The sequence below is a fragment of the Culex quinquefasciatus genome, chromosome 3 (genome assembly GCF_015732765.1).
Source record: "Culex quinquefasciatus strain JHB chromosome 3, VPISU_Cqui_1.0_pri_paternal, whole genome shotgun sequence".
NCBI classification, from domain to species: Eukaryota; Metazoa; Arthropoda; class Insecta; order Diptera; family Culicidae; genus Culex; species Culex quinquefasciatus.
The window spans coordinates 133,164,637-133,285,105 of NC_051863.1; the positions used below are offsets into that span (position 1 = coordinate 133,164,637).

General features: G+C 36.4%; 3 protein-coding genes across 6 annotated transcripts in view; 1 reads left to right on the plus strand and 2 right to left on the minus strand.

Annotated features, from left to right (window-relative positions):
- Window positions 1–903: 903 nt before the first annotated feature.
- On the minus strand, window positions 904–82,590 carry LOC6035467 (titin). 4 transcript variants are annotated; one of them, XM_038262404.1, is made up of 13 exons: window positions 82,427–82,590; window positions 61,105–61,682; window positions 54,431–54,544; window positions 49,443–49,582; window positions 26,056–26,193; window positions 25,803–25,929; window positions 15,488–20,662; window positions 11,904–11,998; window positions 10,564–11,028; window positions 6,692–6,850; window positions 6,434–6,610; window positions 1,932–2,001; window positions 904–1,869 (listed from the first exon to the last, which is right to left on the minus strand). In XM_038262404.1, the coding sequence occupies exons 2-13, from the start codon at window positions 61,331–61,333 to the stop codon at window positions 1,796–1,798; spliced, it is 6,963 nt and encodes a 2,320-aa protein (XP_038118332.1). In that variant the 5' UTR covers window positions 61,334–61,682; window positions 82,427–82,590; the 3' UTR covers window positions 904–1,795. The 4 variants fall into 4 exon arrangements, with proteins under 4 accessions (XP_038118332.1, XP_038118333.1, XP_038118334.1 ...); XM_038262405.1 differs by lacking the exon at window positions 82,427–82,590 and adding an exon at window positions 62,231–62,309; XM_038262406.1 differs by lacking the exon at window positions 54,431–54,544.
- A 5,547-nt stretch (window positions 82,591–88,137) lies between these two features.
- LOC6035468 (cyclin-Q) lies at window positions 88,138–94,576 on the plus strand. Its single transcript, XM_001845601.2, has 4 exons — window positions 88,138–88,301; window positions 88,686–88,753; window positions 88,817–88,961; window positions 93,769–94,576. The coding sequence occupies exons 2-4, from the start codon at window positions 88,692–88,694 to the stop codon at window positions 94,321–94,323; spliced, it is 762 nt and encodes a 253-aa protein (XP_001845653.2). The 5' UTR covers window positions 88,138–88,301; window positions 88,686–88,691; the 3' UTR covers window positions 94,324–94,576.
- An 11,705-nt stretch (window positions 94,577–106,281) lies between these two features.
- LOC6035469 (ion transport peptide) overlaps window positions 106,282–120,469 on the minus strand; it is a 67,203-nt gene continuing 53,015 nt past the window's right edge. The window contains exon 3 of the mRNA XM_038262408.1: window positions 106,282–108,374. Coding sequence (XP_038118336.1) covers window positions 108,269–108,374 — 106 coding nt within the window. The 3' untranslated portion in view covers window positions 106,282–108,268. The remainder of the gene's footprint in view (window positions 108,375–120,469) is intronic.

Consider the following 120,469-nt stretch of genomic DNA (forward strand, 5'->3'; position numbering starts at 1 on the left):
TTTTGTATTTTTGTATTTTTGTATTTTGTATTTTTGTATTTTTGTATTTTGTATTTTTGTATTTTTGTATTTTTGTATTTTTGTATTTTTGTATTTTTGTATTTTTGTATTTTTGTATTTTTGTATTTTTGTATTTTTGTATTTTTGTATTTGTATTTTTATTCGTTTTTTGTTGATTTTCAAAGTTTTACTACAGTCGATAAATTTCAAGAAGTTCGATCCAGGAATGGGACCATCCATAAACCACGTGGAAACTTTAGGGGGTTGGTATGGCGATTGTTCACGCTCCATACAAAAAGTTTTTGTATGTACAATTGTCAACGAGAGGGGGTCGAGATTTCCAAAAAAGTGTCCACGTGGTTTGTGGATGGTCCCAATTGAACACTGGACCTTCCACTTCTGAGGCGGGACCGTAGTCATTAACCACTGGTCTCTATTTTGTTGCATGGTAGAACTCATTATTGTTTAAAGACTTTTATTTTTTTTTTGTTTACATATATTTTCATTCTGTATCATATTTTAAAAAGATAAAAACTAAATGTTATGAACATCCGTTTAAAAAAATCGCGACTGATTCATAAAACAAACATCACTGTACAGCAGTTGCAGAACATGTTCTAATGTATGCTATATTTCATAGACCTGAAATTTTTCAACTAACCCATATTGGTGTTTTATGCAACATTGTGTTCAATGTTGCATCCAAAATTGCATTTCTTGTTAACGAGTGCCAGCATGCTGACGAAAGGCGCTTTTTCAAAGATTCTTGGGCACGTGCTGGACATGGTGAACTCTTTTTGGAAGCTGTAATCGAACGTCAAAGTGATGATGAGCCATAATAAGATGTACGATGGAAATACATGCTGATTGGACTTTCGGAATAGCAGAAAAAAACAACCTCAGTTATAACATGTTCATTTTATTACGTCAATTTCGCTGTTACAATAGGTTTGCTTGCATAATTTAACTATTTTTAATTTTTTTATTTGCTTTTTATTTATTTTCTAGAATTTCATCCATTTTTATAAGTTTGACAAACTACTATTTATTTGAGCAGAATATCTGCCACATAGTGGTAACAATGTATAATGGGACTATCTGAGCGAAGCTCGGGGCTATAAAATTGTCTAAACAATAAAAAAAAAGATAAACGGTTTCGGAAACAAATTCTAAAACAATGCCGTTTGCTTCCTATTTTGCCTGATATAAAAATACTATTTCTTTGTGGTTACACAAGTAAATATAAATGGATCAAACTAAGAAATACCGATCAACTTAAGCAAGATAACAGACAAGAAGGTGGTGACAAGTATAGTGTGTGTGTTGTGTGTAGATAGTAAATTAAACCGAAATAGTAAGCAAGTAACAAAACAGTAGAAATTGATTGTATAAATTGTTCTATTTGTTTGTTGCTTTTCGACACAATTAACGCGCATGCAGTTTTCCTACACATCGAATGTAATTGCGATTAAGTAGAATTTAGAATTTACTGACGAATATGTGAGCCATGGTTTTTTCGTTGGACTGAAGTTAATCCCTCTTAAAATTGAGCCGTTTTAGTTTCAACTTTAGTGTATAGAAAATAGCAGTGTGTGTAACTTATTCACCACGAAAGCAATTTCGCTCTAATTTGGCCACGCGCGCTTGTCCTTAGTTTTTGCTGCATTTGCTTGCCTCAGTCACGTAGAAACGGGAAGTGCTTCCCCCCTTTTCTCCAGCTCTGTAGCTGACTGGTTGATTTGAGTTCAGTTCTTTAAAAAATATGTACTTCTGGCTGGCTGCTTCCACGCGCAGCTTACTCCTCATTGGGACCGAAGCGAGAGGGTTTCTTGTCCTGGCTGCTGCCATCCTTGGCTCTTACCACGACGTCTGTAAAAGTGGAAAGAATTGATGAGCTTTTAACAAAATTATGCACGTGTTGTGAAGCTTACCGTCCGTAGATTTTTTCTCGATGTCGTCCAACTTGACTAATGAAAGTTTCATCTTGCCGCTGAGCACCACCTAAAATTATTGGAATGTTTAGAAGATTGAAATGACTGATAGTTACACTGAACAATGAAAAAAATTATTAATGGAACAAGTCATACATAACTTGTCATTAAAAAAGGAATAAATAAGTAATGAAAAATAACTGCAGAATGAAGATGTGATCATATTTTGTCGTTTCCCGATATTGCTGTACATTTCTTAGTTATTTTGCTCAATTAAATAGATTCAAACTTTGAACCAACTGCTCGAGCGGTTTTCTACAAAGCGTTTTAAAATTTTGCAGGAATCAATTGGCGCTAAAATATTCATGAGAAATGTTTTTTCCAAACTGGTCAAAATAAATGTTTATGCACCGAGTTGCAAATAGAAGACTTTTCAGCACGATTAATATTTTGGCGTTCGATAAATACGACGAGTGCAATAAGTTTTGCAACGAGTTGAATAATTACTTTTTTTTGCAGTACCAGAAACACTCTATGGACTTGGATTTTCCCAGTGAAACATTTGCTTCCCCGCTTGAATTTAATTTTCCGTCAAAATAAGAGTCAAAACAATTGTTATTGAATAATATTACCTTTCGAAACAAGGGCTGAAAATTTGAACATTCCAGCACTCAAATGAATGCTGAAATAGTAGTTTATGCAACAAGTTGCAAAAAGAAGATTTTTTCAGCACGAGTCGTACATTTATCCAACGAGGTTTACCGAGTTGGATAAAAACGGCGAGTACTCAAAAAATCAAGTTTTGCAACGAGTTCCACACAACATTTTTTTGCAATTCCGAAAAACACCCATTGAGTGAAATGTTAAGTCAAACATTCATGTGTTTAGTAAATTCACCGTTCAAAACAAAAACATATTGAAAATAGTGTTGAAAAGTTCAACTCTTCAGCACCCCTTTCAGTGCTGGTATTGCACTGGTATTGAAAGGTATTAATTTTCCTTTCTGTTATTTTTGGTAGGGAAAAGCAGGCCGTTTCGTTTCTCCAGAAGGACAGGAAAAGTTGACAGTTTTACAGCGGAATTGCAAAAAGTATTTTTTAGTACTACTATTTTTGGCGATATAAAAAGAGCAGGATTTTAATTACTTTCATTAGACATGATTTTGCTGACACTTCTATTATTTTAATGAAATGGTGACAATTTCTTGCTTACTTCCTTTTTTGCGTTGAAAAATTACAATTGCAAGATATCCCAATAAAATTGTTTTGGAAATCTTTTTTATTTTTGCTAAGCCGATGCAAATACATATTTTTCAAGGTAATGATTTTCTATGCAAATATTGACACATTGATTAATCGGGTTCTAGAAGCGTTTTTTCTGATCCATATTGAGTCTATAACAAATTTGTAGGTTTTAATGAAACAAATTTTCCTCATTTTAAATGTAACTCAAAAAGTGCTTTAAAATGTTTTTTTTAAGTGCACGTTTTTTTTTATGTAAAATCCACCAAAACGTGATTGTTCGTGTGCAAAAACATTTTCAGCTGGAGATTCAAAAAAATCCTATAAATTTGTTTCAGAGACCACAAAAAACAACTACAACCTCTAGAGTCCATTTTTCAGTTGATAATATCTCAGCAACTGTTGGACCTAGTTATAATTTAATTAAAAAAATTCACATTTGACAAATAACGAGTACGAATATTTTCAAAACTATTAATCAATACACTTTTTACAAATGTATTGTAAATTTTCTTATTTTGACAAAATAAATATTTCAGGGTGGAATTCTGAAAAAAAATTATATTTAAAATTAAAGGCCAGTTTGAAAAAAATATCGATTTTTGGATCAATATGACCCAAATTTAGTTTAGAAGTATATAAAAAAAAATGCAAACATCCTTACATGAAAAAAAAACATCTTTAAAACATTTGCCGAATAAATTTTTTTTATCTCAGATAAATTGCATTACTGCCAAATATTTTTTTCATTTTTGAAGTTGAAGGTTAACATAAAAAACAGAATTAAAAAAAAATCTAAAAATAAAAAAAAATGTATTGAAAAAAGTTCTCTTTGTTGAAAGCTGAAAAGTACGAAAATTTTAAGAATTTTTTATTTTGAAAATGAGGTATTCCATATTGATTGTCTTAAAATTGAATTTTCATTTATTTTTCTTCCAATGGCAATAATAAGAATCCACGCCGCATATTTTTTAAATCTGAAACTAGTATCGGTTTTTGTGTTTTAAATGCTATTCATATTAGATATCGTTAAATTGAAGGTATTTCGCAATAAAAAAAAAATCATCCTTTCAAGCTCTATCATATTTTCTTATTATTTGTCAAGATGTCTTGTGTTCTTGTTGGGATAGTTTCATCGAATTTCATTCAACTCGGCTGCAAGTATAAAATGTTCTTAAAAAGTGTTAACTTCTATTTTTTCCATCATTTTAAATAAACCATGAAAAAATTAAAACTGTCTAAATTGCCGCCAAAGAAACAAACATCAAACAAAGGAGACCGCGCGAACTTTTCCACAAATCGTCAGCTGTGTGCTATCTTGTGACATAGACCATTTTGGTCGAAAATGAGTTAATGATGACGTTTTGCTAGACTTAACAAACACTACAAGATGCTTTAACTCGATTTTGGAAACTCGCTTCCGTTTCATGGATATCGCAATACACACTTGTGACATAGACCAATTTATCATCAAAATGATCGTGCAAATGTGCAAAATTTGTCTTGTTTTTCACAAATTTATGTTGATACACACTTTCTAAAAGCAATGCAATCTTTTGTTTTTGAAAATATACTGATTAAGTCGGTTAAACTATTGATTTTAGTCTATTTTAGTTTGTATGGAAATTCTGTGCACACTTGTGACACATAGTACAATTTTACTTTCGAAACACACTTGTGACACGTGCTTTTCAGATTTTTGTTTACATTATTTACTGTATCTTTTAACTGGTGTAACCAAATTAGTTGAAACTTGGAGCGTTTGTTAAGCGATAGTATACGAACCGATTGCTTCAATAAGTTTGGCTCTACCATTTATAGTTTCAAAAATATTTATCATCAAACTTTAAAAATCGATTTTCTCGAAAAGTACTAAATGGTCGTTGTCACAAGATAGCACACAGCTGACGAAATGTTATTCATGGAAGGTCGACAGGCGTCTCTGGATCGTTTTGAAAGTATTTTAGAACGAAAACCGCACATTTTTTCATAAATCTAAAAAAAAACTCGATTTTTTAAATGCAATCCATCATTGAATTATATTTCAAATAATTTAATAAAACAAAAATACATTGAGCGACACCAAGTCCAGATTCCAAAAAACTTTTTTATTTAATTTATTTTTCTGGCAATATTGAAAAATTGGCAAAAATCATCCCTGAAAGTATGGTACAAATTGCACACCATAAGTTTCAAAGACGATATTTTGGTCGATTATTTGAACAGAATTAAAAACTTCGTTAATATTTTATAACAAGAAATCTCATCATCTAGAAAATAAACATTAGTTTTACGATTAACATAAAACTTGTTGTAAAAATTGTATCTCTATAAATCTTAAAAACAAGTGTTTTAAAGGTTATCTACGCTGTCTACCGCAATGCCCATTACTGTTAATTGCTGATTTTAATGACGCTGATAGAACTACCAACCAAAATGCTAGCTATCATAAGAATACAGTGTTACGTTATCATTCCAGCATTTCAAAAATGTACATTTGCTAGTGTCACTTACGCCACTTAGTATACTTATCGATATTTGGGAATTAAGGTGAAGCTAAGGCAGCATTTGTTATTGGCAAGGCATGTCATCTTCAGGGAGGGTGTTTCAGTAGACGTTCGTTGAAGAAGTTACTTTTCTAGACCAACCAAGTGTTCGGTTTGTGTGCGGTGTTGTTGTTTAATTGTGTTTTGTGAAATTTTGAAAATTATTGACAAATGAGTCTGATTTTGCTGATTTCTTTTTTCACTATACTTACGTCCGGATTAGGTACAACACGCTGTTTTCGGGCCCAATACTTCCCATTGGGACGGTATGTATAATCGTTCAAAAACTAAAACCAAGTTTGCTTTAGAAAAGTATCTTGACATCGTTGTTGATCTTGTTTGGGGTTTAATTAAGCATGAAGTATTTTACAATGAATTATGATGGTTTAAAAAATTCTTTTCGTGATACGACGGTTGACAATATTCTTTCAATTTTCAAAAATCAAAATACAACCCGTGAAATTTATTAATAAAAAAATAAAAAAAAAATAATTTAAAGGCAAATAAAAAGCTGAGCATTTCCCCAAAAATAAGTTGCTCAATTTCATGCGATTAGTTATGGCAAACACAATGCCCACAACATGTATCAAAGTTAGTCTTTTTTCTCATGAAACATTAATTTTCATTCAGAGTGTGTTACTTTCATCAAACGGGGACGAACAAAATGGGGTTTAGCTGCACGATCTTCTAACTCTAACTTCACATCTTTCATTACCTCCCTCGTTGGGGATGCTATGCGGGTCGTTGTGGAGGAGGCACCGGAGCCCGAGGAATTGACCACCGTGGTTTGGGTGGTGGTCGGTTCCGAGCCCAGCAAAACGTTGAGCTCCAGGCTTCGGCCCTGGTTCAGGTTCGAGACCGACTCAAACACCACGATCAGATTTAAATCGAACTAACGCGGTTTTGAAAATTAAGGATAAAATAATGTTTAACTCAAGTTTAAAGTGTGACTCTAGGTAAATTATATACTAACCGGCGTATCCTCCTGGGTTCGTGCGCTAGTGGCAGTGGCGGTTGCGTCCAGCTTTGCCACGGAATGGTCCGAATCGGCCAACATAACCTTGGACGATTGTGGCACTTTCGTTTCGAGCAGCACGCACTTGGATTCCGCTGCATCGCACTCGACGATTGACTGTTTTTTGGGGAGATGACAATTTCATTAGAAATTTCATGCTAATAAAAATCGACTTGTTTTATATAAATACAACAAAAAAATCGAGACAAATTCTACTCATTGTGAGTTTGAGTTCTACAAGAGTATACAAAGCACTTCATAAGTTTCTTTTTTAAGTAATTTAATATTAGATCCCTTAAAAAATGTATCAAAATAAACTCCGTCAGTTTGGTAATAAAACTTTTTAAAATTTTAATTGAAATTTGATGCTTAATTTTTTTAATATTTAGTTTGTGCTTATTACCAAAGTAGTAATTCTCTAGAATTTAGCCGTTTTTTTATTTTGCTTGAATAAATAATTGTTCATGCATTAACCTTGTTAAACAAAGCAATATTGCCTGATTAGTTTTGCCATACAAATTTGCAGGCTTGTGATACAAATAAGGCATGTATTTTGTTAGAATTAGAATTTGTAGAATTTGTTTTTTAAGACGGGATTTTCTGATCGATTTTACGTTTTTAACAAAATTGTAGGTTATGATAAGAACATTAAAAAATTGGTACGCGGAAAATATCTATATTTTCTTAATTTTACTCGTTACCACTGTATATCATACAACATTTCCCCTATATTACTACAAATGTAAAAAAAAACAGATTTTTGAAATTTTCGAATTTTTTTCGGGGACTTATTAATGGCATCTTTTGCACTCGAGTTTTTGAACATATGGCCATACAAATTGTTCATATTTTCATAAGCAAAATCAAAATAGCAAAATAACATTACAAAATTTTCATGGTAAAGTGTTCCTTTTAAAGTTAGAGGCCCTCTTGATTCAATTTGATGTTATATTGAAAAAGAAACGGTTTTAAAATTGTCTGTTCTTTTTTTAAAAGTAGTTTATGCAACAAGTTGCAAAAAGAGGAATTTTTCAGCACGGATCGTACATTTATCCAATTTTAAGTAAAATTTTCATGTATTTTGTCAATAGATCGTTTAAATCTAAAAAAAATAATGATAAGTGTTACACAGAAAAAAAAAGTTGAATTTTGGAATGTTGAAAATTTGGTAGGTTGAATATTACCTCTTTATTTGTGTTATATTACATAAAAAATGTGTAAAAATGTGAACCTGATGAATATTTATCAAAAACTGATGAAAATTCATCATTTTCTGGGGTAAAATTTATCATTTATTTTGCCACAAAATCTGTCACCATTTCCTGATGAATATTACCATCATTTTTTTTCTGTGTACTTTTCGAAACAAGTGCCATTTCAGTGCTGAAAAGTAGAACTTTTCAGCATTTATTTTGTTGCTATGTGTTGCTATTCGATTCTGTTATTTTTGGTACAGAAAAGTAGGCTATTTCGTCGTTCAAGAATGACAGGAAAAGTAAGTAATTTCACGAAGGAATTGCAAAAAAAATAATTTAAAAGTTTTAAATCAGCCAAACATTTTAAAATGTCCAAAACAAGTTATTCTAAGCACTTGAACAATTTTCTATATTTCTTCAAAAAGACTTTCAAATGTATTTTTTGATTTGGAATAAACTTTGTCCATCGATTCTTTACCGAAAATTTACAACTCAATTCAACAATAGTAGTTTATGCAACAAGTTGCAAAAAGAGGATTTTTTCAGCACGAGTCGTACATTTATCCAACGAGGTTCACCGAGTTGGATAAATACGAAGAGTGCTGAAAAAATCAAGTTTTGCAACGAGTTCCATACAACATTTTTTGCTATTCCGATTTCCCATTTCAGTGCTGAAAAGTAGAACTTTTCAGCATTTATTTTGAAAAGTGTTGCTATTCGATTCTTTTATTTTTGGTACAGAAAAGTAGGCTATTTCGTCGTTCAAGAATGACAAGAAAAGTAAGTAGTTTCACGACGGAATTGCAAAAAAAAAGATTTTTGGAAGCTTTTTGTGGAAATTTTCAGTTCTTTTTGATAAGAAAATCCCTTCTCAACAAACTTAGATTATTTTTTTACCGAATTTGGTAGTTGAAAAATCGGTAAAGTTTAGATAAATAAACCATTCGTCAAAATGAACGAAATTCTACCGGATTTCGGTTGTGCGATGAACAAAAATGAACTTCGTTACCAAATTTCGGTAAGTTTTTACCGAATTCGGAAATTTTCAGTTTACCGAACTATTCAACATTTGAAAATTCGGTAAAATTCATCGAATTCGGTAAAAAATCTAAGTATGAAGATACAGCTTTTTGATTTTTGCATAGCACTCTTCTATGGACAGCCCCCAAATATGTATGGCTCATTTAGACCTAAGGAAACGATGGACAAAGTTTTATCCAAATAAAAAATACACAAATTCAAAACTGTTTTTTTGCGAAATTCCAGAAAACTGCTTCTTTTAAAAAACTAAGTTTTCTCAAATTTAATTCTTTACAGATTAAGATTTTTCCCTTCCCTTTACTAAGCAATCGAATCCAGAAGGGAAAAGATCACCAGTTGTGTTGGTCCGAGCCGGGATTTAAACCCCGATCTACCGCTTACGAGGCGGAAGCGTTACCACTAGGTTACGTGGCTCGGTCTAAAATCGTTTAGTATTTAATATTTGTACATGCCACAAATTTCACTTGATAAACTCTTCAAATATTACAAGATAAAAAGAAATGTGTTTTAAACAAACGGAAACTTACTAAACATGTCTGAACTTAACAATTTTTCATTATACTGTTCTTGAAATTTCTTATGATTTGAAGTTTGGCTAAATACAAAAAAATGAGTAATATTTAACATTTCTTCAAAGAATTTTATTTCAATTCAAATATGTCTTTTGACTGTCTTTTTACAAAAAATATTACAGAAACAAATATATATGTTCACCTAAAAAAAAAACCAAAAAGTTCTGACTTTTTTTCATAACATTATTTTCAAACTATTCCTGTTTGAGAGATTGAACTCATCAAACATTTTGAAAAATGAATATATTTTTTTCAAAGAACATTAAGTTCAGTTCAATATATTTGATTGAATTAAGATTTTTCTCATTTCAATATTTAAAGAACTTCTAAATAATGGATAAACTCTTCAAAAATTGTACAGAAAATAATATTTTTTTGGAAAGATCACAAAATTCATTAGCATATGTTTGAATTGTAACTTTTTCAAGTAAAACTATTCAAAGAATTGCTTTGAGTGGAAAAAATTCCAAAATAAGTTAAAAAAGTAAAGATTTGTATGGGAGAGCATTCATGATAATAAATCTCTTGAAATTGTTTGACGAAATTCATTAAAATATGTCTGAATCAGACTTTTCTTTAAAAAAAACTATTTAAGGAACTGTTGATTGAAAGAATGGAAAAACTAATATAAATGTTTAATTAACAAGAATAAGACAATTAAATTCATAAAAATATGTTTGATTTCATACTTTTAATCTAAACATAATTTAAGTTCTGGTTAGAATTGAAATTATTAACATTTGTCGTACAACCATAGGAAAGACCTCTTACCCCCCAAAACGGATTACGCTTGGCAACCATGTGGTCTAATCTGGCAACGAAATTATGGGAAAGTATAATTTGTAATACACTTGGATCATGACGAAGTCCCGGGTATAAGGTGCTTACTACCGGATTGTGGATAGCCAAATTTGGATTTATAACTTTCAGAACGTTATCCCAATTCATTTATATTTATGTAAATCAAATATCATTTGAAAATACCTCAATTCTTAAAGTACCAGCACATAAATCAACTCACCGAATCCAGCGTGACCGACTGCACCGGGCTCGTGGGCCGGCTGATGGACGCGTGATGTCCCGGCTCGTACGAAACCTTCTTCTCCATCGGTATCACTTTGACGGTGCTTCCGCTCTTGCTCAGGCCACGTCCTTCCTCTTCCTGGCTAGCCGTTGTTGCTGTTGTTGTTGTTGTTGTGCTACCGATGCCACCGTTGCTCGTTTGACGCTTCTTCTTCGGCACCGCTCCGGCTTCACGCTTCTTCACGACCTTCGGGGCTACTTCCGGCTCGTCTACAGCTACTTCTTGTCGTTCCACTTCTTCTTCTTTTTGGGTGACTTCCGGTTCCGGATTGCACCTGCTGCTTGCGGTGGTGACGCTGCTGTCGTCGTCCACGTGTTTGACCACGTGTCCGCTGGTGGCATCAGCCGCAGCCGCCGGGGATTCCTTCTCAGCCGGTTCGGTATTGTCGGTTTCTTCTGTTTCCTGTTTGTTTCGTTCCGTCGCGCCGCAGTTTGGGGGAAAAATCTCAGTTAGAATTACGTGGCAGGAGCTTCTTCACTCAGGAGGGAAAAAGGAAAGAAGCGAACCAAAAAAGTGTTTGCCAAACAAATGAAAAAAAGAAAACTAATTGCTAATTTTGAATTTCTTGTTTATTCGTAGTAAGAGTTAGGGTTTCAACATAAAAACAAATAACAATGAGAGAGAGAGAAAGGTTATTAATAACTTAGGATAAACCAATATATATGTCGTGGTGAGCATGTTTAATATACAAGATATACAGGACTTTCGTGTATCAGTAGTGGTAACAAAAGGACAATTCACTCATTGGTAAGTAAGATAGGACAACTCGAACAAAACACAAACTAACAAAGAGAAGTAAAGGATTAACTGAAGGGGAGAGCCTTCAGTTGTTATTGCTGATAATATCAGCTTTTTGGCTTGACTTGTTGGCGCTGTTCTACTACGGTGGTGTAACATTCTCGAATTAGTAACTCGATCGCATTTATAGTACACGCTGGAGACTCTTTCAGGGATTAAGGAAAAAAAAACCAGACGAAATTTATAACAAACGGGACGGGCTGTTAAAAACAACTTCAAGGGGAAGAAACGGAAGAGAAATTACTCAAAAAGGCATGATCCAGGAAGAATTGGGTCTCTCGAGCGCTTGCAGCGCTCTTAGCGGCCAGAATTTGAACTAAATGACAGCTAGTCATACCAAATTATAACAAAAAATTACAAATCATCCTGGATCACGCAGTCAAAAAAGGGGGTAAAAAAATCTTTCTATTGAGGCATCAGCAGTGAAAAAGAGAAGAAAAAAAAATCGCTAGTAAAAAGTGTAGGTAGAGTGTTCTAACCTTGCTTAAGTTGTTTGCTGCCGATTGCTTAATTCTATCTATCTTTAGTAACTGCTCGTCCGCTGCGCTAATCAGACCTTGAATTGCCGTGACGACTGTGTTAGTCAATGATTCGTGTTTTTTTGGTTTGGTTTGGGGGAAAATATTGGTTTTCAAATATTTGTTTGATTTTTGGTTTTTCGTAGTTGGTGGTGATGTGTTCATGTCGGGTGTATGTGCGTGGGGCATTTCGTATTCGTTCGATTCGCGTTTAATTGTGGTGGAAAAGAAATGAAACAAGAGATAATTTATTTCGATTAATTAAAGTTCGTTTGCGATTGTTCGATAGTTTTATTTATAGTGCTAGATCAAAAATGTGCATTTTGAAGATTGAAAACAAACTCAAATCGCTATGGTTAGAATCATCGCTATGAGTGTTGTAGTGTGGAAAGTTCGAAATAAATTAAATCTATGCAGCAAAATTAAATATAACGTAAAATAAATAATCATGTTGAGAACAGTTAAATATCCAGAAACATACTTTTCTTTGTGGATTTTTGGAAGGGGAATTTTTAGGAAAAAAAAACAATTCAATTTTTAAACGAATTTTCGAACTTTTTGCAAGGACTAGATTTGAACTGAATGCAAAATATTTTAAATGTTTTGACATTCAGATCATTGTGATTTTTTATTGCAAATATAATAAAATAACTCAAAGCTCGAGATTAAGTAACTAAATAATATATAAATGTCACATTCTTTCCCTTATAAAGTGTTTCTGGAAAACAATTCGAATTGCAGCTAAGAAATAACACAATTGAGTCAAAATTTGGAGGAAGCATCGTTGCTACGATTACATTTGCTCACATTGGTCATGTACAAACAATGGCCAATATATTTTTGACACAGTTTTTGTTCTTCTTCCCGTTCAACTTAGCAATAACAATAATAATATTGTTTTGATTTTTTACGCAAAATTTGGCTGCATTGAACACTTATTTTGCAAAATATGAAAATTACCTTTAAAAAATGTAATTTTGAAGATAATTGAACAAAAACTGAATTTGCTCAAATTTGCTCTTCTTCCGTTCAACTTAGCAATAACAAGAGAGGGAATAGATAGTCAAATTTTATAAAATAAACTTCTACAATTGATTTCAAACTAGGATATAGTAAAACAAGCAACCTTTATTTTTTGGTCAAATTTAAACAATTTCGGTAATTCAGAAAATAAATCAAATTTGAAAAAATATTGATTTAAAATTCTGATTTACATGAAAAATCTTATTGTTTTGAAATTTTACGCAAAATTTGGCTGTATTGGACACTTTTGTTGCAAAATATGAAAATTACATTTAAAAAAAATATTAAAATCTTGAAAATAATTGAAAAAAACTGAATGCAGAATTAAAATTGTATAAAAATTGAACCGTTTAATACTAATCAAAAAAGTAAAGAAAAAGTTGTCAAATTACTCTTTTTTCGTGTGTGTTTTTTTTTTTGCGAAATGCCTAACTTTGCTTGGTTAACAGTTATATTGCATATTTTTCAAAACTATTTTCAAAAGGATTTCACACATCAAACATTCATAATTAAAAACCATAATAACTGATAACCCAGCAAATGATTTGCCAAACTGTCAGAAAAATGTTAGGTATCAGATTTTCAGCACGCACGTTCAAAATCACTCAGTGTTCGTCAAAACCGAACCTACTCAAGAAATGAGTAAAGGGGGCAACTGTCAAATTTGAGTGAATTTCACTCAGATCTTAATGAGTATCGCTCAGTTTTCGTGAAATTCAATCAAATCTGACAAATAGGTTCGGTTTTGACGAAAACTGAGTTATTTTGAACGTGCGTGAGCAAAACAAACTGACATTTCAGTTGATTTGACATCCGCTTAAATAGAATTTAGTGGTCTGTGATCTGTCAAAAGGACAAATATCAACAAACTAAGAATTCAGTCAAATCAAAATTGCTGAATCGTTTACTGAAATTTGGTTGATGATAGTGGAATATTCTGATTTATTAAAATTAAAGTTTTGTTTGCCTTTGCAAGCTTTTTTATACAATTGCATTCAGATTTATTCGCACCAATGTAACACATATTCAAAGAAGTTAATTTTAAATTAGCCTTTTTGTTTTCCATACAAAAATAAATAGTTTAGACCTTTATATCAGCGCAAATTTTGACTCAATTGTGTTATGTCTTTGAATTCGTACGGATTTATGAAAAAAACTGTTTTGACATATTTTTCTTTAAATTTGTATGTTTTGTCAAATTTATAAATAGATTGTCGTTCAACATTTTCGATATCAATTGACTGTTTACAAAAAAAAAAAAATGTCAGTTGAATAACTTTTACCAAGAATAAGAATAATTAAATGCAACTTCTCTTGGACAAAAAAAAAAACATTTCGTCCACATCTCTTACAATCAACAACCGGGGGAGACACAGAGTAAGTCACTAACGTGATCGTTCTCGGACAGGAAACGGAAACGCCTAAATATTTCGAGGGGAGAGGATCAACAAAAAACAAAAGGTGAAACAAAAAACAACGAAAAAATCAGCTAACCTGACCCTTCGGGATGCAACCCATTTTGGCGATGATCTTCGTCATGGCCTGTTCCGTTTCGTCCAACTTTCTACGCAACAGATCGAGTTCCATCAGCTGACCGCTCGTTTCGGCGGTTTCGACGACGGCCGAAACGTCAGCAGTGCCCGCCACCGGCGCCGCAGCAGCAGCAACTTCTAGAGTCTTGAAAGCGGATGCGGAGGCTGATGAGCTATCGCTATTGTTACCACTACTCTCACTTAGACTATAGTTAACTAGATTCAGAGTAAGAAATTTAGGATTAGTAACGTTGCTTGCGCTGGTCGGTACTTGGTCTAGGATGGTAGTCTGGACGGCGACGGCTCCTTCCGTTGAAGACGACTGCTCCAGGGTTGAGATGACCGTTGCGGTGCTGCTTCTGGAGCTGCTGCTTCCGCTGGATGAGGTAGTGCTGGGTTCGGACTGCTGGGTTGTCGTTTGTGCAAGCGCGGGTTCAGCGATCTTGGCGTCTAGGATAGAAGTTACACTGGTTTTTGTGTCGTCCAGCAATTGCTCCTGCTGGCTGCTCTGGGATGAGTTTAGTTCAATGGCAGGGGATGGAGATGACGATGGTTCTAGGGGTTGTGCAGGTTGTGAGCGTTCTGTGAGGGCCTCGGGTTGTTCGTTAGTATCGGAACTCGTGCCCAATTGGTTAATGCTGCTGTTAGCTTCGTCTTCACTGGCAGGGACCGTTGACGTGACGGCGCTGCTCGTCGTAACCTTCTCTTCGATCGCGATACTCTCGACTACCTTGGCCGCGGAAGTTGCCAAGCTTTGCGGTTCACTTACGGTTTCCTGAGCGGACACATCCGACGCTTGGCTACCACCATCGACTTCAACCGGCAGAGTGGTTTGCATGATCTTTTCCGTAATGATATGGTCAACAATCGATTCAATTTCACTCGCCACGACGGTAGCCTCGGTCAGTGTGCGTTCTACTAAAGCTTCCTGCCGTGCGTGCTCGAGCTTCTCGGCCGTGTAATGGTCTTGCTTGTTCCCTACCTGCTCACCGTGGTTCACATCAGCCGCCTCAACCTCTTCCTGGTGTTCGGAAATGACGTCCAGCGCAGGTTCGATAGTCACCGGCGAAGCCGGCACCTCTTGCTTGCCGCTTCCCTCCTCTGGCTCATCCACCACTTCCGAAATCATTCCCGTCGTTTCACGCTTCTCAATCTCAATCTTGATGACGTGCTCCTCACTCGCGGTACCCTCCGAAGTTCCCCGAACTCCATCGTCCGTCACCTCCTCGATGGTCGGACCACGTGGAAACACCTCCCACTTATCCTTCCCGACCGACTCCTGCACCTTGCTTTCCGCACTAGCATCGCTGCTTTCCACCACTCCGGCAGCGGTTTCGTCTCCGCTGTAGATCACCGGCTCGGTAGATCTGGCGTCGTTCACCACTTCCGTGGTGATGATCGTCTCCGAAACGAGCTCCGGCTGCTCTACTTGTACAGATGCAGCAAATTCCACAGGTTCCTCTTTCGAGGGTTCGCAGGGTGCAGCGTTGCTCGATTCAGTTGCTGGTTGCTCGACTGGTACTTCCTCAACGGCTTCAGCTTGCTGGACTAGTTCTTCAGATTTAATTGATTCTTCAACAGCGACTGATGCAACTTCCTCGACAACTGGTACAGCTTCCGTTTCAACAGCTTGTTCAGACTCTGTCACTGCTTCAACTTTCTGGACTAGTTCCATCGGTTCTTCGACAGCAACTGATGTGACTTCCTCGACTACTGGTACTGCTTCCACGATAGTCTCTTTAGTTTCAGTGGATTCAATTTCGGTTACTACTTCAGCTTCCTGAACGACTTCTTGTTCTGGTGCTGCTTCTGCTTCCTCAGCTTTCGCTTCGTCAGACTGCACCGCTTCCTCAACCGATGTGACTTCCTCGATTGCTGGTACTGCTTCCACGATTGTCTCTTTAGTTTCAGTGGATTCGATTTCGGAGATAACTTCAGCTTGCTGAACAAGTTCCTGATCTGAAGCTTGAGCTACGGCTTCCTCAACTTTCGCTTCGTCAGATTTCACCGCTTCTTCAACCGATGCGACTTCCTCGATGACTGGTTCTGCTTCCACGATAGTCTCTTTAGTTTCAGTAGATTCAGTTTCGATGACTACTTCTGCTTCCTGGACCAGTTCAGGTTCTGGAACTGTTTCAGCTACAATTTCCTCAGCTTTCGCTTCGTCAGACTTCACCGCTTCCTCAACCGATGCAACTTCCTCGACTACTGGTACTGCATCAACAGTAATTTCCTTAGCTTCAACTGTTTCAGGCTCAGCTTCCTTAACAGGTTCCTGTTCCGATACTTGCGCAGCTTCAGTAACCTCAGCTTTCTGTTCATCTAACTTCACCGGTTCTTCAATCGATGCTTCCGTTGTCGTCTCAACGCTCAACTGCTCCACAACAGCCTCAAGCTTCTGTTCGACAACCACCTCTTGAACTTCTTCTGGCTGAACCTTCTGTTCAACCGGCTCAATAACTGTATCAAAAGCTTGTGGTTCCTCAACTTCCACCTGCTTCGGGACTTCTTCAGTGCGAGTCACACTCGATTCCTGAGCTTCCGCCACCATCTTGCACACGTCATCAAGGTTCGCAGTCAGGGACAGCTCCTGCTCCACAACCTGAGCCGTCTCAACGGGTTGCTGTACCTCCAGGGTCACCTGCTCGCTCTTTGCTTCAACTTCAACCGGATGGATCTCCTCACTCTTGATGACCTGTTCCGCGGAGACTTCAGTCGCAGTTTCTGCAACGGATTCCTTCGGCTCTTGAACCTCTACCTGCTTTTCAGCAGTTTCAGCTTGTACCGCAACTTCGAGAGCAACTTCAGCGGGAATCTCAACGTTCTTGTTGTCTTCACGCGGTTCCGCTTCCGTTTGCTCCTGCACAGTGACTTCTTGCGATTCAGAGACAACAACTTCTTCGGCGGTAACCGTTTCAGCAGTAAGCTCAGCTTCAACCAGAACGGCAGGTTCAGCTTCGGCCACAGCCATTTCAGTAGCTTCAGATGATGGCACAGCAGCGGGAGTTTCAACCTTCTCGAAGCGGTCAATCACGATTCCGTCAACCAGCTTTTGAGTTTCCGGGTCGTATTCCGGCAAGCTTGGTTCATCAACCGTTGCTTCAACTTCGGTCGAGCTTCCAGCTGCTTGCTCGATGACAGCTTCAACAACGGGTTCCGAAACTGGAGCTGATTCTTGGATGACCTCAACGCTTTGCGTGACAGGCGACTCCAGCACAGCATCGCTCGATTCCTGTACCGCGACATGCTCTGGGACAGCATTCGATTCAGCAACAGTCTCTACAACTTCCTCCTGAGTTGCCTCCACGGCTGAAGCTTCCTCACTAACTGCGCTAACTTCTTGCACATCAACGGACTTAGCTTCCTCGACAATTGCTTCTTGAGCAGCAAACTCATTTGCCTCAGATGGAACCTCAACCGCTGCTTCACTGACTACGGCGACTTCCTGCACGGGCTCCACAACTTCCTCCACAGCAGGTTCCTCAACTGCAGGGATTTCGACAAGTTCCTGAGCTTCTGGCGCAGTCTCGACAATTTCCGCCTCACTGACTACGCTGACTTCCTCCACAGCAGGCTCCTCAACTGCTGGGATTTCAACAAGTTCCTGAGCTTCTGGCGCAGTCTCGACAACTTCCGCAGCGACAGTCTTCACTTCTGGGGGCTGAGGAATTTCCTCCACAACCGGTTCCTCGCTGCTAACTGGTGCCGCCTCACTGACTTCCGTAACCTCAAAAGATTGCACCACTTCCTCCACAACTTCAGCTGAGGTCGACGCCTCGCCAGAGTCCAGCACATCGAACCGATTGATCACCTGGCCATCGACCAGCTTCTGCGTCGCCGGGTCGTAGATTGGCAGTTCAAACGCGTCGGCTTCCTCAAGCCTCTGGTTGGCGACTTCCTCCGCCTGCTCGAGCACTTCGCTGACCAGATCCTCGGCGATCGCTCGGATTTCCGCTTCCTCCGCTTGCTGCGCCACGGCCTCCTCCATCTTCGCTGCCAGTGCCGTAAGCATGGCTTCTTCGGCTTCCGGTGCTGGTTCCTCGACAGGAACGTCGAAAGAAACCATTCGCTTGCTGCGTACTACAGCTGGATGTTCGATCTCGAGAGCTTCTTCCGTTACAGGTGTCTCCGCTTCCACGGGTGTTTCGTCTTGCTGAGGTTCTGCTTGTTCCGATTTGATTGCACCCTCTTTAGTGCTTACTTCAGACTCTTGTTCCGCTTTGGTAGCCTCTTCCGGCACGGAAGTTTGCTCAGCTTGAACTTCCTCTTGTGGAGCTTGCTCCGAGACTTGTTCGACAGCAGTCCTGATTGCGATCTCTTCAGCGGTCACTTCGGACTCTTGTTCGACTTTAGGGGTATCTTCCAATACAACTGCTTGAACTTCTTCCTGAACAACTTCAGCTTGTTCCGAGACTTCTTCAGCAATAGCCTTGACTGCAACCTCTTCGGTGGTCACTTCCGGTTCCGGGGTTTGCTCAGCTTGCACTTCCTCTTGCGGGAGTTCGACTTGCTCGGAAACTTGTTCAGCTTGAGCCTTGATCGCCTCTTCTTCCGCGTTTACTGGCTCTTGTTCGGCTTGGGGAGTCTCTTCCGGCACCGAAGATTGCTCTGCTTGCACTTCCTCCGGTAGAGTTTCAACTTGCTCGACTTCCTTGATTTCGACTTCTTCAGTGGTCACTTCAGGTTCTTGCTCAGCTTTAGGAGTCTCTTCTGGCACCGAAGACGGTTCTGCATGCTCAGAGACTTGTTCTGCAATGGCCTTGATTTCAACTTCTTCAGTTGTGACTTCAGACGATGGCTCTGCTTCCTCTGGAAGAACTTCAACTTGTTCCGCGAGCGTCTTAATGGCCTCTTCTTCCGCGTTCACTTCGGGTTCTTGCTCTGCTTTGGGAGTGTCATCCTGCACAGACGTTTGCTCAGCCTGCACTTCCTCAACCTGCTCCTCAATTTGTTCAGCTTCGACCTTGATTGCAACCTCTTCGGTGTTCACTTCCTGCTCAGCTTCGACAGTTTCAACCTGCGCTTGCTCTGGAGTTTCGTCCTGAATTTGCTCAGCAACAGCCTCAATAGCGGCTTCTTCAGAGGTCATTTTGAGTTCAGCTTTGGGAGTCTCTTCCACTGCTTGGATTTCCTGCGGATGCTCCTTGATTGCAACTTCTTCGGTGGTCACCTCGGATTCTTGTTCAGGTGCAGCAGGTTCCTCTTGAGCTGGTTCCGAGCTCTGCTCCACAATCGTTCTGATTGCGATTTCCTCAGAGGTCACTTCGGACTCTTGTTCATCCACAGCAGGTTCCTCCTGAGCCGGTTCGATTTTTTCAGAGCCTTGCTCAGCAAACGTTCTGATTGCGATTTCCTCAGAGGTCACTTCGGACTCTTGCTCAACTTCTTCCTGTACAGAAGGTTCCTCGGGTTGCGTTACTTCTACTTCCTTCTCACTTACAGTCTCTTCCAGTGTATCTTCTTTAATCGTTTCGACCTGTTCCGAGCTTTGCTCGGCAACAGACTCGATCGCTTCTTCCGACGTTTCCGAAGCATCAGGAGCGGTGGTTGCGTGATCGCTCACGATGACCTCCTCTTGCGCGGCGTAGCTCTGCACTCCCTTGTCTTCGGCTTCGAGCCCGTAAACGGCGGCTTCCGCTTGCTGTACCACGTCCTCCACCATCTGCACCGCCGCTGCTTCGGCTTCCTCGCTGACGGCGCTGCTCGCTTCCTGGATGACTTCCTCCACAATCTGACTAGCTACTTGCTCCTCTACCGTGTTGCTCGTTCCTGCTTCATGCTCGTCGAATCGTGCAACCCTTTTCACGACGATTCCGTCGACTACCTTCTCGGTAGCGGGATCGTAGCTCGGCTGTACGATGTCCTCGTATTCTTGCGCAACGGATTGCTCGTTGCATTCGGTCTCTTTGGGCTGTTCGCTACCAGCCGACGCGTTGGCGAGCTCCGCAAGAACCGCTTCGATGAGCTGCTCTTGCACTTGCTCTTGTTCCTTCGCCGGAACAGCTACGTCTGTCGTTGCAGCGGTTTGACGTTCCGACTGGGCGGCCAGCTGCTCGTAATCAACGCTGATTTCCGCCTGTACCGTGGTACCGTGGCTGGTAGCGTTACCGTTGGACACTGGAGCGGCCGAAGCTGGGACGGAACCGTTCTCGCCGAGCGGTTGTCCTGGAAAGAGAAACAAACAAAACAAAAGGTGGGGGGTGGAAATCAAACAAAGCAAAAACAACTAAACTAACAGAAGTTGGCGGTTAGGGGAGGATACAAGGAAGGTTGGGAAGATACTTGAACTCACACGTTTGTTAATGCCAGTTGTGGCTAAAATATCCGAGTTAGTATTCATGGAATGGTTACGGTTATTTTAGTAGATTTTGGAGGTTAGTTGTTCAAAGCAATGTTACTGTCAGGCAAGAAATCCTTTCGAAGTCACTGGAAACATATTATAATGCAGTATACTACTGTTTCATTTTTCTTTTTCATAGCTAAAAGTTTAGACTTTCAAGGGAAATCACTATTTTCCGAAAGCAAAGTTTGTAATAAATTTTCTTTTTTGTTTCATACTGTTTTTGTTACATAACTAAAGTTTATTACGACAGATTACGACTGTCATCTACATACAAAGCGAGTGAAGTCAAAATCGAACCAAGATCGAACCAAGTTTTTGGCGCGTAACGTTTGAAAAGGTCGTATGCGCATCGGTCATAATTTATAAAAAAAAACTTTTCTTTGTTTATTTTTTTTTTCGTTAAAAACATTTACATTTAATCTCGAACTTGAACTTGGGGATCAGTTTTTAATTCCATCGAGCACCTTATGTTGGCATATCCCCTTTTTGGTGTACAATTAAAATTAGTTCAAAACATTTTCGTTGGAAATTTAGTGAGTATTTTAATATCACAATTTTAAACCAACGGTCAGGAAGAATCAAACATAATGTATGTTGTTACAAGGAAATTGAATCCATTTCATTTTTGTTTAGTGTATTGTGATATATTGCTTGGATGGGCAAGTAAACTTTGTAATATTTTGATATTATAATTGTTAAATATGGAGAAATTTAAGTAATACTTGTAATTATCTCAAATATATATGCAAAAGAAAGTGGAAACTTACAAAAAAATAATTATGTATGTATTTCATACGACCTTTTCAAAACCACACGTAAACAATAATGACAGCGCCTCTGGCGGTGACTTCAGAAAACTGCATGCGTGTCAGATCCTTGTCTATCCCACTTGCTCTAGTGACAGTTCTGGAGCAACATTTGTCGTACCGCCCCTTTCAAATGTTGGTCCAGAGTTCATGTTGAGTAAGTAAAGGATAGGCTATTTATTAACATCCAAGGTTTCGCCCTATTGAAGATTTACTACGGATTTCCGGGTTTATAAAGGCCCTGGTGACGAGCTGATAAACGCTACAGAACAATATTGACAATATGGCGTCGATTGTTTACCAGCATGTAAAGTTTTGCCAATGAATTGATCTAATCTAATCTAATCTAATCTAATCAGACCCTAGCGCAGCCAATCTTTCGAAGGGATCCTGGAGAGTTCCTTAGGTTAGATGACGCCTAGCACTCTTCTTGTCATTTATTAACATTTGTAGTGCGCCATTGCATCGGAATGCATTGAAACATCACAAGCGTTAAAGCGGCCAGGCCTACTGCGTAAAGCCGTATCGCAGAGATGACTCGTAATTGGGTTGAGTTTGAGCACTGAGTGTTCGAACAACAACACAATTCTGAATCGACAGGGGAGGAAGAAGCGTGGGGACACACCACCATACGCTCCGAGATTTGGTTGTATTCGTTGGGAGCACCATGCTAAGAAGGTTTGGTACTCCGGGACCCTCTGGGATGGGACATTGTATTTCCACGAATGCCCTGGACTCTATTTGCCGTGGTTATAGCGCCACAACTCGCTCTCTGCAACAGTATTCCTAATTCCAGTCCACGCTCACCAAGTCGTCATGGCCTAGTGGTTAGCATTTTTGCTTACCAATCCAAAGGACGGAGGATCGAACCCCGCCTCGAGCGACTTTGATTTTTCGTTCATATTCATCATTTCAAATTTATGTGTTCTTAACTTTCTCGTTGGGAGCAGATGGGAATCGAACCCAGAACCATTCGCTTACAAAGCGAACACCGTAACCAGTCAGCCACGGCCGCTCCCAATAAAGTTTTGCCAATGAATTGAGGAAAAAAAGTTGAAATATCTACAATTTTTGCTTCCTATTAATAGATGTTACGAAAAACGTAAAATTTTGTAAAACCATAAAAATTAAAACAAAAATTGTTGAAATCTTCAATATTTTTCCAACGTTTTTGAACTTGATTATTGAGCAAAATATCATGTCTCAATTCAATCCTTTATTTTCACCCACATGTCTTTGAAATAAAGTAAAAATTATAGAAATCAGATAAATATCTAAATTCATGCGTTCGAAAACGAAAATACAAACAAATTCAAGTCAATTTAATAATATAGATTTGAATTTTTTTTTCAAATTTTTTTTTATCTGCAAATTCAATTTTCATTGCTATTTTTTTGAATAATCATGACGTTTCATTTATTCTTGAATTTCTTGCTTCAATTTACCTTGAACCTTGACACAAAAATATTGTTTGCCTCTTCGACATTAAATTTTGAAAATGTCATCTCCCGTTTAATGCAATCAAAATTGAACCATGAACAAAAATTTAAAAGCTAAAAATACTTAAATGCTTTTAAAATCAAAAAAATTTCGAAGTTAATTTCGCCCCGAAAATCAAAAGGGCAGAAAAATATTTTTTTTCAAAAGACTTCAAAATTTTAATGGGAACAGAAGTCTAATCAACTGAATATGATTTGAAATACATTCTTTATAAATTATTACTTTTAAAAAGCTTATTTTTTATATTTGTTTACTTCGTTTACCAATTCCATCCCAGCTCTGTCTTGAAAATGTCTGAAAGCTTTGAATAAGTTTCTTTAACTTTAAAAATATTGCTTATTGCGAGATAAAATCACGTTTCTCCATCGCTGTGAGTGACAGGAGATTATTGCCGCTCAACTACCGCAGTGTAAAAATCAGCAAGTTGAACTGAAATTCTGCATTGATTTGGCTGTCAACTTGGTTTGTTTTGAATATTTTCCAAAAAGTCAGCTGAAAACTCAAGGCAACCTTTGACAACAGCGAAAAATTTGTTCTGCGGTTGTCATGCGGCTGTCATGCGACCATTATCTTGCGGTCGTATAGGCCCCCAAAACCAAAGCTAAAAACTCGATTCGCCACCTACATTCGAGTAGGAGAACTTTGGTGCAAGGTTACGTTTACGTTTTTGCGCGATAAGTGCAAAGGCGAGTGAAAACTATTTTAAGGTTTTTTAAGAGAAAATTGATCTTTTGGAATAAAATAAAGTTAACACGAGGTAAGAAATAAAAAGTTCTATCGATTGACTTTTTGATTTTTTTGCTAAGTTGCCTTTTTCATTGAAAATTCTGAGATCCGGATTGAAAACGAGAGAATGAGGTTAGATTGCAAATTTTGAAAATCATTCCAATTAACATTTTTCAAGCAGAGCTTTGCTTTTATGGTAGAAGTGACTTTAAAAAATATTTGTCCACTTGAATAATCTACATTCTCAATTGATTAGTTAGGTTTTGGTTGATTAAAACATTCCCTTATTTTGAATCAGAAAATGAACAGGTTAAATCGGCCATCACAAAAATATTTTCGTTTATATCAATTAAGCTATTTATTTCTTACCTGAAAATGGTATAATTTGCTATTGATGTCGATTTTATGATGAAATAAAACAATTTCAAATTTCAAAGCAACTTACTCGCTGTAGGTTATAATGAAAACATCACCCCAAGTTTCAGCGCCCTCTAGTGGGGGGTAATTTTGACGTTTGATTGCCTATCACCGCGCGTGAACTCTAATTATTAACGCCCGCAATAATATTCACGCAGAAAAATAAGGCATATTTGAATCAACAAAACATTTTGTTGATTTGAAAATCATAATTTTTGCTGAATCAACGCTAAACGTCAAAGCAGCTTTTTCAAAACAACAAAAGTCTTTTGTGGAATCGAGAAAATCAAGGTTTGTTTCAACGCAAATCGGCGTTGATTATATTCAACAAAAATTTTGTTGATTCAAACCTCGTACAGGCTGATTCTACAAATCTTTTTTCTGCGTGTTGTTTTGCAACTGGGTTGCAACAAATTTGCTTCTCAGGTCATCATATGCTTACAGTGACATCGTTAGGATTTCCTGCTTTGTTGGAAGTGTTATTAACAAATGTTAAAAAGCTTGTTAAAGAAGGCACTTTATTGGTTTGCATTCGATTAGTTCAATACTACAGGGGATTCTCAATCACACAGGTGTGCGTTACTAACCGGAAAAAAACGTGGGACTTAAACGTGGTTAGCATTTTTTAAAGGGTTTTAAAGGCTTTCTAAGGGTTTCAAAAGGCTCGCTTACGTCAAACACTAGCTCCGCAGGACTAAACTGTACTTTTCCTTTATTTTTTCTTCAAAAAACGTCTCCATTAACTCTGGTAGAGAAAGTTCGTAACTGTTTCAAAAAGGACATTTCTAGATATTTCTGTTTATTCGGTAACTCAAGTGTCAAAATCATAACGTAGTGTGTTCATCAACGCAAAAAAAAACTCAAGTTGAAAGAGATTTTGCAAGAGAGATACAATAAAAACATTTCATGCTTCGTCGAGCTGGCTAACCGGCGGGGTCCCTACTAGCGTGAATTTAGAACGCGACTTAGATGTCTGATTCATCCATGTAGGAAAACTATCGAGATGCATCGTTGGGATGAGAGATTCGGGGTTAGGGCAAGATTTCGATGAAGCGATCGTTGGGAAGCAAGTTCAAAATGCAAATATTCTGACTGACTTGAAATGCCTTTATTTGTCTTTGGGTGCATGACTGAGTGCAATCTAATGATATTCAAATGAAAACACAATTCTGAGACGAAATGAACGATTGATCTCTTACTTGCGCCGTGATCTTTCCAGGCTATGAGTTGTGTCGTGTTGGGAGCAGTTTGTAGTATTGGATTAATGAATGTTGATTTTTAGACAGAGAGCAGCGCGTGATTCAGTGCATTGATTTAATGCGTTTTTAGCGAGAATAGTTCAAGCACAGACAAGCAGACATGATTTTTGAAAACATTTTCAAAGCTTAAGCCACGAAACCCTTCAAGTCTGCTTGCCGGTGCTTTTCCGAGAGTTAAAAGTGTAAAGTCTTGTGCATTTTTAAGATAATTGTGCAATGATCGAAATCGTTTTTACAAAAACAAAACAACTCACCTAGCTTGGTCTTTCCACTTTCCACCGGTCGTTTGATGTATTGGTCCTGGGTGAAAACTTCCTCCCGGAAGGTCGTATCTGGCTTAATCTCCGGATAAGGCGCGGCCGGATTCTTCTTGAAAAGGAGCTAAATCGATTGGAAAATGGGAAAAAAAAACATCAATCACAAATCGAATATCCCACAACAGGAGGAAAAATCCCATTTCCAACAAGAAGCAACCAGAAAAAATATAACTACGTGCTACGAGCTTACTTTCAGTATCGTGTAGATGAAGAATGAGACTATACCGATGGTATAGAGTGGCATTATGAAACCCATTGAGTTGACGGACTTGGTTGACTGATGTGATCCAGCTCCCATAGGCGGGCGCATACCAGGTATGGGACCGGGCTGCAAGAAGAGAGACAGAGAAGTTGTGCGAAAGAATTTTCCGATTAGTGAATTGCAGAAAGCGTTGTTGGGTGAAAAAAATTATGAATGGTGGAAGCAGTGTGCTGAACATTATTGAGGTACACAGTTAACAATTAATAAAAAGGTTTCCTTTTTTTTGCGAGTCACGATTTTTTTCCTTCTTTAATTTTTTTTAAATTAAAACAAAACCGTTTATTGATATAGGTGTAATTGTATCAGATATCGAACATTTTCCTTATTCAGTATTTATGGCTTTTTGTTCGATCATACGTCACTGTTTAAGGCAATTATTTTTCAACCTTTATTCTCAAACTTAAGCATCGGCGCTTGAAAATTAGACCCTTCATATAATATTGACTATGTTGAAAATGTTGTTGATTTGCAAACAAAACTTCATGTTTCAAAAAAAAAATGTGTGACAAGTTTCAATGCTTTTGTTGATCATCATTATCTCTTACTCAGTTAACGTAAAATTTAACGCTCGTACAAGTGTCTTGTTAGATTCATGAAATTTCCAAAACTGGTGTTATTTTGAGTCAAACAAGTCGTTCCAGTTATGTGCATCAAATAAAATTAAAAATTACTTGATTTTTTTTTGTGTGCCATTAAAATTTTATTTGAAGTTCTAGTCGAAGGCAAGGGAGGGAGCGGCAAAAAATTGTAAAATATATAACAATGAAGCAAACTTTTGAAGTAAGTACCACAACACCTTTTTGTTATTATTACTTGTTCGCTGCTGCTGAAAACATACAATATATCTTACAATCAAGATTTCTTCCACATTTTCTGATTTTTATACCTGAAATCCCTAAGTTGTGCTTTGGGGCACGGGTTCGATTCCCGCCTTACCTTTCTGGAGCTTTTCGTTCAATATTTAATGTTAGTATTCAGTATTAGTTTTAAAAATAACCATTTGATACAAAAATATCCAAATTATCGGTACACAATATATGAATGAACCCAATTGATCAATTTGTTCTTTAAAGATTTTTTTTTCGAATATTTTGAAAGGGTGTTTGGTGTTAGTTACTCATTAAAATTGTGGAATATTTTGCGATGTTTAATTTTTTTTTAATACTTTCTAAAAATTCATAATTGATATCAATCAAGAGCTTTATACAATCACTTCTAAATATGGGCATTTCGGCCTATTTGATCCTTTTAATCGTAAATATTTTTTTGAAAATAGTGATAAATACTTTGTAAATACTTATGAAATAAAATTTCTACCTGCTTCCTTATTAATAAAATTAAACTAAGCAAACACATAGACAATGTGACATAGACATTCAACATATCGTCAGAGAAGAAATGATGAAAAATCTGCAATGATTCCTAAAATTTTACTTTTAAAAGAATCAAACGTGTCCGAAATGCCCAAATTTTAAATTTATTGCGGAAAGCTTCAAGGATCTTTTTGATAATGTAGAGTTATATTTTATTATGATTGTTTGTTTTCGACTGATATGCAGGATTTGTTTTTTTTACTAAGGAAGCCAAAAATCAACAAGTTATATTTTAATAAATTTATAAAAGACACACCAAGTCATAACTGGCAAACGTATTCTTTTCATTAGACTATTGTAGAAAATTAGATTTTCAGTGGCAAAAAAAGCCATGAAAGTTTCGTTAGAAAATCGGTTAGTCGATTTGGCGTGAAAACTGTCAAATGCAACAATTTATGAATAAGAAGACAACAACTTCCCCGGCCGCTTTTTTTTTAAACTTCAATAAACATTTTGTGAGCTGTAAAAAGACAAAAATTGTGAAAATCCAGAAGAATTTGTGGATAATTTTAATGTACATTTTAATGATTTTTTGATAATTGGTAAAAAGAAAATCATGCCGAATAATATCCCTCTACTACAAAAATAAGTGGTTAGCGGACATTGAAATTTGAGGTGAAAAATCATAAAATTATTCGCATTTTCGACATACTCTAGAAAAACTCGCTCCTCAACCTTTCTTAAGTAGTAACATGAATGTGAAAAATCTTAAATTTTGCTGCAAAATCATTAAATCCACAAAAAAGATAATTTTCAATCATCTATTCGATTTTATAGTGTATTTTTTTCGATTTGATAGTATATTTGCTCAGAAAAGTCGTTGAATGTATCTATCAAATTTGTTGTGAATATGCCTTGGGACACTCTAACTTATATATTTTTCCAATATTTGACCTTCTATCAAAGGTTTCCGAACAACATTTACCAGATTTCAGGCTTTCTTTGAAATTATCCTAAAATCAAATGTGGGAGAAAAGAGAAAATATTTTATTTGTACATTTTGCCATGAAAATACAGAAAAATATGCTAATAATGCTAATCTAAAACGAAATTATTGGCACTACGCCCCCCGGGGCATGGCCTTCCTCTAACGTGGGATTTCTGCTCCAGCGCCTCTGACGAGACAGGAGAAACCGGGACCGACGTTTTACTTCACCATCCGATAGAAGCTCAGTGGATAAGGCGGGAATCGAACCCGCGTCTCATAGCATCATCGGGATCGGCAGCCGAAGCCGCTACCCCTGCGCCACGAGACCCAATCTAACCGTATTTTATTAAAAAGCTATTTATTATCTCATCGATTCCCAAAATAATTTTTAAATTTTTTCCTACATTTTCGAATCAATCAAATTATAGAGAACAGGTTGCAGTAGGGGAAGAGGGGGTAATATGCACCCCGGGGCAAAATACAGCCCCTGCTTTTCTCGGTATTGGGAAGAATTTTCTTAGGAAAATAATCATAGAAATTGCAAAACCATGCTGGAAAAATTTGAGCATCGTAAGATAAAAACAGCTAAAATTATTTGCAAAAATTTAAAATGTTGCATTTGGATCTAATTTTCATTGAACTTTCAAAATGATAGTTAGTTAGTTGTCTTTATTAACGAGCCTTTCAGCCATAAACGCTGGTTCGGCTCGGCTTTCAAAATGATTTTTGGACAAGATGAAAAGCATTTATTGATATGGTAAGTGTTGATTTATATAGTTTTTGTCATGTATTTTTAATTGAATTTTATGCAAAAAGCGTGGTCGGGGCAAAATGCACCGCTGTGATGCTCCGTTGTAAAAACAGCGGTGCCATCTAGTGGTAACTAGTGAAAACTGCTTTTACCCGGTGCATTTTGCCCCGTTGTTGTAGTGCTTTTTGCTCCAATGTTGTGGTGCATATTGTCCCGCATGATTGTTTTAAATGAATCAAATATGTTTTTAGAAATTTGCTATTTTTTTACATTTTTGATTGTTTTCAAGACTTTTTTTCACATGGATGACAAAGAATAATAGTTGTTTTAGAACATCTAACAAAATTCTTGCACAGAAATGCTATTACGGATGAGAAATCTCTCTCCCCCTACAAGTTCCCTTAAAAATATTAGTTTTGGTTCAAAATAAGCACTGCTTATTAAGCAGATGATATGGTCAATTTTGTAAAATAACCAGTGATTTTCTCCAAAATTTCAGGATTTAAAAATTCAAGATTCACAATTTAAAAAAAAATGCTGAAATAGGATTAACAAAATGATACTGTTTTCAATATTCTGAAACAAAGATAGTAATTTTTTTTAAAGAAAGTATTCAAGAATGATAAATTTATGCAAGAAAACATATTTGAAAAGGTATAAGCAGAATGTTATATTAATTAGGGATCATCCATAAACCACGTGGACACTTTAGGGGGGAGGGGGTGAGTGATTGTTCAAACTCCATACAAAAAAAAAAGATTTTTTTGTATGGACAATTGGGAAGGGTTATAGATTCCAAAAAAGTTTCCACGTGGTTCATGGATGGTCAATTTCACTTCACTTCAGTTATCATCGTTGAAAAATCATTACCGGAATGTACGAAGTCATTTGTCCTCACTAAAGAATTATGTCAAAATTTACATCATTCGTTCCCAAATTACAAGAATCCTGGTAAGTTCTTCTGGTACCAATCCTTATCTCAATTCTAGGGCAGTGATTACAGCAGAACATGAAATAAATGTTGGAAATTAGAAAACAAATTTTATAAATTGAGATAAATTCCTTAAGAGTGATTGAATCTCCTTGTTCGTCAAGGCTGTTATATTTTATGCGTATTTGTATACCCATGTTGAGCTTTCAGAAGTTCTAGTCCTCGCATTGATTCATCGATTTCGAACATTTCTGGATATGAGATCATAGAATAGTGCAATTCTATTTGCAAAGAAGTTTGCTTGGACCAATAACATATTGGTTGGCCGGCTACGAAATTATGTGAAAGTGAATATATTATATCTGACTTGCTGATACAGCTAATCTCAGTCTCGAACATTTGGTGGTGTTCAGCCTTGCACTGTTCCAATTGACGTTTTTCTGAATCGCAGATAAGCTGGTGGTTCCATCCAATTGTCTTTTCGAAAGCTTATACAGATACATAAGTAACATGATTTAAACGATACTCCCAAATAAGCCAAATGTTTTACGACTTGCTGTTTCCGACTTAAGCACACAATTTTATAATCACACTGATCAGCACACTTGTATCGCTTAATTTACTCGAAATCTGTCACGTCAAAGAAAATTCCATCACTCAGTTCCAATTTTTTTATCTTCGCTGTTAACAAATAGCTTCACCGATCAATACACCTGCTCTACACGGATCTGTTACCATCAGCAGACATAAAAAAAAACAATGTAATTAGCTAGTTTTCCTCATTGTTGAGCCATATTTCCAATTTTCATTTCACTTTAATGCAGGCACTCTTCTGCAGCACTTTAGCGCCATCTGCCTCCACCTGCCGGCAAACATCCGTAAAATTGTTTGCAAAAAACGGCTCTTGGCGTTTATCCGGCTCGTTGGCCAGCGAAGCAGCTCCCCTCGTCTGCTTCTTCCACACAAAGTTTCGGCAAAACTGTTAATCACTCCGGTATCTAATCACACTGATGGAAAAGCATTTCGTTGAACACGCTTGCGATAATTGTACAGTTATTTGAGATATGCGAACAATTTGCTTTGCTGGACACCTTCGCACCATCGTGGTTTTCTTTTGAAATGATTTTTTTTTTCAGTAAAAACAATTTTTTGTATAAACTCACTTTTTTATAACTTTTTTGCCGGCTTTTACAAGTCAATAGAACTGAAAAAAAACTTCAATTCTTCTTTCTTTTTCGTCAAAGAATGCAACCTCTCAACTCTTGCCCCCTCAGTTCACTTTGCGCGCGTGACACGATTTCGCCAAGTCTCGTGTGTCTCGTGTCACCACTCCTTTTGTGTGTCACAAATCGATGCGTTTTTTTTGTTTGCTTCTGCACTTTTGCTGCAATTGCACACACGCGCGCGACACCGCCAACGTTAGAAAATGCACTCCTTCGCCTCAAAAAGATCGCGTACGATTGAGGAGTCAACCTCGATCGGTTGCTTTTTTTCCGCCAGCGGGGTACCCGAAAGCCGAACTTCGATGCCGGTAGCCGCCGGTAAATGGATATGGAATGAAGAAAAAGCCGAAAAGCTTCGTGATTCATCATTATGAATTCAGCAGTGATCAGTGAGGTGTGGCAGAGGCGGAGATTTGTGATTTGGCATCTCAGTTTTGTTACCTTTTACTTTTTAAAGTATTCGACAATTCTATGGCTCTTATCAAACTTATTCGGTGATTTGATTGCATCATACTTGTTCTATTAGTTATTCCCATATTAAAATGCAAAACAAATTTACAATATGGGAACAAAACATTAAAACTGCTTTAAAAAATTTCACCCAAATCATCGCTGATCAGAAGGCACGCCGACGAGTAAATCGTCGCTGTCATGCTAACTTTTCGCACGTACATTTTGGGCCAAATTGAGTTAAGATCACCATTTTGTGCAGTTCACAATGCCTCACCATTTGACTTTTACAGATCTCCAAAATTCGATTTCAATCATGATATTCAATAAAAATCGGAAAAACTCCGTACATTGTTGTCACTTTTAATATGAAAGAAGTTTCAATATTGTCGTGCTATCTTGACACAGCCTGAAAATTGATGTGAGTGCGACAATAGGCCAAAGGTATTTTAAGCCAGAACGCGTTTTTCTCGGAACGTCAAAAAGCGACGTACGACGATAAGTTAGCATTAGTTAAGCAAGTTATTTCAAATTGCGATCTATTTGATTAAAAGCATGTTTTCGACACATTTGAAAGAAAAAAGGGCGTAGTAATAATAATTTCACATCTTGACATTAAAAATCTTAACTTTCTAAACCAGCCCATAATTTTCGTATGGTCCAAAAAAATATTTTCCCAGAATCACATAAAATAACTGTTTTTATCAAAAAACATTTCAGGGTGAAGTGACATATACACCATATATTATTACGATTTAATGGCAAATCCTAATAAAATTTTGATTGAAAAAAGTTAAACCAGACTGATTTACATTGGATATGGCTGTATCAAGTATATGACGAATTTCTGAGACTTTGCCAAACTATTATTTATTGATGGCAGTCTTTTTCATCTCAATTATATCCAAAACTGAAAATTTTCAAAACAAAACAAATAGGTTAAATAAAAATTAGTATTTTCTCAATACTGACACTTTTTTCTGAAAGGTTTTGGGCAGAATTTTGTCTTGGAATGGATTTGTTTTCAATTTAATTTGTGTTTTTATTAGAATTTAGCAGTTCTGTTACAGGATGTTACAATTGCAATTCAGAGATTTGGAGAACCTTTCAACTGAGATCAATTCATAAGCCTTGGAGGGAGGGTACATATTTCTACGTTTAGATTTTGCTAGCTGAGTGCTCTTTTAGGGTAAATAAATTTTGAGAAAAAAACCCTAAATCTATGATATTTTGGGCCAATGAGGATTTGTGTTCACACTATCCTGTTCACGTCAGTTAATGTTTACAGTAAGAATTTTTTGCACTGAAAAATTGTTTTTTTTTAAATAAAATTTGGTTTTTTCATCGTGCTACACGTAAAAGGAAGAAAATGACAAAAAAAACTTGATAAAAATCATCTTTGTTCACTGACACTGCGATAACTTTAAAATTTCAGCGATGACCTATACTTTATAGGTATTATTGATTCTAAACGAAAAGAAATGTTTTTTAAATTGACTCCCGATTTAAAAAAAATTGAAAAATACTTACAACAGCTTCAACTTTCAATACTTATAGGGTAATTCTCCGCCAACTCACACAGCAGTTGCTCCGACCCCTCTTCAATTTGCGTGAAACTTTGTCCTAAGAGGTAACTTTTGTCCCTGATCACGAATCCGAGGTCCGTTTTTTGATATCTCGTGACGGAGGGGCGGTACGACCCCTTCCATTTTTGAACATGCGAAAAAAGATGTGTTTTTCAATAATTTGCAGCCTGATACGGTGATGAGATAGAAATTTGGTGTCAAAGGGACTTTTATGTAAAATTAGACGCCCAATTTGATGGCGTACTCAGAATTCCGAAAAAACGTATTTTTCATCGAAAAAAACACTAAAAAAGTTTAAAAGATTCTCCCATTTTCCGTTACTCGACTGTAAAAAAAATTGGAACATGTCATTTTAAGAGAAATTTAATGTACTTTTCGAACATTGATCCAGAAGGGTCATTTTTTCACCTAGAACAAATTTTTTTTTTCATTTTAAAATTTCGTGTTTTTTTTAACTACGCAGGGTTATTTTTTAGAGTGTAACAATGTTCTACAAAGTTGTAGAGAAGACAATTACAAAAAAATTAATATATAGACATAAGGGGTTTGCTTATAAACATCACAAGTAATTGCGATTTTACGAAAACAAGTTTTGTTCTAAGTAAAAAATTACCCTTCATTAAATTTCCCATAAAATGACATGTTCCAAATTTTTTTACAGTCGAGTTACGGAAAATGGGAGAATTTTTAAAACTTTTTTAGTGTTTTTTCGATGAAAAATACGTTTTTTCGGAATTCTGAGTACGCCATCAAATCGGGCGTCTAATTTTACATAAAAGTCCCTTTGACACCAAATTTCTATCTCATCACCGTTTCAGGCTGCAAATTATTGAAAAACACCTCTTTTTTCGCATGTTCAAAAATGGAAGGGGTCATACCGCCCCTCCGTCACGAGATATCAAAAAACGGACCTCGGATTCGTGATCAGGGACAAAAGTTACCCCTTAGGACAAAGTTTCACGCAAATCGAAGAGGGGTCGGGCCAACTTTTCCTGATTTCGTGTGAGTTGGTAGAGAAATACCCAATTATTAAATGCCTTGAATAACATTGTTTTCCAAACGTTGTCTTAATTGTCTTCAGGTATTTGGCTAAAATTGCAAAAGTGCGTCGTGTCTCTAAAGATTCATTAAAAAATCAACAATTGTAAATATAAAACTATGTTTAGGATTTTTTAAATAAAAAATGTTTTTTGAAATAGTTTGCAGAAATTGAACATAAACATAAAATTAAAATAAACATAATTAATGTTGATTCCCTCCCAATCGCCACCCATGGTTCACCAATGATCATAGTCATAAGTGTGGGTTCCGTCAGTATGTTTTCGAGAAGAAAACACAGCCAACTGGACTGCGATCATCAAACCATTCTAACCAAATTCATTTTGAGAATGTATTCGCTTTCGATTCCCATTGCATAAAGCAATATTGACTTCCGGACATTTCCAAATCTGGACCTCACTACTACCAGCGACCATGATAATCTTACGGTGACAGACGGTAGCTTTCGACCACCTTCGGCGGTTTCCCAGATTCGTGGTTCACTTTGGGAAGGTGAATGTACTTACACAGTGAAAAACAACTTTTATATAATAATAACATAATTCTTTAACTTTTTAATAAATTTACTGAAAATAACCCAAAAATACCCAAAAATATGATATTTAAAATTGTTTGAAAATTGATGAATTTTAATTGTACTAGACGTTTTAAAGAGATTGAACAATATTTCTTACTTTTCAATCATGTCCAACAAAGTAGAGAATAGCATTTTCTGGAGTCGGACCGACGTCGCACGCTCAAATCCCAACCGACCCACACCCAGCGTGCACGAGTAATCAAACTTCATTTGCGGACGTCAGATTTGGGAAAGTCGCGCGATTGGTATCGACCGATCAACCTGGTCACATGGTGCAGAAAATTCGAAAAAAAATAACGAAACCAAAATCTGGTGGCGTGCAACAGCAGCATCGATCGGCAATTTTCATTTTTCCTTTCTTTTCCTTTCTTCGCTCCGTCATTCTCTCCGCGCGAATGATCGAATCGTGCGCATTCGCGTTTTGGTGCTGATCTGCTGCTCTATTCACGGGGAAAGGCTTCGGGTTGGATCGATGTTTTATCTCTGTCTTCTTGCTGCACTGTTTTTTCTTCTCTGAATTGGGTTTTCATCTTGGGTTTATGAATGAAAGGAAGGGTGCGTTAAGTGGTAGAATTTGTGCAATAATTTCGAATGTTATTTTTTAAATAATTTATAATTTGTATAAGGTAATATTTTTTACTGATGAAGAGATTTTTTTTTAATAATTGAAAAATTACGTTTGAAACCAAAAGATCTAAATAACAATAAATTTGAGTATCTTTGATCTTTTTTTACGAAAACTATGATAATATCTTTAAAAAATCGGAATAATTTCAAAAAAGATCGCTTAGTAAAATAATAAGAAATCCATGACACAAAAAGGCTTTTTTGTCATGGTGCCCAACAAAGATTTAACCCATAAAAAAAGTTCAATATTGAAAAGTCGGCGGATTTTTTCATAATAAAAAAAAACGAGGTTGACTTTATAGCTGTCGGCCACTTTTGCTAACCACTAGTGTCTTCCTTTTAACTACAAGGACTTCGCCGCTCTGGGCTCCTAAGTGTTTGAGTACGATACGGAGCGACGGCGCCGGATACCCAAATGTACACTTAGAATTTTAGAGCGCCCGCCGCGGGATTCGAACCAGCAACCTCTAGATTGTGAGTCCAGTGCGCGGTCCGATTGATCCACACGGACGGGACATATAATATATATCGAGAAATCTTTTCAAGAAATAACAGGAACCATCAAACAAAATATGATAACACTTGATAAAATTTAAAATTTCTTCAAATATTTGGATATTCAAGATTAAGGGAATGTTTTATAATGATGAGAGCGTAATTCTTTTCACGAGTTATTCAACTCAAGTTTCGTAAGGTTCACTAAAATTTGTCCTGTAACCTCTTCGATTGACATGTTCTTGGGAATTATTTATGAAATGAGGACAATTTTCTAAAATTTGAGACTGTGAGTATGATTAGTGCGATTTGGGCCCTAAAAAATACAATTTGGGCATTTTTCATTTTTTAAAATCTGAAGATATTTTTATCTGAACGATCACCCAATTTAAAATAGAAATTATCACTTGAGTTCGATGATTTAACAGTTTTATATTTCCATTTATTTATAAAACAATCATACTTTCAAACTGAAGTGGTCATTCTTCAGTAAATTATTTCATCTTTCGATAGAATGAAAACTTAAAGTTATTTATAAACACACATAATATTAAAAAGATATATAAAATGAAAAACATGCAAAATGTCTAATAAAATTATATTGGACTAAACAATTAAGCAAATAAACTTGAATTTTATGATTAATGTTGATTGCACTTAACTAAGGTTAGGTTTGGCCTTGGGTCTTTTTGGGGGATCCCCCAAACCCGCTTATCTGCTGTTTTCTGTACTTTGTACATCAGATCAGTGTTTTATTACCATCCAGGAAGAAATAAGGAAAGGTGGGGCAAGACGACAATATGGGGCAAAAAATACAATCGCTCGTACGGCCGATAATTTTACCATTTTTGATATTGCCTTTATGAGGTGTTTTTGCTGGAAATGCAATCAGTTGATTCTTTGAAGATTAAATGATGTTTTCTCAAAACCTTTTTTTTTATAACATTTGGATAGCACAAATTAAGGCTAAGAGTTTGTAATTCTATTATTTCTATCTAAAAGCCATTTTTTTTTGTAGATAAGTTGTTTCCCTGCCAATGACTTGCAACTATTATAAAGTATGTTTTTTTTTCTTTTTGTAATTTTTGATAAGAACTTCCAAAAATTCTGTGTAAGGTAGGGCAAGTATACCATATGGATTTTTAGTATGGATAAATACGAATTGCTGCAACAGCACAGCTTGTTGGGAAATAAATACATAAAATTACAGCAAAATTGATAAACAAATGTTTGAAAAATTTCCCTCACAAAATGTAATGATATTATGAAAATTTATCATTTGTCTTGGAGTCTTCGATTAGTAGAGCAGCGGGTCAGACGTGTGCCCCTCATACACACACCGCTAAAAAGTGCAAAAAATGCCTCACGGCAAGAAAAAGAGGCGGTCCTCACCAGCAGGATCAGCAGATTTGAAGAAACTAAAGAATGCCGAAGCGCTACCTGCAAAGCCAGGCAGTTTGAACAAGGACGCTCAAAATTCGTCTGGAAACCAGTTCGCTACCCTCCCTGTGGACGTGAGCGAGAAGGAAGAATTTGAACGACGGGAAAAGTTGCCACCCATTTTTGTGAAAACATCGTCATCGGATTCGGTGCGAAAGTGGCTGACCGGGTTTATCAAATCTGGTACTTTACGAGCTTCCATTCGCTTGTGTGCTGATGTACTCAAAATTCTGCTACCTACCAGAAAGGATTACAACTACGTTCGGGATTTCCTGAACAACACAAAGATTGAATACTACAGCCATGACGATCCAGGTAAACGCCCCATGAAACAGGTCCTCCGAGGCCTGTACGACATGGATGTGAGTGTGCTGAAAGAAGAGCTCAAAACTCTTAAGTTGAACGTGATCGAAGTCTTCAAGATGACGAGACACAACAAGGACATCAAGTATCGTGATCAACTGTACCTGGTTCATCTCGAGAAAGGATCGACAACGCCGTCTGAGCTGAAAGCAGTTCGGGCGATTTTCAACATCATCGTGACTTGGGAACGTTATCGTCCAGTGCACCGTAACGTGACACAATGTTCGAACTGTTTGCATTTTGGACATGGTGGAAGGAACTGTTTCATCAAGAGTCGTTGTGCAACCTGCGGAGGTGAGCACAAAACTCAAGCATGCGAAACAATCAACGATAACATCGAAGCGAAATGCTTCAATTGCGGAGGCGACCATTCGACGAAGAATCGGAACTGCCCAAAACGGGCTGAGTTTTTAAAAATTCGGCAGCAAGTGACGACGCGGCACCAACCAAATCGTCGCAAAACACCACCAGCATTAACGGAAGTGGATTTTCCTGCTTTGGCGTCACCAGGAGCGGAATCTGCTTGAGTGGTTCCAAATCTGCAGCCATTGCCGTTGAATCAGCGGCAAAAAGTTGCAGAGAATTCAACACCTCCTGGCTTCAGTCAGCAATCGAGGGAAAACCAACCAGCATCAACGTGTGAAGGCGATAGTGACCTGTTTTCACCACAAGAACTTCTGAACATTTTCATCGAGATGACAACAACACTGCGTGGTTGCAAAACTCGTACAGAACAAGTAAGAACGCTTGGAGCATTCATCTTGAAATACAGTTCGTAGTTTACTCGTTCTAGTGATTTTGAATATTTCAATGAATTAAGTTTTTTAGTTTTAAGTTAGGATTAGTTGTTAAAGTATTCTTTTTCTTTTTTACCCAAATGTATTCGATTCAATGCAAAAATGTAAAACAATTTGAAGTAAATAAATGAATGTGAACAGTTAATAATAAAACGAAAAATACAATAAAGATAAAGAGCATTTAGCCATACCACTTAGAATGTAAATGAAATGTAATTATTATAAGAAAGTTCAATAAAGACATATTTAATTTCAAAAATTATCATTTGTCTTCAGAATAATATTAGTTTTTGAAAAAAAACGATCATATTACTAGTTAGATATTATTATCTCTTCCAAAAATATTTTTTTTTAAATACATTAAAATCATATGTTTCTAAGTGATAACTATTCAATTGTTAGCAAATAAACATTATTTTTCATGCATTCTTTTGCCCCAACGGGTTGTTCGTGTTGCCCCACCTAACTGTAGAACGTCCTGATAAACAATGATTTTAAAATTGTTTTTTTTTATATGGTGCAAAACCAGATTTTTTTTTCAAAACTCCTTTTAACAAAGTGATTTGACAGTCTTGACATAGTTAAAACCTGGAATAAGATGATTATCAAAATATCCGACTGATTTTTTACGTTTTTATGCATTTTAACGAACATGGATATTTGTTAGGCTAAACAACAGTTTGACATTATTTATCAAATCAAGTTTTCAAAATATACTTAAAGTGATCTTCAAGTTGAGAGTTTAAAATAACAATATAATTGGATAAAATAAAAAATAAAAAAAACATAATTTTGAAATTGCTGAAAACATGTTTAAAATCAAGTTCTTATACGAAATCTTCTATACAAAACTTTCCTTTGGAAATCAATATGAAACTCATACACAAACAGTTTTTGCATTCATTCAGTTGAAAATAAAAACAATATCATAGTTTGCATTTATTGTAATTTTAGAATGCACCTATTTGGTCTACTAAACGCACGCGTGGAGATTGTTTTTCCGCCTGATCGTTCACCGCACAGCGGCATTCCATAGCCAGTCTGCTGCCGGTGGCCTGCCTGCGGTTCGGCCGCACGGGAAAACGCATCGAATTTCAAGAGCCAAGCCAATAATTATATTCGATAAGTTTGCATAAAATTGCAACCATTCATTAATTGGACTGTCATTGCTGGGAAAGGCAAAACGGCCGGAACTAAGCCGCAAAATGGTTTCGATTTCTTTCGGGATTTGGATGTGGTCTGCCGGTATGCAGCTGTGAATAAAATTTCCCCTATCATTTTGGAGTGAGAGGGGGGAAAATCATCTAAATTTTTCACAATCACGATCAATGGGATGATGAATGCGTGATTCAGAAAAATTATCGCGCTGGCAATCTCGCTGCTGATTGGATGACCGTTGATGCGTCGATAATAGAATTCCGTCAAACACTTGTCTCTGCGAAACGGTTCACTGACCGCGGCAGCCAGCGAAGCGATTGTTAGATTCAGCTATTATGAAACATCGATAACCCCCGGCTGTCATTGCGGAGTCAGAAAGGTTGAACTAATATAATGGGTCGCCATTTTTTTCCGTTCACCGCCTTTTTTTTAGGCGTTGTCTAACTTGTATGGCGTAACATTTAAGGGATTTCGAGGAATGTGCAGGGGTTTGGAAATGAGATGGAGTCATCCCATTGTAATTCATGTTTACATATTTTGCTTTTTCTTTTTTTTTGTGTTTTCTTCAACACTGGTCTAAACGAAAATTGTATAAAAAAATGACAAGTCTTTCAGTGTTTATTTTTTTATTTTAATGTTGGATTTTTACTCTAAAGGTCGATAATTGGTTAAACTATTGATGCTGATAGAATTTCCAATTTAGGGGTCAAATACAGCATTTCACACCTTCAATGTGAGTTTTTTTTAATACCTACTGTTGGAAAGTTAGTCATAGATATGCTGAAATTTTACTAACATTTTGAAACATGTTTCTTAAATATTTATATTGCTCTATAGTATCTACTTTTTATATGATTTACAAAAATCGGTACAATTATTCTGAAAATCTGCAACACTGTCATATTGACAGTTAATGTGATCTCATTATGAGCTCAACGCCCATTGTTGACCATTGAACCGATCACACACACACACAGTGTGCTTTCTAGATTAATTACCCGGGCGCGTTGTTTGGTTTCAATCAACAGTTCACGGTGGGTGCTGACTGGCGTCATTCAATTCGCTTATTTAGTCTCGTTTGTAGACCGCTGCTGCCGATGCATCTCTCGGCTAAACAAATTGGTACATTAAAGAGAAAACGCAGAGACATCAAATAAATTCGAATAATTTCGCTTTCGATGGCTGGCTGTGTGTGAAAACTGAGCGCAAATTGTCTATTTTCGAGGAGAAGAAAAAAACGAGCAATTTTGATTCGATGCCAACATAAATTATAGGCAAAAGCCGCAAAAGCAAAGACGCAACATGCCATCATTTTTGCCGCCATCCACCTCGTGGGTTTGTAGAAGACGTTTTTGTTGTTGTTGTCGTCGTCGTACGGAATGTCAGCGCTAGTGGCTTTTGCTCTCAATTTTCTAGCTATTTGGAATATTTTGCAAGCTCGCTTGCTCTGAGCATCACCTTCGCTTCTAATGAATGCAGTTAATCTGCATCGTTTTCCCTAAAAATCTATAATATTTGAACATTTTCAGTCAAAATATTCGTGAACTCATCACGTGGTCAACCCCCGCGCGCGCACACACTGTCAATGCCATCTGCAAATGCCATTCATATTATCGTCATTTTTTCCTGTTGCTTATTTTTTCTCTCTCGAAACTTTACGGCCCTCCTTAATGTCACCGTAGACGACCTAGTCGATTGCGCGTCTGAGCTTAACTTTGCGCTGTCAGGTTCATATATAAACTTCTATTTTAAGCCCCGATCGTCGTCGGCGTCGCGGCGCTCATCTCTCAACTACGCATCAAGCGAGAAAATCCGCCGGTGTCTGTTACTGAAATTCGAAAAAATAAAACTTGAGGTTTTCACTCTTGGTCGCGCAAAGTCCAACGCGATTTGTTCATCCGGTGATGATGTATTGCGCGAGCAAATTGTTCCTAAATTCTAATATCTTGTTCAAAACTGCATTTTGTAACGACTCAGCGTTTTATTATTATTCTTCAAGCATGGTAAAACACAAAATGCAAGTTTAAAAATAATTTCCCAGGTTGCGAAACGCTTCTTGGCACCGGGCAGAATGTCAAACTGCAAACAAAGTTACGACAAAGTACGATTTACGTTGTATTTACTATACATCTCACCGTATAATGCAGTCAGGAATAAACAGGATCGCAATCTCTTAAATTTGTAACGGTGCAAGAAAAAAAGTTAAGTGGCTCGAAGATTTATTTGGTCGAATTATCTACGATATAAAATCATATCAAAAAATGTTATTTTAATGGGAGACATTTTTTAATAACTCGATTAAATTGCACCAAAGTGTTGGTATATTTGATTTTTTCACCTTTTTAACTGCCCTACAAATATTTTGATTTCATTTGGTCATGAGCTGATTGAGATATAACAATTAGACGATATCAGGAAAAACTATTCCAGGTGAAGTTGTGACAAGTGGGTCCCTTATGATTGACGAATTCGATTTTAATCAAAATTTAAGGCCGATGCAAATGTGTTTTAAAGTGTTTGTCCCTCGGCTCTGGTCGGGGTCGAGGGGGTTGGGCAAAAGGCAAAAAAATAAAAAATGCAAAAATGTAAATAACAAGCCATGACAAAAACTTTAAAAAATATGTGTACCGCCTGATTTTTTAAAAAAGAATTCAATTTTTTGTATGATTTTTCATACTAAAAACCCCTGTTTTAGATTATTTTAGAAACGAGACCGGCGTTTTATGGACAAGGGATAGTTTTTGAATAGAAATGCTGCTATCCGCATATCCGGATATTACATTGAACGGATAATAATCCGTGCGGATATCTTTTATCCGCCCTACCTGCGCAATCCGGGTGTGATAGTTGCGGAAATTTTTTGAACAGTCCTTAACTTTAATCATTATCTGGGCGAATCGGCACACATTTTTTTTGCACAATTTGTAGATTTTTGCCTTTTTTCAAAAGAAATGTAGCATTTTCAGAAAAACACATGAATTATAAAACAAATTTTTGAAAAAAAAAACATTCCAACTCTGAAAAACACGATGAAAATATTTTTTTTTATTTTTCTCATTTGAAACTTCATCAAAATGGTTTTAAAAAAAGTCACTGAATTGGATAAACGATAAAAAGCTATTTTTCCTAATTTTTTTTTTTTTTGCTTTAGTTGAAAAATATATCCGGATAACGGATATTACGGATAATTACCTGAATTTTGAATTTTGATAAGAATATTGAAATTTGATTGAATTATTATAAATTCCCGTGTATATTTTTTTCATTTTTGTCAGATTATGACATTTATGATTGATAAGATTAGAAATAGGCTTAAAATTTATTAAATTTATTTTTTCGTCAAATCTTACAAAATTCTTTTAGGCCGTTGCAAATATCCCTCCCACACCTTAAAAATCAGGAGGCAAAAAAATAACGAAAACTTAAATTTTCCTTGAAAAAATACTTGTGGAATTGATTGTAAACTATTCAGAACACATTGTATAACGCATAATGTTTGTACTTTAAATCAAATAAATCTTTTTTACAAATTTTGAATTTTGGGACCACGGATTGGGAAAAGACGTACAATCCCAACAAAAAAAGTCTTCCTAAATTCATTAACATTCTAGCATAGCTGTAATGACGTGTAAAGCCTTTTATGATACTTTTTGTATCGTAATTTGAACATTAGAATTGAAATTTATATTTAAGTTTTTTTAGTTCAAAAGTGATGCAACAATAACGACTTAGGCTTAAGTCCTAAAGGTTGGTTGTACACTTTTAGAAAGGTATTTTAATTATTTTTTTGCCATTGGGTAAATGAATAAAAAAAAACAAGCAAAGCGATCAAAAGTTATGAGCACATTAAAAAAATCAAATTATTCGCTCTCAGCATTGCCTTGGCGTTCTCGATTGCGAGATTCCTACTCGAAACTAGGTGTCCGAAGGCTTGATTGTTGAGGCAATTTCAAACCTCTTTCTGAACCTTAGCTTCCATCCATCCCGGGATTCAAACTGACGACCTTTGGATTGTGAGTTCAACTGCCTACCAGCGATTCCACCGAGATAGGACCCAGGGAGACGACTCCTACACCTGGATTGAGCTTACGACCTTACCTCTAGGTTAGACCGGGGCCAACATTTACTTCCTTTTCCGACGGAAGGCGTGATCAGACAAATCTCGTCTCGAAAAATGTCACCGGGACCGTCTGGGATCGAACCCAGGCCGACTGAGTGAGAGGCAACCACGCTTACCCCTACACCACAGAGCACAGATATTTTGAATGTTGTAAAGTGACAAGCATCCAGAAAAATATGAAAAAAATTAAAGAACTCAACAAAAGTCTTAATGGTTAAGTGTGTGTTGGAGGCACGGAAAACTAATCCGATCCATCAACTGAAAAAATATGATCTTTCCCAACAACAGTCGAATCCAGTAAAGCGTCAATTTATAAATTACAATACATGCTCGGAAATTCAAAATACATTATTCTTGTCCATAAATACCTAACTTCCTTCTCGCTCCTTAAAAACAATATGTCTAGATTACTTTTTCAAACCAACCAATGGGCCTATCCTATGTACATAGGACCTTTTGAAAAGAATTCGAAATTTAAGATGAATTTATCAATCCCAATCCACTGGTAATCCCATCCCAACTTGACGACTTAGTCATTTTTCCGCGCGCTTTTAGCCACCTTTACGGAGCAGGTCCCGCTGAAATATATTGACAACATCGTCTATTTTTACGTGAGAGCGTGAAACCCAATGGTGATGTGTGCTGCTCTGCGATAACGCCTCACCGCGCGCACGGTCATCGGTCGGTCGGTGATGTCACGGTCACCCAAGAGCAGTTTTCTTCAAACACGCTTTTCCTTTCGCTTTTGGGACCACGCTTGCAGTAAAATTACACAATAGATTATTTTCCTCTTTGCCAAGGTATTTGGTACAATTATTAAACCAGCAAGTATTTTTTTAGCAGTTTGGAGTCATGAATTAAAAACAAAATTCCAATTGTTCTTATTTTTAACATTTGATAAAAGTCTTCAAAAACTAGTAACTTAACACGTTTATGAGTAGAGTTGGTCTTGAGCCATGATAGTGAGCAAGAGAGCAACTCTCTTCACTTGAGATGTCTCCATTTCCTCTGCATTACTCCCAGTTGCTTCAGAGAGAGTAAACTAAAGCACATGGGAGAAAACTGGAGAAAAGAGAGATGCTAACTTGCTCACTGTTATGTTCCTAGAGCAACAGTCCAAAATAGGCACAGTAACCCTAACCCTATCAACTTTGTTAGCAGTTCCACACTCTGTGGAGTGACGCGACTCTTTCTTGGTCTTGAACTAAGGTGCCGGATGCCGTAACCACGTGAAAGGCACTCAACCACGGTTACAGCTTCTCCACCCACTCACCCCCCGGGTCGTCAAAGACCGGCGAAATGGGTAATATATTTAACATACACGCGCGTAGTCAGTAGTCGTACGATAGAGTTGTATTCTTCGATGAGACGGGGGGACCCATTCAAAAGAAACTAATTTTAAACGCATTTAGCACGAAAATTCTTCCATCTGTCGAAAAAAGATCTTCTTGTGCCCGGTCGAAGACAGATGGATGGTGGGACGACGACCATTTGAAATTGCACCATCGGAGAAAATTATGTAAACAAGATGAACTTGACAAACTGGGTTGGTTTTCCCGTGCGAAGGTCATAGTCAAGTGTACCGAAGGTATGGGTGCTATTCTCGTGTTCAAGTCTGGGAGAAAATGGTCTGACGAGGTGGTGGCGTCAGATGGCGCTGGTGTGGGGTTATTTGTGGAAATTGTTTCATTGTGAAATTAATAATAACTGCTGCTGTTTTATGGCTCTTCCAAAGAACGGTGGAATGATTTTGTGACGTAAGGCGTTATGGATTTTATGATTGCATTTTGCACATTTAGATTTAAACCAAATTAGGTAGATTATGGAGATTTTCTCATAAATCGATACTCCCCAGTCACGGCGTTCTCGCAGGATTCTTACAGAAATCTTACAGAGCGAAAATTTTCTTACTAGAACGCTGCCATCATCGTGCAAGATTATTTCAAGAATTCTTTGAGAATTCTAGCTCAAATGCAATAACCGGTTCTAGCAGGAGCCGGCGAAATCAACCGGTTCTGTAAGAATCTTGCTAGAATGCTGCTAGAATGAACTGACAGCCCATTCTGCTAGAATTATGTAAGAATCCTGCTAGAATGAACTGGCAAGAAATTTCTGCTAGAATCGTGCTAGAATTTTGCTAGAAGCTGTTAATAAGGTATTTTCATTTGTATTTTTTAAATAAAACGTGTTTCAAAATCGAATTTATTCAAACATTCATTATCGCAATTACAATAAATTTAGACAGGAGCACTAGCACAAACTTTTTGAATTTTACACTTTCACATTTTTGCTCGTAATTTTTTTTTATCAAAATGTCCTTTTTTTTCTTGAGGTTTGTTGGTACGGACGTCCTGTTGACTCATCTCGCTTCACTCCATGATCGTTCCAATCGTTGACGAGCGAATGGCCCTGGGACAGAACGATGCGTGGACAATTCTCGGCACCGAGCTGACATCGTATTTTTTGCTGAAAAAATCAATAAGTTATTTTGGCACACAATTATTTGTTCGAATAACTTACCAAAAAGTCTGCCAAATAGCCAACAAAAGGGCGCACGCGGCATTTTCTTTAAAAAATTAAAACGAAAATGTGAACTTGTGTGAACAAGTCCGATGACAGAACTATTTTGGCGGAAGTCAAGTTCGCTACGAAGCGGTTTGGCGGAAATGAAGTAATTTTTGACAGATTTCGCTCTGTCAGATTTGTCTAGCAAAATTCTCACAGAATTCCAGCAGGTTTCGCTCTGCTAGAATATTCTGGCAAAATTCTTACAGAATTATGACTCGCCTGTTAGAATGATTCTAGCAAGATTCTAGCAGAACAACTCTGCCCAGTCAAATCAATCCGAATTCTGAAACGGAATCTAATTAGAATCGTATACAAATTCCGTTTCAAACGCAACAACCGGTTCGAACACGGAACCGGTTTTTGCGTTTGAAACGGAATTTGTATACGATTCTAATTAGATTCCGTTTCAGAATTCGGATTGATTTGACTGGGTGCCAGAATTTCTCGTGACCGGGTCCCAATAGTACTGATTTCAATTTTATTAAACAAAAACAAAAAAACGATTGCTCATTTTCTTATACTTTAAAAACTTTTTTTTCCATTCTCAATTTGTTTCATTTTAAACATTTTAAAGTTTCAATCAAAATGAATTCAAAATTTTCTTCTTCCTCATGCATGAAAAAAACAAATCATTTGACATGTCTTCGTTGTGTTGCTATCTTGTCGCATGTTTATTTTGGGCCAAATTGAGTTAAGATTGTTCCACATTTTGACCTTCACCGAAAACCGAAAAATGTCCGTGCATTGTTGTCCCTTTTCTTGAATAAAGTTTCAACCTTATCTTGCTATCTTGACACACAGTGATAATTGCTGCAGGTGCGACAACTGGCCAAAGGGATTTCAGGTCAGAACGCGTTTGACACACGTACTTGCCCGACTACCGTAAACATTTGTAATTATAACTCGGGACTCCGGCAACAAAATTCAACTAAACTTTAGGACAATGCACAGAATGATCAGCCAAACAAAATGTGTTTGTTATTGTTTACATTGCGTGCTCTATTTTTTTGGATTCAAGCCAGGGGGTCTCAAGTTTTCCAAAATTTCCCTTTTTTACGCTTCTGTGATCCAGCTTCGCATCTAGGCTAGTTTTAATTCCGATTTTGGATTTCAAAAAACATTGGAAAGATGAAATTTTATTTTGAATGGAAAATTGGGGTAAATTTGTTTAACTTGTTTAATGTGGTTTTTGAAAATGTCATTATTGCAGGAGTTAACTATTGCTGTGTTTTTGAATGGTAGGGTAGAGTAGTCATCATTGAGACACTTTTGGTTTTCAACTTTCAACGATTTTTCTATTTTTTTCATCAGCATGTTTTAATGAGCTTTTTGTTACATTATCTTTCTTTTAATGTGTTCTAACATTGACCAAAATCGATCCGAACTCTATAGCCAGAGTTATTCAACTGTCTCATTTTAGATGCACTAGGCAGGAACAATGAGACAGGTGGGGAACAATGAGACACTCTACGAAAATCAATACTTTTCTAGTAAAACATCATGTTTTTGTATTGTTCCATTGCAGGTGACTTGCCTTGAACATTTTAAAGCAATTTTGCCAACATGAAACTTTAATTAACAAAAGTTATACTAAAAAGTATTTAAATTTTGTAAAATCCCTATATTTATACCAAATAACTTTATATTTTTTGTTAAATGACGTTAAAACTCTATAAATATGCCAAAAATCACTTTTAATTCATGTTTTGAAAGATTTCCATACATTTTGCAAAGTTTAATGTAGAAAAATCGAAGTGTCTCATTGTTACCCATGGGCTGAAATGAGTGGGGAACAATGAGACAGCCCTGGATTCTGGGTATATTCTAAATTTTGGCCAAAACTAATGAAAGGACATTGTAGCCCAACTCAATCCCTATAGAACGTCGAAATAAATTTTAAGAAATATTAGTTTTAGTGTAAATGGCAGCCTACGAGCGAAAAAGTATTTTTTGTCCATAATTTACTTTTACACCCCAGAATCAAACATTTATGAATAACTTTTCAAGAGAGCGTCCATAACCAAAGCCACTTTCACCTTTCCCCCAAATATGAACCTGATTGGTTGAAACCACGACTTTTGAGAGCCATTTTATCATTGTTCCCCGTGTCTCATTGATGACTACTCTACCCTATCTCTATATTTTAAGTCAACATAAATTTGCAGTTATTTTTGTTATGTCACAGACAAGTTGTTGATCTGATACCATCAGAAAAAAACCTAGGCAAGAAAATGCAATTAAAAATACTTTAAAAATTAAAAAAAGAACAGGTATTATTTTAACGAGCAATATTGATAAAAAGCGCAGGTGGTTTTGTTGCACATGACCAATATGACAAAGAACTATGCATGATTTTAAATCTATTTCAAATTTCAAGTTACAGTTTGTGGCTCTGTCGAAATGTAAATTGTTATTATTATGTATTAAAAACCATGAATTTTGACACTCACATTAATCAAAATTGTTCGGATCGGTAAATGTTCCGGCACCGGCCACTCCAGGTTATGGTCAATATACTACCAAATTGATCGCAATTCCATAGCATACATTTTTTTTAATTTGAAAGAGACGAATTTGTTGCTTTTTCCGAGAGATTTCAACTGGCGACCTCTGGATTTAAAGTCCAGTTAGTGCAGACACAAAAACATTTAACATTAAAAAAATAGTGCAACCCAACAAGATTAACAAATCTATATGATTTACTTTTTTTAATTACTGGTGTATTTACAAAAACGTTAGTTTCATCTAATATATAATCCAAAATTATCCGCACAATAAGCTCCTTCACCAAAGATATTTCATTTTTTCAAAAATGTTATGACATGACTAAAAATGTTGATAAACAATGTATGCTTCTATTGTTACTCACCCTGCCTTCCACTATCCTTGGCGCCGATTGTGGCCGTTCGGTTTGCACCGAGCCCACGTGGGGGATCGCCCGGCCACGTTCTCGCATCGCCGGGTGGATCGTCTCCGGTCGGAGGTGGGGTGGTCGTTCCTGACGTATACCTGGGGTGGGCATGGAATTTCGTCAATTTCAGAATCATTATAGGTACTTAAAATTGATGTTGTTAATGGAAGATTTGCAACATAGTTAAACGTGTTATTTTTTAATCGAAATGTGTTAGTATTTTAGAAAGAGAAACTTCAAATTTAAAAAAAATCATAATCGCTTTATTGCAGCTACGTTTTGACCCACTTCCAGTCGATGATTTTCCAAAGAACGTCACCCATAATGCGATGTAACAAAAGACGGGCAAAACGTGACATTAAAATTTTCCGCAAAACTAAGGTTTAAGCATTATGGGGGTGGGGGTGAGGAAGCAGTAATGTTGGTTCACGGGGCCCAAACAAAAGATTTCATGCATGAAATCCCATCCCTTTTCTCGTACCCGGCCCCGGAGATGAAAGACGTGACGGCTAACAATGTACAGAGAAGACATTTCATTCGCGTATAGTGTGTGGGTGCTGTTCAGCCACCATTTTAGGGGGGTGGTGCTGCAATCGGTTGGAGGTAAGTGTGTGTGTGCGAACGAGATAAAGCTTGGAAATTTCTGTTGACTGACAGATTTCGGGCAGCACAAATCCTCGTGATGCTTTTTGTGGGGTGGCAGAGCGGCAGATACAGGGTGGGAGAAATGGGCAAAAGCTTAATGGAATCTGTTTGTAACACCACTCAGCAGAGCAGATCCATTGGGAAAATCATCAATTATGAATGACTGAAACTATTTTCGTCATTTTTAGCAGATGGTTTTATCAACGCAAAGTGGACAAATCAAAGCGCCACTCGTTGCATTATTGAAAAGTAGTTTTCATCATATTAACTATTAAAACTGGATAACAGCTTAACGCACGAAATTGCAGAGATGGTTTAAAATCCATTAAAAGGTCTGATCTAATGTAATCTAATCCTGGCACAGCCATCCTTCTGAAACATCCTGGCTAAAATCAACTAGTTATGTGTTCCCATTTTAGTCAAATTTAAGTGGTTAATCGAATAGAATTGAAAAAAGCCTTTTCTCAATATTTTAACTCCGCCATTATAACGACCACCATCTTTTATTTAAAATTTCCAAATAATTGCAGTTTTGGGGTCATATTTGAGCTCAACTACCCAAAACAAGAAAACGAGAGAAAAAAAAATTTCTTGATTCTACTTTCCGAAGTGAAATTTTTCCGAAGACTTCGGATACCAATCAATTATTGGTTTCTGAATTTGGACTGTATTTGCTTACGTCTAAAGTTCCTAATATAATGTACAGACATGAGTAACAGTTGTTAACTGAGAGTTTTGCAATTATTAGTCTAATAAAGAAGAAAACCAACTCGCAACAAAATTTAGAGGCAGGTTACCTACTTTTATTTGAGCTTTGGGTCATTCTATACCATCTCACACGAAATCAGAAAAAGTTGCCTTGACCTCGTCGATTTGGGAGAAACTTTTGTCATAAGGGTTAATTATGATCCCTGATCGTGAATCCGTAGTCTATTTTTCGATGTCTCGTGACGACCCCTTTCATTTTGGAACTTTCGACACGTCTTTTGTTTTTCAATCATTTGAAGCCCGAAAGGGTGATGAATTGTCAATGTGAATGATAAAGTGATGATTTGGAAATGTGGTGTCAAAGGGACTTCTATTTAAGAGCGAGTCCACGAACAGGGCATACCCCTTTGTATGGGACGTCGTTTGGACCTCACCAATCTGCCTGAAAATTTCAGGGGCTGTTTGTACATATAAAAACTAGCATCTGGCCAAAATATGAGCACTCTAGGTCAACGAGAAGTGGGGCAAATCGGGACACAAAGTTTGAAGGCTAAAAAAGTCAAAAATCTTTTAAAAAAAAGCTATAACTTTGACAAAATTCAATTTAATTTCAAATTTCAAAGTTCATCTGAAAGGGCTTAAAAAATGCAACAAAATGCAGGAAGAAGCATCAAAATTGGTTAAATCTAAAGGGAGTTATTGGCATTTTAGTGAAAAAATAGCATAATTTTCAAACTCAAATAAAAAAGTGTTCCATCCACACAGAAAAAAAAAATCATGGTAATATTACATCTGGGAAGGGGTACATCTTTTATGTCAGAAAAAAGGAGGAATTTTACCCCTGGAAATGTGTAATTTTACCACTTTTCTGGTGTAATGTCACTTTTTCAGTCTAAATTGAGGTAAAATTACATCATAAAAGAGGTAATATTCAACCTTCCAAAATTACAGCTTCCAAATTTACATTATTTTTTTCTGTGCAGATATCAACTCGGTTTGACCTGCAGCCTGTAGGGGACATCTGGGACTACCATCTGAGACTGAGAACGCTTTGGGTAAGGCAGTTTAACATATTAAATAGACACTTTTACCTTTAATGAATTTTTCGGTTGTATATTTTTGCTCGGGGGACCCCTTAAATCCCATTTTCTGGTGATAATTTCATCATATTCGTGTTCCTGAGACAATTTCACATTAGAAACATGCATTAAAAATTGTTATTTTCATCAATTTTAACCCTTAAAAAAATGCAAGATAAAAAAAATTAAGAAGCTGCTTTTTTCTGGTGTCATCTAGTATCCTTGGAAACGAACATGATTTTCAATAGATGTGAATCGAAGATTTTTTTAAACTTTGTGTGCTCGTGGACTCGCTCTTAAAATTGGCGTGTTCAAAATTACTATAGAAGTGTGAACATATTCCTTGAAGACCAGACAATTTCAGAAAAATGTGACCTATAAAGCGTTATTGCGTTTTAATGAAAAAAAATTGAAAAAATGTTCGTTGTCAATCATGACCGTTCAAGGGCACCCGCGACAGGTAAGATGACCAAACAAATAAGATACGTAAAGAATAACACTAGAGTTTTTTTTAAAGGTCCTTAAAGCTATTGTGTTTCATATGTTTATAGGACCTATTTAAAAAAAAATGAACTCTTTCAAACCTTTTTTAATTTATACATCTAAATTTTTGGTAATGTTTGCGTTACAACTTTGTAAAACATTGATACACTCTAAAAAATAACCCCGAAAAGTTATAAAAAACACGAAATTTTAATATGAAAAATGACATTCTAAAAAGAAAAATTACCCTTTGGGGTAGGTGCAGATTTGACAAAAAATTAATTAAAAGTTGCAATGGCTCTTAACACTTTTTTAAAACGTCGAATGAATAGCAAATTTCAAATCTAAAACCATCCGAACCATCTGCTACGAGTTTTCTTGCAGATAACCCTTTTCTAAAATAATGCTAGAAATAATAAATGTAAATAACTAGTTTTTGGTAAGTAAAATTGAGATATCCTTTAGCCAAAACTCGGGCAAAAATCCAGAATACTGAAAAAAGCTAAATTCACAGAAATCTGTCAGATTTGAGTGAATTTCACTTAGAATTCAACGACAATTGAGCGAAATTCACCCAGATCTGCTTTAATAGGAATTTACACTCTTTAGGAAAACTATAAATAAAATTTATCAGGCGATGTTTGGACATATAAAACTAGCATCGGTTCCAAATATGAGCACTCAAGGTCAATGTGGGGCAAATCGGGACACAAAGATTGAAGGGTCAAATAAGTCAAAAATCCTGAAAAGCTGTAACTAAGGCAAACTAAATTTCAAAATTCAATATGCTGAAAGGGCTCAAAAATAAAACAAAATGCGGAGTGAAGCATCCGAATTGGTTTAATCAAAACTAAGTTGTTGGCATTTCAGTAAAAAAAATAGCACAATTTTCAAACTCAAATAAAAAAATATTTCTATAAGTTATCAACTCGATTTGACCTGGAGCTTTTAGGAGACATCTGAGACCGAGAACGCTTTGGGTAATGCAGTTTAACATATAAAATAGGCACATTTTCATTTAGTGACCTTTTGGGGTGTAAATATATGCTCAGAGGACCCATTAGATCCTATTTTCTGGAGATATTTTTATCAAATTCATGTTCCTGAGTCAATTTTACAATAGAAACATGCATAAATATTTTTATATTCAGCCAACCCTTTCAAAAATTAATGTTTAAAAATATCTTCGAATCACATTGATTGAAAATCAGGTTTGTTTCAAAAGATACTAATTTATAAAATGCATTTTTTTATTGCATTTTTATGCATGTTTCAGCATGTTCGCATTTATGCTAGCTTTATTTGTCCAAACAACCCATGAAAATTTCAGGCAGATTGGTGAGGTCGATGCGAGATGGGTATGATCTGCTCGTGAACTAGCTCTGAAAAGTAGATTAACGAAAAAAAATATCTTGCTTAATTTTTCAAAAGATCTTAAACATAGGAAAACCATGGCGCATTGGTTGTTTAGAAAAAGTAATGTAGATATCATCATTTATGATAATTTTGAATAATTATTTGTAAAAATAAACAGCTATCAAAACATATTAAAAAAATATTTTGTGATATTCTTTTTTCCCATTAACCCTTGTGAAACAGTCATAAGTTTGAATAATTAATTTAATTAGTTAGGTAGAAGATAAGAGGGCAGATGGTCAATATTTCAGTTGGAAAAAGGTCAAACAACGAGCTCAAGCTGCGACCGGATTCAATCGGCTGCCACTGCTGCAAGTGCTGTTGTCGGATTGTTAATTTTGATCATAATTTAGCCAATTTCCTAAAATGATTCCAGAAAAATACACAAAATACAAACAAGCACATAGAAGGGCATAAGCAGCAAAAACTCGTTGTTTCAAGAAAAAATAGGTTAGGCAGCGTTTCTTTCAGAATTTTGCAGCAAACATGTTAGTCGTCGTTAGCTTCCACTCTAAAAGAAGCTACTAAATGTCACACCGAAGCTGCCATTTTAGATTTTAGTGGAAAAAGGGGAAAGAAGAAGAGCTAAATAGACAGAAGAAACCGGACACCTACTGGCATCTTCTACCGCCGGTCCGATGTTCCGCTTGCGGAACAGGTCATGCTGGTTGGCCGCATTGATCGACGCGTTGGCAAACTTTTCCTGATCTAACACTACATCGCAACAACCTAAATGATGGAGAGCCCACAGGGATAATGTGAAATAAAAAGAGAAAGAAAAACAAAAATTTAAAACAACAGTAATTAGCGAGCTGAAAAAAAGAGATGTAATCAAATTATGAACCTTAAAAAAATCTCTGCAAAGTCAAAAAAAAATGTTTTTGACCTAAATTAGAAATAAAACATAAAATGCAAAAAAAAAATATATTTGAAAACATTAAAGAATTAAATAAACAAAATATTTCAATGCCGATTTTCTCGAGACCAACCAAATCCTCCCAAATGTTCAAATTGCCAGTTATCTCGATACAGTCGACAAATGTGGGATGAACCTGTTTCCCTCGTAATGATACCGTTTGTGGGCTCCTCACGATAAATCCAATAACCGTGCGATCATCACGCTGCCGCGCCGCTCCAATGCAATTATAACAGCTTTGGAAACGATCATTCAAGGAGAAAGAGATGTGTTGGATGCAATTATAACGCGCGCGCACTTCAAATGCTGTAATTGAAGAGCCGGCACTGACGGAATTGTTGCATTTTTGATTTTTTTTTTGTTTCAGGTTTTTTTTCGGAGAGCAAACTTGCAATTGCATTGGAGTGTGCTGTTGCTGCGCGCGTGCAATACGACTTGTTACACTCATCACCCATCGAGAAGGAATGTTGAACGTGGTGATAATTGACGTTAATTGAGTGGCGATCGAATTTTATTTGGAGAATTTTGATATCTGTCATTATGTTCGTCATTGCGCTGTCGGCGGACAATTGGATCAAACAGCTTTGGCGTGATATACAGGCTTTTTGGTGAAGTAACTCTATCGCCACACAAAGTTTAAGATTTGTTTTACTTAGGCTGGTACACATTTTATTTATCGTGTTTGTCGCTTGGGTGCACAGCCACCAAGAAAGTTGATTTCTTTTAAAAATTCTTTTTAAAATTCTCAAATTTATGGACTCAATCCTGCAACAACCTGATTGTAAAATAAAAAGTAAATTTTTGATGTAAATCACGGGGTTGAACTAATCAAAAGTCAATATTTTTGCTGAATTTTCTGTTTGAGCTGACGGTTTTCTTTTTTAAAAAACTTCGTAAATATGTTCAACAAGAAAACATCAACAGTCACATTCGTTTTACTATCCAGCGAATCAAATCTTGTAATTTGTATTGATCCAACGTGCCACGCATACCATGTTTTAAAAAAAGGAAAAACTCTCATTTTTTACATTATTTTCAAGGGACCATCCATAAACCACGTGGGCACTTTAGAGGGGGGGGGGGGGAATTGAGCAATTGTCCATGCTCCATAAAAAAAAAGATTTATTTCGTATGAAAATTGTCCACGAGGGGTGAAAGGGCGGTCTGAGATTTTAAAAAGTGTCCACGTGGTTTATGGATGGTCCCTAACGCATATTAAAACAAAAAATATTAAATAATAATCTTATCACGCTAGGCATGATTCAAAAATTAAAAAAAAATCACTCAAATATTATTGAAACAGAATCAAACTATTTGAAAGAATAGTGAAATATCTTTAAATTGAAAAAACACATCAAACTTTTTAAAGATGTGTATAAAAAAACTCAAAAATGTATCATTGATTAAAGAATTAACTATTTTGAATAAATATTTAAATATCTTTGTGCCTTAAAAAAAACTCTTCAAATTTAAAATATCAATGAATAGAACAAAAATAAATCATTTAATATAAATATTAAATAGCTATGAATTAAAAAATATGCAAACTATTTTAAGAAATGTAAAATATTGTTTGTATTATGAAAACATCTTATCAAACATTTAAAATAATGGGTCATAAATGGTCGGATAAATGGTATTAATTACATCGAAAAAAAAATGTTTAAATTTTAAAAATTGCATCAAACTTTGTGAAGAACTGGCCATTAAACTGCCGCGTCATTGAATTGATTTTTTTTAAATGATCATAACAAACCAGAAAAAATAATTCGATTCGTTTAGAGTCATAAAAACGGGGATCTAAAATTTGGAACAGTTTATTTTTTTCTGGGAGAACCCACAAATTTTTCGCAATTTTTATTTTGAACTAAATTTTCAAGTTAGCACAAAAACGGTAAAAATGAAGAAAATCTATAAAACATACCCGAAAAAAGTAAGGTGTTAAACGTCCTCAACATGCTAAAACGTATTTTCTGCTCGCAACCGAAAAAAAACTTGATCTGAAGAATTGAACATGTTGAGCCACCTTGAATTTCAAAACTCACATAAAGAAATTTAGACAGGAATAAATTATTTTTAAACAATTTTAAAAATATATTTTTCCACCGATTGTATCAGACTTTAATTTGAAAATATCATTTTTTTTGGAAAAAAAAATAAAAATATACTTTTCGGTACCATAAAGTCATCAAAATATTGTTAAAATTTTTGTCTACCCTTGGATGTTATCAAAAAGGGAACAAGCATTTTGATATTTCGATTAAAGTGTCAATATTTGTTTAAACAGACTTTTTCAAATCCAGCAAACTCAATTACAGTTGACAAAATATGAAATGTTTTTAAAAACATAATTATTTTACTATTCTTTAAATTCTTCAATCGTCGCCGTCGTGCTAACTTGTCGTACGTGCATTTTGGGTCAAATTGAGTTAAGAACGCCATTTTGTGCAGCTCACAATGCCTCACCTTTTGACCTTCACAGATCCCCAAAATTCGATTTCAATCTTGAGATATTCAATAAAAACCAAAAAAGCTCCGCGAATTTTTTTCACTTTTCATATAAAAGAAGTTTCAATCTTGCTATCTTGTCACTCCCTGAAAATTTTGGTAAGTGCGACAATTGGCCAAAGGGATTTCAGGCCAGGATGCGTTTGACGCACGTACATGTGAGACTACCGTAAACATTTGTAATTATAACTCGGGACTCCGGCAACCAAATACAACCAAACTTCGGGGCAATGCACAGAATGGTCAATCAAACAAAACGTTTTTATTGTTAACATTACGTGCTCTCGTTTTTGTTTATTCAAGGTCAAACATTAAAACGCGTTTTTCTCGGAACGTCGAAATGGCGGGTGCGACATGATAGCACGACAGCGTCGAAATGACCTTGAATTTTCATAAAATTAAGATAAAAAGCAATGAAAGACCAAGTAGGTATTTTGAAATTGTTTTCCAAAGTTTTTCTATCAGATTAAAATTCCATTTCTTTTAAAATCTTAAATTTTTTTAAAAACTTTTAGCAATTTTTAATGCGGGGGAAACGGAAAATTTTCAACTATAATTTCCCGGAAAATCACGGGAATTCCCGGGAAATTTAAAATTTATCGAAAATTATTCTGATCCCGCTTCTGATTAATATTTGCAACAAAGTTGTATAGCACAGCAACTTTAATGGTCTAAATGAGTGTGAGGATTAATTAATGGATCAACTGCTTGAAAAAATCATACAACTTTAAGAAAATATACAAATTTTAATTTTCTTATTGTATTTGAAATCGTACCAATTAAAAAATAATATCATTCATATTTTTTGTTGTGAAGTATAATTTTTTAAATCAAGGTGTTTGGAAATTGAGTAATCCATGCCCCATAACCAAAAAAAATGCTTTTAAATTTATCTCTGTGACCAAGTCGAAAGAATATGAATTGACAAATAATGCTGAAATAAAAAAAAATTATGCAAAAAATATGTTTTTCACGGCAAATATTTAACTTGTCCCAGAACATTTTTTACTGGTATCAGCTTATGAATGAAAATATATTCAATATCTAATCTAATCTAATCTAATCGAACACAAGCGCAGCCAGTCCGAAGAAAGCATCCTGGAAGAACTTGAATGAAAATATATTCAATATCTATAAATAAAATGCTATTTAATGGCTTAGCTTAAAAGAATTTTCATCCAATTTGGTCACGGTATACAAATACGTTTAAAAATATCTCAATTTTGATCTTGGCCAGAAGGGGATAATATCTTAATTTCGAATGATATAACACAATTTTTAGTTAAAAAAGGTTTCCATAAATAAAAAAATGTTTATTTTCCTTCCATAATGGCGTTATTTTTGTTGTCTAACAAATAAGTTAGATCTATTCCCAGTTGTGAATACATCAGAAATAAATATGATTTTAATCAAACTTGGGCATGCAATTTACAGACAAGCTGAACAGTCGATTGAAATGAATAAAATCAAATAAGGTTCTCTCGTTAATTTTTCCTGTATATTTTCAAAATATTGGTGCCAAAATGTTAGGAAAATGTATACTTCCGCTTGAATTTTGTGAATTCCCGAGATTTTTTTCCCGTGACGGGAAATTGGACGCTCTAGCAATTTTTAAGCATTGTTATATATTACAATGTTTATGTATTTGAATGTTTCAACCAAACAAAAAAGTTCTCAGAATCAGGTAAACCGAGGTTCTCCTAGTAGAGGTAACCCATAGGGACTCTCATGCCAAATATCAGCCCATTTGGTTGAGAATTGGCCTGTCCCCAGCGGTATAAAGTTAAAATGTAACTTACTATGGGATTTTTATGCTTTTCGTTCAATCGTTCCTACAGGTCTGGGGACAACATGGATTTGCTCGGAATAAAGACAGGTGTATAGGGGATGGTCCAATGAACACATTCCAGAAGGAATTAGGGTTGTCCATTCTGTCCCCAAGGTGCGCATTGGATCGACGTCCGGTGTCTCCAGAATCATCGATTCACCCTTCAAATGTACGCATTGTCCTTAGTATGCTATGACGGCTAGGTGAAAATTACGACGCCCCATGTCAGACGGTGAACACGTGGCAGAGCATAAACTCAAGTTTTGGCTCAGAAATATTCTTTGAAGTAATAAAATAACAATTATTGATGTTCCTGTAACAATTTGAACTATTCTAAATAACATAACATGATGATTTTGTAATAAAAATGCAATCGATGCTTCTCCACGTGTTCACCGATCCAATGCGCACCTTGGGGACAGAATGGACAACCCTAATTCTTTCTGGAATGTGTTCATTGGACCATCCCCTACACACCTGTCTTTATTCCGAGCAAATCCATGTTGTCCCCAGACCTGTAGGAACGATTGAAAGAAAAGCATAAAAATCCCAAAGTAATTTACATGTAAACTTTAAACCGCTGGGGACAGGCCAATTCTCAACCAAATGGGCTGATTTTTGGCATGAGAGTCCCTATGGGTAACCTCTACGAGGGGAACCTCGGTTTGCCTGATTCTGAGAACTTTTTTGTTTGGATGAAACACCCTATTATGTATACCTATTAGGGTGCCCAGAAAAAATGACCCCCTGCTCCACAAGCGAAAAACTGTTTTTTGGGTTATTTAAAGCATCTGTGCAAATTTTGAGCGATATTGGTTGAGATTAACCCATTGATACTCGAGCCTAAAGTTGGTGAAAAAAATGTTTTTCATGCAAAAATGACTTTTTTAAATCGCTAATAACTTTTCTGGGTCGAGTTTTACAGCTTCGGAATAATCTACAAAGTTGTAGAGCATTGAATTTCCAATGAGAATCTCACTTTTGGGAATATTTTGATGAAAGAAGCGCACCGTGCAGACCAAACCGTAAGAAAATTGAGTTTTCCATACATTTTTTCGATTTTTTCCATACAAACTTCACCTTCGAGTATCAATGGGTAAATGTTGACCGATTTTGCTCATATTTGGCCCAGAGTCCTAAAATAGCTCAAGGAACAATATTCAGCTTGTGGAGCGAGGTTTTGAGAAAATGTCCCATATTCTGGGCACCCTAATACCTATTAATTAAATTTACAAATAAAATATCAAAGTGTTTTGATATTTCATTACCCTACACTTATTGGATTTCAAAAGCCAACAACAATGAGCAAAAAAAAACAAATCTTTAAGTTATTAAAAATAAGTTTTTAAAACCTAATGGTAAAATTTGCAAACTTGCTAAACTTGACTCTACCTTTGCTTTTTGGTTACGGTGTTCGCTTTGAAAGCGAATGGTTCTGGGTTCGATTCCCATCAGCTCTCAACCAGAAAGTAGAGGACATTGAAATTGCTGATCTGTGATTAAATTAACAAAAATCTCCGTTATAACAAACAAATATGAAGCGATGTGGAGCCATCTATGGATAGAGCGTCTTAAAATTTTAATGCTGTGTTTTACAAATTTACCTATCCATCGGTTTATCTTGTTTTAAATAAATAAATAAAAGTCATTAAAAATTCGCAAACAATCTCTTTTGAAAAATAAACGGAATCAGTCTAAAACCAGATAATTTTTTTTCATTTCGGAAATGCAAAACATTAAACAAGGTTTATAAAACCAATTTGAGAATGGGTTTTAATTGAAAAGATCTGCAGAAAAATATTAATATTGATTCTAAACCAGAATTCTGATTAGTTTATGATTATGGAATATTTTATCGTGCAATCAGTCACTGTATTAGTAACTGATTTCGATCCAAACAAAATACCGGTTCAAAAGTTTAATTATTATTTACAATGAATCGCGTGAATAAATTATCTAAAAAATCTAGGTATGAAAAAGATTATCAAGGTAAATACTGAAAATACATCAGCAAAAAAAAGCAATCCTCTTCCTCACCTGATCCGCGATGATCCTTCATAATGTTCGGCTTAAACTGCCCTGCTCCTGCCCCCACTCCAGCTCCCCCGTTCGGCCCAACCATCATCGGGTAGAAGACCTTTGGCCACAGGATCGCGATACACCCGACCACCGTCACCATGATGATCAGCGTCTTGCGGGTCCCGAGCGGATTGGTCGATTCCGCCGACTCCGAGGTCCGACCCCGGTGCACCGCCGAGGTTGCCATGGCTGCCGCACTTTCTTTCTTTCGACCACAACCGGAGGAAACTTTCAGTTTTCACCGCAACCGAAACAGCAGCGATTATTGGCGGGTTTCTTCTCTTTTCTTCAACTTTTGCGCGCTATTTTCGCCGCACTAACCTTCTTTTCTTTTCACTTTTTGCCCACTTTGTTTCGTGTTTCAGCGCCGATTATTACATAACCTAATTCTTCTCATTTGGACAAATCTTTTGCTCGAAACCACCTCGTTTTGGCCACTTTTTGATCACATTCTGTGCGCTCACGGTCACTTTTTTTCTTCTTTATTTTCTTTTTTTTTTCTTTTTAGCTTTACTCAAAGTTGAGATTTTTTCGGGCTATTTTCGTTTGGTCACGGCGAAGCACAAAAAAAATATCAAAAAATATTAAATCACAGTTGTACTCACACGAATCTTCTTTGCGTTTTTTTTTTTCAAAAATATAGCAAATCGTTATGATTTCATCACCCGTGACGAGAACCCATTGTCAAGATCCTGGCCGTGTCATATGTCACGCACGCCGTGATGATCACCGTGATTTGTTCTGATATTGAAAAATACCGAGCGCTCGCGTCAGCGAAAAACTCAAAAACCATTACGTACGGCCCATTCCGGGCTATTTATAATTTTCACCACTGCCGGACCGCGGTTTTCTCCAAAAATGCAAAATATACTTTCCTGTTACGCAAAACTTCCGTCGCGGCTGCAGCAGAAAATGTTCGTTCACAAATATTAATTATTAGTTTCGAGAGTTCGAGAGAGCGCTACCAAACTAAGTGCAAAACCACAAATTAAAGGTAAAAACTTCCAAAGTCCCGAATTCAAGAGGGGGGAAAAGGGAAAATTCGCGCGAGGAACAGCAGTGAAAAAAAGTGAAAACTTCTAACTTGAGTGCGGTGGGAAAATCAGTGAGGTTGGGTTAGTATCGAGCGGGTCAAGCTACAACGACAGACTAAAATTACTTTTCAAAGATTGCAAAGATTTTAATAAACGACGAAAAATTCTCTCGGGCCGGCGAGCGCGTCCTTCTGGCGCGTTTAGCTAGGGTAGCTCAACCAATGTTTGACTCTTAACAAATAAGCAGGATGAAAAGTTGACTCAAGTCGAAAACAGTGTTGCCAGCCCCGTGTTTCTCGTGTAAAGAGAACCATCTCGGTTTCTAGCAACAACAACTAAACGCACGAGAGCAAGTAAACATTCCCCTTCTGCGAAGCAATGAGATTTGACTAACTTAATATGAGCAATGGTGAAGATTGGGTTTCCTCTCGCAGCTAGGTGAGCTTGGATACCGGGACGCAGACTAGTACAACATCCAAGTAATTTGATTATGCGGTGAAGAGAATGAGATCACTTTGCACACTGTTGCTCTTAGTACATCATGTTGCACTTTGTAGTTGCTGCTACTTGATTTGTGTCTGCTTTGTTGCACTTGTTGCAAACCGGCGACAGGTTGAAGTTTTGTAATTTGGAGTATTATCCAATATATGATCAATATCTCTTGTAATAACCAGACTTTGAATATGTTTGACTTCTCAATCAGGGATAAATAAGCAGGGAAATGCGAAATAATACCTTTCTCTGGTATCAATACCAAATTTTGGAATTCGAGAACCCTTGAAAATTAGTCTTAAGGATTATGCAAGACCAAAATTTGGTATCATAACAATTTAAGGTATTATTCTAATATTACAAAATTGTTAAATTTCTAGATAATCGGATATCACATTTTGATATTTTTTGGTATTACAGTTCATAAAATTCTATTCAGTTCATAAAATAACTATGGGAAAATTTGGACCAATTTTGACAAGGTCATTAATTTTGCTCTAAAATGATGTTTCAAAACGGATACTTTCAAATAAAATAACTTTTTTAAATTATTTACATAGCCCCTAAGGAAATGACTTGAAATTTATTTAAATTGTCTATGTTGGGATACCACATTTTGGTATTTTTTTTTAATTTGCGCTGAAATGATGTCTTGAAACGGATGCTTTCATTAAAAATCGAAAAAAAATAAGCTGGGTATTTTTATTATTCAGCAGTTTCATATGATAGTTAAAAAAAGTAATAGTGCTTCGATTTGGCTCATAATTTAACTGGAGTTTCCTGGCCGAAACAATTAGACCAGTATTTTTTTTTGCCATTAGAGTGATCTACTCCGTGTTAGGGTGGTCCAAAAAACGACAATTTTCGTCGATTTTCTCAACCAAAATTCAAAAAAATATAACAACGCTCCATTTTAACTGATTTTAGCTGTCTTGAGCGCAAATGAAAGATGATAAGTTTGACTTTCAAGAAAAAAACGGTTTGGAGTTTCAAAAATCTAGCCTGAAACTTGAAAAAGTCTTATGAAAATTTCAAATGCCGTTTGACGGTGTCTGGACCAAAGAGCCTATACAGTCATGCCCCGGTTTTACACGCCTCGGTTTTGCACTGCCCCGGTTTTGATTCGTTCAGCTGCCTCGGTTGAGCACGGCCCAGTGCTTAACTGAAGCACAGAGCTTAGGGTATTTTGGCTATATGGGAGACATTGGCTATAATCGTATGAAAAATCATGCAAACATCCGAAAATTATAGTGTTTTGGAATCGGGATGATGTCAGCTATCCATTGCACTTATAATTACATGAAAATTTTAACAAAAATATGTTTTTCCTGTATTTTGAAAATGCAATGTTTCTCGAAAAAATAATCAAAATTATTGTTATTGCAATATGGGTATCAAATGTTCGAAATTCGAATTCGATTCGAAATCGATCGAAAAAAATGTATAACAATATTTTTTGGAAATACTCCTAGTTATCACAAAACTACGTATTTTCGAATAAAAAAACTCAAAATTTGAGTTTTTCACAATATGGGGATTTTTTCATATATTTCGAAAGTTATAACAATTTTTTGATGAAAATACTCCAAATTTTCACAAAACTACGTTTTTTCGAAAAATACACATAATTTCAGTTTAACAATATGTAATAACAACATTTTTTTAAAATACTCAAAATTTTCACAAAACCACGTATTTTCGAAAATATGTCGTTAGTTTCGATACAATGTAACAAGTAATGAAAAAATCGCAATCATTTGATACCCATATTGTAAACAATAAAATTTTGAGTATTTTTCGAAAATAAAAAGTTTTGAGAAAATTTTGGATATTTTCACAAATTTGTGTTATTGCTTTCGAAATGTATGAAAAAATCCCGATCATTTGATACCCATATTGTAAAAAAACAGAAATTTTGTGAATCTTTTTCAAAAAAAAAACAAAGTTTTGTGAAAATTTAGAGTATATTGTTATTACATTCGAAATATATGAAAAAATCCCGATCAGTTGATACCCATATTGTAAAAAACTTAAATTTTTGAGTATCCATATCCAAATTATTTAGTATTTAAAAAAAAATGCTATAACATTCTGAATGTATGAAAAAAATTCCGAACATTTGATACCGATATTGTGAAAAACTTTAATTTTTAGTATTTTTTTCAAAAATACGTAGTTTTGTGAAAATTTTGAGTGTTTAAAAAAAATATATTACATTCGAAATGTATGAAAAATCCCGATCATTTGATACCCATATTGCAAAAAAAACTATTTTGAGAAAAAAATGACCCTCCCTTCTAAATTGGTTCGAAAAATCAGGGGGCAAAAAAAAATATTCATAAAACTGGAAAATTTCATTGAAAACAGAAGTCTAATTAACTGAAAACCATCTAAAATGCCTTTTTTCTGCATTGATGATCATATTTAACTTGTTTGGGCTCGTTACAATGTTCAGCAAAATGCAAAATCTTTTTTTTTTTTCTTGCGTACATGCTTTGTGTGTACACGTTTTTTCATACAATATTACGTGCATTTGCTCACAAAGGTGATATGCATGCTATTGCATGCGATTTTACCATCGGATTTTTTGCCGTGTATTTTAAAATCAGAGAATTGAAATTAAAACATTTAGTATTGGATGAAATATAAGCATTTCATTGCATTATAACTAGAATTTAGAAGTGTGAATTAAATAAAACAATAAAATTGATTTAAATTTACAAATTTGAAAATTTCTAGTTTTTTGTCACAAAAGTCTTAATTATTTTTTAAACCCGTATCGCTTTTTTGTTGAGCGGCTGATTGATTTGTTTAGATAATGTACAAGTTGAACAAAATAGAACTAGGACAGTTGCTTTGGAGAATTTGAACGGTGTGCGTCGCGGTCAACACGCCCGATTTTCGTTGCCGTTTCCGTCTTTGTTTCCCCCCCGATTGTGTGTTTATTTCGACCCGGGTGATTTCGCGATGTTGACAGTTGCTTTGGAGAATTTGAACGGTGCGCGTCGCGGTTATCACGCAGGATTTTCGTTGCCGTTTTCGATTGTGTGGGTTTTTCGGTCCGGGCGGTTTCGCGTTTTCGCATTTTATTTGGTTTTATCTTTCCACAGCCGGCTGTCTAAGATTGAATCATTTATGCTAAACTCAACACCAAATAACCGGGAAAAATCTCATCCGCATCCTCCGACTGTTTGCCTTGAGAATGCATAATACATCACACTATTAAACCAAATTTATTGATTATTGGGTCGCATCATCATCCTCTATGTTGAATCCTGGCCATTACCCTTACCCACTAACAAAATCCCAAGTAGAAGTAGTTTTCCGGCACACGTGGGGTGTGGATATCGTATAGAACCCACCCTTGGTAGCAACCTGTGCTAACTAACATTCCCGTCCCAATCCCCCGAGATCTACAAACTGACATGGCGGGCGCCGTTGGTGGCCAATGACTGTTACCTATTTGCTTCAGATCTAGTTTTAATGATCTTGATGTTTTATCTTTTCAACGCATTCATACATGCTGTTGATAAGGGAAACACCATTAGATCGTTCAAGCGTATGGTCGGTTGTATTGATAGGATATTACGGTCCTGTTCAGCAACGGAGAAGGACAACCATGGGTGGTCTCTCATGCTCATGCTCATGCTCAAGTTGAACAAAATAGAACTATTTTTCGCATTAGTTTCAAAAACAGCAACCAATCCCATGTTAAAATCAAACTACAGGTTGTCAAGCTAAAACATCTTTTTCGATATGAAATTAAACTTGCAATCATAAGGCTCTTTGCAGAAATTTACAAGTATGCCTTTGAAATGAGTTTTTAGATTTGTACCCTTACGAAGCACAGAGCTTGAGAGCAGGGTTGCCAGGTTTCCAGATAAATCCGGCAATGCCATTCAAGATATTTAACGGTTTTGTCATATTCAATGTTTAAGACATTTTATAAAAGTTTTTTTACCAAAATTGGATACTAAATTGTAAAGCTAGGATTTTTTTTTTCATTTCATTCAAATTTACTTTCAATTTTTTTAAATCAAAAATGAATATAAGTAACATAATCATGAAATATTGTCAATATCCATTATTCTTCTTCTTCCTCCATTCATAGCTGGTGGATTTTAATCTGCCAGATTCATCGCATTCATATCAAATATCGGTTCATTGCCAGACTTTTTTTATTTTGACCTGGCAACCCTGCTTGAGAGTCTAAAAAAACTTGAAAGCTATTCATAGATCAGCAAGAAAAACAAATTGTCACCTTCGTTACCAGCATAGTCACTTGCCAATGGTTGGAGGTAAATGTGTCAGGTGCGTCGTGCACTTAATAAAGGTCAAACAGCTATGCTAGTAAAATTATTCATTGCTTGATCATTAGGGGTCGTGCATAAACCACGTGGTCTCCTTAGGGGGGGGGGAGGGGGTCCGAAATCCGACCGAAAAAAACCATGAAAAGCCATGGGGGGGAGGGGGAGGGGGGGTCGACGGCTGACCACGTGGCCTTTAAAAAAAATCTTTTCTTAAAAAAAACAAAAAAATACGTGCTTTGAATTTACTTATATGCATACATTTTTTGTTACACTTCAAAACCATACAATTATTGTGTTTAAAATTATTACTTATATTTCAATGTCATAATATTTTCCAGTTCAATATTGAATTATATATTTCGACAGATTCATATCAATACTTTGAGCCTGTTATTGAATGTACACTTTTTAATACTCATGTAACTACGTCTTACAAAAGTTTCAAAAAAAAAATAAAAAAAAGTTTAAAAGTTGTTAAAAAATAAAGTGACAGTATCCAAAGTTAATATACCCTAAAAAATGCGTACCAAAATGCAAACAAAATTTCATTTTTATGTTGATGGTATCAAGTAGGTAAAAATGTGCTTGCAAATTTGCATTGAAAGTAGATGTAGTCTTCGATAGTTCTATTTTGGAACAACTTAAAAAATAAATATTGCTGACAATTTTATAAGATTTTCGTAACAAGGCAAAAAACTAAATATGTATTATAAATGAAGTGTCTAAAAATGATTCTCTGCGAAAAAAAAAATAATTTTCAAAATCTCAGATCTTAGCTAATTACCGTAGCTGGTCCTATAAGTGATCGAAGAATTTTAATCGAAAGATTTCCTTTTGACGCTTAAAACAAACTCAAGATATCTTGTATCTCCTCTCTCATGCAATATTTTTTTAAGTACAAAGAAACTAAAAACCCCAATTTCAGGATTATCGCGCAAAATTTCAATTTCACTACCTCATTTGCAAGTGAAACGTCTAACATTTAAAAATAACCAGTAACGAAAAAACAAACGATGCATACTTTAAGATTCACCAAAAAATTTGATGAATATTTTGGTCTAAAATATATTCCTTATTTCATGGGTTACACAATTCGGATTGTTATATTACATAACATTTCATAAAATACACGTTTACTATCCATCGGCAAAGTTGCAGGTATTTTTTTTTAGTTTTTTTTTATGTTAATAGGGACCATCTCTTGAGCCAAAGAGAAACATGGGCAAACATTTTAGATTTTTAGAGAAAAAAACGAGCTTCAAGCAAACATTGTTATTGTTTCTCAATTAATTTAAAGATTAAAAAATAGGGGCCAAAGGTGCCCTTTCCTGAAAATATTAGTTTTCTTTAAGCCTTTCAGGCCTGATGGGTCATATATGACCCAAATATCATAGCTTTTTGAAAAATTCAGGCCCGAAAGGGTTAAGCTGAGAAAATATACTATACCCTCAACTTCATATTTGAGATCAAACCACTCAAATATATAGACATATTAAAATAATTTAAGTTTTAAAGAGTCACTTAATTTTTAAATGCCGATATCAATTTGTGAAATAAATTTCAATACAATGCCGTTAAAGATCAACATAAATAAAACTCCTTAAAAAAGATGGAACGGTATTTTCAACTCGCTGGTTCTCGGGCATAACTCAACCAACCGGGACATTTTTTTGAGTGAATTATAAGGATGTCTAGATGTTCCTTAAACTTTGCAGAACTCGATTTGATCAAATCTGTAATTTATGCGATCAAAAACGTCGTTCCAACTTTTGTTTGCTCTAGTAAAAAAATCGCCCAAAAATCGCCCAAGCCCGAAAACCTGTGAGTTGAAGTTACCGTTCCAACGTTTTAGGGAGGCTTTGGCATCCGTGTATATTGGACATGCGTTGGGCGTCCCAGTGTTAATAATTTCAAAGATATTGAAAAGATGGAAAAATTAACTTATTACATATTTTTTTGTATTTATTTTGAGGTAATATCTCAGCAACCAAAAGTTGGATCAAAAATCTTAAATCGTGGATAATTGCCTATTTAAACAACTGAAAAAAAATGTAAAATAAATTCCAAATTTTAGCTCAATCTTTTTTTAAATTTAGCAAAACACGTAGTCGATAGAAAAATCAATTTAAAGTAAGAGTAAGACTTAAACAATTTGGATGTCCATGACTAAAAGAATGATTTTTAGCGCGTTGTCTACAACTTTTCCAAAGACACGAAATCGATTTTCGAGCAATTCTATACAAATTCGGTCTTTATTCTTAAATTTTAATTTTTGATTTTTTTAATCCGTCTGAAACCGTTTTTGGTGACCAAGCCATTTTGCATCATTAGTTTGTCCATATAGTTTTCCATACAAATTTGGCAGCAATGAAAATTAAAAAATCTGTATCTTTTGAAGAAATTTTTGGTCGATTTGGTGTCTTCGGCAAAGTTGTAGGTATGGATAAGGACTACACTGAAAAAAATGATAAATGGTAATTTACTTTGCTGATTTTTAATTTCACTTTTTGTCACTAAAACATGATTTGCAAAAAAACACTATTTTTTTTTAATTTTGCCACCTTTAAGAAATTTCCAGAGCGGGCTAAAAATCGTTGTTTGAGTTATGAATTTTTGAATCAATACTGATTAAAAAAAAAAATCGAAATATTGACCGCAACTTAATTTCAATTTTATTTTTCGATGTAAAATCGAATTTGCAATCTAAAAGTACAATAGTGAAATTTTCATAAAGTGCACCGTTTTCAAGTTATAGCTATTTTTAGGTAACTTTTTTTAAAAAATAGTGGCAGTTATTAATTTAAAAAAAATATTGCCCATGTTTGCCCAATTATGAAAAAAAATATTTTTGAAATGCTGAGAAAATTCTTTGTTGCTTTGTTGCTGAGATATTGCCATGCAAAGATTTTAAAATAGAAAAATGGATGTTTACTACCCAAACAACCCATAATTTTCTTATGTCAATATCTCAGCAACTAATGGTGCGATTTTCAATGTTTATAAATAAAACTTTCGTGAAATTTTCTGATCTTTTCGAAATCAATATTTTCAAAAAAAAATTAAGACTAACATTTTAAAAGGTCGTAATATTGAATGTTTGTCCCTGTCTCTGATTCTTGTATGGAGAAAAAAATTAAACAGCTCGACTTTTTTGGACACACTGAATCATTGGAATCAATCATGCTTAATTTAAAAGAAAAGTTGCTTTAGTTTGGATTTTTATGAATGTTTGGAATAAAATAAATATTAACTAGGAGCTTTCATAACTAGATATTTTCTTTAAAATAAAATGAAAATATTTTTTTGCTGAAACAAAACTTTTCTATTTAATTAATTTCGATTTTAAGAAAATATTTTAAAGCGCATTTAAATTAAATCATGAATGCTGTCTATATATCAAAATAGCTTTAATTCTAAAAGCATATTTATTCTGGATGCAATTAATTGCACTGCAATTCCATAATTTTGAATACATATGTTTTACTAAGTTGCTTGTTTTGTTGAGAGTATTTTTTAATTTCTGTACCATTTCAATAAATTGTTATACTGTTATTATTTACCTTAATCTTTGTGATATCATACTTTTTTCACACTTATACGTGAATTTCTGTTTTTTTTTTATATATTATTAAATTGATTTTAATGGTGTTACAGCACCTACACAAATTAAAATGTTTTCTATTTGACCCAATGTCACCCCCTCTAAAGGGTGAGTTTGAGTTAATTTTAAAACGATTGGCATTTATGAACGGTGTGATTATACTAGCCATATTCTGGGAAAATGTTGGTAAATTCAGGAGCATTCCCCAACATTATTTATTTCGATATAATTTGAAATGTTTTTATTGTGTTAAAATAACAACAGTAATATCGTTTTTTGACCAAAAGTCACCACCACTGACGGTACATCATTTGTGGATAAACAGTTTTGAAATCTATACTTATTTTGTTTTTTTTTTTTAAGATTTTTCACCTGGGAGGAAAAAGCCACGTGGCCATATAGGGGGGGGGGGTTGGCGTGAAACCACGAAAAACCACGAGGGGGGAGGGGGGGGTCAAAAATTCTCCAAAAAAAGGCCACGTGGTTTATGCACGACCCCTTAGTTGTCAACAAAACGATCAACGACAAAAAGAACTTTAAAAAAAATCAACAAAATATCATATAGATGTTGATATTCGAGATTGGTCAATTCCAGCTTTGACCTGAAAATGCAAATCAGCATGAAAATCGCCCCCGGAATGCCCCGGTGCACCATTTCGCTCTTTCAATCTCGAGCAGAGTGCAACTTTGTCACACAGCCTCGCCCGAGTGATAAGAGGGGCCCCCTCTCACAAAATGATAAACAGTTGTCACTCTTGGCATCCTCTCCATCAACAGAGAATGCGAGGACATTCGCCTCCTTTGGATGGCCTCGTGACAGCAATTCTTGTATATTTCTATAAAGGAAGATACCTGGCACCGTCGAGGCCGCTGCTGCTGACCGGGAAAAGCAACAATACCCGACGGATGTTTAAGAACGAGACCGGCAAGCGCCAGCGCCAGCATCTGATTATACAACATCGACTGTGAGGGGTGGATGAAAACTGTTGAAACAAGCTTCTTGGGAGTCTTGGGGGAGCCGTCATGATGTTCGTTATACATATCCAACCGGGTTGTTTTCAAAACTTCTGCATGGTGTCTTGTCACCTTTTAAAGTTTTTTTTTTTTTGCAAAATTGAAAAATCTATTTTGTGAATACATTACATTACAATACATTACAATTACAATTTTAAAATTTAACTTCTCGGAAATTCCATTAATAAAACGAGCATCATCTTGGCGTGACAAGCTTTTAACTATTACTTGCTGAATTTAATTAAACAGTAGATACTTTTTTTAAATTTACAGATTACAAATTTTATTGTTTCTTTGGATAAATCTTTAGAAGAGTGATACAATGTTCCAAATAGTTATAAAACAGCCAAAACAAGCATTTCGATTTATCAAAGTATTGGGTTTGCTAGCTTTAATAAGTTTCAATGATATTTTTAAAAGTGCTATATTTTATCATTTTTACCAGACAATCTAAGTCTTTCGCTCTTAATGTTTGTCTTAAAAAATTTGAATTTGACTTAAACCTTTTAAAATTTGAAAGCGAATATAGCTCAAACCTCAATTTGTGCAAAGCGAACGAAGTGCTCATACAAAAACGTAATCAAAAATTTTGCGATGAATTTTCATTTTTAACATCAAATGTTGTGGCATAAATTTAAAAAATGTCGCATCCTAAGTTAAAATGGTATAAACAAAGAATGATTTTTCTAAGGAATGTTTGTATGAAATTTTCAGTCAATCGAGCAAATCGATTTCTTTCAAATTTTCAATTCAGCTGTGAAAAATTGATATAGGTACATTTTTTTTTTTGAAATGTGTAAAATTTTACCATTTTAGACCCGTTTTTCCACGTCAAAAAAAAATCAAACCATCCACATTTACGACCCCCGGGTCTTTTGTGGTCTCTATTGCAAGTTTCTGCTCGAACCTAGGAGTCCGAAGGCTTGAATGGGGAGAGCACCCAAACCTCTTTCTACTCCTAGGAACCTTCCACCCCAGTGTTTGAACTGACGACCTTTGAATTGCGAGTTCAACCGCCGCCAGCGATTCCACCGGAGTAGTGGTGTGTTGTTTGTACTTATGGCATGGAGACGACTCCTTCACCTGGAATGACTTAACGGCCTAACAACCAAGGACGGGACCGACATTTTACTTCCTCATCCGATGGAAGGTTGGAGCAGATGGGACCACGTTTTCACCCTTAAAACTCAATCGTGTGCATTTGAAAACATTTTTTCGGACGTTAGAATGGAGTTTTGCAAAGTTTTAAGTGTTAGTGAACTATAATTACGAAAATAATTAATTGGATTATTTTAAAATTCACAAAAAGTCACGATTTTCAATGAAAACTAGTCCGAATCGGAATACATCTTCGGATTCTTTGGGCGATTTTCTACTGGGGGAAGAAAAAAATAGTTTCTAAATTGTAAATGTTTAACACATTCCGAACTTAAAATTTGTAGGTATTTTCAGTGTAACAAATTTAGTTTGAAGTGAATTACAAATCGATATTTTTATGAACAAAACTAGTTTAAAAGAATTTCAAGCAAAATTATGTGCATCCAAAAAAAATTCACGTCTATCAAATACACCTTGAAATCCAATATAAAAATTTCTAACACAGCTACTTATTTAAAAAAAAACCCTGTTGATTATTTTCACAAAACTGGTTTCTCAACTTGAGTGGCCTACCCCATTACATGTTAAAAAAAAGTCTTTACCTTCCAAAACCCCATTTCAAAAAATGAATATAAATCCTATGAACTAAATCAATTACTCAAAAATTATGGAAATGTATATGGGACATTTATGCGAACATGGGCAGTAAATGTCACTTCGGTTTATAGTATCTAACCGCAAAATTAAAAAAAAAACATGTTTGAACAAAATGTTTCAAATTAAAAAAATTGCCTTATTTGGTTATTGCAGATAAATATTAAAAGTTCATGTCTCTTGATTTTTGACAGTTGAGTAACGAAAAATGGTATAGAGATTTCTAAGCTATTTCCAAAATATTTTAATTCTTCTAATCTAATCTAATCTAATCAGACCCTAGCGCAGCCAATCTTTCGAAGGGATCCTGGAGAGTGCCTTAGGTTAGATGACGCCTAGCACTCTTCTTGTCATTTATTAACATTTGTAGTGCGCCATTGCATCGAAATGCATTGAAACATCACAAGCGTTAAAGCGGCCAGGCCTACTGCGTAAAGCCGTATCGCAGAGATGACTCGTAATTGGGTTGAGTTTGAGCACAGAGTGTTCGAACAGCAACACAATTCTGAATCGACAGGGGAGGAAGAAGCGTGGGGGGACACCACCATACGCTCCGAGATTTGGTTGTATTCGTTGGGAGCACCATGCTAAGAAGGTTTGGTACTCCGGGACCCTCTGGGATGGGACATTGTATTTCCACAAATGCCCTGGACACTATTTGCCGTGGTTATAGCGCCACAACTCGCTCTCTGTAACAGTATTCCTAATTCCAGTCCACTCTCACCAAGTCGTCATGGCCTAGTGGTTAGCATTTTTGCTTACCAATCCAAAGGACGGGGGATCGAACCCCGCCTCGAGCGACTTTGATTTTTCGTTCATATATTCATCATTTCAAATTTCTATGTTCTAAACTTTCTCGTTGGGAGCAGATGGGAATCGAACCCAGAACCATTCGCTTACAAAGCGAACACCGTAACCAGTCAGCCACGGCCGCTCCTCCCAAAATATTTTAATTCTTAATACATTTTTTCAGAGTGTTGAATACAGGGGTGTGCTTATGGGTAGATTTGAGTAGATGATATCTACTTAGCTGTTTGCTTAAATTTATTTATTTTTCAAGGAAAAATATTCAAGTTAAACGATATTTTTGACCAAAAAAGGGCTTGCACCAAGTTTCACCAATTTCTTGGCTCAATTTTGAAGCGCCCTTTTCTTTTTTTCAAGTCATATGCACTCTTTCTGGAAAGTCAACCAAACATTTCAGTGTTCCAAGGTAGTGCTGTCGCAGTCTGTCGCAAAGTCGCCAAGTCGAGGAGCGATATTTTTTAAATTAAGTTTGTCTGAAGGCGCCCTAGGATTTAAAAATTGTATTAAAATTCTCAATATGAAAATTTGACTGGAGGCGCCCTACGACTTAAAAATGTATTGAAATTCTCAATATGAAAATTTGACTGGAGGCGCCCCTACGACTTAAAAATGTATTGAAATTCTCAATATGAAAATTTGACTGGAGGCGCCCCTACGACTTAAAAAAAATGTATTGAAATTCTCAATATGAAAATTTGACTGGAGGCGCCCTTATGGCTGAAAAAAAATTGAACAGGGGTGTGCTTATGGGTAGATTTGAGTAGATGACGCAAAGTCGCTAAGTCGATGCGCGATCGCTGTGCGATGGTTTGTTGTTTGTTTTATTTAAATTTAGCTTTGTCACTCTTGCGATGCATAAGTTTTTTTATTTGATTAAATGATTTTTGGTTGTTGTGCGCACGCAACTATATGTTTCCCCAAGAGCGAGAGAAGCCAACTCGCTCACCAAAATGTATCAAATTTGGACCAATGATTTCAAATGACTTTCTCATATTGAAGGAGTAAGCCTACCCTTCAGGTGAATCGATACTCCGAATTGGTAAAAATGTTGGAGCTCGTTTTAAAAGCACAATCGCATTGATTTATTTTTTATTTGTTTGGAAGTGCGCAAAATCTAATTCGTCATTCATTTGCGTAATGCGTTTTATTTATTTTTTTTGGCACGATCATCAATGTTTATGAGAACACTATCATCTTTCATATTGTAAATACGTGCTATTCATCCTTTATCTCTGTGCTTACAGTATTTAACGGTGTAGCATTCTTGAACAACCACTTCGCAGCAACAGCCTCACAGGGCATGCAAACCTTATGCATCGCTTTGTTAACATGTTCCCAACAGATGACTTGTGTAGGCTGACTTACTTTTTTTATCCTCTATTAGAGGATGATTTTTGACGGGTAGAGTTTTTCGGAACATTTACCCCGAAGCTTTGAAAAAAAGAATACATTTGAAACCAGTACCATTAATATTATTGTTTTTAATTGCTGTTTTATTTTTAGATGAAAGAGATCTTCGCTTCTGGTTAAGGCTTTTTTCGAAGTGATAGGGACTCAAAACAAATCGCTCTATGTGGCAACTTTATTCTAGTAGAGGACTTTACTAAGTGATTTCGTTTACTTTATAGATCGAGAACTGTTATGGGAAATGAAACATAGTTTGATTTTAATTAAGTCATACAGTGTACAATGTACACGGTGTGATTATTTAGAGTTCTCCTAGATAAATAAGGTAGGTCTGATATTTTGCACCTTGTAAGAAAGTCTATTTCCCGAAATTTTGAGGGGTAAATTGAAATATAATATTTAGCCCCAAGTGCAACTTCTTCTAAGAATCTAAGAATTTTATAACGATCTTATCAGATTTTCTTTGGAAAGTCACTGAAAATTGATTGAAACAATATGCTTATTATATTTTTTAAGCACTTTGGCTACTGAATCGTAAAAAAGATATACGTCGCATCTCGCGGCGTCCGAGACACCATTTGATTATGCTGGGATCGATTTTTCGAAAAAATGCCAAACTTTGAAGGTCTGTACCGAGCTCCGGGTTGCTCCAAATATCAATGTTATATATACCAAAAGATGTGCAAGAATCGGGCCTACACGCTAGTGATGTTGAAAATAAGCGCTTCAGTGGCCAAAGTGCCTTAAAAAATTACATTTTTGAAAAAAAAATCTTTTTACGGGTTAAATCCCATTTAAAATTCAAATGCAAAGCGCCAGCTCCTGTTACATCCAATCAAGCTCATATTTGGGATTTGAGCTCAGTATGACCACCGGAACAAACCTCTGAATGCCCGCCAAAATGTAATTTTTGCTACATCCTAATACCTAATAATCCTAATAATTGCACATATTCTTATAAATTATCTAATTTGATTCCACTTTGTATAATCTAGACTTTATCAATTAGATCTCTAAGAACAATTTTCGGAACAAGTTCTCATAATAAAATATCAGTATTTGTTCGTTACTAGCTGAAATATGCGAATTTCGCTTAGTTACACATTAGGAAGCGTTAACTGAGACATTTTGAATGCTCATATTTATTTTTTTTAAAGAAATTAAATAAAAATTTGATATCAATTTCTTGTCTCAATAAAGCAATGCCGTTAAAAGTAACGATAATTGCGCATAATATAGCCTGAATAATATAATATAGCCATAATATAGCCTGAAAATTTCATATCAAAGTAAAAATATTTCAAAAAATATTAGTTTCTGAAGCTTTCACAACTGGGATCTTGTTTATTCGTTGGGCAACAAAAATTACGATGTTATGAAATGAAAATTAACTATTATAATTTTGGTTAATTTTTCAACATAAATTGTTGTTATATCATTTAAAACTTAGGTATCCTGTTCTGCCAAGATCAAATTATGTTTTTTTACGGTTTTGTTTACCATGGCCAAATTGGATGAAAATTGAAAAAAATATCAATTGATGTCTCAGAGAGGGTTATTCAAAAAAAAAATTGGTAAATTTGTTAAAAAGTGTTAACAGTTTAATATCAAGAAAAAAAAACTTGAGCTAACAAGGGGCGTAAGAGGTTTAATATGAACTGAAATACTTTTATTGCTATGAAAATTCTTTTAGACGAAATCATTTATTAAGCTGAATCATTAAAAAACCTACTTCATATTATGTAGAAGGTGATTTTATGAAAATGATATTTCAAGTGAAAAAGCTAATTTTTAAGGTGAATTCAATGCTTATCTATTTATTCATGAGCTCAAAGAAGTAAGATTTGTTCAAGAAAAACGATTTGCCAACAAATCCATATTTTCTTCATTATTTTGTATTTCATTTTAACGTCGTCTCAATATTATTCTTTATCATATTCTCTCAAACTGTTCACAGAGCCATATTCAATAGCAATGTTATGGTTTTGAAGCATGGATTCATTTTACTCGCCGTCAAAAGACTGTGATTGGAAAAATATCACTGCAAAAAAAAATACTAGTAAATTTAGAAATAGTCTATAAATTTAGAATATTAATATATTTTCTTGAAAATGTTTTTGCAAGCAGTTAAGGCATTAATTGACCCTCGCACTTAATTTGATCATTTAAGTTGCTATTTTATACAATTTTGTTGAAGAATATTAACCAGAACCAATATAAGAACAATTTTGGATAAATTTAAAATTTACCGTTTCCCGGGAATTTTTTAACCCTGGGAAATTGGACGCTTTAGGTAATACTAAATCGCATCAGATTATGTTATTGAGAGCTAGTCAATCTGTTTTCTCCGATTTGATTGCAAAGATAAAGTTCAAAAGCCATACACTGAAATAAAAAAAAAGTACGAAATTCCTTTATTTTAGGAATTCTGTCTCCTTTCCTTATTAAGTGATTGTGTTTTTCGGATAACTGAATAAGGATTTTTTATAAGTTATTTTCAAGTTGGGACCATCCATAAACCACGTGGACACTTTTTTGGGAATCTGTTACCTCCACCACCCTCCCCCCCCCCTCTTGTGGACAATTGTCCATACAAAAAAAAAACATTTTTGTATGGATCGTGGACAATCACCATACCCTCCTAAAGGGACCACGTGGTTTATGGAAGGTCCCGTTCAAGTCATTCAAGGCATGTTCATGACAAATTTGATAAATATGAATGTACGTGTTTCTATCAATTTCATGTGATTTTTCCATAGAAATATACATTAAAATCGTTAAAAAATATTCACTTTTATCTTAGATTTCTGGAGCAACACGAGAAAAGGGCGGATAAGCATTTTGACAGCACGAACTATTTTGCAAATTCCGAGCCAACAGGTAACTTTTTCACAAAACTCGAAATGTTAAACAATAGTTGGCCTTCTCAGCTATCTTTTAACACTGCGGGTTTTGTCAAATAGTTACTTGTTGGCTCGGAATTTGCAAAATAGTTCTGGCTGTCAAAATGCTTATGCGCCCTTTTCAAATGTTGCTCCAGATTTGTTCTCCGAAACTTACCGTGGATCTGGATACCCTGTTAATATATAATTCTGACTTCTGGATTGAATACGCGAGAGTCAGTTTTTATTATCAATTCCAAAATGGATCAAATTTAATTATGTGTAGATAGAGTTATCTTTTTATGATAGGTGCGACCTTAACAATTTTAAATAACTAAAAGATTCTATTGTTTCATTGTTGGGGGATGGGCATTTTCATTATCGAGTAGGACGGGACAAAGAAAGGGTTTACGACTAGGTTTAGAGTCAATTTTATGAATTTTCAAAAATAATGTGAAGTTTGTGTAAGTTAAGGGCAAAAGTCACTGTTTGTCTGTTTTGATCTTATATTTGAAGTTTACTAAATAATGTTTTCAAACCTATAGGTTCTTGAAATCTTTGACACTTTCTAGCAAGTGTTTAGCCAAGCGAATTACCTTACTAACCGTTAAAGAATTTTTGAAATTTTCCTTAAATAAATTTGCGGGAAGGTGCGTACATTTTTGAATGCAAAAAAAATCAAAAGCATAAAATAACTTTTATTTCTGATAATGCGGAATCGACGTAACACCTTATAATCTAGCCCTCTTAAACCTTGCAGTTTCGGCAACGGATTCACAGGCGTGTATCGTTCTTTTTGCGACAAGACTTTTTTTTTAATTTCTAATAATATTGATTCAAAATCACAGATAAAAAATATCAGCAGAAATCGTACCAAAAAATTAAATTTATGCAAAAATAGTAATCTTTAATCCCCAAAATTAAACTTACGTTATATAAGTACTACTTTGTTAAAATAGGTAAATTTACCATATTTTTTTTTATTTTTAAGAGGCAGTATTTGTAGATTCTGCTCGGTTTGTTCTAGAGGTCGTATCGAGTTGCTCCGATTTGGATGAAACTTTCAGCGTTTGTTTGTCTATACATGAGATGAACTCATGCCAAATATGAGCCCTCTACGACAAAGGGAAGTGGGGTAAAACGGGCATCGAAGTTTGAGTTCCAAATCACATGAAAAATCTTAAAATTGCTCGCATTTCCGTAAAACTTCATCAATTCCAGTTCTCTTAGATGCATTCGAAAGGTCTTTTGAAGCCCTTTAAAATGTGCTATAGACATCCAGGATTGGTTTGACTTTTCTCATAGCTTTTGCAAATTACTGTTAAAAATTGATTTTTTAAAACCTTAATAACTTTTGCAACAGCCTCCAACACCCATACTCCCATAGGTCAAAAGTTAGGAATTTCATGGACTATAAGCCTACGGTATTAACTTTTGGCCAATCGCAGTTTTCTCATAGTTTTACGATTTTTTAGAACAAACATTTTACAACAGTAATTTTTGCCCTGTAGGCCAAGAAGACGGCACTTTTGGTCTCAATTTTGTCATATTCGGAATCCTCGGACAATTTCACGTAAGTTAGAAGTATTGAAGTTATAATTTTGATTTAAAAAATAATTAAATAAAACGTTTTTGAAAAAAGAAATAGATCTTATTTACCCTATGATCAAAACGTCAAATGCTGTATCAAGTAGGCGAAAACTTGTTTTACCCCTAATCCGACAAAATGCTAAATAATATTTTAATTAATTCTAAATGGCATTTTTTCCAATTAAATTCAAAATTCCAACACCTCAATCTAATGTAAAATTTTCTGAGGATTCCGAATATGTCAAAATTGAGACCAAAAAGTGCCGCTATGGAGGCTTACAGGGCAAAACTAACGTTGTAAAATGTTTGTTCTAGAAAAATCGTAAAACTATGAGAAAAACTGCGATTGGCCAAAAGTTAATACCGTAGGCTTATAGTCCATGAAATTCCTAACTTTTGACCTATGGGAGTATGGGTGTTGGAGGCTGTTGCAAAAGTTATTAAGGTTTTAAAAAATCATTTTTAACAGTAATTTGCAAAAGCTATGAGAAAAAGTCAAACCAACCCTGGATGTCTATAGCACATTTTAAAGGGCTTCAAAGACCTTTCGAATGCATCTAAGAGAACTGGAATTGATGAAGTTTTACGGAAATGCGAGCAATTTTAAGATTTTTCATGTGATTTGGAACTCAAACTTCAATGCCCGTTTTACCCCACTTCCCTTTGTCGTAGAGGGCTCATATTTGGCATGAGTTCATCTCATGTATAGACAAACAAACCCTGAAAGTTTCATCCAAATCGGAGCACCTCGATACGACCTGTTTCACATCGGTGAAAAACTCGCTCTTAATTTAATCTACGCTTTGTTTAACCATCAAGAACCATGTGTATGTTTAGGTACTTTAGGATTTTGTCGCCTCACATATCAGTTAGTAACTGTCAGCGCCCTTAAAAATCATGTATGCACTGTAGGCGCCCTCAGCCAAATGCGCATCTACCTAGCTCAAGCCCATCAAACACACCCCTGGTTGAATAAAAATAATGTTACATAAAAATTCCCTTTGACACCAAATTACATCTAGCACCACGGTTTCGGCAAATCAAAAAAAAAAATAGCAAGGAACATCAAACTTTTATAAAACAGCCAATAACAGACAATCTAAAATTGTTATTTTGGCTTGAAAAAATGAATTTAAATTAAATTATACATAACAATAAGAATAAAGTTTTAGTTTATGACGATTTTTCTAAGTATGAGAAGATGACTTATATTCAGTGATATCTCCACGAATCTTTAGGAACACTTTGATCATTTTGAGAGATTCTGGATCCTTCTAAGTTTTATGGAATACAGATCTTGGAATCTAACGCCCCATAGCAAAACAAGTCTGCCAAGGTTTCAAACATGATTCATATCATCAAAGTCCCTGAGATTTTTTAGCATCACTATGATCTTTTTTTATTTTTTTTATGTTCTGGGTCCTCCAAAGTATCCCGAATTACAGATTTCGGATTACAGATTTTCCTAAACATTTTTAATTAATTTGGTGTCCCGTCATCTGGAGTACCGTAATTTGGGGTGAATCGGGACTACAGTCTGAATAGGGACAGCAGTTTTTAGAGCACTTAAAGCTTTTAAATTTGGAAATGGATGTACACATTTTGTTGGCCTGAGTATGTTCCAACCGAAACCAACCAGAAAAATCAAAATATTGTGCTCCAACATGGTTAAAACTGCTGTCCCAATTCGCCCCATGTGTCCCGATTGACCCCAGTTTACGGTAGCTGTTTTAGCAATGTCTCAGCCTAACAATTTGATATTTTTGAGTGGTTTCGGCTAGACCAGATTAAAAAAACAAATTTGAAGCTGTCAACTACTCTAAAACATGCTGTCTCTATTCAGACTGTATTCCCGATTTGCCCAATTTGACGGTATAATTAATAACTTCATATTTTATGTTTGAAGAAATTAAAAAAAAATCACAAAGTATGCTTAAACAGGTGGATTTTCATCTAAGCATCTTATCTGCCAGAACATCTCACAAACTGCGAAAATCACTGCACATTTTCCCCCCACAAGCCGACACCATCCCCTCGGCGTGATGCTTTTATGTGTATGAGTGTTCGGGGTGTAACTTGTGAGCTTTTCACTGGCTGGCTAGCCAGCCGCCCCCATTATGTGCTGGATTAATGGAAACGATAGATTGTGCTTTTTCGCAACAAAGTTCGCCATTAGAGATTATGAGGTTTTGTGGGCAAACATGAATCCGTAATCAACGGGATCCCACTTCGGTACACACACATATCAGAAGCTATTTTCATCAACGATCCGGTCCAAAGGTTGATGCCACAACGTTGGTAATGGTTTTTGAATTTTTACTTTTTTTAGTCCTTGGAAAGTCACTTTTTTCCTTTTCAGAGTTTTCAAACTTTGTTTCAACAGAATCCCACCGTTTGTTCTAGAAATCTCCAACCAAGAAATGATAAGACAAAAAAAATGTTGAAAATCTCGGACCACACACACGCGGAGAAGACACCAACTCGCGCGAATCAACAAAAGGCCACCACCAAACTAATCAACCACGGACGGACGACGGACCGAGAACTGCGAATGTTTTGCAGGATTCAAGGAAAATTCACACGACACACACACACAAGATTCGGATTCTGCGCAGTTTTCCGCGGAATGTCAGTGAGCACCCATACAGCTGCAAGTTAAGGGAGGGAAATCGATACGCACACCATTACCACCCTCCCTGAACGTTGGGCCTGACAATCATATGATTTTTGTGTACAAACTGACAGGACCGAAGAAGGCCCTCGAGGGACAGCGCGGAAAAGCCGGTTCCAAAAAACACTACGAAGGTGAAACCTGGATGGAGGTGTATGCTCCCTATGATGATGCTTGGATTTGCCGGATTGTGGCATGTATGCTACTTTGTTGTGGTTTCCAACAGGTGTAGTGCAGATATATGCGGATAATACCTTGATGAAAAAAAGAAAATTTTAGTTTTAGATAGGCACCGTGTGAATCCATAAAAAAATATGGAGACGAAGTGTACTTTATATCGATGCAGCATGTAGGATTTATTTTACTTATCAATTTATTAAATATGCTTCAGATGAAATCAAAAATTAATTTGATTAAATTATTCGTTAATTTTTTCTTCATGGTCCGTATCAAAACCATTCAATTTTGATTCCCATATTGCCCAAAATCGTATGGTTCGTTAAATGTCCCACCGGAAAAACCTCCCTGAGGGCACTGGCACTGTTAGAAAACGCATTTTTTACACCCTTTTTCGGATTTGACCACCCTTATCGCCAAACAAAAAAATGGATCTGATTATTTTGGCCAAATCGGAGCACTTTTGATCTGGATCCTGCTGGTTTGATATAGAAGCGCTGCATTTAATATATTTTTATCAAAAAACTGCTTAATTTTTCAAAAAAAAAATAAAAAAAAAACTCACATAAATTAATTTAAAATATTCTTCTTATTTGAAATCAAAAACTTAAAAAAAAAATCTAAGAGTAATAATGAATAATACAAATAATGTAAACACTATTTGATGATAACTTTGATTATGATAATTTTTCAAAAACATTTTTTCAACAAAACTTACCGAATATATGCTTTTTATGTAAACATTTTTATTTAAAAAACATCTAAAACAGTGGCCCTCAGCCAACTGAACTTCGCGGGCCATTTTGGCAATTTGCTGTAGTACCGCGGCCCGCATGTGAAACAAAAATAGAAATTAAGTAATTGAAAAATTTCAACAGTTCAAAAGTTATACTTTTGATAAACTTACTTTTTGCTAAACTTTTTATTTGATTTTCAAATTGTATTAAAAGTTTTCCAACTTCCATATCAATCCAATCTATGAAATTACCTGCTCAAAAAATATATTTTCATTCAATTTGATACTTTAACACATAAACTCTCAAGCTCGAGAAAAATGGGGAATTTGTATTGAAAATTCACCATTTCTCGAGCTTGAGTGTTTACACTGCATAAAATTTTCATAGATTTACAAATAGATTTATTTCACTTTTTGTTAAGCTTGAATTATTCTGCTTTTTTTTATATAATTTCAATTAATTTTAAGACGAACATTTAAAAAATATTATCATCCACTTTTTTCAAATTTTATTGAAAAATAGCATCACAAAATTGTATGTTTTGTAAAATAATAAATATTATGTTGCATTTCGAAAAATGGGTGATTTATTGCTAAAAACAATCAAAATATATTTTTAAATCGTCGAATCTGGTTAGAAGAGATTTTTTCTTTTCAATAGAGTTATATTCCAGCTTATTGAGCATGCACTGAGAAATGCTTTTGGAAAATTATTAGAAATATTTTTGTAAACAAGGAAATTAAACTTACAATCAAACTAACAATAATTCCACTAGATTTTTGATTTGTTCACAAAATTTTATCTTTTCCTTAGCATTTTAATCAATGATTGGATAAAACGAATAACCACGGGAGCAACAATAAAAATAATATAGAACAGATATTTTTTAATTCAAATTGCCTTCTTTCTATAATCAAATTAAATGTTATGCCAAGCGTATGAAAAGAACGCGTCAGTTCCATACATGCGTTAGAATTCATTGGACCAATTGGGATCTTCCAGCAGAATTTTAAAAACCATGCATGCCTTAATTTTTATGAACTAATCTAAATTTTTACAGCTTTTATATTTTTTATAAACTTGATGCAATTGTGTTCTTTATTTATTTTTATTTTTTGAGAACCAGAATTTAAAAAAAAAAGTAAGCTATTCCATGATTTTGCTTATTATAAATATAATTTATAACTGCTGCTTGATAGACAATATTGATTCCAGATAGATAATATTGTTTCGAGTTATGTTTCGCAAAATAAATATTTGAAAAAATATTTGACTCGTCAGACTTTTTCTTTTTTTTATCTGTACATATCGATGTTTTTTTTTTATTTGTGTTTAAGATAAAATAATTTATTGAAAATAAAGTACCCTCAAAATTTAAAAAAAAATAGTCCATTAACTTTTAACTTTGACCATTGTTTTATCAAACTGTTCCTTTCAAGTAAATAAAAGTTACTTTTTTCAAACAAAACCTTCTTCTAAATCTATGTTTTATCGAAGAAAAGTTTATCATTAGTTTCATTCATTGCACTTTGAAGCTTTTTTTCGAAATCGTTTTGGAAAATGAGTTAACGCTAATTTAATACTTCCCAAGTCCTTATTTATATTTTAGGAATTTAAATTGAATTGTGATTTCCCATTTTTTCAATGACATATTTTTTTATATTTTTGAATACAAGAATTTTTTATCATGTTTTTAGAGAACATAACATGAGGATTCTAAGTGGGCCGAATTCCATACTAATTTCAAAACCAGCTCGCGGGCCGCAGGTAAGACCTTGGTGGGTCGAATGCGGCCCGCGGACCGCAGTTGGGTGACCATCAATAATTTCAAACTTAAATTTAAAAAAAATAATGTAAAATCAAATTGGCAATCAAAACTGCAATACACATTTTTTGATAAAGTTCACCGTTTTAAAGTAAAAGTAATTTTAAGTTTTAATTTTTCGAAAAATTTTCAGTTTTTTGCAATCTAAAAATATTTTTGAAGGAAAAAAAAACTACCTACAACAAATGTTTGACAAGCTTAAAATAATCCTACAATTCTCGGATAAGTTTTCAAAAAGCCGTAAGAGCCATTGGTAAACAAAGTCCTTTTGCATCGGTATTCGACCTACTTACGAAAAACCAATATCAAAAATGCTTGAGATTGATTATCTACACGTCCTTCAAGTGCCTCAAACTGAAAATAAATGAAATTTTGTTTCATTTTGGAGAAAAACGAAATTAGTGTCAGAGGCAAGTCAGAGGTCGCGGTGGCTCTTACGGCTTTTTGAAAACTCACCCGAGAATTGTTTCTGTTTACTTTTGTTTGTTGGACTGTTGATTACTGAGATACAGCCTCACTGTTAAAAATGAAACACTTTTTGACCTTTTCTATACCCTATTTCGAAAGATTATATTCATTAGGTTTTTCTAAAGGGCTTAAAACACTCATTTTGGTCATTTTCAGATCTCAGATCTTCAGATATTATAATTTCTAGATAATTTTTATAGAAAAGAGAATACAATTTCATAAGAGTTTCGTTTTAAACATTGAAAATCGAGCCAATAGTTTTCGAGACATTGCGAGTTGGAAAATTAGGGCTAATTAGATGTCACTGAGAAAAACTCGTTTTTCATAAAACATAATTTTTAAGAGGCTGTATCTCAGCAACTAGCTGTCCGACAAACAAATTGAAAATAAATTTGCTCAGCTTTTAGAATATATGTTTTGCAGGGTTGCTTTTCCTTCATAACTAGAGCGTCCAATTTTCCGGGGTTTAAAATTTCCCGGGAATTCCCGGGAAATTTAAAATTTATCAAAAATTGTTCTAGAGCTGGTTCTGATTTATATTTTGCAAAAAATTGTATAGAATAGCAACTTAATTGGTCAAAATATGTGTGAGGATCAATGAGTGCTTTGAGTGATTGTAAAAAAACGTACATTTTCAGGAAAATAAATAAATTTTCTAAATTTATAAGCTGTCTATAAAATTCGTTCAAAATATCCAAAAATTGTGATAAGTATTTTTTGTTAAGAAGTTGGTATAAACACTACAAAATTGCTTTTAAATTCGTTAGTTGGAGAGAATATGATAAAGAATAATATTGATAATTAAATCGAAATGAGAAAACAAAAAATATGCAGAAAATGTGTTTTTCATGGCAAATATTTTTTTTCAGGACAAATCATACTGGTTTGAGCTCATGAATAAATAGAGAGGCATTGAATTTACCTAAATTTACCTTTCAATTTAAATACCATTTTTATGCAGTCACAACTCAAAGTTTTCAAATATTTGGAGCGAATTTTTGAAATATGTTTGCCTTTTTCGGGCAAGTAGTTTTTATAATGATATTTTAATGATTCATCCTAATAAATGAATTCGGTTAAAAGAATTTTCATTGCTAAAAAAATTGTTTAGTAGTTTCGTATTTAAACCTCTTACGCCCTTGGTAGCTCTTGTGCTCTATACATTTTCAATTTTAAACTGCAATTTCTCGAACACTTTTGAACAAATTAACGTAATTCGTAATTGCACAACCCTCTTTGAGACATTTAATGAAATCAATTCAATTTTCATCCCATTTGGTAATGGCAAAAAAACAAAGAAAAATCTTTTTTTCTCTCTTAATTTCGATCTTGGCGGAAAGATATACCTTTTTTCAAATGATAGAACAACAATTTTCGTTTAAAAAGATTACCAAAATTATAATAGTTTATTTTCATTCCATAAAATCCTAATTTGTGTTGACCCGCAAATAAATAAAATCTATTTCCAGTTGTGAATGCTTCAGAAATTATGAAGTTTTTAGACGAACTGACAAAGTTTAATAAGAACAGCAAATTTAATAAAATAAAATTGAGTTCTTTCATCATTATTTATTTTTGTAAATAAAAAAAAATATCAAAAAGTTAAGAAAAGGTATACTATCGCTTAAATTACGGGAATTCCCGGGAAATTTACAAATTTCCCGGGAAACGGGAAATATATTTTTTCGGGAAATCCCGGGAATTCCCGGGAAATTTTTTCCCGGGACGGGAAATTGGACGCTCTATTCATAACGTATTGCTTGAAAACGTTGCACTTTAATTTGTCAAGTCATTTTTGATTGCAAATTAGACTTTGCATCTATGAATGATTTTTGAGGATTTGTTTTACACTAATTTAGATTTTTTCCGCAAATCTTCTTTTTCCAACAAAAAAATGCTGCTCAATACATCAAATCGATCAGGAAATCCCTTAACAAGACAAAGATTTTAAAATATTTACATGCCCATTTTGTATGGAATGCATGGAATACATGGACAAATTTTCTCTCAAATCATTAAATACAGAGAAAAGTCGATTTGCAAAAAAACGTGTGTTTAATTTCAAAAGTACCAGCGTCGCGACGCCAGCTAGTATCGCGAACAGCCACTCAGATGTCGCTTCGAGCAAAAATATCATTGAACGCACTGTGGTTTGTTTACAGCGGCTCGCGCGAATTGTCAATGTTTGCTTTATTTTGATTGCGACCGTCGTTGTCGTCGTCGTCGGCCCTCGACATTTGCATCGTAGACACCGGCTCGTCAAGAGGACTTTGCTGTTCAGCTGTGATTTTCAAGTGATTTTGAGAAATTTAATTTTATTACGGTAATTTGAATTAAGTGAAGGTTTTGCATTTTGTTTTTCGCTCGTTTAGTACAAGTAGTAATCAGGTGAGTGCCATTTTTTAATTTAATTTTGTAATTATAGATGGATAAATGGTCAACCACAAAATGACTTCTCTTTTGTACTCGGCTTCTTTTGTTGCACAAATCTTATGTTAAGTTGCGTGATTTTTTTCTACCTGCCTAAAAAAAACGTCTCCTAACACTTTCTAAATGCACACGCAATCAAATAGACCCTCGACCAGACCTGTTTGACTTCTTTTTATGCTTCTTTTTTATGCTGCTGCTGCCACTATGCAATTCCTCTCCTATTTATGCTGGGCTGCAGCGGCAGCAGACAGTTACTCAACACCCACGGCTGGGCCGCATTATAGATTCATAGACTTATTAAACTGGTTAAGTTGATTCCCTCTGCCCTTTTGTCGATTTTAGTTCACCATGATGCACGATCTGACCGAATCTGCGATCCCCTCGCCAAGCCAAAAGTTGGTCGATTACAGGTAAGCCAGTTCAACGAACCTCCTTGGGACCTTGATCACCTTGACACTGACGTTCTTTTTTAGCAAAAAGGCCCTCAAGGGAATGCCGGAGCGCTTTCTGTTCGAGTGCGCGATGAAGCTCGCCATCAAGCCGCTCACGTCGGCGACGGCCGCCGTCCTCTTTCATCGGTTCTTCAAGGAAGCGGACGAGTCCGAATACGATCCCTACGTAAGTACAGCAAGGCTATAATCAGAGGGTTTCGATTGAGAAGGCGGCGCTTCCCAGAATGTGATTGCGCGTTTGGAAATGTTTGGATGCACAAAAAAGTGCTTGTTTAGCGAATTTGTAACCAGCTTCGGGGAAGTTTGATTGCACTGTTTGGACGGGAAAACAACAATAACAAATCGTTTCTGCGAGCGTGCCGAGAACGAAGCTTTTTGTCGCCTCGTTGGACTTTGTTTCAATATAAAATCAGGGTGAAAACGGGCTATTAGCCTTCAATTCCTATTGTAGGTATATTCAGTGATTCTCAAAATTACGAGTTATGAGACTGATTAAATTGTACGAAGCATCAATGGGAAGTGATCGACGACTTTAAATGGTTCCGTTTTTGTGGGGGCTCCAGACATAACAACGTTCGCTTGTTTCATGTGTTACTGGAATAGTGGAGACTTAAAATATCATAACAAACTTTTTTTTTGGAAATAGAGAATAGAGTCTGTGAAAGGAGAAAAAAGTGAAACAAATGCAAGTCAGGGTTGATTAAACATTTTGTAAAAGCATTGGATAAAGCATCCGAGGTTTTCAAACATTTGAAACTCGTTTTTCCAATATTACCTAACATCTGAAAAAATAAACTTAAAATCTTTTTGGGTCCACAGATCAGGAAGCTATTACAGTGTGATGAATTATCAAGTCTTTTAAGTAAAGTTTGTGCCTATTTTTCTTAATTGTCTACTGGCAGTGTCAATCCAAACGTTCTTGAAAGATGTCACGTTACCACGTTGCACCAGCCCTAGTTTAAGGCACTTGAAGTTCCCGTCCGTGTTAGGGAAAGGGTCTGCAACGCAACCAGTCATTGGCATTGTACATTTATTTTATGTCAGCAAAGTATCGTCATCCGGGTTGACATTAAGTCAGAGACTGAGATTGTGTCAAATCACTGGAAAAATGAACTTGCTAATTTGACCTTTTAGACCCACCTTCACGTATACATATCGACTCACATCTCAAATTCTATATCACTGAAATCAATTTCAACAGTGAACTCACAATGTTGTCAGTCAAGAATTAGAAACAATGTACTCACTTTCAATTAGGAACGTTCAAGCTACCAACTATACATTTTTAAAACATCCAGCTGCGCATTTATTCAAGCTCTGTGTTAAATTTTTGATTCTGCCGAGCTTTGCTTTGTTTATTTTTTTCTTTTTATTGAAACTTGTTGCCTTTTCTGCTTTTGAGCCGTTTAATTTTTCTGCCAATTGAAACATTCTTCCATTCAGTTCTCTGGCAAATGATTCTCTGGCGAATGACACTTTCTGGCATATAAAAATTCGGATTTGTACTTTTCGGGCATTTGACCCATTCTGGCATTTGATTTCATGACGTTTGGTTTTCAGGCTAAGAACATTCTGCCAAATGCTTTTCCAGAAACTAAAATAATAGGTATTTCTTTCTAAACAATGAAACTTATAAACAAATTCCTTTAAAAAATTCTACAAAAATGGAAGCACTCATTATTTTAATTCAGAGTACTGCCGTTCTACGCATAATTGTCCCATGTCAGTTTTGGACGATTTTGACTTTATGACATTTTTAAGTTTAGTTTGATGTGTACTTTAAGAAAAACACATAAAATCTGGTACTTTGTTCGGAAACTCATTAAAAACAACACCAAGTTTGTTTGTCCCATCGTTCAATTTCTACGCATAATTGTCCCACCAAGTATTTTCTTACACGGAATCTTTAGTTTTACTAAGCTTTATGTCTTGTTTACCTGTTGTATAGCAAGAGAATCACAAATAAGGGTGATAAACTGCTAACTGGGGCGATTAGGGACACATAGGGCGAACAGGAACCCACGGGACAATTATGCGTAGAAACACAGAAATCGGTCGAAAAATTTCAATCGCGTTTTTCCCAGTTGCATTTTTTTTAACATGGGACAATTATGCGTAGAACGGCAGAGTAGGAACATAAACAATTTGTCTTTGAAAAATAACCGAAAACTTCACATTATTTATAAAAAAACGTTTTTTAATCCACCCTTAGGTGGATGGTGCCTTCCTCACATTTAGAGGGTAATGCTATGGGACCATCCATAAACCACGTGGACACTTTAGGGGGTATGGCGATTGTCCACGCTCCATACAAAAAGATTTTTTTGTATGGACAATTGTCCACGAAGGGGGGGGGGGTTCGAGATTCCAAAAAAAGTGTCCACGTGGTTTATGGATGGTCCCTATCCAAAATAGATACAAAAGGGCGGACCATTCAGTTTTCTATCAACTTGATTCATTATTCATACCATCAGATTGGGTAGTCAGATCTTCATAATTCAGGGCACTTATGTGCTTACAACTTTTGATAGGGTTGTCAGATCTTCAATCTGTTGAAATCGTTTGAAAGGTCTTTTGATTACCTATCCAACGATAAGTCGCATGATACATCCGGACAACGTTTTCATCAAATTATCTGAGATCCGGCCTCTAAAAAGTCCATAAATAACACTTAAGTGCTTATAACTTTTGATAGAGTTGTCAGATCTTCAATCTTTTGAACTCGTTAGAAAGGTCTTTTCAATACCTTTCTAAAAATGTATAACATGACGGGGTTTCTTACAAAAACCACAATCTTCCGGACTTTTGCTAAAATCGTTTTTTAGCATAACTTTTGAAGTACTTACCTGAACTTTATAATTTTCAATAGCGACTTATGGGACCCCAAGACGGACCGAATGAGACCAAAACGGTCCAAATCGGTTCAGCCAATGCCGAGATAATCCAGTGCAAATTTTTTGATCAACATCCCACCACACACACAGACATTTGCTCAGAATTTGAATCTGAGTCGATATATATACATGAAGGTGGGTCTAGGAGGTCAAATTGAGAATTTCGTTTTTCGAGTGATTCTATTGATAGCCTTTCCTCAGTAAGATGAGGAAGGCAAAACACTGAAACTGAATTTGTAATTGTGTTCTTAATTTCATTTTATTTTGAAACGAAGTACTCTTAAAACATGACTGCTGTTATTATGCTTTCAAATAATTTAGAAAAATATTAAGGAATTCGTTTTAAAACATGTTTTTACTAAGTTTCCTTTATAATTATGCCAATTTTGATATTGAACTTTTGAATCAATGTTGATTTATTAGGTTGTCAGAGTTTAACTGCTTTAATATCTTTTAATAAAAAAAAAACAGTTTGATAAGAAGCTATGTTTAATCGGCTGCCCTCCCACAAACATCTACACATAAGATCACTGTAATTACTCTTAGCACTGTCATTACAAAATCCGACTCGGTCCTAAAAAGGTCCCAGTACCGAAAGAGAATTAATAAAAATAATTTAAGGAAAAAAAAAAATCTATGTTTTACCACATATTTTATGTGAAATGTTTGAAGAGACAAATTCTTTAAACAAATTAGCAATAACTAAAACCAAAATTTGTTTGATTTATTTTATGCAAATTTAATATTTTTTCACGTTTTCGAAACGTAACAACTTTAATTGATATTTAAGTTTTCCGATAACTGAAAATCAAGCTTTATCTAAAGTAATTTACCCATACTCACAAAAAAGTTCAAGGTAAACATTTGAATAACTTAATGTGTTCAATACCCGCTGGCCGGCAACGAAAACATTAAATAAAATTTGGCCTTAGGTGCTTAGGGCCTTAGGTGCTTCGCTAAATTAAGAGTTTATAGACCAAACGATGGGCGGCCTTTTTTGTTTTCCACGTTACTTAAAATTGCGTCAGAAGTGGGTGGGCAGAGCTGTTTCTGCCAGAATTCTGCTAGAACGGTGGAACATTTCTGCTAGAATGCTGTAAGAATATTCAGCTCTGTAAGAACTCTGCTAGAATCCTGCTAGAACGTCGTGACTGGGTAAGAGCAACCAATTGGATGTCCCGAGATTATGAATCTTTGAAACGCAGTGATAATATCGTAGTAACGAACGAAGTTGACTTTATAGCTGTCGGCCACCTTTGCTAGTACCAACCACTAGTGTCTTCCTTTTTATCTACAAGGACTTCGCCGCCCTGGGCTCCTAAGTGTATGAAAGTATGGCACGGAGCGACGGCGCCGAATACCCATATTTACACAAAGAATTTTAGAGCTCCCGCCGCGGGATTCGAACCAGTGACCTCTGGATTGGAGTCCAGTGCGCGGTCCGATTGATCCACACGGGCGGGGTAAGGTTATTCAATATTATGTCACAGGTGCAATTCATAGTTATTGGTAATTCGTCGTGAACATTTCAAAAAACGTCATAAATAGAGTCTTTGCGTGGGATAAAGCGCTTACTGAAATGTTAGCGACGAATTATGCAAATCTCGATTTCATCCCTCTTCTTAAAATTAATTGACTTCGAATACTTTAAAAGTTCGACGCCATCGACTTTTTTATTCCTGACAAAATAAATTATTGATCGATTACAATACTTGCTACTTCTTGGGAGCATTTTGCGAACAGTAAATTGGTTCCGCTTTGACAGTTTTAAATTGAGGCCGCTTCGCGAACCAATAGTGCACTATTCAGCTCCCAGATTAAGAGTTACAAAATAATGTTTAAACAAGTTTGCTTCTGATTCCCGACTTTTTGACAAAAAATCACAAATTCCCGATTTTTTCCCGTTTTTTGGCGGATATTGGCGAGTTCCCGACTTTCCCGATTTCCCCACTTGAGTGGCCACCCTGCAAATGCCATTCGGTACTTTGGCCCAATTCCTTGATTGTTACCAAAAGAAATCGTTTTCTGTATAGCTGAGATACTTTTCAACGAGAATAAACAAAAATGCTTCCCTTCCAGATGATCGCCGCGTCCTGTCTCTACCTGGCCGGCAAAATCAAGGACGACCCCGTCAAGATCCGCGACGTCATCAACGTGTCGTACAGCACCATCCACCGCGGTTCCGGCCCGCTCGAGCTGGGCGACGAGTACTGGGCGATGCGCGACACGATCGTCCAGGCGGAACTGTTCATCACGCGCTTTCTCAAGTTTGACCTGACGACGGTGCACCCGCATAAGTACATGCTGCACTACATGAAGTCGCTGCAGGACTGGTTCGGCGTGAAGGAGTGGAACGCACTGCCCGTGGCCAAGATGGCCGCCTCGTACCTGCAGGACTTTCACCACAGCTCCAAGGTGCTGGACCACAAGCCGGACCACATTGCGGTGTGCTGTCTGGCGTTGGCGTTCCAGACGTACGGCGTGCAGGTTCCGCTGACCGAGGAGCTGGACGACGTGGCGGCGTGGTACAACGTGTTCTGCAAGGATCTGTCCCGCGACAAGCACTGGGAAATCATCGAGGACATTCTGGAGGTGTACAATGCGGACGCGGAAATTGACGAGGAAGACGATTAAGGCTGGGTTGATCCTTGGTGGGGAGGTGGAGGGTTGGGGCAATACTGGAGAGCGGTTCTGCATCTCCTACTTTTGAAATGCTTGAAAGACATGTTAACTTTTTAGTTTTACTGGAATGCTTAAAAACTTCATTAAACCAGTATAAGATCAAATTTTGCATGCCTCAACAAATACAAAAGGAAGAAATCACAGAACGCAGAATATTTTCGAATATTAAAAGAGTACAACCCAAAAGTATTACAGAACATCTAGCTAGCGAACCAACATCTGAAAGACTACTCTCTGAACATGTATTGATGCCTTTCACCCCCTGTCAACCAAAATACAAAAAAAATAAAAGCCGGAGAAGCATGATCAATAAATTTATCAATGCAAATGTTTGTTTTTAAGTAAATAACGCTGGAAATTTACCCACAAAGTAGCTTCCAACAGTGATAAAGCCATAGTTCAAGTTCAGGTCGATCTGCTTGAAAAGAAAGTGAAAGAGACGAGGGGTCTTCCGAAACATAATTGTGATGAGTTGTGGCCGGAGGTGAGCGCAGGTAACAATCGATCAACTTGCGTAAGAATAAATAAATGTTTTGAAAAAATATTACGAACTTGATTCAATTTATCATGATTACAACAATGTGACCAACGTTCAACTCATATTTGGGTAATTCTCTACCAACTCACGAAATCGATAAAAGTTGCCCCGACCCCACTTCGATTTGCGTGAAACTTTGTCCTAAGAGGTAACTTTTGTCCCTGATCCCGAATCCGAGGTCCGTTTTTTAATATCTTGTGACGGAGGGGCGGTACAACCCCTTTCATTTTTGAACATGCGAAAAAAGGTATATTTTTCATGGGGAAAAGCCGTATTGTTAAACCGATTGCGGTAGATCGTGGTAGATTTTTTTTTAAATAATTCGAAGTATTTAAAATCCACCAAAGCATCTACCACATTGACCACACAAAAAAACCGTGGTAGAAAAGTATTCACCGCGATCATTTTTTGACAGTTCGACGCCAACAAATTATTTCAAGAAAATCCACCGCGGTTGATCAAACCCCGTTTAACAATACGGCTCTGTTATAGTTTTGTCTGTTGTCAATTTTATGTTCTAACTCTCTCAATACAATAATAGTTCCTGATAAAGAAGCCCAGTAGCATCAAAGCGTCGGGTTTGGTATAAAACCGATCAAACGCTTATAAATTGACTGATCAGCCGAAATAAAAAAACCCAAAATCGATGCAAACAGTCCCACCTAAACTGCATTCTTTGTTAGATAGTCGGCACTGAAGATCTGGTCACAAGGAAGCCTGCACGGCAGCAAGCCCCAGGAATAGATACGTCAATACGCACAATGAAGAAGTAGGAACGCTGGTTGGAATAGAACAATCAATGAAACAAACTTCACTCGGTAGGACGCTGTTGAAACAGTCAAGAGTCGTCCAGAATGAACCAACTTGCCTGGTCGTGATGGAGCCAATCTCGTGAAAAGTTCGAAACGTCAAGAATCTACAGTGAAGCTCCAACAGACATGACCAATGTCGACCAAGTGCTATGCATTTTCTTCATATTTGAGCAGCAGAATGTATTATTATTACCAGGAAACGTTCCAGATTCGTATGAAAGCACCGATAGGCCTGGTACCACCAGAAAATATTGACATGATAATAAAAATATCTGCAACTAGCTGATTGGGAGAATTTCCTTGATACCGATATTATTGGATAGAATAGTCCTGGAATTGATAGAAATAGTCCTGAAGTAGAATTTTATGTTCGGACTAGAAAAGGGACATTCGTAGCAGCATTTGGAATTTTAAGCAGTTTACGCCTGATGAGTATGCAAACAAATCACACCATTCTGATCTAATCCGATAATTTTTTTTTAATTGTTTTCATGAAAGGCTATAACTCTACTGAACGTTGTCGCAAATAGGCTTTTCTTTGTTTTTTTTTTTTTAAATTTGGATGAAACATTGCCCATGCATTCCTTATGTTAAAAAACCTTTTTGCATCATTAGTTTTTCCATACAAGGGCTGGTCATTTATTATATGTTTTAGGGGACTGAAAAAACATCGTTGGATCTTTGGAAAATCGTTGGATGCAAATGCTTGAATACTAGCCTGTCCCATTTTGAGGTCATGTCGAGGAATTTCAGGTGCTCACTTCTTAAATGATAGATTATGATGTTAGGAACAATGTTTTCTTAGACAAGAAAAAATAATAAAATACTTTCTCGCACCCCCTAGTCGATTTACTGAAAAAGTCACTTTTTGAACAAATTTTCTAAAATCGCTTGGAATCAATACAAAAACTGTTTCGATCAGGTGTGTATTATCTTCAAACGATAGGTTTTTGTCCATAGATTAAGATGCACTATCAATATTGGACGAAAATTTAAGTTTTGGACTCTCCCAGAAGGATTTGTGTCGAAAAATCGCATTTTTCGAAACTTTTTCAGAAATGTTCATTTAATTTAGGGTAGCCTATTTTTCCCAGTGAAACCAATACATGCAGCTTGTAGGAAATTTCATGGCGAACATTTTTCCCTCTGAGAAAATGCAATTTCGACACTCCAGAGCCGAGATATTTGAGTTTTGTGAGGAAAAAAGTGCCAATTTTCAAAATTTCTCAGAATTCAGAAGCAAGGCCTACTAATTACTGTTGGGATCAAGCAAGCTGTGGAGTTAGAGAACCTAATCGTAGTTAACCTAATTGTTAAAGCTGTTTAAATAAATTATTCTTCTTACAACCTTCAACCTGAACAGTCGCCTGTTTCCACAACTCTAACAGGTTACAGTTGTTACAAGTTGGACAGAGTGTTCGTCGTTCAACCCGGACGACCCAAGGAGTCCTGCCGAAGAGATATCGGGACCAAGCGACTTTGACTGTCCAGGAGTATTGTGAGCCTCGTACGTATGCTGAAGCGGTGAAGTGTCCGGACCGCGAGAAGTGGTTGCGCGCCATGAGGCAGCCGACAGGATTCGAGACCGGCGCGAAGGACCATGTCTGTCTTCTGAAGAAAAGCCTGTATGGGCTAAAGCAGGCGGGACGTGTCTGGAATCAGCGGATCACCGACGTGCTGCGAAACTTGGAGTACCAGCCGTCGGAAGCAGACCCCTGTTTGTTCGTGAGGAAGAAGGCCGAGGATAGATCTTTCGTTTTGCTGTATGTCGATGACATGCTTATCGCGTGCAAGGACAACGCGGAGTACAAACGGGTTGAGATGAACCTCCTGAAGCACTTCAAGCTAACTACTATGGGAGACGTTGAACACTATCTGGGACTACGGATCCAACGCCAGCAGAACGGACGGTTCTGGCTGGATCAAAGTGCGTACATCCGTACGATCGCTCAAAGATTTGGTCAGGCAGAGGCTAAACCCTCGCGTATTCCGATGGATCCCGGTTACCTGAAACGTCAGCAAAAGGAGGAGGAATCGCTGCCCCGGAAGGACGACTACCAGAGTCTGGTCGGTGCTTTGCTGTACGTTGCTGTCAACACGCGGCCTGACATCGCAATCAGTGCGTCCATCCTGGGACGTAAGGTAAGCAACCCGAGTCATGCGGACTGGACCGAGGCCAAACGGACGCTGCGTTATTTGAAGGCCACGGAAGATTTGCATCTGGAACTCGGAGGACCAGGACAACTCGGAGCACATGTTGACGCAGACTGGGCTGGTGATCAACAGGACCGTAAGTCAAACTCCGGATACGTCTTCAATCTTGGTGGACCAATATCATGGTGCGCACGAAAGCAGCAGTGATTATTGGCGGAACATCTATTTCAATTTTACACTTGCAGGTGTAACGTCACACGCCAAAAAAATGATCTGTCCCTTTTTGATGGGCAATTTGTGTAAACAAAAAAAAAAATTAAACAATTTTAAGTGATGCTGACAAGGAAATTCACAAAACATCTTCAACTGATTGATTTCGCAAGCGATTTTCTTTTGGTTTGTTTCCTCTTTCTTTCGCTCTCTTTCGATTTTTGCGATAATTCAATCCCTGCCCTTAATAATTTCCTTAAAAAATCAGAAGACAAAAAGAAATATTGCATACAATTTATATTTTCAAAAATCTGTATCTTTTAGAGGAATTGCAGGATCGTGTTTATTTTATTTTCTAATTTTTAACATTAAATTCGAATTCTGCGACCCAATCACAGTCAAATTCGAATGGTTGATTCCTATTAAATTAAAAATTGCATGTTTTCAATATTTCATCAACGCCATTTTGACCGCCACCTTGGATTTAATAATTAAAAATCACTTTTGAGTAGATTTGGGGTCTTTGATTCGATTATACGAAGTTAAATTTTGCCAAGGTTATAGGATTATCGCGTCTGAACCGTATCAACAAAACATTTTTCGCTTTATTATGATTTTTTAAATGGCGTTTTATAGAAAAAAAAATCTTACTCAAAATTATAAATCAAATTTGCAATCGAAAAGCACAGTAATTTTTTTTATAAGTTGCACCGTTTTCAAGATTTACCCACATAAAGTTTGATTTGAAAAATTTTAAAAAAAAATCACCTAAGTTTGATTTTACTGAAAACATCAACTTTTCGACTTTCAAAAGTAGTGTCTATACTTAAAAAAAATAGGTTCCATACTAGTGTCCAAATTTTAATATATTTTTTCTAAGAGTTCAGAAAATTTCCCATAAATTTGTCTAAGAAACATTGAAGATTGGACCTCTGGTTGCTGAGATACATCGGATAAAACAAAAGAAACAAGAACATTGAAATTTTCCAAGTTTCATCCAAACAGCCCCCCATTTATAATACCAGCAGCTAATGGTCGAGCATCATATGTAAAAAAAACTGACACACTTTTGAAATTTTTTTTGATCTCTTAAAAACATTTTGAAAATTATGAATCCAGACCAACTTTTCAAAAGGGTTCATTAAATATTATTTATTAAATAATTATTAATTTTTAATTTACAATTTTATTCCATGTGCCTATTTCTGTTGAATAGTCCCTCTCGTCAACCGAAGCAGAGTACTATTGTAAATATTGTTTTGCAGAGACAAACAAAAAAATTTTCTATATATGTGGTTAATTAAAAATACTTTGGAAAAGCAATCGCTGAACATAAAATCATATTTATGTTCACAAAAACAGATGAAAGCAGCAACAGGAATTGAGGTTTTTTAAAGGGATACAATTTTCGATGATAAATTATGAAAACGTTCATAAACAGAAAGGACTATTAGAAAAAAGATATCCCTAACTTTAAAAGAAGAAGTTTATGGAAATAATAGTTATTTAATACCGAATGACCGAAAATGCGTGTACACTTTATTCGTTTTGTGCTGTGAAAGATTGATAGAAACATAAATAAAGATAAATATCGCAGAATATTTACCCCGCCTTCGTCTCCACCTGCTTCGAAACACCTTATCGCCGGCCGATGCGCTTCGATCTTCGCTGTGTCGGAGTTCGGAAAAAACGGATAAGAAAAGTTGCTCATTTGTTTGTGTGTTAAAATTACAGAATAAAAACATTTCTAAAAACTAAAAATTCGTTGTAATACTGCTGAGTAAAAAGTTTACTGCAAATTTGTAATTTATTTTAAACTGGCCCAATGTTCAACGGTTGCAAAATTGATACGGTTGCAAAATTGATACGGTTGCAAAATTGATACGATTGCAAAATTGATACGGTTGCAAAATTGATACGATTGCAAAATTGATACGGTTGCAAAATTGATACGATTGCAAATTTGATACGGTTGCAAAATTGATACGGTTGCAAAATTGATACGATTGCAAAATTGATACGGTTGCAAAATTGATACGATTGCAAAATTGATACGATTGCAAAATTGATACGATTGCAAATTTGATACGGTTGCAAAATTGATACGGTTGCAAAATTGAAACTCTGGTCTTTTGAAAGAACCGTTTCAAGATGGAATCATTTTCAAATTTTTGTCTATTTTAAAATTTATAAATATCATTAATTGAATTTCCAACTAATTTTAGCATGAAATTTGTTTTTGAGGATTGAAAATGTAATTTCATTTTTTTCAATGCTTATAAATTATGTCAAATTTGCCAGAACTTTGTACACGGTGAACTTTGTCATGTACTTAAATTACTACAAAAGTGAATGAAAGTGCCAAAAACTACTAAATAACCATTTACTTACTCCTCTTGTCCGATTTAAATTTGGCATTTACAGACTTTTGATTTAATAAGAATGTAGAAAAGAGTTCACAGTACATTTTATTATAATAAATTTGATTAATTTTAGCATAATTTAAGCGAAATTAAGTAAAATTAAAAGCAATTTTCTCCAAAACTCTAGATTTAAGTTTGGGTGCTGTCTCCATCCAATTATTCGAACGTTTAGACCTATGGTTTTGTAGCGAATCTTCTCGTTTAAGTTTTTTAAATATAATGTCTAATAAAGTCAAATAAAAACATCGGAAATCACACTATTCTTAAAATAGTATTTTCCACAATTAAAAAAAGAGCGAAAGAGCCGTTCAAAGAGCGGCTCTTTTTAAACGAGCGAAAATGAGCGGCTCCTAAAAAGAACGGTTTTGCCCACCTCTAAAAAGAACTAATTATTTATTGATTCTTGCAATGTAACTTTGATTTTGCGGCATTTTTGTTCAAACTTTTAACAACAAGATTTCGAATAACTAGGCAACCCTTGAGGCAACCAGTTGTTATTTACAGTGGACTCTCTGGCTGTCGATCTTCTCGATACCAATATTTCTCCAGCTGTCAATAAATTTTACAGTCCCTTCAAATAGATTGCTTTGATTTTTCGTTCTATAATTTGATAACTCCGCTCTCGACGGTCCCTTCAATATCGACAACGAGAGAGTCCACTATATTTACATTTTCTGTCGCAGTTTCCACCAAACCAGATTTTCGCACTTTAAAAATGCGCTTGATAGCTAAAAACAAGCGAGCAACCTCGGCTTGCTTTGATAATTTTGCAGGATGTTTTAACATTTTCCAAGCCAGTTTGACAAGTCGCTACAGTGCAAAAACAGTTCGCGTGCGTCGATTGGTATTTTGATTTGAGATGTCTTCTCTCTAAAGGAGGTATTAGACTGTGACAAACAAACAACAAACAAATGTATGCAGCCTGACGTTTTTGCAATCAAATGCAGGCAAACTGTCAAAAAAGTGCCAGTTTGTTTGTCTTTCACAGACTAATACCTCCTTAACTAAAACGTTATCTAGAGCGACCGATAGCAATAATTTAGTGCGAAGTTCAAGTTGTTGGGAAATGCGCAATAAAAAAAATGTGTATTCTATCAATAATAGGAAATTTTCAGAACTTTATGAAACAAATATTTTCAGCAAAAATATTTACACAATTTAAAAAAATCAAAAAAGCTCAAAGCAGTGGTGAAACTTTTTGATTTTTTTTTGTAGAATCTTTATTTTTTCTGAATAGTCCTCAGCAATAACTACAATTTTGGACAGCTACCAAAATTGTATAGAACCTTGTATAAGTGAACCAATGACACAAATTAGCTTTTTTGGTAATCGGGAAGGCCACCTAAAGTCTGAGCCATATAAAAAATACAAATAAAAACTATTTCCGAAATTAGATTATGACTAGGCTTAGTGAATTTTCAAGCTGATGTCTTGCCATCCCTTTTCTCCTCAGCTTTGATTAGAAAAAGAGGGACGGATAGATGAGAGCGTGAATATTTACCAACCCTAGTTATGACAATCTATCCTTAAGCAGGCATTAGACTATGACAAACAAACAAAAAAACTCGCACTTTTGACGATTTGGAAGGTTTTATGTTTGCCTGCATTTGCGATTTTTTTGTCATAGTCTAATACCTACTTTAGAAATAAGAACACTATATGTCGGAGGCCTGCCGAGAGCTGCTGTGGATCGTACGCGAGGACAATCAAAGCTGCATTGCGATGCTGAGTGGAAATGGAAGCAGCAGGAAGTCGAAGCACATCGACACGCGCTATAACTTTGTGCGTGACTTGGTGGCCAACAGGGTGGTTCACGTCCAGTATTGCCCAACAGAGCTAATGGTCGCTGACATCCTGACGAAGCCGCTGTCAAAGGTCAAGCTGGAGATGCTGAGAAAGGAATTGATGAGTTCCCCAACCAACGCAGCTTGAGGAGGAGTGTTGGGATCAAGCAAGCTGTGGAGTTAGAGAACCTAATCGTAGTTAACCTAATTGTTAAAGCTGTTTAAATAAATTATTCTTCTTACAACCTTCAACCTGAACAGTCGCCTGTTTCCACAACTCTAACAATTACACGATGTAGCAAGCATATGTCTCAAAGGTCACGGTATGCTTTTATAGTAATTTTGGCCGCTGAATCCGAATCTGAAATCAAATTTCGTGCAAACAGTGATGTTTTGGAGCTACACCCTTTTGAAATGTTATTTGCGTGTTTAAGAGGCAGTTTTGTAAATATTGCTCGGTTTGTTCTAGAGGTCGTATCAAGGTGCTCCGATTTGGATGAAACTTTCAGCGTTTGTTTGTCTATACATGAGATGAACTCATGCCAAATATGAGCCCTCTAAGATAAAGGGAAGTGGGGTAAAACGGGCATTGAAGATTGAGGTCCAAAAACATAAAAATCTTAAAATTGCTCGCATTTAAGTAAAACTTCATCAATTCCAACTATCTTAGATGCATTTGAATGGTCTTTTGAAGCACTTCAAAATGAGCCATAGACATCCAGGATTGGTTTAACTTTTTCTCATAGCTTTTGCAAATTACTGTTAAAAATTGTTTTTTTTAAACCTCAATATATTTTTGCAACAGCCTCCAACACCCATACTCTTTAGTTCAAGTTAGGGAATTTCATGGACTATAAGCCTACGGTAATAACTTTTGGCCAATCGCAGTTTTTCTCATAGTTTTTCGATTTTTCTAGAACAAACATTTACAACGTTAGTTATTGTCCTGTAGGCATCCATAGCGGCACTTTTAGTCTCACTTTTGTCATATTCGAAATCCTCGGAAAATTCTAACTTCAATGCCCGTTTTACCCCACTTTCCTTTGTCTTAGAGGGCTCATATTTGGCATGAGTTCATCTCATGTATAGACAAACAAACGCTGAAAGTTTCATCCAAATCGGAGCACCTTGATACGACCTCTAGAACAAACCGAGCAATATTTACAAAAACTGCCTCTTAAACACGCAAATAACATTTCAAAAGGGTGTAGCTCCAAAACATCACTGTTTGCACGAAATTTGATTTCAGATTCGGATTCAGCGGCCAAAATTACTATAAAAAGCATACCGTGACCTTTGAGACATATGCTTGCTACATCGTGTAATTAGTAGGCCTTGCTTCTGAATTCTGAGAAATTTTGAAAATTGGCACTTTTTCCTCACAAAACTCAAATATCTCGGCTCTGGAGTGTCGAAATTGCATTTTCTCAGAGGGAAAAATGTTCGCCATGAAATTTCCTACAAGCTGCATGTATTGGTTTTACTGGGAAAAATAGGCTACCCTAAATTAAATGAACATTTCTGAAAAAGTTTCGAAAAATGCGATTTTTCGACACAAATCCTCCTGGGAGAGTCCAAAACTTAAATTTTCGTCCAATATTGATAGTGCATCTTAATCTATGGACAAAAACCTATCGTTTGAAGATAATACACACTGATCGAAACAGTTTTGTATTGATTCCAAGCGATTTTAGAAAATTTGTTCAAAAAGTGACTTTTTCAGTAAATCGACTAGGGGTGCGAGAAAGTATTTTATTATTTTTTCTTGTCTAAGAAAACATTGTTCCTAACATCATAATCTATCATTTAAGAAGTGAGCACCTGAAATTCCTCGACATGACCTCAAAATGGGACAGGCTATTGAATACCGAAGGTATTAATTTTCAAAAAAATCGATTTTTGGAAGAAAAATCCGAGATATTTTCAAAACAAATCATATAGGTCATTTTTAGATGCAAAATCAAAATCTCGAAAAATGTTCAGTTTTTAGCAATACAGTTCAGACTCGATTATCAGAAGGCCTTGGCGAAATTTCACTTTGGATAATCGAATTCACGATTTTTTTTGTCTTATTTTTGATTCTTTAGCTTAAGTAGTGTCCCCAAACTACTCTAAAGTGATTTAAAATGTTTAAATCCAAGATGGTGGCCAAACTAGTGGTGATGAAATATTGAAAAAATACAAAATACAATTCTAGTTTTACTTAAATGGGGTTACAGAACTCAAATTTGAGTTTAAAAGTAAAAAATAAAAATATTAAAAAATTAAATTTTTTATCAGTTGATTCGGTACCATACAATCTTCGAATAATCGAACTTCGGATAATCGAAACTACGGATAATCGAGGATTGGGACAATCGAGGTTGGATTGTATAATAAATATTATTAATTAAAAAAAAAAAAATTTTGGTAAAATTTTCTGCTCTTTTCATTAAACATAATTTTGAAGTTAAAAAATCAACATTGTGAAATGTCCAAAATTAGTAGTTGCTCTTATTTTTAAAAATTCGATACTATTTTTATAGAAAACGTCACTCAATCCACCTTAAGGTGGTTGGTGCCTTCCTCACATTGTTATACTTTTGATAGGGTTGTCAAATTTATTTGGAAAATTATTTTGTACATACTCATTGGAAAGGTCTTTTGATTACGCATCTAACGATGGGTCGCATGACTGATTCGGTTACCATTTGCATCAAAATATTTAAGATCCACCTCCGAAAATTGTGTAATTACCACTAAAGTAATCATAACTTTTGATAGGGTTGTCTAGTGCGTCCATCCTGGAATTCCCGGACAAAATCCGGATTTTTCCAAAACCGGGAATTCCTGAATCCCGGATTTTTAATATTTTGTCCCGGACTTCCCGAAATTGAAAACAAATTAAATTTTGGTCTAGAAATTCAGATTTAGTTGTGGAATTAGATCAACAGTTGAATACTTAGTAATCGATAAGAATTTTAAAGCATTAAAATTTGTATTCGGTATCTGGGTGATGAATAGAGAGAATGCGTAACATGATTTTCGAATGATCCCACTTTGTTTACATCTACAAAGAAGGAGGCTGTTCAAGCACAAGCATGACTTTTTTCTTTCTGATAAATGAGCTTTTTCATAATTAGTAGTATGTGTTTTATTTTGTCTAGTGTTTAACATTTTTTGCTGGAAAATTGTGTGTGTTTTCAAATTTCGATCGGTTAGAAGAGGTTTTCCATTTTACGAGTGACGAAGAACTGCGGCGAGTGTCATTCTGCGATGTCGCAGATAAATTCCCTGGCTGATTTTGGAATCCTGCAGATCTTTCTGGCCGAGTAAATAAACATCGCTAATTCTAGCGAAGCTGATCCAACAAACAGAGATGATTTTCACTAAACCAGTAGGTTTTCAAACGGAACCAAACGATAAAGACAGCTTCTTGATGGATACAACCGGAATTTTTTTTTGAATAATGTTCTGATTGTTTTGATTGATTTCGGTTACAACAAGAAGAACAAAACAATTAGTACCGTCATCAGGACATTTGGTCTGGGGGTGAGATTTAGTCATACAAATTTCAGCATTTTTGTATGACCCAATCTCACCTCCCAGACCCAATGTCACCCTGATGACGGTACACCGATTACCAAATTTATGGCTCTAAAACCTCCTGTACCTATTCAGATTGCAGTCCCGATTATCCCCAGTTGGCGGACTAAACTTTAAGAGGCTGTATTTAAACGATTTAAACAACTAGTAGTCTGAAAGATTCGCAAAGTGTTGAAAACTGCACACCATGTGACTCCACCAAAAAATCGTTTTAAGCATTATAATTTGTTTACAGCGGCACGTAGTCGGTGAAACCCCAGTTACTGCGTTCTGGTCGAATTCTAACAGCATTCTGGCAGGTATGTTGGAATATCGCTCATAATACCAACATTATGGGATTTTTTTTTAATATTTTGATTGCATGGAATTTCTTTCTTTACAAATAAATGTAACCCTGCTGAAACATTTCTTCTTATGTTCATTGATATTTTTATTTCCCCGTATTTTCGTTAAAGTATATGAATATCAGTTTGTGTTCAGCATTTGTTTACAGACAAAACATTGGTTGCTCTCCATCTTGCACTTCCTCTTCAGCGACAAAAACATTATAAATACATCAACTTGCATAGCTTGCGCTGCCGCATGTTTGCAAGAAAAAAAATGTGACTCCTCCGCTCAATAAAAAAATATATATTACAGAAAAAAGTAATGGCAATCAACGAACAGTGTTACAAACTATCTTTTTTCTCCAATCTCCCCTCTCTCGCGTAATTTCGTTCGATAGCTTAAACTGGCGGCTTTTGCGAAATAAATATACACACCTTTACTGTTAGCAAAAACGTTAGCAAACGACCAAAACTCAACTCGGAAGGAACTTGCGTGTGTGTTTGTTTTGCGATTTCAAAAACCCAATTGTGATTGACATAGTGCGGAAGTCTGGACTTTAGATCTACTGCGTCGTCGTCGTAGCCCCTTTTTTCGGATTCGGTCCCGGGCTCTCGTCCCCACTTTTAAGGAGTTGTTGAGTGTAAGAGAAAGAAAGAGTTTTTTTTGTTTGATTTTTTGTTTCAATGATTAGTCTATTTTGGAGAGAAAATACTGTCTAACGAGGAATGTTAATAATTTACAATTTTTTTCTTCAGCGTAGCTATACAAGATACAGGAGATGTGTTCGACTGATATGAGTACTTCAACGCGTGGTTCCGTGGTAAATTGCATGTCCGTTCAGCCATGGTTTTTGTGGTTTTGCGTAATGGAAAACAGAGCGGAAGATCATCAGAGCGCGCGCACCATATCGATCGATCGCAAAAACCCGACAACGAACCGAGAAAGGAAGAACGCGCGCGAGAACTAAAGCTACAAACACAAATCGTGTAATCGCGTGAGAGATAACACCGCTTGTTAAAAGTTCTACTTCTCTGTAATTTCCCTTTACTCTCTAGCGTTGATCGTTCGAGTTGCTTCGATATTTTTCAGTTTTCAGTTTTCTTTCCTCCCTTCTTCATAAATAACTAAACGTAAATGTGTGCTTTCTGGACTAGATTTTAAAGAAGTATATTTTTTGAAAATATAAATACATTAACGTAAGACATATTTTCATGTTATGCTCGAATTTTGTTTGCGTCGCTATTGATAAAATCGTTTGAACAAAATAAAACTATGCTTTCCAAGGTTGATTCTTTTATAAACATTCGACAAACTCTGCTCTGCTCGGCGGAGGGATTGAAGGGGCAATCCGCCGCGATGTCCTGGCAGGGTGATTGACTCACCGCGTCAGGATCGCAACGTCACCCCCTTCGCATCCCACCTTCACGAGCAGTTCGAACTGGTACACATCTGCGCGTTCCTCAAGCCAAAATACTGAGATACAATCCGTTACAAACTGTGAGTAGTACTTTCCTCTCCGTCTAACTATTCTAAACCTTCGCTCGCCATTCTGCCAACTTTGAAAGTTAGTAAATTGTTCGCTTCCTTACTCTCAACACTATTTATAAATAAATATCTTGTTATCACTTAATTATGTACACGTCGGCTTGCTCCTTTCCTTCTCCACTTCAGTCACTGCCCTGTTTTTCGTTTAGCTCATAGTTCATAATAAATCTTATGTGTTAGTTTGTGCTGCCTGAAAGCAAGAGAAAATAGCAAAACCTACTAAATAAAAACACATTCTACCTCGTTCATGCTGCTTCCACTCGCGCCTAACCCTAACCAATCTCGCTCTTCCATGCTATATCTGAGTTTTGTGAGTGTGTCTGTGTGTACATGTATAAAATATCAGTTTACGAGTGAGTGTGTGGGTGTTTGTGTTCGTGTACATTTCTATTTGTTCGCTCTCTCGAAAAAAAAAACAAAAAAAAACCTAAAACAATTTAAAGATAAAAACAGCTGCAGTTCGAAGATATCGCTCTCTCCTCCTCGCTCTCTCTCAGGACAAATAAAAGGGGCGCCCCTTTACTTCCCCAGCATCTCGCGCCACTTCATAAACTTCTCCTTCTCCTCGTCCAGAAACAGCGCCTCCACGCAGGCCAGGAAGTACTCCGAGCCGAAGCAGTCCTCTCTGGAAAGAAATGAACGGAAATTGCGTTGATTAGTTTAGATGCAAAAACAATTTGAACTTTATCAAAAATTGTTAGCTTTCAAAAAGGTGCGATCGCTTTCTGATCGGGTTAGCTGTGGGGGCAGGAAAAAGACGAGCACGCTGAAATGTTTCAGTGTCAAAAGGCAAAAGAGTGATTTGGTTGCAGCGGCACCAAACGGAGAAATGTTTCGCAGCAGAGAGGGAAACTTGCAAAAACGTGGTGGAAAAAAATTGCTGCATCGAAATAAAAATTACAAAAATCAAAACGTAAAACATTAATGCAAAATAAAAATGCTACTCATCATTAAATAATAATTGTTTTGGAGAACTTCAAGTACTTTTTTCCTTTTGGTAGGTGTTGTTTACCTTCATTAATTAACTTCAAATATCTTAAAGAATTTTAAAAATAATATTTTTAAGGGGTTTCAACAGACTAACCATTAAAAATAAGCTTTTTCACTAAATTTATAATATTCATAACACTCCTGACAAACAATGAATGTGTTTTTTAATGGTTTATCAAATATGCTTAGAAAAGTATCCACCTTTAAGGCTAGTACGCTGATCGGAAGGAAAGGGGTCAAGAAACAGCTTTACGAATAGCAGAACAAAGAAGAGGGAACGATTTCTTGGGGCTTTTCTTCATCCTCTCTGGCTTGCTTACTCTGCCGCTGTTGCCCATTTGAAATTTTCTTGACCGATTCCTTCCGAAGTGCGTTTACCGCTTTACCCTCTACCACCTAACCCCGCCTCTAGACGGGCTTCGATCTGAAAATCCCCAAAATCCTTTTTCAACCAACTTTTGATCTTTAAAAGCATTGGAAAGAAGAACTCTTAAAATTTTAGAAAATTTATGGGTTGGAAGTTTTACTTGTTTTATGTGACTTTGCCAATGTTTTTAAAAATGTAATTTTTCTGGGGTCTACTTTGGCTGTTGCTCAAAATGACCTCCTGAACAAGGAAAAAATAAAAAGTTTCGAAAAAAATTTGGGCCGTAGAGGGTTAAATCAGAATAGCTTATCAATCGGAGTTTACTTTGTTATTTTGGCATATTTAAAATAAATACTTTTGGTTTAGTTTTGACTGTCAAATTGTAAAGTATTTTGAATAACAAAAAAACGTCCTTGTAAAATTTGGGATCTTTGACATTTATTTAACAACATAAGAGTGAAAAATTTAATCAAAGATAATTTATTTCTTCCATTATTTTTTTTTCAAATTGTTATTCAAAATATTTAATTTGTTAAGTCATAAAATAAATCACTGCAATTCAATTGTTGAACAACTTTAACAAATGCATGGTTTAAAAAAGTTATTGCAATTAAAAGTAAAAAAATGTCTCTTATTTTCAGATTTTTTTAGGGGACATAAAATATCTTAAAAATATTCGAAAGGGATTGAAGATTTGGAACCTAAGTAAAGTTATTCTACAGAAGAAAAACGTTAAAAAAAATTACCAGCAAAAGTATTTGTATAAAAGACAAAAATAACAAAATAAATCAGCATTAATAAGAATCTTGAATAATGGTAAACGATTCTTTTTTTCCGAAAATTAAAGAGTGCAAATTTCGGATTCTTCGGATTTGCACTAGGAGAAAATAAAAATTGTTTTTAACTATCAATTTATATGTGTTTTTGAAACACAATCTGAAAATTTTGAGCCATTCAATAGAACAAATTTCATATAAAATGTGAAATCAGCTAATTCGTGCTTCGTATTTAGTTAAAAATTCAAATAAAATCGATATTTCTATAAACAAAACTTGTTTTAAAGAATTTTAAGCGAATTTCAAACTTTTTATCAATTTTACCCAAAATTTATATGTATTGCTTTAAAAAGCTTATAAACTAAGTTAAGTTAAAAAACATCATTGTATTTTATCATAAAAACTATATCAGCAACCTTAGTACGTTGGTGCATTTTACTTAAAAAGTAAAATTTGCACACTTTAATCCGATTTTAACAAGAAGAATTATGTCACGCCGGAATTTAAAATAAGAATTTCCAACTCAACTATATTTTAAAACACTATTATAAGCTGAAAAATAGTCCAAAAATATGTTGAAATCCTATTCCCGCGGTTTACGGTACCAGATTCCAGTTTAAAAATGTTTTTAGAAGCTGTTTTCGGAATTTAAAGTGCCGATATCGATGCCTGAGTGCTCTCTTGTACTAGTACTGAGATTTCTACTTAATCAGAACAAGAGAAACAGGTAGGGTGGTCGAAATCCAGGCTTTCTCAGGGGCTACCACCTGAAATCAAAGATTGACCCATCACTAGGATATATTCCAAATTTGAGCTCATTATGACCACGGGAACCCTCGAATCACTTGAAGTTTGTATTGGAAAAATAGTCAAAATGTATGGAAAAAAGCAACTGTTTTAGTTTTTACCTGTGAAGGGCGCAATAGTCGTCCAATCTTTATCAATTCTCAGATGTAGAACCTTCATTAAATTTAGAACAACTTTCCCGAAGACACCATGTTTTTAAGGTTTTTACTGTCTTTGATTACAGGGGTAGCGAGGCCCGTATTTGGACCACCCTAGTACAGAGGCATCGTTATGCTAACTAGCCCGGGTCAAAAAATTAAAGTTGCTCAAATCAAAAATTATATGAGATTGCCCAAAGAGTACTCAAAATGGAGGCTCAGGCCAAAATTTCAGCCCATTTGGTTGAAAGATTGCTCTGTACAAGTCAGCCGTTAACAAATGACGACTTTTGCATACCATGGGGTCCTAGGGGATGGTCTGGGGAACAATTCCTCCGAAGGGTGTAAGACGATCCGAGGCCCCTGGTCTTGCCTTGAACCGGATTCCTTCCGGCGTCGCAGAAATTCTCATGGTCCCAGCAAAATGTATAGGGAAAATCAAAGCACACTAAGAAGACTGCCTCGATCAGAGGACGCTACATAATCATCCACTACGTGGCCGGAAAATAACTTCAAATTCGGCTTCAAAATTATATTTAGCGTTTTTAAGGTGTTTTTGATCAAATATCTGGTTGAATAAAGTGTTCTAGGAATAACAAAACTACTTTAAAAGCAAAAATTGATACCCTCCTGCCACGTGGTGGCTGATTGCCATGTGGCGTCCTCTGACCGAGGCAGCCTTAGTGTGCTTTGCTGGGATGATTTCTGCGACGCCGGAATGAATCCGGTTCAAGGCAAGACCAGGGGCTTCGGATCGGAGGAGTATTCCCCAGACCAACAATTTTTTGACCCGGGCTAATGCTCACATTAGGTGCTCGATGGAAATACATGAAGTTCGCCTGATTATTCCGAACGAAAAAATAAATCCAAAATCTCTCTACACTCAAAGTCAGAAGTATCCCTCAAAGGGTACTTTCAATCCTCAAAAGGATACTTTCAATCCTTTTTAAAGTTCACCAGCGTCACCCTTTTAAAAGGGTATGTCAAATTCAGTACATTTTCGATACCCTTTTAAAGGGTGACGACGGGTGAACTTTAAAGGATACTTTTAAGAGTGTAGACAGTTTAGCAAAAGCAAATGAAATATTTCTTGATTGATTTGTTTGCAGCGGCACCGTTGAAATATTCCCCCGTTAGGCTGCTCAAAACGTGTAAAACTCACAAAAAGACAAAAATCAAAGAAAACTTAACTAACTAAAACTAAATAAAAAAAACTCAACATACCAGCATTAAAAATCGTAACAGAACGAAACGAAAATCAAAAAAACTGAATCCTTCCATTTCCGCCCGGGGACATCGCGGTCGCCGTACTATCTCGTCCCAAAAACGTGGTAGAAAATTGCACATCGTTTTTTTTGTTTTTCATGTTTCCGTTGTCGGGTTGAGGATCTTCCTTGTGTTCCGGTTGGTTGATGACGAATTACGATGACTTTTGTTGCTGCTGCTGCTGTTTTGATACTGGTTTGTAGTTTGTTTGTTTGTTAAGCACTTTTGCGCGCGCAAGTTTTTTTTTCTCTAGTAGTACATCTCTCCTGACCTAGCCCCGGCCTCCACGGACCACGTGGTCGCACGTGTGGGGGTGGCGCGGTTCCGGTTGAGAGATGCCGTTGAGTTGCTCAGTTGATCGATGTTCGACGGACCGGGGACTTATAACGTGTTTGGGTCGGCACCGTTTAGCACCTTGATGTACGGCTTCAGCGTTTCGATCTCATCGGTCAGCTGGAGCGCGTCTATGCAGCCCGGAAGTAGTCTGTCGTGAAGCACTGCTTTCTGTGTGGAGAAGGGGTGGAACAGGGGTTAGAAATTGTAATGTATTTGAAAAATTATTGAAATCCCGTGGTTAGTAAGCAAAATGTACACTTAAGATAATATTTGATGAACCAAACTCTTTCTTTCAGCGCACAAAACCCCTGTCCCAAGCAATTTCATTAAAATCAATCAGGCCCACTTGAAACCAATCGCGCGAGATTTCGCGTAACGGTTTTGCGTCGTCGTCGTCGTCTTGGACTAATTTATTCTGTCAGCTCAGCCAGAAGCGCTCCAAACATGCGAAAAAAAAATGGCAAATCTCGTTTATTCTGGCCGCCGAAGGGAGCTGGATATTAATTTGTGTGTGCGTGGTGGAAAATTCCTTCGCGCGGCGCGAACTAAACGATCGGCCCAACTCGAGGCAGCCGCCACAATGTCTACCCAGTTCGACTTCTGGCCACGACCACTTAAAACCAACGTTGAGCGTTGAAGTTCAAACTAGGCCTGAGGCCGCGAGTTTGCTGGCATGATCTTGCGTGAATGTTGTGGGTGATGGGATTATTCTGTACAAAGACAAGTGCTGTTTGATGGAGACGCATGCTATTTCAACAAAATAACTTGTTGATTCAAAAAATAATTACAACTCAAACATTTTACAGCTGCCTGTCCGTTGATTAAGATTGATTCTCCAAGAAAATTGTCCCAACTACCTCAACGCCCTCTACCTTCTCAAACTAATTAGGTTGGCACACACACACGAGAACGAACGAAAGTGGCCGCAGAAACAGGTCCGCGGGCATTATTCCGCGCCGATTAGTCGGCAAGCTTGAAACGAGCAGCAGCTGCTGGAGTGTAATCGATGAAGACGTGAGTGTGGTGTGCCGACCAGCCTCAGGATGCAGGGGGGCCAGAAATAAGTTGTTCCAGCCGCCGCCTGGGAACGGGTTCGGACGGGCCTCACGCGCGTGGATTTCTTCTGTCTTTTATCATGTACTTGGGGCCTTGCTCTTACATAAATTTCCAGTTCTTTTCCTTGTTGCGAGCGCGCGGTGGAGGCAGCGAGCTTGGTGGGATTCGATTTGCTGTGGGGTTTGTAAACGCATATTTTGCTCTCGTTTGTACTCGTTATCTGGTTCGACAATTTGTGCACTTTTGAACCGTCGTGTAAGCCCATCGTTCTGAGCAATTTTGGGAGGAATTGCATTTTGAAGAATTGCTGGAATTGAACCACCATGCGTCCCCATCGACGACCGATATTTTTATAAAGCCATTGTTTTCCCTCAAACTGCACAAAATCAGTACATTTTCAGCAAAACAAGTCAAGTCAAGTCAAAGTTAATCATTTGATGGTACACACTTAGATTTTTTTTACCGAATTCGGTAAAGTTCAACTGCTGAACAGTTCGGCAAACTGAAAATAACCGAAACGCCTAAAACTATCGAAATTCGGTAATGAAGTTCATTATTGTTCATCGTACAACCGATATTCGGTAAAATGTGTTCATTTTGACAGACGGTTTACCGATCTCAACTTTACCGATTTTTCAAATTCATGTGAGTAAGGAAATAACAAAAAAAAATGCTATTCAAAAAGTGATGACAATAAATTCCAATGACATTCAAAAACTCAAACAACAATTTTGTTTTTATATTTTTTTAAATTCACCAAATTTCACAAATTTCGGTTAACAATCGACAATCAATCACTAAAATTTAACTAATATGAGATAATATGGCTTGAACATAACCTCTGCAAATCTCAAAGCGGCATTTATTTCGTCGCGTGTGTGCTATCTTGTGACATGTCCTATTTTTTTTTTTACAGCAGACCTGTCACAAGATACCACTCAAGCGACGATCTAATGGCACATTGTAGGATTGTTTTTGAGATTGCTAGGGGTTAGATTAAATTTCAGTTACCTACTCGAAAGTAGGTTTTGTGAACTGATTTTTCTTAATACACATATTTTGATTTGTTTTTGACAAAGGACTTTGTCTTAAAGCTCTATCTGCGGTGTCAATGCAAAATTTTTCGAAAATGTAGCGTTACCGTCGCAAGCCCTCGGCGTGACATTCTGTTCCTGTTGCGTAGATGCCGTGAAAACTATTTAAGCTAAAAATTAGCCTCTGGAGGATTTAGTGTCCATCAGACTTTCATCAAAGACGGACCTTACGTTGGGAATTTTATTGCTCACACACACACGCAGGTGGTGCACGAACTGAGAGGAGGTCAAGAAGTTATTGACGGTAGCCAGAACGGTCACCGGAATACCGAAATTATTGGGAACAATTTGGTAGGATATCGGTCACACCCGGAGTGGCCAGTGCCCTGTGGGAAGGTTCTACCGGGAGGACATTTACGGAACCATACAAATTTGGGCAATATGGGTATCAAAATTCATGGTTTTGATACTGGTAATGAAAATGACCAATTTGGCAGGATTGGCCACACCCGGAGTGGCCATTGCCCTGAGGTTCTACCGGGAGGACATTTACGGAACCATACAAATTTGGGCAATATGGGTATCAAAATTCATGGTTTTTGATACTGGTAATGAAAATGACCATTTTGGCAGGATTGGCCACACCCGGAGTGGCCATTGCCCTGAGGGAAGGTTCTACCGGGAGGACATTTACGGAACCATACAAATTTGGGCAATATGGGTATCAAAATTCATGGTTTTTGATACTGGTAATGAAAATGACCATTTTGGCAGGATTGGCCACACCCGGAGTGGCCATTGCCCTGAGGGAAGGTTCTACCGGGAGGACATTTACGGAACCATACAAATTTGGGCAATATGGGTATCAAAATTCATGGTTTTTGATACTGGTAATGAAAATGACCATTTTGGCAGGATTGGCCACACCCGGAGTGGCCATTGTCCTGAGGGAAGGTTCTACCGGGAGGACATTAATCGAACCATACGACTTGGGGCAATATGCGTATCAAAATTCATGGTTTTTGATACTGGTGATGAAAATGGCCATTTTGACCGGATTGGCCACACCCGGAGTGGCCAGTGCCCTGTGGGAAGGTTCTACCGGGAGGACATTTACGGAACCATACAAATTTGGGCAATATGGGTATCAAAATTCATGGTTTTTGATACTGGTAATGAAAATGACCATTTTGGCAGGATTGGCCACACCCGGATTGGCCATTGCCCTGAGGAAGGTTCTACCGGGAGGACATTTACGGAACCATACAAATTTGGGCAATATGGGTATCAAAATTCATGGTTTTTGATACTGGTAATGAAAATGACCATTTTGGCAGGATTGGCCACACCCGGAGTGGCCATTGCCCTGAGGGAAGGTTCTACCGGGAGGACATTAATCGAACCATACGACTTGGGGCAATATGCGTATCAAAATTCATGATTTTTGATACTGGTGATGAAAATGGCCATTTTGACCGGATTGGCCACACCCGGAGTGGCCAGTGCCCTGTGGGAAGGTTCTACCGGGAGGACATTAATCGAACCATACGACTTGGGGCAATATGCGTATCAAAATTCATGATTTTTGATACTGGTAATGAAAATGACCATTTTGGCAGGATTGGCCACACCCGGAGTGGCCATTGCCCTGAGGGAAGGTTCTACCGGGAGGACATTTACGGAACCATACGACTTGGGGCAATATGGGTATCAAAATTCATGGTTTTGATACTGGTGATGAAAATGGAGTGGCCAGTGCCCTGTGGGAAGGTTCTACCGGGAGGACATTTACGGAACCATACAAATTTGGGCAATATGGGTATCAAAATTCATGGTTTTGATACTGGTGATGAAAATGGCCATTTTGGCCGGATTGGCCACACCCGGGTGTGCCCTGAGGAAGGTTCTACCGGGAGGACATTTACGGAACCATACAAATTTGGGCAATATGGGTATCAAAATTCATGGTTTTGATACTGGTAATGAAAATGACCATTTGGCAGGATTGGCCACACCCGGAGTGGCCATTGCCCTGAGGAAGGTTCTACCGGGAGGACATTTACGGAACCATACGACTTGGGGCAATATGCGTATCAAAATTCATGGTTTTGATACTGGTGATGAAAATGGCCATTTTGACCGGATTGGCCACACCCGGATTGGCCAGTGCCCTGTGGGAAGGTTCTACCGGGAGGACATTTACGGAACCATACAAATTTGGGCAATATGGGTATCAAAATTCATGGTTTTGATACTGGTAATGAAAATGACCATTTTGGCAGGATTGGACACCGGAGTGGCCATTGCCCTGAGGAAGGTTCTACCGGGAGGACATTAATCGAACCATACGACTTGGGGCAATATGGGTATCAAAATTCATGGTTTTTGAAACTGATAATGAAAATGACCATTTGGCAGGATTGGCCACACCGGAGTGGCCATTGCCCTGAGGAAGGTTCTACCGGGAGGACATTTACGGAACCATACAAATTTGGGCAATATGGGTATCAAAATTCATGGTTTTGATACTGTTGATGAAAATGGCCATTTTGGCAGAATTGGCACACCGGGTGGCCAGTGCCCTGAGGAAGGTTCTACCGGGAGGACATTTACGGAACCATACGACTTGGGGCAATATGCGTATCAAAATTCATGGTTTTGATACTGGTGATGAAAATGGCCATTTGGCAGGATTGGCCACACCCGGAGTGGCCATTGCCCTCAGGAAGGTTCTACCGGGAGGACATTTACGGAACCATACGACTTGGGGCAATATGGGTAGGGACCATCCATAAACCACGTGGACACTTTAGGTGGGGGGTTATGGCGATTGTCCACGATCCATACAAATTTCTTTTTTTGTATGGACAATTGTCCACGAGGGGAGGGGGGGGTTTAAAAGATTCCCAAAAAAGTGTCCACGTGGTTTATGGATGGTCCCGTATTGTCCACGAGGGGAGGGGGGGGGTTTAAAAGATTCCCAAAAAAGTGTCCACGTGGTTTATGGATGGTCCGTATCGAAATTAATGGTTTTGAAACCAGTAATGAAAATGGCCATTTGACCGAATTGGTAACACCCGGAGTGGCCAGTGCCCTCGGGAAGGTTCTGGGGGACATTAATCGAACCATACGACTTGGGGCAATATATTGTGAAAGCAGACAAAAATCAAAATACAGGCCTGTCAAAGCTGTTGCGCCACAGGCTGATGTACACGCTAACGACAAACCACAGCATTTTTGTTCGGCGCAACAGATTTTCGCGCAACAGAAGTGTTGCGCACTTCGGTTTGGTGGTAAGCGGATAATAGGTATCAAAATTCATGGTTTTGAAACTTGTAATGAAAATGGCCATTTTGACCGGATTGGCCACACCTGGAGTGGTCAGTGCCCTCGGGAAGGTTCTACCGGGGGACATTAATCGAACCATACGACTTGGGGCAATATGGGTATCAAAATTCATGGTTTTTAAACTGGTAATGAAAATGGCCATTTTGACCGGAGTGGCCACAACCGGGTGGCAATTGCCCTGGGGAATGTTCTATCGGGGGGACATTAATCGAACCATACGACTTGGGCCATATGGGTATCAAAATTCATGGTTTGGCCACTACGGGTGTGGCCAATCCGGGTGTGGCCAATCCGGTCAAAATTGTCATTTTCATTACCAGTTTCAAAAACCATGAATTTGGATTCCCATATTACCCCAAGTCGTATGGTTCGAATAATGTCCCCCTGGTAGAACCTTTCCCAGGGCACTGACCTCCGGGTGTGGCCAATCGGTCAAAATGGCCATTTCATTACAAGTTTCAAAATCATGAATTTTGATACCCATATTGCCCCAAGTCGTATGGTTCGATTAATCTCCCCCCCGGTAGAACCTTCCCCAGGGCAATTGCCACTCCGGGTGTATCCACTCCGGTCAAAATGGCCATTTTCATTACCAGTTTAAAAAACCATGAATTTTGATACCCATATTGCCCCAAGTCGTATGGTTCGATTAATGTCCCCCGGTAGAACCTTCCCGAGGGCACTGGCCACTCCGGGTGTGGCCAATCCAGTCAAAATGGCCATTTCATTATCAGTTCAAAAACCATGAATTTTGATACCCATATTGCCCCAAGTCGTATGGTTCGATTAATCTCCCCCCCGGTAGAACCTTCCCCAGGGCAATTGCCACTCCGGGTGTATCCACTCCGGTCAAAATGGCCATTTTCATTACCAGTTTAAAAAACCATGAATTTTGATACCCATATTGCCCCAAGTCGTATGGTTCGATTAATGTCCCCCGGTAGAACCTTCCCGAGGGCACTGGCCACTCCGGGTGTGGCCAATATCCTATAAATGTGGTCCCAAGCCCATTGCCCCAAATCATTCTGGTCGGTGAACGTCCTTACAATCTTCATAGAACAGAATCCTCCCAATTTAGTGCACAAACTGTGTTTTCAATGTGTGCGTGTGTGAGCAATAAAATTACCACCGTGGATCCGCTTTGTCGAAACCTCGTAAGGCACTGAATTTTTCTGAGGCTATCTGTTAGCTTAAATAGTTCGCATGAAATGTGGCAACAGTGGTGCAACATTCTCGCGTGACAGTTCCACGTAAACAGGAGAGGAGGCAAAATTTGCACCATGTTGCCACATTTCATGCGAACTATTTAAGCTAACAGATAGCCTCAGAAAAATTCAGTGCCTTACGAGGTTTCGACAAAAGCGGATCCACGGTGGTAATTTTATTGCTCACACACACACACGCACACATTGAAAAACACAGTTTGCACTAAATTGGGAGGAATTCTGTTCTTATGAAGATTGTGGGACGTTCACCGGACCAGAATGATTTGGGGCAATGGGCTTGGGACCACATTTATAGGATATTGGCCACACCGGTGGCCAGTGCCCTCAGGAAGGTTCTACTGAAATTAATCGAACCATACGACTTGGGGCAATATAGGTATCAAAATTCATGGTTTTTGAAACTGATAATGAAAATGGCCATTTTGACTGGATTGGCCACACCCGAAGTGGCCAGTGCCCTCAGGAAGGTTCTACCGGGGGACATTAATCGAACCATACGACTTGGGGCAATATGGGTATCAAAATTCATGGTTTTGAAACTGATAATGAAAATGGCCATTTTGACTGGATTGGCCACACCCAGGTGGCCCAGTGCCCTCGGGAAGGTTCTACCGGGGGACATTAATCGAACCATACGACTTGGGGCAATATGGGTATCAAAATTCATGGTTTTGGAAGATAATGAAAATGGCCATTTTGACTGGATTGGCCACAGGTGGCCAGTGCCCTCAGGAAGGTTCTACCAGGGGACATTAATCGAACCATACGACTTGGGGCAATATGGGTATCAAAATTCATGGTTTTTGAAACTGATAATGAAAATGGCCATTTTGACTGGATTGGCCACAGGAGTGGCCAGTGCCCTCAGGAAGGTTCTACCGGGGGACATTAATCGAACCATACGACTTGGGGCAATATGGGTATCAAAATTCATGGTTTTGAAACTGATAATGAAAATGGCCATTTTGACTGGATTGGCCACACCCGGTGGCCAGTGCCCTCAGGAAGGTTCTACCGGGGGACATTAATCGAACCATACGACTTGGGGCAATATGGGTATCAAAATTCATGGTTTTGAAACTGATAATGAAAATGGCCATTTTGACTGGATTGGCCACACCGGAGTGGCCAGTGCCCTCAGGAAGGTTCTACCGGGGGACATTAATCGAACCATACGACTTGGGGCAATATGGGTATCAAAATTCATGGTTTTTGAAACTGATAATGAAAATGGCCATTTTGACTGGATTGGCCACACCCAGGGTGGGTGCCCTAGGAAGGTTCTACCGGGGGACATTAATCGAACCATACGACTTGGGGCAATATGGGTATCAAAATTCATGGTTTTGAAACTGATAATGAAAATGGCCATTTTTG

Excerpts from the sequence above, each read along its gene's own strand:
- LOC6035467 (XM_038262404.1), bottom strand. The coding sequence starts at position 61,333 with ATGGCAACCTCGGCGGTGCACCGGGGTCGGACCTCGGAGTCGGCGGAA. Across the intron at positions 6,851-10,563 it reads AGTCGGTCACGCTGGATTCG|TCAATCGTCGAGTGCGATGC; the intron begins GTGAGTTGATTT and ends CCCAAAAAACAG. Across the intron at positions 2,002-6,433 it reads TAGCATCCCCAACGAGGGAG|GTGGTGCTCAGCGGCAAGAT; the intron begins GTAATGAAAGAT and ends CAATAATTTTAG.
- LOC6035468 (XM_001845601.2), top strand. The coding sequence starts at position 88,692 with ATGATGCACGATCTGACCGAATCTGCGATCCCCTCGCCAAGCCAAAAG. Across the intron at positions 88,754-88,816 it reads CAAAAGTTGGTCGATTACAG|CAAAAAGGCCCTCAAGGGAA; the intron begins GTAAGCCAGTTC and ends GTTCTTTTTTAG. Across the intron at positions 88,962-93,768 it reads AGTCCGAATACGATCCCTAC|ATGATCGCCGCGTCCTGTCT; the intron begins GTAAGTACAGCA and ends CTTCCCTTCCAG.